The sequence below is a fragment of the Microchirus variegatus genome, assembly GCF_963457635.1.
Source record: "Microchirus variegatus genome assembly, chromosome: 7".
NCBI classification, from domain to species: Eukaryota; Metazoa; Chordata; class Actinopteri; order Pleuronectiformes; family Soleidae; genus Microchirus; species Microchirus variegatus.
Window position 1 is genome coordinate 24,291,336 of NC_139808.1, and position 144,179 is coordinate 24,435,514.

At 40.8% G+C, this 144,179-nt stretch overlaps 10 protein-coding genes across 10 annotated transcripts; 3 read left to right on the plus strand and 7 right to left on the minus strand.

Annotated features, from left to right (window-relative positions):
- Positions 1-12,729: 12,729 nt before the first annotated feature.
- On the minus strand, positions 12,730-16,620 carry LOC310929604 (uncharacterized protein). Its single transcript, XM_083892411.1, has 5 exons — positions 16,486-16,620; positions 14,998-15,276; positions 14,807-14,896; positions 13,347-13,409; positions 12,730-13,242 (listed from the first exon to the last, which is right to left on the minus strand). The coding sequence occupies exons 1-5, from the start codon at positions 16,499-16,501 to the stop codon at positions 13,160-13,162; spliced, it is 531 nt and encodes a 176-aa protein (XP_083748537.1). The 5' UTR covers positions 16,502-16,620; the 3' UTR covers positions 12,730-13,159.
- On the minus strand, positions 16,525-20,960 carry LOC310929269 (CD276 antigen homolog; the record flags this gene model as incomplete). The annotated part of the gene is made up of 4 exons (XM_083891992.1): positions 20,746-20,960; positions 18,085-18,414; positions 16,684-16,818; positions 16,525-16,577 (listed from the first exon to the last, which is right to left on the minus strand). The coding sequence occupies exons 1-4, from the start codon at positions 20,837-20,839 to the stop codon at positions 16,525-16,527; spliced, it is 612 nt and encodes a 203-aa protein (XP_083748118.1). The 5' UTR covers positions 20,840-20,960.
- A 1,715-nt stretch (positions 20,961-22,675) lies between these two features.
- On the minus strand, positions 22,676-46,176 carry dstyk (dual serine/threonine and tyrosine protein kinase). The gene is made up of 15 exons (XM_083892879.1): positions 45,481-46,176; positions 45,138-45,387; positions 42,030-42,439; positions 34,110-34,619; positions 33,029-33,224; positions 32,678-32,916; positions 31,162-31,245; positions 30,894-31,070; positions 28,112-28,241; positions 27,026-27,182; positions 25,488-25,620; positions 25,266-25,379; positions 25,069-25,183; positions 24,833-24,967; positions 22,676-23,391 (listed from the first exon to the last, which is right to left on the minus strand). The coding sequence occupies exons 1-15, from the start codon at positions 45,502-45,504 to the stop codon at positions 23,204-23,206; spliced, it is 2,862 nt and encodes a 953-aa protein (XP_083749005.1). The 5' UTR covers positions 45,505-46,176; the 3' UTR covers positions 22,676-23,203.
- Positions 46,177-53,873: 7,697 nt separating this feature from the next.
- ccnd3 (cyclin D3) lies at positions 53,874-58,143 on the plus strand (the record flags this gene model as incomplete). Its single annotated transcript, XM_083891993.1, has 5 exons — positions 53,874-54,113; positions 54,201-54,416; positions 55,430-55,592; positions 57,621-57,757; positions 57,979-58,143. The coding sequence occupies 5 exons, from the start codon at positions 53,874-53,876 to the stop codon at positions 58,141-58,143; spliced, it is 921 nt and encodes a 306-aa protein (XP_083748119.1).
- Positions 58,144-60,586: 2,443 nt separating this feature from the next.
- On the minus strand, positions 60,587-75,704 carry nuak2 (NUAK family, SNF1-like kinase, 2; the record flags this gene model as incomplete). The annotated part of the gene is made up of 6 exons (XM_083891994.1): positions 60,587-61,713; positions 62,439-62,691; positions 63,079-63,144; positions 63,903-64,054; positions 65,388-65,508; positions 75,450-75,704. The coding sequence occupies 6 exons, from the start codon at positions 75,702-75,704 to the stop codon at positions 60,587-60,589; spliced, it is 1,974 nt and encodes a 657-aa protein (XP_083748120.1).
- Positions 75,705-77,181: 1,477 nt separating this feature from the next.
- On the minus strand, positions 77,182-83,917 carry bysl (bystin-like). Its single transcript, XM_083891866.1, has 7 exons — positions 83,563-83,917; positions 82,559-82,715; positions 82,287-82,425; positions 80,571-80,704; positions 80,312-80,472; positions 77,956-78,058; positions 77,182-77,786 (listed from the first exon to the last, which is right to left on the minus strand). Exons 1-7 carry the CDS (start codon positions 83,834-83,836, stop codon positions 77,432-77,434), a joined length of 1,323 nt encoding a protein of 440 aa, XP_083747992.1. The 5' UTR covers positions 83,837-83,917; the 3' UTR covers positions 77,182-77,431.
- Positions 83,918-84,158: 241 nt separating this feature from the next.
- med20 (mediator complex subunit 20) lies at positions 84,159-85,854 on the plus strand (the record flags this gene model as incomplete). Its single annotated transcript, XM_083892782.1, has 4 exons — positions 84,159-84,209; positions 84,939-85,084; positions 85,291-85,544; positions 85,633-85,854. Exons 1-4 carry the CDS (start codon positions 84,196-84,198, stop codon positions 85,852-85,854), a joined length of 636 nt encoding a protein of 211 aa, XP_083748908.1. The 5' UTR covers positions 84,159-84,195.
- A 3,739-nt stretch (positions 85,855-89,593) lies between these two features.
- On the plus strand, positions 89,594-99,093 carry usp49 (ubiquitin specific peptidase 49; the record flags this gene model as incomplete). Its single annotated transcript, XM_083892754.1, has 6 exons — positions 89,594-89,666; positions 89,758-91,238; positions 92,822-93,029; positions 94,565-94,673; positions 94,809-95,014; positions 98,990-99,093. Exons 2-6 carry the CDS (start codon positions 89,823-89,825, stop codon positions 99,091-99,093), a joined length of 2,043 nt encoding a protein of 680 aa, XP_083748880.1. The 5' UTR covers positions 89,594-89,666; positions 89,758-89,822.
- Positions 99,094-104,399: 5,306 nt separating this feature from the next.
- tmcc2 (transmembrane and coiled-coil domain family 2) lies at positions 104,400-112,376 on the minus strand (the record flags this gene model as incomplete). The annotated part of the gene is made up of 6 exons (XM_083891995.1): positions 104,400-104,699; positions 106,136-106,271; positions 106,505-107,118; positions 107,374-107,778; positions 110,015-110,151; positions 112,307-112,376. 6 exons carry the CDS (start codon positions 112,374-112,376, stop codon positions 104,400-104,402), a joined length of 1,662 nt encoding a protein of 553 aa, XP_083748121.1.
- Positions 112,377-114,035: 1,659 nt separating this feature from the next.
- On the minus strand, positions 114,036-116,338 carry cdkn1a (cyclin dependent kinase inhibitor 1A; the record flags this gene model as incomplete). The annotated part of the gene is made up of 3 exons (XM_083891996.1): positions 114,036-114,121; positions 114,216-114,672; positions 116,219-116,338. 3 exons carry the CDS (start codon positions 116,336-116,338, stop codon positions 114,066-114,068), a joined length of 633 nt encoding a protein of 210 aa, XP_083748122.1. The 3' UTR covers positions 114,036-114,065.
- Positions 116,339-144,179: the final 27,841 nt, after the last annotated feature.

Genomic DNA, 144,179 nt, shown 5'->3' on the forward strand with positions numbered 1-144,179 from the left:
TGTTGCGCAAAGTACTACAGTTTGCCGTTTTTGTCAAATTTTGGACCAAAAACTTTTTCAAAAAAAATTGTCAATTTTGGGACGACGTGTAATGTTTTTGTCCAATTTTGTGCTGTTTATTTAAATCTACTTCAGTACCATCACACTCACACTCAGTGCTTCACTTTGAATGTGAATGTGTAAATTATTACTAGGCTTTTGTGATTTTACTGCCCTCTAAAGGTTAAAAACAAAAACAAACAAAAGTGATTTGGTGTGAATAACAAAAAACCATAATTAATATAATTTAAAAATCTAATTCAGATGTAACTGTCATACAGAGTAAATGTAACCAAATATAATGTTAAATAAAGGTAACTACTCCGTAACATATTGCTAAATAACTTTCTGTATTTATCACTTATTCAATTTCACCGGTCGCATGATGCATATACAATGATACACTGCGATCTAGTGGCGGTCACTTTGCGGGTAACAAAATTGTCATGCATTGTGGGAAATGTAGTTTATGGTCAACGCACGCCTTAAAGCAGCATTTTAAGACCTATTTTAACACAGATTTTTAAGACCAATTAATCACTCGCGGGCCACATAAAATGACGTGGCGGGCCACATCTGGCCCCCGGGTGTCTTATAATTATAATAAGACGTCTCACTCAAAAACTTTTTTTTTTTTTTTTTTTACGTATTTGACATTAAAATAAAATGACATTTTCACAACATTGTCGTTTTAACCCTTTAAGGTAAGCACCAAGAAAAAAGCAAAGGAAAAAATTATTTCTTATATTATATCGATTGCGTTACCCGCAAAGTGACAGTACCGCCACTAGATCGCAGCGTATCATTGTATATGCATCATGCGACCGGTGAAATAAGTAATAAATACAGAAAGTTATTTAGCAATATGTTACAGAGTAGTTACCTTTTACCTTTTTACATTATATTTGGTTACATTTAGTTACATTTATTCTATGACAGTTACATCTGGCCCTTTGAGGGTAACCATTATGCTGATGTGGCCCTCAGTGAAAATGAGTTTGACACCCCTGTACTACAGTATTACAGATACAGGCCTCTACCAAACGTTTGTTCATAATAAACCTGGTTTGCATAATTCATACAAGTACAACATTCAGAACAAGTCACATTAATTAAGTGTTAGTGAGTTCAGCTCGATGCATTTTTCAATGAGATATAGAGACTTAAAGTGTGGTCGACCAAATGGTTGAGTAGTACCTTAAAGGGTTAATGTGTCATGTTTTAACATCTAACTGTGCGACATTTTTATCTCACTGTACGACAACGTTAACACATTATTTCATGTGTGGTTTAAAAACATTTAGTACATTTTAACAGACTCATGTCGTTGATGTCTATTATTATTATTATTATTATAATAAACTTTTGATGATGATGATGTTTCTGATGATGAATCGATTCAACGCCCTTTGACTTCATGTCCCAGAAAAACAGTTTAAGAGACAGTGAAACAGTTCTTGTGATTGTTGGCGCTCAGTTTTCAAGAAACAACACAGAGACAATCACACATATTTATTTCACATTAAAGTGGCACATGTGTAGAAGAAGGCACAAGGGTCGTTTTACCGGAGAAACACAATAAATGAAGAACTTCAACTTATTTAAGGTTAAATAAAAAGTGTCAGCTTGACTTGATTTAATCAAATACAGACTTTTAAAAACTTCTTCCGTTTAAGGTCATCCGTCCATTCATTCACATAATTTACATTCAGATTCTAGAAATACAGAGAAGCTTAAAAATGTTCCTTAAATAAACAGTAGCAGTACAAATACATTCTGTGTCCTTAAACAGAGGCGATTCTAGAGTCTGTAGGGGCCCTAAGCAAAAATTCCCAGGGGGCCCTTCCTTCCAACCAGTGTTCATCACCATTATGTTATATATAATCGGACACCAATGAAAAATGTATGAGTTCAAAATATTTTAATATATTATATTGAGGGCATTAAACAGCACGTGGAGCTTAATGTACTTCCATAGTAACAGCTCAGGCTACACTGACACTGGAAACAAATTGCTTCAGTAACATAAAAGTCATTAAAGTTAAAAACTTTTAATGTTCAATAACATAAAAGGATTCTATAGATGACAGTGATTGACGTAGCCTTTAGCTTCTCCTCTGTGTGACAGCTGGCGTTAAGTACACTTTCATAAAAACGTATATAAGAAATATCTTTGGACGATTCATTGCTGTTCCATCATCTCCACGATCTTTTAGATCTGACATTTGGAATCTATGGTCTGTTACACAGAGCCACGCACAGGAAACACTAGAGACATAAAATATACATAATAATAGATAATGTAGACGTGGTCGGGGGTCGGTGTTTTGTGTATTAAGTTCCCGTATAAAGTTTGGAGGCGATCGGTCAATCTATGGCAAAGTTATAGGGCACTTCCTATTTCGTGGTCTAAATTCGCCAAATGTCGATGGTTGCCGTGGCAACGCCGTTTTGAATCCACAAATCCTTTTGCCAACATCAAGTTTTTTTTTATGTCAGTACGACAAATGCACTCAAACGACGAATCTCCAAAATTCAAAATGGCCCGACTTCCTGTTCCTTTGACTCAGTTTGTGGAATCTTCAGTTTGGACGTCACCGTCTTTCACCTGTGACGACAGAAGTTCTACTTTTTAATGATCATGTTTGATCAGTCAAATCGTCAATAAACCTGCTTATTTCAGGTGAATTGGTTGAAATAATGAGTTAGAAAAACAACAAACAAAACAGGATCATATTGACTAAAGAGGAAAGTTGAAAACTCCTGCTCCTGACCTGAGGTCTTGTTGGTGGGCATGAGCTTCGCCTCCTCCGTATTCACTGGTCCATTCTCCACGCTGTTGGTGTCAGTGCCTCCGTTTGCAGTGTTTCCTTTTAAAAAAGAAAAAGCAGCAAATGTTCCGTCTCATAAACAGAATCACATCAGACCAAACACTAAAGTGAGTGAGGTGAGTGAATGAAACATTAAACTCAGACTGTGTTTACCTGAGATGGCGCTCATCTCCATCTTCCCAGCAGTGTTACAGTTACCATTTTCCTCGTTCTTGACATTTTGGCCTGAAAGAAGCAGCACATTCTGCTCTGACACAAACTCAAATCATATCAAAGCAACAACAAAGTGAATCGAGAGTGTAAACCGTGACAAATAGGACAAACAGACGTGAGATCATCAGTCATTAATGAACTAAAACCACATTGATTTTAGGGCTGCAACGATCAATTCATTCATGATCTGTTGTGAAATGAATCGCCTCGAACAGTGTTCGCCGATTCATTTGTTAGAGGAGGTTATTTTTTATAGAAATAATCAGATTTTTCAGCTTCAGAAATAATTAAAAGTGAATAATTTCAAGGTTTGGGAAACACTGAGGGTCAAATTATTTACTGATTGATTATGAAAAATACTTGTGAGCTGCAGCATAATTGATATTTAAATGCCATCAAATATTTAAGAACTTACGTCGACTTCTGTGTCTTTTGATGTTGAAATACAGAACCAGAGCCAGAACCTGAAGCAAAGCGAGAGCGCCAGCTCCAGCAAACACTACGCCTACGAGAAAACCTTCATCACAGCCACGGCCTGAATCACTGTCACGAGTAAAGAGTTTCTCTGAAGAAAAGAGAAAACGAACGGGATGTAAACGCACAGACGACAACACGAGCAGAACAGCCGTCATAACAACATCACATCACGCGTGAAGAGCCGAGAGTCTCACCTGACACGGCGATCTCATCGTCAACCCTGTGGTAAATGTCCTCCTGTTGGACCACGCAGCGGAAGCAGTTGGTCTCCGTCGTCGTCGCGTTGACGAGGAGCGTGGCATCGTAACGTCCTCGCGTCTCAGAGACTGTTTGACCTGTGGCATTTAGAGAGACTCCTTCACACGTCTCCCACGCTACACTCGGCTTTGACGAAGAACCCCTGACCAAACACTGGAGCTCCACGCCGGCCTTGGTCTCTCTAACAATCTTGAGGTATGGTGCATTAACGGCTCCTACAAACACAGTAAAAAAAAAAACAGCGGTTTGGTTTTTCAGCTTCGTGAAGGTGAATGTTTTCTGGTTTCTCTGCTCCATTTGACAAAGAAATCATTAAAGCTAGAAAAACTTAGGTATACGGTAAAGGGGAAACAGCTTATAACCCGTTAGGAATCTGCCTTTTACATGACCTCTTATTTTTATTCATTTGTTTTTGGATTGGGTAGCGGCCCTGGTCTTCTTTATGCCCAGATTCTGATGTCGGACAATTTTGATTTATTCTTTCTCTTCTTAAAAAAAACACAAAATAAAAATAAAAAATCTTAGACCAGAAGCCTGAATTGTTGGCATTACGACCATAATCGTCATTGTAGATTGGGTTGAGTCACTGTGTTGGTGTCTGTTTTTTGTATTTGTATATATCCATTTTTTTTTTTTCTTGTTTGTTCGTTGTTGTTGTGAATGTGTTTGTGGGGATTCCCCCTGGATGGGGGCTGGGGGGTAGAGTTCACAACTTGTGTAATAAATGCCTGTATAAATATATTTGATATGGAAAAATTATAAAGTTGTTAAAAAAAAAAAAAAAAAGTTAAATCATTAAAGCTGAATCATTTCAGACGAGCATCGCGTCGAGGGTTTGAGAAACACTGATCGCCATTTTATGAACCAAACATGTAATAAATCACGAGAGAACCTTCGTTTGTAAGGGTGTGAATCTTTTACTAATCTCACGATTTGATCTGATTACGATTTTTAGGGCTACGATTTTGATTCATAATGATTTATGCTTCAATCTATCGGTGTGCAAAAGATGATCTACTCCAGTCTGCTTTGCCAGACAGAACGACAAATGAGGACATTAAAGTGTCTTTTTCAGATTTATTAATCACATAAGTAACAAAAATAAAAGTGCCTCTTTATTAGGGCTGGACACGTTAACGGCATCAATGTCTAAAGTAATGCTAAACCTTAAAAACAGAGGCACACATACGCAGTACACAGGTACACTGGTTATTTGTAGCGCTGCTCTTTTGGTAAACAGACTGCTCCAGTTCCACTGTAGGCGCGCTAAGGGCGCTAAAGGAGCTAACGCCACTAACTGGTAAACAGTGCCTGGACTCCAGTGCCGCGAAGACGCACGTCGTGATGGAAACACTACTCTTTGTAAAAAAAAAAATTGACTCTGGGACATTTTATATCGATTCTGAATTGTAGTAAATGAGAATCGCGATTCTTATGTGAATGGATTTTTTTGGCACACCCCTATTCGTTAGGAAACCTTTCCATGGGAATTATGGGAAGTCATGAGAATTAACTGGAGATTTTGGCAAATATCTGGTCATTATTAAGTCAATGATTAGCACCAACACCATCATTGGTGCCATCAAGTGGAAATAGCATGTTTTTTTTTCCCATATGCCAAATATGGCCAAAAATGATGCGTCATCTAGTGGAGCGCAGCAGAACTTCTCATTCCAAGGCAAAAACCCAGATTGACATTCACACATAATAAAAGTATGTAAAGCATGTATGTACACTTTAATGGAAGGGAGATGAAAAATTGCAATCAAATCTACATTGTTTAAGCCAAAGATTCTGATTCAATATATTATTTTTAACAACTATATTTAAGTTCACAGCCTGAACATTTTGATAAAATATCCACTTTATTCCCGTTAATTCCTGTTCTATTTATTTATTTACTATTTATTTTTTAATTCCCAGAATTTTGCAACCTAAACCTGATTTAATTTGGTTTGTGGACAAAAAAAAAAAGACATTTGAGAATCATTTCATAATTTTCTGACATTGTATGGCCCAATTTTCCGATTCATCCAGAAAATAATGGAGAGATGAATGGATTAAAAAGCTAATCATTAGTTGCAGCCCTACGTTGTTGTATCTTCTGCCCGCTCAATCTGCTAATCTTTGTGTGAAAGAGAAAAGTCACTGATATAACACTCACCTTTTTCAAGTAAAAATCGGTTTTTGAAGACTGGTTCTAAAAGGAAGAAACAACAATTAATGTTTTTTTACAGTGAACCCTAGCTACACTCTCTATTTTCTTTAATATTTATTTTGGTAACCGTGAACTCATAAAAGGATCATCCTTAAACACATCCCAGAGTAAGGCTGCAACAAATGGTTATTTTTTTCTGGATTAATCGATTAGTTGTTGGTGAATAGAACGTCAGAAAATGGTGGAATATTTCACAACAAAAAATCAAAACAAAAAAAAGTGTTTTTAGTGTTTAAGTCATAGAGGATGAAAGAAACGTGAAAAGTTTTTTGATAACATCATTTTGATAGACTATTGATAAAAATTAAACTAATCCATTAATCCATTCATTGTTGCAGCCCAATTCCACAACACAATCAACACAAGTGACTTTAGTGATGCAGTAAGAAACAACACAGCCTGATCTGGTCAGTGGAGACGAACAAAAACAACTTCCTGTTAACAGAAGAAGAAATCTCTGACAGAAAGATGTGCAGCATCTACCTCAACCGGTTGAGGTGAAAGAAGAGGATGGTGATTTATGTTATTTAGATCACTGTATGACAAACTCAACACATGCTAAGCTAACTGGTTGTTCCTCCACCAACTAAGCAGAAAACGCATCTGAGTGCAACAAGAATGGAAACCTAATGATATGATAATCCCGTAATGACTCATTACTGTCACTGATTGTGTTGTGGAAACTGGGGAGGGAGTAAGAAGATGCTAGTGTGCCGATGTCTCAGGTGTGTCGGTGTCTCCAGCGGCTGATGAGCGCGCACCTGCATCACCTGTCTCTTCTGATGAAAGGCGCAGTGGTGGCCGAATGACTTTTTTTGCAGTTATTTCGTTATCGTATGGATTAAAGGTGCATTATGTAATAAATCTAAAGCAACTGGCCATAAAATCCTCTTATATGTCACAGAGGACCAGGAATAATTTTCATATAACAAACTGAACTCACCAACAACAATAGTACAACAAAAATATTTGCATTAAAAATAAAAAAATTTCCGCACCGCAAAGTTTTGAAATTATGTTTTGGCATGAGGCATCACCTACCGCCGTCTACCAATCATAGCAGTCAGTAGAGTCTCAGCGGTTGAGCAGCCATGGGTTGCCAGTTATGTAGCTACAATTGAAATGAAACGAAAGGAAACCTAAAAGACCTCGGTATGAATGTCAAAAACGGCAAGATAAAGTTTGCGGCAAAGCGAGGGTCTATATAGGACATGCTTTTGAACGGTGGAGAGAGTTTAAATCTGAGAGGAATTTCAAAACAGATGCGGAATGGGCTTCTCCTAGACAGGTAACTTCAACTTGGCTAACTAAGTTAGCATCATAGCTCCCTCGGTTTTGGAGGCTGCCATACTGACGCACCGAAGCGGGTATGCATACCGCTTAATACTTTTAAAGGTGGACCAAAAAGGTGACCTGCTGTGGTGACCCCTGAAAGAAGAGGGTAAAAGACGACGACTCACCGACGATGAGCTCCATCGTGGAGCTTTGCAATCCGGAACTCAAATGTGGAAGTACACAGGTGTAAGTCCCTGTGTATTCAATCTTTGTGTTTCTGAGGATCAAGGACGCGTTTCCTTTCTTCAGCTCATCGTAGAAAAGTGACGCATGTCCTTTGTACTGCTCGTCCTGATCAGACTGCCCGCTCTCAGAACACTGGCGGTTCTCGCAGAAGAACACTTCTTTACCGTGTTGGTTCTTCCAGTGTATCACCGTGTTCTCAAGGCTTTCTCCAGAAGAACAGTGAAGGACGACGTCTTCCCCCTCTCTGACGTACATTTTGGGGACGCCTGGGTTGGAGAGAAAACAACATATTTGAATGGTGACATTTGAACAGAGCAATCAGGTAACATTTACAGTACATGTAGGGCTACAACGATTACTCGAGTGATTCGAGTAACTCGATTACAGAAATTCCTCGAGGCAAATTTTTATCTCGCGCGTTATGTCTATGCCTGTTCAGCGCATCGTTCCACACGGACCGTTTTAGCAGCACACCTGGATTTCAGCTGGCACGATGAAGAAATCAGCCCATAAAAGGCAGAAAAAAAAAAAAAAAGGCAACAAGGTGCAGTGTAATCACTGTAAACGACAACAATGATTCAGGCTACGTTTACAGAGTTTAGGCAATCTACGCTCCAAAAATACGACCCTTTTACATTTGGTTATGATCATTTTTACATGTTTGCATTTGCAAATACAGCTCCTATCAGGGACAGCGCTACACCGGGGGTACGGGGTGGTATAGCCCAGTCAAAAATTTGTGTAGCCCCAGCTAAGCCCCTCAAGCATTTTATTTTATATTTTATAAAATATATCATATATATATTTATATTTTTTTTAAGTTAAAAAACATTTAAAAAGTTCACAAGTAGCCATTCTGTTCCAATCCAATCCCCGCCTGTGTGTTTGTGCTGCGCCTGTACCCCATTGATTAGTGTACCTAATTTGAGTTGTGGCTTTTGCATTTGTGTTGTGGCGTTTGTATTTGGCCTGACACCTCTGGAGCGCAGGTAGGAAATAAAGACCAAGACCCAGTCTCCCAGGGGGACAAAGAAGAAGAGGGAGATTCGAAAAATGAATCTGAGAGAGGAACTCCTGAGCCAGGACCTGAAGGAGAGCCAAAGCAGTCCATCGCTGCTAGCCACAAAAGTTGGACAGCGACAGGTGTCGTGCCAATGTAAGTATCCCCGACAGAAAGTGTTTCCCCTGGCCACGGCCGCGGAGGCGGAGAAAGAGTGGTGCGCTTGCTTTCACCCACGTAAATTAAATGTGAAGTAAGTAGTTTATAGTGCTAGAGTAATCTGGAGGAGAGGCTGAAATTTACAACAAAGAACTGCTCCTCTGCTCACCCCCTCCCTTCCCTGAGCGCTACGGTATCCTCAGCCGGTCAAATGTCGTCCTCGTCGTCTTTCTCCGTGTCAGCAGATGAGGTTCGTGAGGCGAGGGAGAGGGCGAGCTACCGCGGTCCGTAGCAGATGAAGCAGAGAGAGTGGAGGCGGGACTTCCGCTACAAGTAAAGCGACGCTTGATTTGTTCTCTCGCGTTTGTCTATACAGGCTCCGGTAGAAACATGGCGTCGTGGCAACACAGTAGCGGCCCGCGACCATGTTATTTTACATGACTTTTTGAAACACTACGAAAATGAAACAAAGAATATTATACAGCGACTAGACCATTGGATCTCAAAGTGCGGCCCGGGGGCCAATGGCGGCCCGCAGAAACATTTCTGGCAGCCCACAGTGAATTACAGTTGATTGTTTTTATCCAGGAGCTACTAAGCTTGTTAAATGTTTATTGGACATTACTGGATACAGACCAATAAGTGTAAACAAAAATACTGGGTATTTACCTGGTTTCTATATGGTGAATTTTAGTGTATTATTGGGTTATAAGCTGGTAATAAGCAGGCAGCTACAGCCCCCAATTACTAGCTATTTATCCAGTAAATATATGGTAACAGAAATGTGTTACTTGGTATTAACCTGTAATTAGAAGGTAAGAACAATGGCCAAAATACTGGGTAATTACCCAGTAAATTATAGAGCGTTATTATATTAATGCTTAAATTACATTATATTAACGCTTATATTACTTATTGCTAAACTGTAGAACTGCAATCTAGTCATTAAAATTATTACAAATAGGATTTATTTCTGTTTTTTCCTTTGGCGGCCCTCCATCCAATGTTGTGTTCCTAAATTGGCCCTCAGGTATCAAAACTTTGAGAACCCCTGGACTAGACAATGCAGGAGCACATAATATGTATACAAAAGTGGATTTTGGGTAATATAAACCCATTAATACTACGCAGTGTCCCTTTAAAACTAACAACAATTGCATTGTTTAATGATTTATTGTATGTATACTTTACATAGTACTCTATAACCTCTGGTATTATGAACAGCTTTCTTCTATTCTAGCCAAAGATATGGGGGGATACAAATCATGGCAGCCATGTAAACAGTCTGAAATGATGAGTGAGGTGAGCCAGACCGCGTCACCGTCAGCATCGCCGCTGCTGTCAGGAAGTTCATCCCTGTTTTATTACTCAAACTTAGTTTGACAAAAAATAAACGTTTCCCTCACCTTTCGTCAGCTCCTGCTGTGTTGCTCCAGAACAAAGCAGAGACCAAACGAGGACAAACAGGTGAGTTTCCATCGTTGACGTCCAACGTTAACAGTTAGCGTAAGTTAGCTCAACCCGACTGTCGACAAAGTTAGTCCAGAGTGAGCGAGTGAGCGAATTAAACAGACACAAGTGACGCTCGTCTAACTCTAATAAACCAAGACAACTGATCATTAACTCCGAATTTAGCGATACAACTGAGCAGCACAATCACACCGCTGAGCAGCCTCTGCGAGTATTCCACCCCTTAGCCCTCCCCCTTCCCCCTACCCCTTGTTTTTGCGCGTTCATGTGAGGTGTAGGGCTGTCTCATTTCTCATAAGGGTTAAGGGATAGGGCCAAGCCGAAGGGCTACGTAGCCCTTGAAACGAAGCTTCCTCAGGACCACACTTGAAACGGAGGGCTTTGAGGAATCACCTGTCAGCGAAGTTTGAAAGCTGGCCGTTAAAGACTCGCACAAATGTATTTTCAGTATTTTAATCACAACAGTCATGTGTAATGATTGTATTGTGGTCTTCTTCAATTGTCAACGATGTTTCTGAATCACTAGTCAAGTTTGTTTTGAATTACTAGCTAGTCGTAGCCGATGCTATCCCGGCGTTCTTTTCGTAAGTGGTTAGCTAGCTGCTATCGCTATTTTTTTAACATTAACAAATTGTGCCGGAGTGCACAGTTACAGGAGATTCTGTCCCCGCTCTCCTCCGCTCTGTCTGCGAGCAGCTTTCTCCCTCTGCACCGTGTGTGTGTGTGTGGCTATGGTAATGCAGCGGGTCTGCAGTCGCTGTAACTGTGTGTGTGAACACTCCTCACGTCAGCGTCGCCGCCGATGTCGTTGGTTAGCAGCTGACAGTCGTAAAAACAGAAAAATAGCCCAAACATTACAGACATTACTTGTGAGGACGGCATTTTCGGATTGTTACATCAACAAGCATCGCATCGCATCGGCTTGTTGATGTAGCAGTCCGCGAGCGTCAAGTCCGGACGACGTGATGACGTAATGGAGGTGTGTCTCATTTCTTAGGGGAACGTTCTTACCCCTCGCTCCCTTAAGTCTGTTTTGAGGGCCAAGGGGAACTCCGACAAAGGGGTAGGGGGAAGGGGGAGTGCTAAGGGGTGGAATTGGTATTCAGCCTAAATGCACCATGGATGTATAATGTGACTGGATAGAGCACCGCCCCCTCTGCCTGTTTTTTTTTACATTTTTTACATGGTGGCCACTGTGGGTACTGCAACAGAAAACCCCATAAAAGCCCAAAAAGCAATTTTCCCATTGACCGCAATAGTAAAAGAGAAGCCCGTAAAAGTGTCCACAGGACACCTCGAGACATGGACACGGACTTTTATAGATATTTATATGGTAGCGACACTACTGCGCATGCTCTACGGGCCCCGTAACCCGGAAATAAACGCGGAAGTCAAAAAACTTTTTGGGCATATGCGCTGGGCATGGATGGCGCCGCTGGGTGAGCAGCTTCATAGGAATGAATGGAAGCGAAGGGGCGGTGCTCTATTCAGGTGTGTGTGTGTGTGTGTGTGTGTGTGTGTGTGTGTGTGTGTGTGTGTGTGTGTGTGTGTGTGTGTGTGTGTGTGTGTGTGTGTGTGTGTGTGTGTGTCTTCCTTAGGTTGCTATAACATACAAAGAAAATCTAATTTTGGACGACATAGTATAGTATGACGTTTTTGTCAAATTTTGGGTCAATTTTTTTTTTCAAATTTTGGACGACATTTTGGCCCAAAAATTAAACAACAAAAAAAAAATGCTTTATGCTCTGGGGCTCCACCTGCACACATTGGTACTGCAACCAGTAGTTATTTGTAGATGTCATTCATGAAGTACATATTTGTAATTGTGTTGATTTATAAAGTGGAAATGCTGGTCCTCAGTATGCAGCAAGTACAAGAATATGTGTGTGTGCGTGTGAGCGTGCGTTTGCAAATCTGCAGAAATTCGATACGGGGAAATTAAAGGTGCCATCTGTAACAATGTGGCCAAAAACGGTTACTATACTCAAAATCAAAACAGTAACCCAGTCGACTGGGGTAAGATGAGCCATAGTTTTCATGGTTAGTATCACTACATCAAGGCAATCATAGTCATGTCACTAACTAATATATCTGCATATATCTCAGGATGCTGTGCACCCCTTCAAACAAACAGAATGAGTGTAAACACAACTGTTTCGATTCTATACTTACCCCGTGTATGGGGTAAGTTGAGCATAGGATCGGGGTAAATTGAGCCGTATGCCTATAACCCTTTACCCATGTGGTTCTTACCTTCACAGACATGAAATGATGCCTTCCTCCTAAATATTTGGTCACATGATCAATGTTTTTTACCGAATCTCCGGGGTCTGTAGATTTGAGAAGTCTAGGTACAGTAGTTTTTTTTTACACACTTTGACTTTGTGTCCAAACAAAAACAGTTTAAGAGACAGTGAAACAGTGATCGTTGTGATTGTTGTTCGTGTTTTTCTGACGCTCACTTTTCAAGAAACAACACAGAGGCGATAAAGAATATTTATTTTACGTAAGTGCAATGAAAAACGTATACATGTAGGCACAAGTGTCTTTTTACCTGATAATGAAACTTAAAAAAACTTAAAACTTATTTAACGTTAAACTTTAAAGACTTGATTTCGTCAAATAGACTTTTAAAAACTTTCAGCGCAACATGTCAACATTCATTCAGTCCTCCCTTTAAGGTCATCCGTCCATTCATTCATTCACATTCAAATTCAAGAAGCTTAAAAATCTTCCTTAAATACATAAACGGTAGCAGTGCAAATACATTGTATGTCTTTAAAGGCGTAATTTATTCTGAGAACAAATCTCCACAACAAGTAAACAACAACAAACTGAGCAGAGTCGAGTTTAGAGCGACGCTGAGATGCATTCAGCTGAAATAATGAGTGAGAAAAACAACAAACATAACTGAGTTCTGATGGAAATGATTTTGGTTAAAAAAAATGATCCATTTAGAGGAAAGAGGAAAGTTTAGACCTTCACCTCCTTCTCCTCCGTCTTCACTGTTGTTGACAATCTCTGTGTTGTTGGGACTCCGTTTCCAACGTTTTCCTCTAAAAGAAGCATAAACATAGCGTCTCATAAACAGAATCACATCAGACCAACAGGAAAGTGAGTGAAATGAGTGAATGAAACATAAAACATAGACTATATTTACCTGAGGGAATCAGGGATTTCATCACTGATTGAGTCACGTGGATCATCACTCCCATCATCCACCCTGATGTGTTACAGTTACAGTTTTCCACATTAATGACATTCAGCAGCACATTGTGCTCAAATCACATCAAAGCAATAGTATAAACTGTGACTCATCGATTAAAGCTCACATAGAGTGGTCCTGTTGCACATGTATGTGAGTTATGGAGGTCTACTTACATACATTAACTTGTTTTTATCGCCAAAAACCTCCTAATTGCTGTAAACGAGCTGATAGAAATCTCTCCTCACTGAAGCTCTCATCAGCCGTGGTGTTTCAGACTGAAATCCCACCCCCAGAAGACAGAACTGTGTTGTGATTGGCCAGCCAGCGCAGAGCCTTCCTGACTGTCTTGTGATTGGCCAGTACCCGGAAGTGACATAATTGGCACACCAGCTCTCAGAAGCACAGCTCCCCCTTCTGGGACAGTGGATGCACTGCTACTCATTATCAAAACACTGTTTTAACAATGTTTGAAAATAGCTTCGTCACGACTCCCCACCGCAGTCCCTTTGACGACTTTGAGTCAGAAGACACTGTTGCTCGTGAAACACCTCCACAACAGACCTTATTCTTCTTCTGCGGTTCAATGTACACAACCAGATGTGCCCGGAGCAGGAGGATCTGCTGTTCAGGAGAACCGCTGTTTACGTAACCGGACCGGGTTTTTTTCAGAGATCTCGCTGAGCCCGAGATTACAATAAAACACAGCGTTCTCAGCAATGGCTGAAATGTTTGTTTAGAAACTTCAGGGCTTCGGAAACAAGGTAATGACGCAGATACACACTAAAAAAACAGCGTTAATTGGAACTTCTGGTCTAGGTCCGCTTTAAATGGACACTGTGTAGTATTTATGGGTTTATATAACCCAAAATCCACCATTTTTATACATATTATGTGCTCCTGCATTGTCTAGTCGCTGTATAATAGATTTTGTTTCATTTTCGTAGTGTTTCAAAAAGTCATGAAAATAACATGGTCGCTGGCCGCTACTGCATTGCCACTGTTAGCAGCGAGACGCCATGTTTCTACCGGAGCCTGTAAGGACAAACGCGAGAGAACAAATCAAGCGTCTCTTTACTTGTAGCGGAAGTCCCGCCTCCACTCTCTCTGCTTCGTCTGCTACGGCCGCGGTAGCTCGCCCTCTCCCTCGCCTCACGAACCTCATCTGCTGACACGGAGAAAGACGACGAGGACGACATTTGACCGGCTGAGGACACCGTAGCGCCCAGGGAAGGGAGGGGGTGAGCAGAGGAGCAGTTCTTTGTTGTAAATTTCAGCCTCTCCTCTAGATGTCACTATAAACTACTTACTTCACCTTTAATGCTAGAAAATAATTTCCTGATTGATTATGAAAAGAATCGTTATAGTTGCAGCCCAATTAATATTTAAATGCAATCAAATATTGAAGAACTTACGTTGAGCCAGCAGAAGTAACACAACTACGGCAAACCACATGCCTACGAGAACCCATGTACTGTGAGAGGACGTTTTCTCAAAGAGTTCCTCTGAGGAAAAGAGAAAACAAACGGGATGTAAACGCACAGACGACAACACGAGCAGAACATCGGTCATAACAACATCACACGTGAAGAGCCGAGAGTCTCACCTCGCACGGTGATCTCACGCTCAGTCCTGTGGTTAACGTCCTCCTGTTGGACCACGCAGCGGAAGCAGTTGTTCTCCGTCTCTGTCACAGTGACAAAACGTTTGGCTTTGTAACGTCCTCGCGAGTCAGAGACGGTTTGACCGCTGGATTTAAGAGAGACTCCTTCACACGTCTCCCACTCTACACTCGGCTTTGACGAAGAACCTCTGAATACACACTGGAGCTCCACGCCGGCCTTTGTCACTTTGTATACTCCGAGGTACGGTGTCTGAACGGCTCCTACAAACAGCACGAGAAGCATGAGAAACTTTATAATCCAGTGGTTATCATCATCAAGACAAGTTTAAAGCTGCATTATGTAATAAATCTAAAGCAACTGGCCATAAAATCCTCCTAATATGTCACAGAGACTCAGGAATAATGTTCATATAACAAACTGAACTCACCAACAACAACAGTACAGACAAAATATTTGCATTAAAAAAAATATTTTGCAGACTGCAAATCATGTTTATGTTTTGAAATCATGTTTTTGGCATGTGGCGCCACCTACCGCCGTCTACCAATCATTGCAGTCAGTAGAGTCTCAGCTGCCGAGCAACCACGGGTTGCCAATTACGTCAGAAAACGAAACCTGAAAGACCTCTGTGTTGTGAATTTGAGTGTAGTAACTGTTTTTGGCCACTTATGCAAACAATTCGGCTTAGCTGTGGGCTTTCATTAAGTTTTATCCGCTGCTATGCTAAGCTGTAACACACTGCGGCGTGCACAGCACGCTAGCTAGTGGCGCTCGATAAATTCCCCCCAGGCAGCACAGGTGACCTACTTTAGTTCCGTGTTGTAGTTCTGTTATCGCGATCTCAAAAATAGAAACATTTCAAAGCGAGACTGAAGTTTATGCATGTTTTAAATAAAAGTAACGTTAATAGATTTTCAAGACCTTTCAAAATTGTATTCAAGACCTTTTATGAGATTTTAAAAGAATTTAAGGCATTTTAAGGCCTTAAATTGAAATTATTGGATTTAAGACTTTTTAAGACCCCGCGGTTACCCTGTAAACAGTGTAACATGATTGTATCGGACCAATATCGGTATCGGTTGAGTTTGTGATATAGGTATCGCTATTTTCTTGATTAATGGATTTGTTGTGTAGTGCAGTGTTTTTCAACCTTTTTTGAGCCAAGGTACATTTTTTTCATTGAAAAAGTCACGAGGCACACCACCAAACAAAAATGTGTTTAAAAAATGATACTCTATAGCCTATATTAACTATTTAGTCATTCTTATCAAAGTGTCTTGAATATTTATATCCATATTATTTGCAGATAGTTAATTATTTGTTTTCAAAAAGATGTTTTTAGACCAATTAGGTGAAATTGGATCATTTCCCACGGCACACCTGACGATCTCTCACGGCACACTGGTGTTGAAAAACACTGGTTTAGTGGACAGAATGTCAGACAAAGGAGGAAAATGTCGACGACTCACCGACGATGAGCTCCATCGTGGATATTTGACTCCCGGAACTCAAATATGGAAGTACACAGGTGTAAGTCCCTGTGTCTTCAACCCTCGTCTTTCTGAGGATCACGGATGCGTTTCCTTTCTTCAGCTCGTCGTAGAAAAGCGACCCTCGTCCTCTGTACTGCTTATCTGGACAGCACCGCCCGCTCTCAGAATGCTCGCCCTTCTCGTAGAAGAACACTTCTTTACCGCGTTGGTTCTTCCAGTGTATCAACGTGTTCTCAAGGCTTTCTCCAGAGGAACAGTGAAGGACGACGTCTTCCCCCTCTCTGACGTACGTTCTGGGGATGCCTGGGGCTGAGAGAAAACATAATCAAACTTACAATTTGGACTCGCGTTCATGAACGAGGTAGGAGTGGGAAAAACGATTCTTAGATGCGTCGCAATTCAGACGCGGATGAATCGATTCACAAATTCCAATTATTTTACATTTTAAAGGTCCCATATTATACCCTATTAACCCAAGTTAAACTAGGTTCTGGTGCCCTAATGAACATGTCTGTGTCATGCTTTAGTCAAAATATCATAAGGATGAAGCACAATAGCAGTTCAATAACCCTGCCAAAACAGCCTTTTTCAGAAGGCTCGGTTTTGTGCCTGCTCATTTACATGTGAATGGGAACCAGGTAAATACACATCCACTTCTTCCAGGGGAGTGTCGCCACTTATCACCTATTGTCATGCACTGTCGTCACAACCCCTGCTCCATATACCCCATAGTAATGTCCGTTTACCCGTTGTTACTGAGTTTCACCGTAATGCATAATGAGTGACCACGATTTTGGCTTCTTGCGATCATAAAAACATTAAAATCAAAGAAAAACGATTAATGCGCCGTGCGGCGCTAGGTGTATGTAAATTCCCCTGCTAGAAAAAGACCCTGAACGCACCAGTGTTACTGCGGCCACAACTGACGTGTGTGGATCAACAACACGAGGAGAGAACGTGGAAACACGACAGAAAGGCAGCCTTTGGTTGAGAAGAAATGTAGGACAACATCTACATCTTTCTGCAGTGCTTTCAAACGCGTGCTCCTCATATCACCGATCCACACAAGCCACTCGCTAACCGCAGGCACGTAACTGGTGCGTTCAAGGTGTCCCTCCAGCATAGGAATTTACTCACACGATCAACAACAAAGGGCTTGTGAAGCTTGTGAACATTTTTTTCATAAATAAAATATATCCACTGGACACAAAAATCCTCTGAGGCTGGAAGTTTGTGTAAAACACTGTGCTCCGCTGTGCAGCCACTCTTCCTCCCTCTGCACTCTCGTATTTCACAGGGACAAGGGGGAGCTATGGTGGAGCTGTGAAGTACTCTGCCTGGCGGGGTGCCAACATTCACGGTGAAATGTCCGCAACTGTCGTCACTTGGTCGGGAGGTGTAAACATCGCATGTTTTATCGCCTATACTTACACAAAGTGGAACCACTAAAACATGACTGAGTCTTGTTTTTTCACATTTTGGGGACTGGTATGGCCCCCTGAGTCACAAATATCAGTACTTTTAATTGAAAAGTTGATTTCGCACAATAGGGGACCTTTAAATAACAGTACTGACCGACGATGAGCTCCATCGTGGAGCTTTGCCATCCAGAATCCAAACGTGGAAGTTCACAGGTGTAAGTCCCTCTGTCTTCAACCCTCACGTTTCTGAGGAGCATGGACGCGTTTCCTTTCTTCAGCTCGTCGTAGAAAAGTGACACTCGGCCTCTGTACTGCTCGTCCTGACCGGACCGCCCCTTGTCGTAGTCCTGGCCGTACCTGTAGAAGAACACTCCTTTGTCTTTGTTCTTCCACATTATCACCGTGTTCTCGAGGCTTCTTCTACAAGAGCAGGGAAGGACGACGTCTTTTCCCTCGCAGACGTACGTTCTGGAGACGCCTGGGTCTGAGAGAAAGAAAACATAATATATTTGAATGGTTACATTTGGACAGAGCAATCGGGTAACATTTACATGACACGTCTTTTACTGTAAAGCAACAGTTAAATCATTTATAAAAGGTGAAAGATTTACTGCATCTATAGAAAAATACTCAACACAAATGTTGACTTTAGCCTGAGAGCTCAATAATGATGTCAAAACCAGGGAGGTAGAGTTAAGATTGATTTCTCCAAAATCATATTATTATAATTATGAGTATTCTCAGGGGCGATTCTAGAGTCTGTAGGGGCCCTAAGCAGAAATTCCCAGGGGGCCCTTCCTTCCAAACAGTGTTCATCACCATTATGTTATAAATAATCTGACACCAACAAAAAACGTATGAGTTCAAAATATATTTTTATTTATTTTTTAAATGAATGAACAAACCTTGTAATTAAAAAGTATGTGAAAATATAAACGTAAAGAACAATAAAATACTGTAAATAGCTTTTTTTAAAACTATATACTTAGTAAAAAAAAATACATTACACTGTAAATAATCCTCTTCATTTTCCAACTTGCAGAACGATAACTTCACACAGGTTAAAGTGAGGTGGGGCCCCTTTAGGGAGGTTTCCTACTGAGATGTCATTGCAAATCGCCCATTGTTTTTTAAGGGGGACGGGGGGCCCCCTATCAGCTCGGGGCCCCAAGCAGTTGCCTGCCTTGCCTGTTCACGAGCTGTGCCTCTGAGTATTCTCATTACAGTATTACTGATAACTAGACCTGTGACCTTATTCAGTGGTGGAAAAACCTTGGATTTAAATATTTCATTAATGGAACCACGCTACATTAATTAAAGGTGCATTATGTAATAAATCTAAAGCAACTGGCCATCAAATCCACCTAATATGTCACAGAGACTCAGGAATAATGTTAATAAAACATACTGAACTCACCAACAACAAACACATTAGTCAGACTAAAATCGAGCTAGTCTTAGTCAGACATGTTTCCATGCATGTTAAAAGTCTAATTTTAGTCAGATTAAGACAATAATTCTGGCTTTTTAATGTCATGTAAACACATTAGTCTGACTAAGATCGAGCTAGTCTTAGTAAGACTAACGTGTTAACATGCATGTTAAAAGTACAATTTTAGTCGGACTAAGACATTAATTCGGTTTTCTTAATGTCAAGTAAGCGAGTTAGTCAGATTAAAATCGAGCTAGTCTTTGTCAGACTAACATTTTTACATGCATGTTATAGGTGAAATTTTAGTCAGATTAAGACAATAACTCGGTTTTCTCAATGTCACATAAAGGCATTAGTCTGACTAAAATCGAGCTAGTCTTAGTCGGACTAATGTGTTAACATGCATTAAAAGTACAATTTTAGTCGGACTAAGACATTAGTACAACAGTACAGCCAAAATATTTGCATTAAAAAAAAATCTTTTGCAGACTGCAAATCCTGTTTATGTTTTGAAATCATGTTTTGGCATGTGGCGCCACCTACCGCCGTCTACCAATCATTGCAGTCAGTAGAGTCTCAGCTGCCGAGCAACCACGGGTTGCCAGTTACGCCAGAAAACGAAACCTAAAAGACCTTGGTATTTTGAATTTGAATGTAGTAACCGTTTTTGGCCACATTCTTACATATGGCGCCTTTAAGTGATATAATTGAAGTGACTCGAAACCTGATTACCTTAGTATACTCACAGTATTATTTGAACACCATTAATTGACTGTCAATTATTTGGTTTTCCATTCTTTCAGTCTTTCAAGTGGATGCCTCTGTGTGGATATTTGAATTTGTCCATGGGGATGACAATAAAGTGACAAAACTCAGATTGGAGGGTGAGAGTTTCTCTGCACATATTTATTGTTGCTGGATGGTTTAATCTCCTTCATTGTCCAGTTTTCTTCTATGTGAGTGTAGACTTTGGTCATTTTGAAAACCACAAGCTTGAGGACACGAAATAATAAATTACTGTTAAGACGTTCAGAGGAAAGTGAAAGTGGCCTGCATTTTAGATAAAACGATGTTTTCACCCAAAATATTAAATACATGACTCAGAAACATTAACTGTCAAATAAACTTTGGAATCAAATGCAAAAATCGAGTTTTTTGAAAATAAAAAAAAATGAGCGAATTAAATAATTAAACTTGTTGTAATGGAATTGAAACCGAAAGCCTCACACGTGTAAAAGCTTTAAAAACGTACACATCTCCACTTTAACTTAATAAAGAGGTTAAAATAGACTTAAACCAGGCAAGTGTTTCTTTACCTGTTCATTATTAGAGGTTTATTAAAGCGCTAATTTTACTCAAACTTAGTAAAAACGTTTCCCTCACCTTTCGTGAGCTCCTGCTGTGTTGCTCCAGAACAAAGCAGAGACCAAACGAGGACAAACACAAGCTTGTTTCCAGTAGAAAAGTGAATTTCCATCGTTCCTTTAGCGACGGCCAATGCTAATGGTTAGCGTAAGTTAGCTCAAACCAAAACCCTACTGTCGACAAAGTGTTAGTCCAGAGAGAGAGCGAGTGAGCAGTTAAACAGACACAAGTGACGCTCGTCTAACTCTAATAAACCAACACAACTGATTATAAACTCTGTATTAACTCAGTTTAGCAGTCCAGGGTGTAACCCGCATATCGCCCTCAGCTGGCTGCACAGCACCCCCCTGACCCTCTGGTGGAGGTAGATAAAGGATGGCTGACTCAGACAGACGCACACACACACACACACACACACTCTTGTACTTGTTGCATACTGAGGACGGTGTTCTGTTAAATACAGAGTATAGCATGTTTACAACCTAAGGAAGTGATTTCAATGAAAGGCCAAAATTAATGTCCTCACTTCGTAAAAATGACCTCACTTTGTAGGTTTACAACCCTCACTGGTCCTCAGTATGCCACAATCATCAATCAATCAATCAATCAATCAATCTTTATTTATATAGCCCACAGTTTACAAAACATAGTTTGTCTCACGGGACTTCACAGGGTTGGTAACATCCTCTGTCCTTAGACCTTCGACCAGGGTAAGGAAAAACTACCAGGGAAAAAAAAAACCCTTGTAAAAGGGAAAAAGGGTAGAAACCTTAGGGAGAACCACAGGTGAGGGATCCACTCCCTGGACGGACAGACGTGCACACAAGTACAAGAACACACACACACACACACACACGAAACCGAAAGGTCCCCAAACAGCAAACCGTGTGATGTGGCATCACTATCGGGTGATAAAGTTACTGCTGAATGTGATAAACACGTCAATAAGAGCTGAGTGAAAGAATGTGGAGTTATAAAATTACTTTTAACACGTTGTTGTCATTATTCCTAATAATATGCAGGTTTTCTGGCCTGACATATTATTATGTTATTAATATAATATCAATGTAAGAATTATATAACAACAACAACAATAATATTAGTGATTGTGAGCTTGAAAGTATTAATAGGGACTGCAGATGAAAAGTACTTATTTGTACTAACTGTGGCACAGAGGCGCAGCTTGTGAACAGGCAAGGCAGGCAACTGCTTGGGGCCCCGAGCTGATAAGGGGCCCCCAGTCCCCCTTAAAAAACAATGGCCGATTTGCATTGACATCTCAGTAGGAAACCTCCCTAAAGGGGCCCCACCTCACTTTAACCTGTGTGAAGTTATCGTTCTGCAAGTTGGAAAATGAAGAGGATTATTTACAGTGTAATGCATATCTTTTATACTCAGTTTAAATATTTTTTTTTCTGTTATTTACAGTATTTTATTGTTCTATATATTTATAGTTTTGTGATGTGGGTTCTTTACAGTGTAATGTATTTTTTTACTAAATTTAGATGTTTTTTTAAAAGTTATTTACAGTATTTTATTGTTCTTTACATTTATATTTTCACATACTTTTTAATTACAAGGTTTTCAATGTTATTTCATTTATTAAAAAAAAAAAATAAAAATAAAAAAAATGTGTTGGTTCAGATTATTTATAACATAATGATGAACACTGGTCGGAAGGGTCCCCTGGGAATTTTTGCTTAGGGCCCCTACAGACTCGAGAAACGCCTCTGCGCTGGCATATTTACAAATAAGCGAAATAATTACATTTTACAGGTTCCAGATATAAGAACAGAGACAGAATGAACCGAGGCAGAGAGACTTCCTGAAACGACGGCAAAGAAAAGGATCGTATCCATGTGGACGTCTGAAATGAAAACAAAGATGCTGTGCGCAGATGCGACACCGACTCCACAGTAATAACCAAACAACAGCGTGTATAATTTGCTGTAACGGATCATTTTATTAAAAAAACAGATGTATTTTTTTGTAGATGCAGAAATGTTCTGTTTAAATACAATCTAAAATTAATATTTTATATATTTCTATTAATTTTTTTTACATAACACTGATAATCGATTACTTTTTCTTTCTTCCTTGTTTTTTTTCTGTTTTTTAAAACAACTTGCATCTCGTCACACTTCTACGACCCATGTAGCAATTAGCACGGCAGCTACGACAAAAGCCTGTTGTAGAACTGGTATACAAACACACACACACACACACACACAAACACACACACACACACATGGCACAACCAACAAACAATAAAACACACACATTTTTTGCAAACCCCTGGTCTGTAGCAACTCCTCATAAATAACGTAAATCCTATGAACGAGGAGGACGTTTGTCGTTCATCACTTATTCTGCTCATAAATACAACAAAAATACTTCTCTGATCACAATCCCTGTCGCACCAGTGTTAGTTTCTACAGAGTTTTCTTGTCTTTTCTTGTTTTTGTTTGTTTTTCGCTCAGTTCGAGTCGTCCAGACTGCTGCTCTTCTGTTCAGAGCCGCAGTTGCATAGCCGGACCATGATGCTTTGCAGGCTGGGCTCCACGATGCCGAGCATTGGCCTCTGGGAGGGGTCCCCGTTCCAGCAGGCCTCCATCAGCTGCCAGCACTCCTCGTCGAAACTGGACAGACGCTCCGGTCGGGCACCTGAAGGCCACACGGAGACCAGTGAGACACTAACTGAGACACTAACAACAACTGTGTGGACAGATGTGTTTTCTCTTTATTATTCATGACATCACAGGCTGTGATTTAGTGCAACATCAGAGGAAATACCTCTACATCTCTACAGGACTATAAGCATCAGTTCACCTCGGTTCAGGAAGGCAACTCATAAATCAATAAAATCATCTACTACTATACTAATTTACAGTTTTTTCCCCCAATACAATACAAAACAATACCAAATGACATTATAACCCAAAGACATATTTTTAATATTATATACCTCATTTTATTCTACAGTATATATTCACTCTATATTTATATTATGTTTATACCACCAAACTCCCCTGCTTTGTCTTACGATTGGAATATATTGTTTGTATACTTGTTGTTTGTGTACTTTCTTAAGTACACCATGACAATAAATATGGAATAAATATTTTCACCAAAAAAAAAGAGGTATAAAAAGTGGAAATTATGAGATAAAAAGTTATAATTATGAGATAAAAAAAAGGTGAAAAATTATCATAATTATGCGATTTTAAAAAAAGACTAGATTATTCTATTAAAAAGTCATAATTATGAGATAAAAATAAAAAGTAAAAATTACGAGATGAGTCATAATTATGAGATAAAAAAGACAAAATTATTCAATTAAAGTCATAATTGTGAGATAAAAGGTCAAAATAATAACATAAAGTCAAAATAATGAGATAAAAAATAAAAAGTAAAAATTATGAGATAAAAGTCATAATTATGAGATAAAAGTCATAATTATGAGATAAAAAAGACTAAATTATACAATTAAAAAGTCATAATTGTGAGATAAAAGGTCAAAATTATGAGATAAAGTCAAAATTATGAGATAAAGGGTCAAAATTATGAGATAAAAGTCAAAATTATGAGATAAGTCGAAATTATGAGTTAAAAATTATTCATATCATGAGATAAAAGAAAGTGGAAATTATGAGATAAAGTCATAATTAAGACCTTATTATGAGATTTAAAAAAAAAAAAAGGTTGAAATTTTAAATCTAAATTATGAGATAAGGACTAAATTATGAGATTAAAAAAGTCTAAATTATGAGATAAAAAGTCATAATTATGAGATAAAAAATAACTAATGTCATGATATATAAAAAAGTTGAAATTATAAGATAAAAAGTCATAATAAGAAGTGTGCATGCGCCACAATGCTAATGTTTGTAATGTAAGGTTTTTTAACAGATCGTTCATCCATGGCTAGAAAGGAAACCTTTTTTAATCATTTTCCTAATAAATCTTTTGTGAAGTTTATAAGCATGTTTGTTATTTGAAAGCCAAAATATACACTGGAATAATCTTGCAGCAGCAGCAGGTGTGAACAGCCATCAAATCCACCTTCTCTGCAGGGTCTTATAAGAGCACTTTGGTGAACATTTACCTTTCTTCACGTTCGTCCAGAGCTGGTCTTTGCTGGAGCATTTCTCAAAGGCTTCTGGGAGTTTGACTGAACCAGTGCAGAGATACCAGAAGAGGATCCCAAAGGCATAGACATCAACAGAGTTATCGTACTTTCCTGTCAGGAGAAGAGAAGGAAACAACACCTGGTGAGGGAAACATGGAGCAACACAGTGAAGCTCAACTTTGCAGCATGTGATACTTCTGAAGTAGTCGTACCTGTAAACAGCTCTGGAGCCATGTGGATGGGAGTTCCTACGATGCTGCCAGACATCATGGCCTCTGGTTTACAGAAGCCAAGGTCGGTGATCTTTGCACGATTCTGTTTGTCCAACTAAAAAAAGGAAAAAGAGCTGTCGAGATGCCGAAACTGCAAAAACAACAGTTTTCGTGTGAAGTTGCTGATCAGAACTCACCAGAACATTTTTTAGCTTAATGTCTCTGTGCAGGAGGCCCTGACCGTGCAGGAAGCGGATCCCTTCCACCACATCCAGTGCAATCTGAAGTCTGTCCTTCAGCGATAATCCAGCCTGTCGCAGACGAAGCGGGCAAACGCGAAATTAGAAAACCTCAAACAAATAATAACAATAATAAAAATAAAAATCTCCTTTTTCTAGAGACTGGGCGAAACAAGTCACCTTCAAGCCTGTGTACAGATCTCTGTGCAGCCGCTCCATGATGAGCAGCACGGCGATGCTGGAGCCGTCTCCGTAGGTATGATCGATCACTGAGCCGTGCAGGTCCACCAGACGCTCGTGTTTGGGCAGAGACCTGAAGAAAAAACACACGTTCTCAGCTTCGTACGTGTGAAGATGGTCCTGGTTTCTTTGCTCCACGTGACAAAGTCATTCAAGCTGAATTGTTTTGGTTTGTGAACAAAACGAGACATTCGATACTGGACATTTTCAACATTTTCTTACATTTAATGGTCTTTATTTTGGATTAATCGTGAAAATAATTGACAGATTAATCGATTATGTAACAGTTAGTTGTATCCCCAGGGCCGCTGCTTAGGGCCCTGTGACCACTAGAGGGCCCCCAAGAGCAATTAACTCAAAAAAAAAGAAGTTTGGATTGCTTGTTGTTTATTTAGAATTTTTCTCCCCATTTTAGCAAAGCTTTTTCAAAGTTTTTACATAGTTGTCAGATGTGATTATTTAACTTTATATTTTATTTATAAACCCTTTTTATGACCTTGTTCCAGGTGCCTCTGTTAATTTACATTATTACTGAAGTATTTGTTTGATATTTATTTATTTATTTTATTTAATGCTGTGTTTTTTTGCATATAAAAGTCAAATATTTGTATAACATGAGTGTATTTTGAATACCCCCCAAAGATTGTGCACATTTTTAGATTTTCAGACCTTAATATTTTATTTATAAACCGTTTGGTTTTATGTATTGATTCTCTGTGTCGCCAGTAGGGGGAGTTGCTTCCATGCAACAAAAAGTTCTCACATTTAGTTTTACAAGTGTATTCGTATTGGTGACAGAGTAGAATAAGTATAATACCTTTATTATGGTAGGTGTGTGAATGATCAATAATCATTATTATTGGCAGTAACAGAGGGCCCCAAAATCAAATCTTACTTAGGGCCCCATGGAGGCTTGGGCCGGCCCTGTGTATCCCGACAGAGCCCCAAACATGATAGGGCCAAATATCATAGGGCCTCCAGAGTCTCAAATACAAGTATTAAATGATTAAACGTTTATTTTGCATAATATGTCTCCTTTAATATTCTGCTGCAATTCCAGACTTTTGATAATATCTTAGTAACTCATGCACAAATCTGAGTTTTTTCCCCCCCATGTCATGTCTGTACATCCCATAATCACATGATGAATGAAAGAAAAGCAGGAAAAAAATCAGTGTTATCTTAAAAGGCAGAGATTATTAATGAAAGTCTTGTTTGTGCTCATGAAGCAGCTGCATTCCTCACATCTATGACCGTGAGAGCAGATGAGCTTTAAGGAGACGACGTGCAGAGAACGGCCTCAGGGCTTCAGCAGTCACCACTATTTATATTAACTGGGTGGAGTTGAACTTATTGACAACAGCACAACAGCCTCACACTCACAAAGAGTGAGTCAAAACCGTGCACCGCCATGTTTTGAGGAGCACAGAGCTCCACACCTGCAGCAGTTTGCTGTTGTTTTACCGTTGCACACTCACCGTGTGTAGTGAAACTCCAGCGCCAGGTCGTTCCAGTGTTTATCGTCGGGTGGCACGACGGACTTTAACGCACACGGGTAGTGTCCTCCCCAGCTGTCGCACAAGTACACCACTCCATACTGGCCTCGACCCAACTCCCGCCCGAGCTTAGGTTTGCCTGTGAGAGAAAGAAAGGTGTGCGTTTAGTACAAGACTACGGTTTTTAACCTCTTCTTCACGGTTGTCCCCGGGACCTGGGGCAGCGTCAGACGCAGCGACAAAAGCGTCATAAAACCATATAAAATGCATACCCACAGAAAGGTCAGAAACTCGGCTAAACGCTCATATAAACCATTCTTATGTTCACGAAACACAGTTAAAACACCGACGGATCAAACCAGCAGGAGCGAAAAAACCTGTTACAGAAATCTCAAATGGCACAGATGGTGCCAAGCTGTGCCAAAAGAGAGAACGCCTAGACATCTCTTTACTAAAACCTCTGTAATTTCACTCTGCTTCATTTCAGCAGCATCATACTTTGCACAACTTATGTCCACATGCGGTTACATGACCTCCATGGTCATTTTTAAGCTCCTACTGCATATTTTAAAGGTGATATTTGCTTTAAAATGCAATATTTTTTTAGGCGAGAGAAAAAAAAAATCCTTCAGTTATGCCGTGTTCCGAGTGCATTTACTCTGACGCAGTGGCATCTACAGTGAAACTTACACCCCTGGTGTAATCTCACAATTGTTATCTTTATTTTGATACCAAGATAATCCACATAGAGCTTTGTAACTGCAGAGATTTACTCTATTTAGTTTGGGCATGTCATTTTCGAGCAGGGACTCTAAAAAGAGGGTCAGGGAAGTGGTTAAATACTGTTTTGATTTAGATTCTAATACAAAGTGATACGGGGGGAAAGAGAGAGGGAAGAAGAAATCAAAGCTATTATACACCAGATTATTTTGAGAATATCAAAAATAGACATATATCTGTAGGGTAGATACCGATTTACATGACCCAGTTTTGCACTCGACTGTGACTTTGTTTTCGCCCTCTTCTTTTGCGTGTGTTCACAAAAGGGAGGATTTGGCGGTGACTCACCGTTGAGCAGAACGTCCCTCAGGGAGCGGCTCTCCAGGGAGAGGCGAGCCAGCCGAGGGGCGTGGTCCTTCCTCACGCGCAGCCACAGGTCCTCGGTTCTCTCCAGACGCCCCGTGTGACCTTCCTCCAGCTGCAAAAGCACACGGAACACACCACGTCTTATTAAGTGCCCGTTCATTTATTTTTTATTTATTTTACAATGATTTCTGACCCTTACACTAGTCTCTAATGCACCCTACTGTATGAAGTAATGTGTCCAGAAACCATAAACGACAAATGATATCTTTAGTCTGAAGAGTCGTCTTCATAATACCAAAGAAAAGTGTTAGCATTAACCTGTTAAGTGTGATTTCTCTCTCTCTATATATATATATATATATCTCAACAACATCTTATGAAACAGCCAAACAATACACTGGTCTTTCTCTTCTTATTCGCTTATTTTTAGCTTTTATTACAAACAATTCCTGACAACTGACTCTGATTTAATGTTCCTGCGTGATCAAAAATGCTGTTTTTTTTGCCAGTAAAGCTACAAAATAATATTATGTCACTGCATTGCACTCAAGACGTACAACTAAATAAACTTCCAACGAACAAAAACATTAAAAAAAGAAAAGCCAGAACCCGTGCTCTTGTCTTCCGTCATGGTCCGTCAGTGTGTTTTCGTTTTAACTGCGTTAAAAGTTTAGAATTTTATGAGCAGGAAAATGGTGATGTGATCCACAGCGTCATGTGATGACAATCATCAGAGCAATTTAAATGAATCTGATTTGCGAAAGAGGGACTTCACGGGGGGAGGAAGTGACTGTTCTTTTGCACATTCAAACGAAGAGAGGAACGGAGGGACGGAGATCTAAAGCGTGACGCCGCTTAATCTTTAAAAGTTATCTCTCGCACCCGAGCCATAAAGCAGAGTCACTTAAAAACGACGACACAAAGTGTTGTTATTACAGATGATAAAACTCTGTAAACTGTAAATGTGTGCATTTAAATGACCGGCGCCGTCACCGCTCAGTTACAAGAAATCAATTTCACACTCGTTCAAACCAGAACCAAAGAATCTCCTGATTCTCCAGAGCATCAACATTCCTCGGCCCGTGACATTTGCATAAGAACACACACATCCTACAGCTACAGCAACTAATGCTAATCTGCCGCCGTTTACGCAGATTATTGCGCCCCCTGTCATGAGGTATATACTGTAAGTCATCCCTTCTATTCTCTGCTGCTTCCTCCCCTCAACAAACAAACAAACACACAATCGCTTTGTGCTTTTCAGATCGTTGTTCTTTCTGGTTTACGTTCAAAAAAGAACAGGTATAGTGGGATTTAATCTGCTATTACATAGTGATTAGTATTACACACTATCAGTCAACTCCAAAATGTGTTAACCCCCCCCCCCCCAGTATACGCTTGTTGACTTGACGAGTTCAGGAGGGCAGAAACATAAATTTGTGAGGCCCTGTGACCTCGACATTTGACCGTCCAAATCCAAACACTCCACGAGTCATGCATGGGTAAACGTTTTCTTATGCCTCCGTGTCTGGCGACAGCATAAAATGTGCTCGACTCAAAGATTTTTACGTTGAAAAGGGGGTAAAATAATTATGATAACGTCCTCGCTAAGTGCACAACTTTTCTATGAATTCATGTTCCATAAGCACACAAAAACCCATTTTAGTCAACAATAGTCTGCCAGAATACAAACTTTACACTTCTGAATAACACAACTGTACGGTAATTATAGAAGATTATTAAAAAACACTGACAAAATCTATACCATTATCTTTATAATAACCAAATCTGACCAAAACGGTAAACATGCTAAATATCAGACAGCACCGTAATAACAAGCTCTGAAATGTTTTGTATCCAACGTCTGACAAAACCTATGGTTGGGCAATATTTTCAAAGGTTTCAGTCATCTCCATGGTAACCACACACTAGCTGGCTCTAGCTAGCCGATCCGTATGCCCTGTTAGCCACCTTTTCTTGTTTTTGAGAGTGAAGATGCATCCAATAAACATATATTATTATATGACTGTGTCTGGGCATCAAACTTTAAATATGTTTGTGGATTTTTTCTGAACTTTGGGCTGTGTATCACATTTCAATACTCTTATATATTAGGGCTGTACACTTTTGGATAAGTTGTGATTATTTTAACAGGAAATACGATTGCGATATGATTCGCGATATCAGGGAATGGTCATTTTTACATCATTATTCTCATTTCCATTTAAAAAAAAAAACATATTTAAAAGGATTAATGTGTGATATTTGTGCAGCTCTATGAAAAATAGACTCAGTCTGTAGAATAAGATGTGTAATAACGATTAATCTAAAATGATATTTTGGCTTGAACAAACATTGCGTCTCCTTCGTTAGCTGCGTAAGCTCCTTTAGCGCCGACCGGAAAAAGACACGCGTGACATCATGTTTACGTGCCACGGCACCAGAATCCAGGCACCGTTTATCAGTAAGCTCCGTTAGCTCCTTTAGCGCAGACCGGAAAAAGACATGTGTGATGTCATGTTTACATGCCACGGCACCGGAGTCCAGGCACCGTTTACCAGTTAGCTCTGTTAGCTACTTTAGCGCTGACCAGAAAAAGACAAGTGCGACGACATGTTTACATGCTGCAACACCGGAGTGCAGGCACTGTTTAACAGTTAGCTGCGTTAGCTCCTTATGCACCGAACAGAAAAAGACGCGTGTGACGTCATGTTTACGTGCCATTCAAAAAAACATCAAACAAGGAAAACAAAGTAAAGTAAACCTGTCGCAGTGATGCTGCAAAGGCCTCGTGGGAGCTGTTGAGACGAGTTCTGAACTGGGAGCAGATGCTTCGGGCCAGTTTGGCAGCACTGAGGCTCTCGATGGCGTCCTGGGCCACTTTCCGCTTCCACTCTGGAGTGACGGCAGGAGGGTTCACGAATGTTATCCTGTGGATGATCTGAGAGCAAAACACACGTGTTACGTGACTGAACAAATTTAAAAAAAACAGATGTCACCATCCATTCAGCTAACATTTTTGATATAAGTACCTGTTTGATTTGCTCCCAGACGAAGCGTGTGACGGACGATCCTGAGTGAAAGGTGACTTCCACGTGATAGGCAGCATTTAATAACTGTGACACATGAGAGAAATATCCTGTGAATGTCGTACATGTTTCACAAGGCCTCTGACAGTGATGTAAAGTGGAGTTGACAGAGGCTAAAAGAAACTTGGCTGTTGTTTTTCCTGATTATTTGTTCTGCTATAAGTCACTCTGACCCTGGGTTGACTTCTTTGACTTTCTATAATTCTTCCATCATTTCATACTTAGGTTGAAATGGTTACATTAATTGTAAAGAAGGTTACAGATCATAGACTTTGCTGACGTTTATCACATTCTCTGTCTCCAGTTTATCAGCTTTCTTACAGTCACCGTCGCACCAGGCACTGTTTGCCAGTTAGCGCCTTTAGCTCCTTTAACACCGACCGGAAAAAGACACGCGTGACATCATGTTTACGTGCTGCAGCACCGGAATCCAGGCACCGTTTACCAGTTAGCTCCATTAGCGCCGACCAGAAAAATACATGTGTGGTGTCATATTTACGTGCAGCGGCACCGTTTACCAGTTAGCTCCGTTAGCTCCTATAGCGCCAAAGGGAAAAATATGCATGTGACATCATGTTTTACGTGCCGCGGTACCGGAGTCCAGGCACGGTTTACCAGTTAGCTCTGTTAGCTGCGTTAGCTACTTTAGCGCCGACCAGAAAAAGACGCATGTGACGTCATGTTTACATGCTGCAGCACCGGAGTCCAGGCACCGTTTACCAGTTAGCTGCGTTAGCTCCGTTAGCTACTTTAGCGCCGACCAGAAAAAGACGCATGTGACATCATGTTTACATGCTGCAGCACCGGAGTCCAGGCACCGTTTACCAGTTAGCTGCGTTAGCTACGTTAGCTATTTTATCGCCAACCAGAAAAAGACATGTGTGACGTCGTTTACATGCTGCTGCACCGTAGTCCAGGCTCCGTTAGCTGCGTTAGCTCCTATAGCGGCAACGGGAAAAATACACACATGACATCATGTTTACGTGCCGCGGCACTGGAGTCCAGGCTCGGTTTACCAGTTAGCTCCGTTAGCTCGTATAGCGCCAACCGGAAAAATGCATGTGTGACGTCATGTTTACATGGTGCGGCACCGGAGTCCAGGCACCGTTTACCAGTTAGCTCCGTTAGCTCCTTTAGCGTCTACAGTGGAACTGGAGCGGTCTGTTTATTAAAAGAAAAAAGCAGCGCTACAAATAACCAGCGTACCTGTGTACTGCGTATGTTTTTACTTTAACTTTAGTGTTACTTTAGAGACTAATTTTAACAATCGGGAGTCACGTAATCATGACGTCACGTGCGTCTTTTTCCCGTCAGTCGTCATGGAAACGCGCCATGTGTCAACGTTGACGTCTTTAATGTGCCCAGCACTAAATTATATCACTATGATAAAACAGCGATAACAAAAACCTGCCCTTTCTGCTTGCACTGAAGCATCTAAGGCTCTCGTTCTCCTGCCCACCTGTTTCAGGTGATTGGATGTGATATTGTGAACGTAGGAATCGATGTTGGACTTCTCCAGACTGTTGAGGCATCGCTCCAGTGTTCCGACGAAGCTCTCCCTCAGGTAGTCCACAGAGCTGATGAGCTTATTTGCCACAGCTTGGTTCAAACGAACCACGATCAGCTCCTGGATCTGGTGGATGCACGATTTGATCTCCTTTGACGTAACAGGCTCTCCGTTGGTCGTTACAATGACGTCTGCGGTTTAAAGAAAAGTTGGTCAAGTCGAGTCAGTATGTGGTTAAAGAGTTTAGTTTTAGTTGTTTGATACCGGAGCAAAACACTGACAAACAGATGAGTCGACACAAACCTGTAAACTCCAGGTTGGCAGCATCTTCCAGCAGCTGCTCTTTCATGCTGCCGAGCGTCTCCACGATCATCTCCTTCATTTCCTCCTGTTTGCGGTTAGCGATTGCCATGAGGGAGGTGAACAGTTCAGCCTCTTTCTCACGGGTGTACTCCAGCCGGCGAGGTGTTATCTGCAAGTCCCTCTGCATGTCAAAGGCCTGCAGGGGAAAGTGAAGCAAAAAAGGACAAAGCTCTATTGGAAAGTCTTTCTCTTTTTTTTTTATGCAACACAGTCATAGATCAAACCGTTCAAAGCAGTGATAGCAACACATGTCACATAAGTATATATACTACCATTCAAAGGTTTGGGCTCACTTAGAAATGTCCTTATTTATGAAGGAAAAGCACTTTTTTTTCAATGAAATCAGAAATCAGAAATACGCTCTATACATTGTTAATGTGGTAAACGACGATTCTAGCTGCAAACGTCTGCTTCTTAATGGAATATAAACACAATATACACAACTATTAAATAGGTGTATAGAGGCCCATTTCCAGCAGCCATCTCTTCCAGTGTTCTAATGGTGTTTGCTAATCGCTAAAAGCTTTTTTCATGATTAAAACAAGATTTCTGATTGTTCTAGCTTCTTAAATGTGAATATTGTCTTCGTTTCTTTGCTCCACATAACAAAGAAATCATTAAAAGTGAATCATTTTGGTTTGTGGACAAATACAAGACAATCGAGAGCATCATCATTCCCAGGTTTGACAAACACTGATCAACGTTTAACATTTTATGACATTTTATGGACCAACCGATTACTTGACGGATTAGTCAATTATGAAAATAATCCTTAGTTGCAGCTCTCATCGCGTTAGAAGGCTATTGGATGATTTGAAAACCCTTGAAAACCCTTGTGCAATGATGTTAGCAGGGCAAAAAAAGGGCAAAAGTAATATTTTGAATAAAAAAATCATCATCTTGTCAATGTCTTGATTATATTTTGTATTCATTTTGCAACTCTTTCGATGAATAAAAGTGTGACTTTTAATGGAAAACACCACAAAAATTGTATTGGTGACCCCAAACTTCATCCTCTGACCTGGTTAATGAAAAGGTCCAAACAGCGACAGTGCAGCCCGTTGAGCAGCGTGGCCGCCTCCACCTGCTGGTTTTGAAGCACTTGGCGAGTGAACGGCGCCAGTAGCCGATGCAGTCTTTCGAAAGCCTCGCCCAGCGTGCTCTGGGGCTTGGCACCTGGAGTGGAAGCCTGCGCAGGGGCGCCGCACGAACACTTACCTGCCGGGCTACTGAGAAAACCTAGCGATAGCAGCTGCTTGTGGAGGGCGCTCTTCTCCCTGTCTTTCTCCTTCTCCGTGTGGCGGCCAGAGTCTTGCGCGGCTGCCGGCAAGGTGCTCGGAGGGACACGAACAAAACAGATGGGAAAGGAGAGCAGCTCTTTGACCTTCCAGAGTTCAGCCACCTGCTCTGTGCTAAGGCAGTCCTGGTTGATGGCGTAGAGGATGATGGGGATCACGTTGCGAGTACAGTCTTCCAGGGCCTCCTCTATGGGCTGGACACTTGGACATGGAACAACCATGACCTTTGCTTCCTGCAGACAAACCACAACAGGTTACTTTATATTCATGTCATTACATCGTAGGAAATGTGGTCATCCAGATTATTCACGCTTACAAAAGTCGAACCACGTAGGCCAGGGGTTCTCAAAGTTTTGATACCTGTTTAGGAACCCAACATTGGACTGAGGGCCGCCAAAGGAAAAAAAAAACAAAGAAATCCCATTTGTAATAATTTTAATGACCAGATTGCAGTTCTACACTTATTGGTCTGTATCCAGTAATGTCCAATAAACATTTAACAAGCTTAGTAGCTCCTGGATTAAAACCATCAACTGTAATTAATTGCGGGCCACCAGAAATGTTTCTGCGGGCCGCCATTGGCCCCCTGGCCGCACTTTGAGAACCAATGACCTATACCATATAACAACAAAAGCATTATAAACTCCTGGATTAAAACTATCAACTGTGATTCATTGTGGGCCGCCATTGGCCCGCCGGCCGCACTTTGAGAACCAATGACGTAGACAAATCAAGGACTGGGTTTCATTTTTCGTTTTTGTCGAGTTATTTGCGGTTGAATCAAATATATGGGTTGGAATGTAGAGAGGAATTCGCAGCAACTTAGCTCCCTGTAATTTAATAAATTTAATAGCATCTTTCACCTTTTGTTTTTCATCACTGTTACATCACTTAAAAGCTATAGAAGAAGCAGAAAAGTTCAATTAAACACATCGTACACCAACAGGTGTATCGCTACACACAGCAGTTATTGATAATGTGTTATTTTGTGACTTTGGTGAAGGAAATTCTTTGTTTAGGTTTATCTTAGTGACATAAACTTACTAAAATAGGCAGCAGCAGACCATAGAATGTCTATTACAATCAACCAGACAACCGACTCCTCTGTCCTGAGAACTAAAATAGCTAACTTTCTCTATGGAGTTTACTGTTAAATAATCGCTGTATAATAGCTGAAAACAACACTTCAGCTGACTTAGATTTTATACTTGGGTAAATAAATCAGTTTTTTCGCTTGCAGCCATGTTTTTCAATCAACTACGGAAAAGGATTAGGGCCAAACAGGAAAAAAATATAAAGTTCGACTTTAAATCTCAGAATTTCTCACTGTAAATTTCAGAATTCTGACTTCAATCCCAGAATTCTGACTTTAAAACTCAATTCTGACTTTAAAACTCAATTTTGACTTTAAAACTCAGAATTTCGTCTTTAAAACTCAGATTTTCGACTTTATTCCCAGAATTCTGACAATAAAATCCAGAATTCTGACTTTAAAACCCAGAATTCTGACTTTAAAACCGAGAATTCTGACTTTAAAACTCTACTAAAACAAAAAAAAAAGTCCTGTGTGGCCCTTATCCTTTTCCGTACTAAACACTTGCCTGCTTGTACTCGATGCTTCTGGGCACAGGGAGCTCACAGAATGTAAAAGACAGAGAGAGAGAGACGGAGAGAACCTCATATAACCACACTTCAACAAAGGTAACTGTCCCTTTAATGTCATAAATAAGAATTTTGAAGCTACATCAAGTGTTCGCTCAAATGAAGCACAGTCTCCAAATCAATTCTGCGAGTGCAGACACAAAATACGCAGGAAAAACACATCACATGCTCGCTCTATTTCTGCACAGAGAATGAAAACATAAATATTTGCGCTCGTCTTGGGAACGTCTGCGGAGAAATGACAAAAGTGAAAAAGCTTTAGCCGAACCTTCCCTTCTGATAAATAACATTAAACAAAAATAGACTGGAGAGTGAGACCATGACAGCGAGAGAGAGAGAGTAAAAAAAAAAGAGAGCCAGAGCCAGAGCCAGAGAAGAGAGGCAGAAATGACCAAGAGTCACACAAAGGAGACAGTCAGTCCTGTCTCCAAGAAACAAGAGTGCAGCCCATCTGAACACTGTCTTTGGAACACGGATCGCCTGCAAACATTTGCTCACCACCATCAAAATCGATACAAGCTGAAGACTGTCCTGCTTTAACCTATTTTCAAACAACAACAACAACAACAACAACCCTGAGAGGAAATACCTTTTCATATGGCTTTAAGAGAAACTGTCAGTACGGATGAGCATTGCTCTGACCACCTGACACACGTCAAGACAAATGTCCACTCAATGAATAACAGCTTTTTTTCATTCTCCTAGCATATTTATAGGACACTAGCTAATAGGTCTTATCATGTTTACCACAGCAATTCTCCTCTCAGAGCCAATGAAAGAGAAAGATTTTTGATTTCAATCTCATTCTGGCATTTTGTCTTAATCACAAGAAGAGAATTCACTCCTGATTCTTAGAACTTCACATTAATCGTAAAAAGAATATACGTTTCCAAGCATCTTAGGACTTCTTCACAGCTAGATTTGTGACGCAAAGTCAACGCACAGTTCTGTAAGAATCATTGCTACGAGAATTATCACTGGTCTAGAGCTGCAACTAAGGATTATCATCATGTGTAATGTTTGGTCCATAAAAAGAGATACTGATCAGTGTTTGGTTTTTTTAATGATTTTTGTGATGTTTATATGGAGCAAAGAAACGAAGAATATATTCACATTTAAGAAGTGGAAACAAATCAGAAATCTCTGTTTTAAATCAAATAGAAAGTTTTACGCCAATTAATCGATTATCAAAGTAGTTGACGATTAATTTAGTAATCGATTAATCGAGTAATTGTTTCCGCTCTACACTGGTTCAAGAAATCCAACCATAATAACAGCAACTGATTCCTCCTTTCATTGGCTTCCTGATCATTTTATAAAGTATATTTGTTTACCATTGTTGTCTTTTAAGGCTTTTTAACAGCTGCAACAAATAATTGATTAGCAACTGATTATTCAATTAATCACCAACTACTTTGATAATGCATTCATCAGTCAGCTTTTACATTTTTTTTACCATTTCCTGGTTTATTACCTATACCAGGGGTTCTCAAAGTTTTAATACCTGAGGGCCAATTTAGGAACCCAACGTTGGACTGAGGGCCGCCAAAGGAACAGAAAAACAGAAAGAAATCCCATTTGTAATAATTTTAATGACCAGATTGCAGACCACAGTTTATACTTATTGGTCTGTATCCAGTAATGTCCAATAAATATTTAACAAGCTTAGTAGCTCCTGGATTAAAACCATAAACTGTAATTAATTGCGGGGCGCCAGAAATGTTTCTGCGGGCCGCCATTGGCCCCCTGGCCGCACTTTGAGAACCAATGACCTATACCATATAACAACAAAAGCATTATTTTGAGAAGATCCTAATTTCATGTTTTGGGAAACAAAATTTTTCGCCATTTTATGACACAATAATGAAAATAATTGCTATTTGAAGCCATAAAGGCTTCACATAAGTGTCAGGTTTGTTTATATTAATAAATATTGTACAAGTAAATGAAGAATTTACTAATGATTTTCATTACTGTATTGTTATTTCTATCCCTTTGTGAATAAAACAAATTATTTTTCAGTCCTGTTCCATCACAGCTCTAGTGGACCTTCTTACGTGAATTTGTGGAAAACCCTGAAGAATTTCAGAGTGGTGGTGACAGGTCGGTGCCCTTAACGTCCTCGTGTGTTTTGTTGTGTGTGAGTAAACTCCGAGATGAGGAGAAGCTAATTAGCGAGTGGGTTCATATGGACTGGCCTCTAAAGCAGAGTGCTGCGATTGTGACGAGAGTGTGTGAATATCACAGTGAACAGAGAGATTCTGGGACCATCATTTGCTCCCACCTACACATGTTAATCCCTGATTCATTCAGATGAAGATGGCTGCTTTAGTTTATTATCTGGCTAATGTAAATTAAACAAAAATATTCTTATATATTAAATAGAAGATTTTCCTCCATCTACTATTGAAATGCAGATTCATTCTAAATTACTAGCAATGACATTTCCATGGAGACTAAAGGTCACTGAAAAATATTTCAGCTACACATGAAAATCAACAGGACTTTAAAAACAATTATCTTTACTTCCATCACTGATAATGACTTCCTTTTCCACTGACTGTTTTTTCCAATTATCCATGCTCCGAGAGGAGACTCCACAGTAGGGGTTAGCAATATGAAGATATTAGACGGCGTCCAATCATAGCAAACTATGGATTTCTTATTCCCCGACCTGTTTGATTAAGGTGTAGCAGGAAACCATGGCTGAAAAGGACTGAGTTAGGACCCGTTCCAATACCTCCCCCTTAAAATTTCCACTTGGTTTGGAGTGCCCTCAACCGTAAATTCCCCTCGTTGAGGGAAGCAACTTCCCTATGGAATTGGGACACCACTATATGCAAATTAGCGTCATGAAGATAACGAACGTGCTAACCTACGTCACATGTTGACAATTCTACGCTAGTGGAGCGTGCTACTATTTTCATTCGGGGGAAAATTTGTTTGTTGTCCATCAATGCCGTTATTTCTCCGTCCTCGTAAACGCTATATCACGAATGTGACTGAAATCTGACAAGTCCAGGGTATTCATGTTCAAGTGAACGCCGGTACACACATCCAAAACACTGACAAAACTACCCAGATGTAGCAGAGCTAGCTAGCGGCTATTTGCCGAGTGCTTCAGGAGAGTATGCCAGTCATGTAGAGCTACATGACCGGCAAACGCTCTCGAAAGCACTCAGCAAAAAGCCGCTAGCTAGCGAGTTAGCTAGCTGCTATCATAACTCGTCAGTTATTTCCTGACATTAGTGTTCAAAGCTCAACATTCCTTTGGATGTATATCAAACCAACATATTCACTGTACATTGTAACGTGCTTATTTTGCGAAAATATATTACAACGGAATTGTTCCTCAGCAGATGTGGCCGCCATCTTTGTTGAAAAGTATTCAGCCGGCTCATTGAATTCGCTAAGCATCATGGGTAATTTAATCTTCCACTTCCTTTTAAGCCCGCATCAGAGCTCACTACATTTTGAGGGTTGATTATAAGGGTAAAGTCGCACTTCCCCTTGCTCCCCGCTACACGTGAACGCACAAAATACAACAATAACAACAATAAACAACAGTTATTTACAAGGTTTTACAGACGGGGTTAAGACGGAGGCAACTTTAGACCAAAACAAACCACTTTAAAACAGGCATTTGACAAAGGCAGTCCGTATGAAAGACTAGCAACTGTTGGAAAGAATTAAAACATTACATATTTTTGAGTTAAGCAAGTTAGCATGCTAGCAACATTGCACAAACTAGAACGTGGTGCAAAATCTTCCATCTTCTATTTTTGATAATCGGTTTGAAGCTTTCTCCAAACTCTTTCTTTGCTCCACATAACAAAGAAATCATTAAAACTGAATCATTTTGGTTTGTGGACAAAACAAGACATTCGAGAACATGACAAACACGGATCAACATTTTTGCGACATTTTATGGACCAAATGATTAATGGAGAAAATAATCTACAGATTAATCGATCGTTAGTTGCAGCTCTAGAAATAAATGAACGAACAAACGTGTGAGAACAAGAACAAACAGCCATCCATACATTCATTATCTACGGCTTTATCCTCCACACGAGGGTCATGGGGGGTGGACTGCAAACCCAGCTGACACAGGGTGACAGGCAGATACAGACATTCACTCCTACACTCACACCCATGGTTAACTATAGAGTGTTAACCAAATCCTCAATTTACATGACAGTGGGAGGACGTCCGAGTAACCTGGACAGAACCCACACACACACACACGGGGACAACATGCAAACTCCACACAGAAAGGACCGTTTCAAAGTGGAATCCAAAGCGTTGACCTCCTTGTTGTGAGGCAACAATGCTAGCCACGGCGCTGCTGTGCAGCACACAATAACAACCACTGTCCCAGTATTCAGACGTTACCACAGCAACTTCATCACAGAAAGTTGGTGCTGAGATTTTAAACATGTTCCGAGTCATGTGAATTGCACCAGACCAGCGGTATTATGTAAGAGGGCTGGGCGGACGGGCAGCCCCGAAGCAGAGCAAGGCCTACTTTCTGTGCTTCCCGTGTGATACCTCGCAATTTAAAAGGAGGCCTCGGTCAAACGGATTTAAGACTGATTTCCATGCGTGATAAAGACTGATTGCAATCCTTACACCATGCTTAATCTGTTCACTGCCTTGAGATTTTCAGGTTGCACTGCGTTAAAAAAAAGCCAAGCGTGACTCAACAATACTGTCCGACTCCCACCTACTTTTCCTTTTTCCATGCAGCAGCAGTCTTTGGGTAGCACTTACAGTGACTGTAAAAGCGCGTATTCCCCCTCAACGGTAGCACAAATCAGTTGAATTGAAACACTGACAACACTAGAAATAATAAGCTGTGCCGAGTAATCGGTTTGTGAGTTGAGCCATGTGTGAAAGCAAAGGCTTGTAACACACCACAGACAATAACGGGAGCCATCTTTCCGTATGTTGGGTGGAGCTGGGGGAGGAAATCCACAAAGCATCAGCCCACATGAATGAAAACTTGGCCTTATTTATAATTTTCTTGTTTCGCACAATAATAAGAAGCCATTTTTCAAACAATAGTCCAAAAGCCAAATGTTGTAATAGAAAGAAGCTTAAGAAACATTTTATCTGTTTTTAAACAGATGAATCCGCTTATTTCATCATGTGTTTTTGGAAAACAAACAAAAACTTTGATACCGACAACCAATATTTTATATATATATAAAGTTTAGCTATATTAAAATATATAGTAAAAAATTTATAACCCATATTTAATACAAGCTTCTTCCCCATTTCACAGTCATTCTCAGTCTCCTTTGAAACACAACAGACACCAACAAAAGTTTGTGTTCACTTAGAAATGTCCTTATTTTTGAAGGAAAATCACTTTTTTCAATGAATATAACATTAAATGAATCATAAATACACTCTATACATTGTTAATGTGGTAAACGACTATTCTAGCTGCAAACGTCTGCTTTTTAATGGAATATGTACATAGGTGTATAGAGGCCCATTTCCAGTGTTCTAATGGTAGATTGTGTTTGCTAATGGCGTTAGAAGCAGAGTTCCTACACATTTTCAATTTCAAAATTCCAGACTTTTCCAGACTTCTCGGAGGGTTTTTCAGTCAGTATAGTCAATATTAAACATCTGAATACCAACCCTATTGGTATTCAGATAGGGTTGGTATTCCTGAATACAGGAACCCTGTAGAAGGCTATTGGATGATTAGAGAACCCTTGAAAACCCTTGTGCAATGATGTTAGCACAGCTGAAAACAGTTTTCCTGGTTCTTTGACGAAAGGGCAAAAATCATTATTTTGAATAAAAATTATTATTTCTAATCTTGTCAATGTCTTGACTATATTTTCTATTCATTTTGCAACTCTTTTGATGAATAAAAGTATGACTTTTAATGGAAAACACACAAAAAAATACACTTTTGAACAGTTGTGTATCTGATGCTCGACTTCTATCTATCTAAGGCCTACCTGTAACAGTGGGTGGTGCAGTGTGATCTCCAGCTCTGCCAAACGATGCGCTGGGTCCTCACATTCTTCATGGATCTCTAGGTCCTCTTTGGGCACCGTGTCCCAGAGGCCACAGTGAGCTGCCAACTGGTGCACCAGTTCATACTGGCCAGGCAGGGCCAAACTGAGCCTGGTCTGTCTCCCGTGCGTGAAACACAATTTCCGCCTCTTGCACACAGTTCCCTGGACTCCTTCGCAAGCCTCGCCGGCCTCGGGGCCAAGAGGCAGCAGCCTCTCCCCCAGGAGGCAGTTGAGCAGCTGGTAGCGGGCAGCGCAGTCCTGGCCCAGTATCACAATGTACGGCGTGGCACCCACTGTGTTGCGTAGGAACTCTTCCTCGTGGCTCGGGAAGGAGATGCAGCTCAGCTGACCTGGTGGAGCAGAGACACAATGAAAAGCAATTATACAACCGAGAGCAGAACGTGCTTATATCAAGTGGTAATCAGTAACCATAAACAAGGCTGTTAACCCTTGGAACTGTTCGTCAGCAGTTATTTAGGGTACTAAATAAATAAAACAGTAGAGACATTAAAAAAAGAAACCATGCTGATTTGATATGCCTTGGCTAACGAGGCAAACGCAGAAGAACCAATTCAGCCAGACATAATCCTCAGTGACGCTGAGTCATAGTCTAAAAACAGTTACAAAACAAGACCGATGCGAGAGCAGCAACACTCTACTTTATATTCACAAAACAGTCAGTGTAGACGTGTGCATAATGCTGACAAATACTACAGATCACACCCAACACACACATTGTGAAATTTCGTACAGCATAATCGAGATATTGTAATATAAATCTAGTAGTCGGGTGAACACAGGCATTTGGCTTCACCCGTGAAAGACAGCAACCAAAACTAAATCAATCATCAATCAAATTTTATTTGTATAGCCCACAATTTACAAAACATAGTTTGTCAGTTTGTCTCACGGGACATCACAGGGTTGGCAAAATCCTCTGGCCTTAGACCTTTGACCAGGCTAAGGAAAAACGACCAATAATGAACGAGAAAATCACTAGGAGAGCGCAGACCTCCGCCAAGGCAGCTCAGTGCCTACAAAATACACCATGCCCAAAATTTAATCACTCGTTCCTGATCCCATTGTGGACATTTCCTGAAAATGTCATCCAAATCCGTCCGTGACTTTTTTGAGTTATGTTGCTAACAGACAGACAGACAGACAAACAAACTCCAGCGAAAACATATACCTAATGGTGGAGGCCAATAAGTACACAATCAAAGCCGTGTGTTTCGATGTTTAATAACATGCCATGGGAAAAAATGGCCGTGTCACTAAAAATATGGGCCTATTAAAGTTAGCCTCAAAGCTACTCGTGTCTAAAAATACACGTATAATATACGTATAACCAGTAACTGATACACACAAACCAGTGTTCGCATAAGGACAAGAACGAATGTCTGACATCCCATGCCCTCAGCCAGTTAGTGAGTGCAGAAATCACCGCATATTTGGTGCACTTAGTCTGCTCATGCTTTTGAAAGGGGGTTTAATCTCTTTAGTTTTTCCCCTCGCCCTAATTAATGCATTTTTCTGCACGTTGCTGGAAAAATCACTTTGCAGTGGGAAAAAAAAAAGTGTTAGTAGCACAATCCAAGATTCAAAAACTTTATCTTAGACATAGGCTGAGCACACAAGATGTCGGAACAATGCACAATGTTATCGCGCAAAAGTCGCTCACAATAAGTTGATTGTTGGGAGTTTCTATGATTGAAATTAGTGTGAAGGGGGGAAAATCGCTCATATTTCACATGCGTGACTTCAATGTGTCATCTAGCTTTCGTTTGTAGAGCCACAAGGGTGAAAGGGGAGCATTCGTCTTCCCGGTCATTCCTGGTGACTTTCTGGTCAAAGCTCCACCCACAAAACATCTTGTCTTGAAACTTCAACAACATGTATTTGTATTATAACATTACAACATTTTTTGCCATAAGTTGTTATCAGGTGCCTCTGTATTGTTATTATTGTAAAAAAAAAACTATATTTTGTTTGGTTCCTCTAGATCACGAGTCAAACTCAAGGCCCCGGGTGCCAGATGTGGCCGGCCACGTCGTTTTATGTGGCCCGCGAGTGATTAATTGGTCTTAAAAATCTGTGTGAAAATAGGTCTATGCTGCTTTAAGTCGTGCATTGACCATAAACTACATTTCCCACAATGCATTGCGACTGCGTTACCCGCAAAGGGACGGCATCACCATCGCGGACCGGGTTACATCGACAATGTATCACATTTGTAAATTGAATAAATAATAAATACAGAAAGTTATTAAGCAATATGTTACGGAGTAGTTACCTTTATTTTACATTATATTGGGTTACATTTATTCTTTATGACAGTCACATCTCGCCCTTACAATATTATGCAGATGTGGCCCTCAGTGAAAATGAGTTTGACACCCCTGCTCTAGATTCATAAGATTCACTAAAAAAAAGCATGCACATATGCAGACACTCGTCAAAATTCGGTGTTTGAGTTCCATTTCCTGCTTCTCTGTATGAAAGATTACGGACACAGACAGAGTAACTATGGTTATAGAGACGCTCCATCATTGACAATGTGGACAAAAGAACTTTCTGACTGTATAGGACTGGAAAAATACTAACTTAACTCGGGAACCATATATGACTATCATAATAAACAGGACTGTAGGCCTTACTTAAAAATAAGTTGTTGACAATGTAAAGAAATATTATATTTAGTTTGTTTATATCTGGTCGAATATGGATGCAAACTAACTAACTGTGTATGTATGTATGTATGTGTTGTTTTGGGGGACTTTTGTAAAGAGAAAAAGAAACTGACAATAAACTAACATTGCTGCTAATGTTATGCTATGCTAATGTAACATTTTACATCACTGAACCTTGAGTATAAACAGGAGGCTGTGACTATTTCCTTTCAAGACTGTAAATAGAGAAATAAAGTATAGTAAAAAAATATTGTATTTTAGAGGCTAAAATCGCGATTATTTTGGTTCAGGATAATAAAATGATGCTCACACCACCACACTGGGATGCTGCTGCATGTGTTCAGATGATCACACCTACCTGCCTCCAGAGAAGCCGAATCCGAGCTCATGGTGGAAGCACAGGCGTTGCTGTAATTCTGTCTGATTTCCCGGAAGAATGCATTGGTCTCTTTCAGGTTCTTCTTCAGCTGTACGGAGTGCTTGTTGTAGCTGCTAAAGATCCTCGTCAGCTCCCGGGATAAAGGGGTCGTTTTCTGCGGCTGTGATGATGGTGGTTGTTGTTGTTGTTGTGGTGCGTGTCCCTCCATGTTGTGATGATATACTTGGTGCTAACACACACACAGAGAGAGAGAGAACGACGCTCGGTTATCACACTTGTTTGTGACTGTTTAGTGTTTTGTCGCCATTGTGTGTTCACCCACCAGTGGTTTGTGTAAAGATATCATGAATGTTAGCGTGTTGGCTGTGGACAGACAACCGACTCTACAGCCTCTTGCGTCGGCGACGAGCAGCTCGGCATTTGGCGTCCGTTGCGGTGGTGGTGGTGGTGGTGCACTTGTAGCTAGCTCAACTATTTTCTTTTTCTTTTTTTAATAAGCGAACAAAAGTCACCGCTTCTTCAGCATCTTAGTCCCGCTGTCGTCTCTCGTAAACATAGGCTAACCGCAAACTGAGCGGACATGTGCGTTCTAACACACACACACACACAAATGAAGTGTGCTAACTAATCTGCGGTCCACACCAGACGTTAGCGCGGCTAGCCAGAAGACATCTCCTGCTCTTCCTCGCCTTGGCCTGGCACGGCATGCATTGCCTCTCTCACACAGACACTTCCACTGCCATTAAGCACATAAACACACCAAAAAAAGGGGGTTCCCGGCGTTGACAGCTGCCTTTACTGACAGGAGGAGGGAGGATGTTTCCCGACGAGGCTCCACAGCGACTCTGGCCCCCGGGAGACGCCAGGCAGCGGACGGACACCGTCCGAGTCCAGCAACGGCAACACTGCTGCTCAACAAGACCGCGTATTTGAGCTTTTCCGAGGCGGACGAAGATGAGAAGCACAGACGGCGGTGACGGTGGTGGTGCGGGGCGAGGTGTGTCCGAGCCACATTACATCGCCGAGACCAAGCAATCAAATCAGTGCACAACAGAAAGTCAACCAGAAAAAGTTAGAGAGGAGAGGGGAGGGGAAAGGGCGGGGTCCGCGCTGACGCACAGCAACCTGGGAAATGTAGGAATATCGAGTGGAAGAGGAGCGGCTCCTCTTTTAAAGCTGCAGTAGGCAGGATTGTTGCGGTTGGGAAAATGGGGGAAAAAAATAGTCAATTGATAAATACACAAGTTATCCTAACTCTATTTCCTGAGCTCCTTTCATCAGATCACAGTGGAACAATGCACTCATTTCATCAGAATCAGAAAATCTTTATTGTCGCTGCACATATCAGTGTGTCAGCCACACGGTGCAATTTACGACACAATTAAAATTAATTAAAAATAATGAAGATGAAAAAATAATAATAATACACAAGTAACAAATAAAGGGAAGTAACCTATGGGAACTATTTGTTTTAGTTTAGAATGTATGTATAATGTATTTAAAATGGATGGAACCCTTACTTTTTGGATACATATTATAATATTATAGTATATTATATTGAAAAAATAATAATAATACACAAGTAACAAATAAAGGGAAGTAACCTATGGGAACTATTTGTGTTAGTTTAGAATGTATGTATAATGTATTTAAAATGGATGGAACCCTTACTTTTTGGATACATATTATAATATTATAGTATATTATATTGAAAAAATAATAATAATACACAAGTAACAAATAAAGGGAAGTAACCTATGGGAACTATTTGTGTTAGTTTAGAATGTATGTATAATGTATTTAAAATGGATGGAACCCTTACTTTTTGGATACATATTATAATATTATAGTATATTATATTGAAATAACATTAATTATCACCCACAGCCTCATTGAACCATGCAAATATTTGTCACTCGAGCACACCCAGTATACACCAAAGCACAATAAAAAAAACCGAATCTAATCTAATTGAATAATGTAAATATTTGCTCTGTTCAATAATAATGTGATGTGACACATATATGTATCTATCTATGTGTGTATATATGTATCTATGTATATATGTATCTATGTATGTATCTATGTATATATCTATGTATCTATGTATGTATCTATGTATATATGTATCTATGTATATATCTATGTATCTATGTATCTATGTATCCAAGTATGTATCTATCTATCTACCCATCTATCTATCTATCTAGGAAAGGAATGTGGCTTTGTGGAGCTTTGATGTTATGACATTTTTATTAGATAAAGGTACCGTGTGCCCTTGATACCTTGGTTACCTTATGATAGAAGGGATAGGTAGAAATATCTGGCAATTTCGCCTGGTTGGACATGTTTTTGAGCATTATATTATTATATTGCTATATTATTAGATCTATAAATTGTCATTCACAACCTGGAACATCAATGGGATACCTGAATTGAACCAGTCCCATATGAGTCAAGCCCATAGAGCCCATAGGAACCTGCCTACAACTGACCACTTTAGGTGGCTTTCGAATTAAGTTTACCACCAAAGTTTGCCACGATACGCCACTAAACCAGTACCATTTAGTGCACAAGCTCCTTATGTAAATGAGAATAGGGCTTTCGGAGAATGTCCTTACAAGCATCATTGTGACAGGTTGTCACATCTTTAAAGGGCTTTAATCTTTAATCTCAGGAGTTAAGACTTGTTTTAATCTGCAAGGTTACTTGTTTTAATCTGCAAGGTTAGGGGTAAGGGTCAAGGGAATGCATGATGCCGTTTTGTGTCGCCCCCTAAACTACAGAAAGACTGTTTGTGTATGTGTTTCACACTGATATAGCTGAATAGTTAAGTGAAAAACTCTCCATAAAAATCATCACAAATGTAAGAATGTCATTCGTAAGATAGGACTGTTCTAAGAATTCCTTTCATAAAATAAAATGAAAAGTATTTACAAGGAATCTGGGGAAACTGAATGAATATGAGCCCTGATGCTGGAGGAAGGAATCAGTGCTTTAGCGACATTGTGGCTTAGCCATCACTGCGGTTTCATTTTACAATACTGCAGCTGCTGCAGGTAATGTGACACATTGTTATGTAAAAGCACAATAAGGCCATTGTGTTTATGAGTCCCTTCCTTATTAATGATGTCCGAGTCATTCCCTCATTGTAATCCACACATCCAATGATCCTCACCGTTCACTTGAAAATAGAACAGTTCAGTTATTTTAGAAAAGATAATGGTAAACACACTCGCGTAGTTACTTACTGTATGTATTAAAGGGCAATTAAATATGCAAAATTGTTATAAAGACAATTCAAAAGTACTCAGAAGGCAAGACAAGGCAAGTTTAATTGTATATCGCCATTCTTATGCAAGGCAATTCATAGTGCTTTACAGGCAAGGAAATAGATTTGATATCAAAACACAATCAGTAAACAATAGCTCATTATTTGGCAGTCAATCCTTTGGTGGACAGATAGAATAGCTCATTATTTGGCAGTCAATCCATTGGTGGACATATAGAATAGCTCATTATTTGGCAGTCAAGCTATTGGTGGATATATAGAATAGCTCATTATTTGGCAGTCAATCCATTGGTGGACATATAGAATAGCTCATTATTTGCCAGTCAATCCATTGGCGGACATATAGAATAAATTATCATTTGGCTATTAATGAAATGAAACATATTAAACGTCCAAGTCCAACAAACGAAACGTGATCTTATTCTCCACTGCAAATATGAACCGTATGCATTTTAATCTGTAAATAGTATCAACTTTTTCTTTCTCAGAATAAACACAGATTCTTATTTTGACATATAAACTTAAATGATTGTCCAAATATGAATTTATGAACACACAACTGCACCACTTCTTTGTTGCATATTAACAAATGTTTGACTCTTACCAGGGTCAAGATATGCCCATTTAATATTTGGACTTCTTAATATCAGTAAGGTATAAACAGAGGCTATAATAATGTAATATAGAGTGTCATATATACTTTTTTCAGCACAACCTGTGGCAATTTGATGAAAAAAAATAAAGCTTAATTTTCACGTAACTACTCACCACATGAGCAAAAAGTATTCAAAATGTTTAAAAATTGGATTTAATTTGTGAAATTTGGAAATTCACAGCTCCAAATTGGCTCGTAATAAAATAATATGCTTTTGTTGACTTCTGCACAACTTTTTAATAAATCAATTATATTATTATCTTGTAAGCCCAGTGTATGGACATGAAACCTTTTAAAGCTGTAGTATGTAACTGTTTGACATAAACAAATGTCCGTTGGATGATTGAATGAATAACTGAAGTAATACAGCCAATAATATACATCATATCCGTCTATAGCTCACCAATCCCCAGCTTCTTCTCATAATGTTGCATTACTGCCCTCTTCTGGATTCAATCACTCATTACTTCTCATTTCAATTCCTTGTTTCTTGGTCATCAGAATCTCCATGTCACTGATTTCCAATGTCTTTTGAAAATGACTTTGGTAAAAGCTGTCACTTTTTTATAATATTACTTCAGTGCAAGGCGAGTTGTCTTTCAACTGGAAGGTTGTTGGTTCAATGCCTGGCACGGATTGTCACCCTGCGGAGACGTATTTTGAGTCGGCTCTTTGAGATCGGACACTTCCTTGGTCAGATCTGCCACCTGCTTGGTCAGTTTCTCGATGCAGTCTGTTTTTGCTTGAATCTCTCTGGTCAGGGCACGTCTTTGACGCAATATCCTGACCATGAGGGCCGTCACCTCATTACTAGTACTGTGTGCCATGGAGGCCCAAGTGTATCAGTCAGTGCAATGTGAGAGTACTGCAAAAACGGGACACAATAAAGTTGAATGTGAGAAATCAGCACAGTCGAAACAGTCAAACACAAATCAAAAAACACAAATGCAAATACAAAACGCAAATCGAAAAAGACAAACGTAAAACACAAATGCAAGACACAAACCCAAATCAAAAAACGCAAATCACAAAACGCAACTCACAAACGCAAATCACAAAACACAAACGCAAATCACAACACGCAAATCAAAAAACGCAAATCAAAAAACCCACAAACGCAAATACAAAACAAATTCAAAAAACAAAAACGCAAATCAAAAACACAAATGCAAAACACAATCGCAAATCAAAAACACAAACGCAAATCACAAAACACAAATCACAGAACGCAAATCACAAAACGCAAATCACAAAACGCAAATCACAAAACACAAATGCAAATACAAAACGCAAATCACAAATGCAAAACACAAATCACAAAACACACTATTTTCACGTATATTTTCTGCTTTTGTGTTTTTTGATTTGCATTTGTGTTATGTGATTTGCGTTTGTGTTTTTTGTTTGTGATTTGCGTTTGTGTTTTGCACCTCAGGGCCACCGTACAATATACTTGTATGTTATTTGGTCATATATAAATATTTACAATTAAAAGCTCAGCCTTGGTGTAAGAATCTTCTAATAATAATCTCCAGCAGTTTGCACACTGAGAGGTTCTTGGTATCCACCAATTTTCCTCTTTTATCCTTTGCACACCTTTAAATATGTTGTCCTATCTTTTTATGATGATGTCATATTTTGCTTGTGGACAGCATAGATTGTTGTCTTTCATCTATAAGCAATTTTTCCCTGTGATCTTTTGCTCTCCATTCATTTCCTATTTTGACATGCCCCTTCCCCCCACACACACACACACACTTTTCCATTTTCCATTAAACTCACAATGTTTGGAAAAGCCATAAACTCACTGTCCCTGGTCAGATTCCACGTCTCGATGTGGGGTTTTCCCTCAAAGCCATGTGATGTGTTTCTCAGCAAAAATCTGTCAGAAGAGGAAAACATTTATATGAGTCATTGAGTGCCTTTACATGCACATTAAAAAACTGATTACTGGCAATAATCATGTAACTGGAATAAACCGTTTAATGCGTATACATGTCTCTAAGAAATCTGAGATTATTGACAGAAACCTCAGTGTGTTAAACAGGTTTTTCCAAAAACCGATAACAGCAATAAACTGATAATGAAATCAGTTTATTCCATTTACATGAGCACTTGAATAACCAGATAACTACAAAAACGCGATAATAATCAGTCTTTTAGTGTACCTTTCACGTAGACGCGTAATCTTACCTTTGTTTCTGTGCTCGTAGAACAATGTACTTAAACACATTTTACAGCAACATGAACATGGCAAGCGTTGGTGGTATAATGGTTAGCATAGCTGCCTTCCAAGCAGTTGATCCGGGTTCGATTCCCGGCCAACGCAGCACATGTTTTCTTTTGTTTTTTCTCACAGCCCATGGCAAAGTGGAAGGGGGAATTGAATTGAACTTGTAACCGGAGAGTCGATGGTTTAAATCGCTAATTATAATTCTACTTATTTCATTTATCTTAAAAACAAAGAAATCAGCAGTTTGAGGCATAAAGTCAGGACTCACGTGCCCCCTCTGCTGGTAGACATGTTGAATTACTGGCCTTTGTTGCTCTGAAAAGTTGAGTCATTCAGACGGATTAGTGTTGTCTTTATTATTTAAATGCCTTCCTGAGACATTTGAGGAAAAATAAGCATTTTCTATGACGACTTCCTCGTGGGAATTGTTCTTCACGATCGCTCGCATTCCATTGTGTTGGTCGGTGACATTGTTACGTGGTTATGTTGGCGCTTTTTGTCCTTAAAGCCAAACACAAAGGCTGTGTGAGCAAGAGCTTATGTGTGATCAATGAGAACAGAATGTGTGAGAGTTTGCAGCCAACTGGCTCAGAGTGTTTTTATCACGTCCTGGAGGACAATAATGTTTGTCGTCTGTTTCTGAAACACAATCCTACAAATTCACGAGTTGCAGGCACTAAACGGTGAAAAGTGAAGCACACACTGCAGCCGTTGACTAAGACATAAAAACGAGCACTCTGCAACTGTCACTCCCTGTTTCCTGTCAGTTAAAACAACTGTTCAGAATCAACAAGTCCACTTTCTTCCAAATGACCGACTGTCTGCTGAACTCTGGTGACACTGAGTCCAACTTCTGTTCTGTCATTTCTTTCTCTCAGCTCACCACAGATGGTCCGTTTAGGTCATGCTGTCTTATATATTAATTTAAAAAAAAAATGTATATTATCGATCAATCAATGTCCATAGACTGTCCATCTCCTCAGTCTTTTCCCCATCATTGTTCCCTCCTCCAATCCCCCTGCATATTAGTTAAAGCCTGGTCCAACTATGAAAACATCGATACGGGAAAATATTGCAATATTTCTTGCTTTTCAGACAGCAAATATCACATTTTTGTAGCATATACTTTTTCTAACTGATGTTACAAATACAATTTTTACTTTTTGTGGGAAAAAAAATGTCTCATTGACATTTCAGTCCACTAGATGGTGCCAAGTGCTCACTCTCACTTGAGCTGTTCTGTGAGTATATCGTGAATCGTGAGTAACCCTGATGAGTGTATGTGACCTAAATATCGTGACAATATGGTATCATGACCTAAATATCGGAATAGTATTTTATCGTGACAACATGGTATCATGACTTAAATATCGTGACAGTATTGTATCGTAACTTTGATATCGTGACAATATGGTATCATGACTTGAATATCGTAACAATATGGTATAATGACTTAAATATCGTGAGACAATATGGTATAATGACTTAAATATCATGACAGTATTGTATCGTAACTTTGATATCGTGACAATATGGTATCATGACTTGAATATCGTAAACAATATGTATAATGACTTAAATATCATGACAGTATTGTATCGTAACTTTGAGTTCGTGACAATATGGTATCATGATTTGGATATCGTAACAATGTAGTATCATGACTTAAATATTGTGACAATATGGTATAATGACGTTAATATCGTGACAATATGGTATCATGACTTGAATATCGTAACAATATGGTATCATGACTTAAATATCGTGACAGTATTGTATCGTAACTTAATCGTGACAATATGGTATAATGACTTAAATATCATGACAGTATTGTATCGTGATTTAAATATCGGGACAATATGGTTTAATGACGTTAATATCATGACAATATGGTATAATGACTTAAACATCATGACAATATTGTCTCATGACTTGAATATCGTGACAGTATTGAATCGTGACTTTATCGTGACAATATGGTATAATGACTTAAATATCGTGACAGTATTGTATCGTGACTTTATCGTGACAATATGGTATCATGACTTAAATATCGTGACCATATGGGATCATGACTTAAATATCGTGACAGTATTGTATCATGATATTGTGACAATATGGTGTTTCTTTCAAAGCCCTGATGCTAAAGATAACGTGGTGTTGATGTGACAAAAATTAAGCATTTCTTTATTTGTGAAGCCCCAATTAAAATGTAACTTCACAAAATGCTCACGACATTTGCCAGTGACATTTAAATTTATGTTATGATGGTGATATAGACTGATATTGTATTGACGCGGTGCTAAATGTGATGTTTTCTTTCATTTCTTCTCAGTTTGTTCGATTGTAGGACCCTTTACAAGATGGCGGCGGCGCGTGACCTCCCGCTGTGCTCTTAGCTCTTCTTGCTAACATTGATTTGCTAGCTAACATTGACTTATTTCGTTTGACGAAGCGTCAACAACTTGTTGAACAAAATTTATTGTGTTTTTTTGTTTTCTCAAAACTCAACTCACGGCGGAATATTGTCCTCAAATGGACTTTTGTGACGACACGCAGCCTCAAAATGGACCACGAAAGAGAAACGCCGGTGAAAGTGGCCGCGCTGCCGTGTTTCCCCGGGCGGCCTCAGACCCAGCTCTGACCGGCCATACCCGGGTTTTACGCAGCCTGACGGCGCAGGAGAAGCTAAGCTCGCTGCCTCCACTCTGTGACCGAGTGGACACTGACATCAGGCCGTACATGAGGCGGATACTGACAGAGTGGATGTTCCAGGTACTCGGAGTACTCAAGACTGTACAGTTTTAAAACGAGTTGCAGGTAAACTATTAAATATTAAAGTGCTTTTGTTTCTTTTGACAGGTGTGTGAGGACCAGAAGTGCGAGGAGGAGGTGCTCCCTCTAGCGGTGCAGTACCTGGACACTTACCTGAGTCGGTTTGGCATCCAGGTGTCGAACCTGCAGCTTTTAGGCACCGTGTGTTTGTTTCTGGCCTCCAAGATGAGGGAGACGGTCCCGCTGACCGCGAGCAAGCTTAGTATCTACACCGACAACTCCGTCTCAGTCTCAGACATCCTGGTAAAGTTCTTATTTATTTATTCTTATTTATATTATTATATTATTTGTTATAATATATATATACACTATATATATAATGTGTGTGTATGTATATATATGTATATATATATGTATGTGTATATATAATATGTATATATATATATATATATATATATGTACGTATATGTATATGTATATATATATGTATGTGTGTATATATATGTATATGTGTGTATATATATGCGTATATAATGTATACATGTGTATATGTATATATATGTATATGTGTGTGTATATGTATATGTATACGTGTATATATATATATATATATATGCATATGTAAATATTAGGAATGTGAATCTTTGGGTGGGTCACGATTCATACGATTCTCGATTCAAGCAATTATCGAGTCAAAAATTGATACATTGCATTGTGTGTTAAGGCAAATTATGGCATCAAAACGATACAGTTTGTATAAGATAATGTGATAATGTGATCACACAAAGGTAAACTTAAGACAAAAGTTAACATTTATTCCTTCATAACAAATAAAAACTACTACTTACTGTACCAAAAAATAACTTGCATAAATAAAAGCTTAGGCTAGCTGCCCTTTTCTCCCAGAAGTTACAAAAACCACACAAACTGGTGTTTTGTGTGGTTTTTCAAAATAGAAAATCTTTTTTAAATAAAATCTATTTTTGAAGTTTATGAATCGATTCAGAATCGTGGATGATTCCTAGGTGAATCTTTCTGTGAATTTTTTCCCCCACCCCTAGTAAATATATATATATACATATGTGTATGTATATATGTATATATAACAGTTATAAGGTCTGATTAATCTTCCCTTGTCCTACTATGTTGAACACTGAGACGTCATAATTAAAGCACGTACAATAAACAAGATCCTTACTTATTTTATTGGCCAGTGAAGAACCTCAGTGACCTGAACATGAGTGTGTGTATCTATGTCTGTGAGAGGGATTTTGATGGTGGACTGGTTCAGAGGAATGTGTGTGTGTGTGTTGCAGCAGTGGGAGGTGGTGGTGGTGTCCAGGTTAAACTGGTGTCTGGCATCTGTGGTTCCCTCTGACTTCCTGGAGCCAATTCTTCACGCCCTCCCCTTTGTTGGGCCCGTCCACTTTCAAAACATGCGCAGGCACGTTCACTCCTACGTCGCTCTGGCTGCTACCGGTAGGTTACACAAGGGAGTTATCAACACACGAGATGAATGTCCACACAGGAAGAGAAATATATAGATTTTTTAATTAACTTTATTGTGTTAAAGCTATCCTGTGTAACTTTGTTTTGCTAGCTTCGATCTTTGTGAAGGGACAAGAAGTGTTTTATCCTGTCAAAGTTCTGAATCTATTCGTGAGTTGTTGCTTTACTCGCGCAATGTTGCTCTTCCCTCTGTGACACACTTCCTGTGTGTGCGGCAAGACATGAGTTTTAAAATGTCTTTATACTGAGAAACACAGCGGGAATTATTGATATAGGATTAATCACGATTGTGTGAATTAATCTGACAACGGTTTTGATTGTAACAGACATAAGTGGCCATAAAATCATCCTCCTAACATGTCACAGAGACTCAGGAATAATGTTCATATAACAAACTGAACTCACCAACAACAACAGTACAGCCAAAATATTAGCATTAAAACATTTTTTTTGCAGACTGCAAATCATGTTTATGTTTTGAAATCATGTTTTGGCATGTGGCGCCACCTACCGCCGTCTACCAATCATTGCAGTGAGTAGAGTCTCCGCTGCCGAGCAACCACGGGTTGCCAGTTACGTCAGAAAACGAAACCTAAAAGACCGCGGTATTTTGAATTTTAATGTAATAACCGTTGTTGGCCACATTCATACATATGGTGCCTTTAAATTAGGTTATAAGGCTGTTTTTTATTATTTTTCCAGTGCAGTAAAAGTAATATTTCATCCCAACACTGAAAGGTGACTGATGAAATTAACTGATTTCCCATATCTCTGTGTGTGTGTCAACGGTTCATTTCGGAGGGCGCTGACTCTGTGTTATCTAATATATCTAACTTTTTAGACGTATTCAATGACAAAATTAAGAGAATTCCTGGCTCCCGACATTGTAACCTATTCAAAAAAAGGTGTCTGAGCAAGGATTGAATGGCTTTCTTTTTGTGTCTATTATTACTAGTATTTCTTTTGCCTCAAGCAATTAGGATATTGTTTCAGATGCTCTGGTTTTTTGGGAAATGCCTGCTTCCCTTTGTCTGTCAGGGTGTGTCTACAGTGGTGGCATCCGTCCGTCCGTCTGTCAGTCTGCCTCTTTAACCTTAACTGACTTTCTCACTGTTCTGTTCATCCGAGAGTAATCGAAGTAATCCACTCATATTATTTTAGCGATAAATATTTTCAAATCACTAAATATCATTTAGAGCTGAAATATTTGATTATGCATCGATTACTAAATAAATCGTCAACTATTTGGATAATTGATTAATCGGTTTGAAGCGGGTTTTTTTCATGATTAAAACAAGATTTCTGATAGTTTTAGCTTCTTAAATGTGAATAATTTCTTCGTTTCTTTGCTCCATATAACAAAGAAATCATTAAAACTCATTGATTTTCACGTATGCTGCAAAAAATGTACGATTTGTAATGGTAAATTCAATTTCTCTGGCTCAGAGCTAGAACTGCCCATTATCCGTTACCTGCCCAGTACAGAATATAAGGTCCTTTGTGTATAGTGTATTGTATATTGTGTATTATTATTATGTCTAGCTTGCACCTTTCTGCAGCACCAGCAGGGAGCCGGCTCCCCGATACCTACAGTAGACAAAGGGGTGTGAAAGCACCGTCTGAAGGTAGAGTCTTTGTCTATTGGAGGAATGCGAAAGGGAAGTTGCTCAGGTATAAATGTAATGTGTGTGTATAAAACACACTTTGCTCTGGGTCTTTCTCCAGCAAGTATTGACCTTTTCTTTGCAAGGAAAATAAAAACCTTTTCGGCCGGCAGAAGTTCACTATTTCATTCTTCACCAGCAGCAGAGAAATGTCCACGACAGATTGAACTGCTCTTTGTCTCTGTTTATCGAATTTTATTGAGTTTTCATCATGAAAGAAAATTATATTGTGATGCTTATCGTTTTATCTCTCGGCCCTTTTGATCTTTCATCCGTTTTAATCGATTGCTCAACATTATAAAAGTTTATTTACGATTCACCTTTCGCTCCGCAGACCACACATTCTCTACGTTCTTGCCCTCCAGTCGCGCCTGTGCCTGCATCAGCCTCGCCACGCAGGGGGTAAAGTTACTGGAGGTCTCCGCCGAGTCCGTGATGAAGTTTTTGGCCGACCTCCTGGCCATTGATCTGGTACGGGCTAATGTTTAACTGACGTTTTCAGATTTTTTTATCTCTACACCTGACTTTGCCCTATTGTCACAACCTACTGCAATGTGTGTGATCATTTTTTGGCATCCGCCTCAGTTTAAAAAAAACATTGACACAGATAGAAACTGGCACATTTATGTTTAACCGTGCACATCCAGAGTCCATGACCTGACGATGAACCCGTTTTTTCCTGACCTGACCAGAGCTCAGTGCGTCTCTGCTATGACCAGCTAAGGAGTGTGCTGGAGGTCAGCCTACCCTCCCGTTTTCGGGGCATGGTCAGCAAATCGAGGGCGACAGACACCAGCGACCCAGTGATTTCACCGCAGGAAACCGTGTGTGAAAACACTCCTCACAGTCAAGAATAGCCTGGGTAAATGGAGAGAGAACAAGATGTCAGAGTGCGTGTTTAGAGCCGTTTTAAAGCTCCTTCCTTTTGCCATTTTGTGTTTCAAGTGGTATTGAAACCCTCAAGTTTTTATCTGCCTTTACATTACCGTTCAAAAGTTTGGGGTCACCTATACAATTTCTGCTGTGTTTTACATTAAAAGTCACACTTTTATTGACCAAAAGACAAGATTAGAAATAATGTTTTCAGTTCTGCTAACATCATTGCACAAGGGTTTTCTAATCATCCAATAGCCTTCTAACGCGATTAGCAAACACAATGTACCATTAGAACAGTGGAAATGGGCCTCTATACACCTATGTACATATTCAATTAAAAACCAGACGTTTGCAGCTAGACTAGTTGTTTACCACATTAACAATGTATAGAGTGTATTTCTGATTTGTTATATTCATTGGGAAAAAAAGTTATTTTCCTTCAAAAATAAGGTCATTTCAAAGTGACCCCAAACTTTTGAACGGTAGTGTCAGTGTCGCATTATTTCTGTTTAACTGTGTACATGAAAGAATCAACAACAACAACAACAGCAGCCAGCACTTGAGTTCTTGTTTGTTTGTTTGTTTTAATTGAGTTTTGAGTTCCTCATACCGACAAATAACAGCATGATGGCAGATCACATGGTCATATCAATGATAAACCAGCCGACTTTGGCAAAGAATGTTTCTATTGCAGTTTAAAAAAAAAAAAAAGAACAAGAAAAAAAAAAAAACATTAACAGAGTCAGATGCATATTAAATTGTACAAGAAAAATAATTAAACCTGCCTTCCCCACAGGCTGACTCTGTATTTCCCTGTGTCACAAATAAACCAGTTATCAATGATAACGAGTTCAGTCCCCACATTCCAGTACGGATTCAGATCTTTCTACATTTTACATGTGTGCATGATCAGGCCATTATGCCCACAAATGTTCCAGTTGAAAGCATGTGCAACGTTTTGTTTTTTTATCCGACCTTAATACTTAACATGACAGGTGGTAAATTAAATAAAAATGCATGATGATCAAGTAGTGATAGCCCGATTAAACACTGACGTTTCATAAGAAAACATGATGTACCCATATCTGATCACCATGGGGGGTATTTCATTAAACATGAATCAGATTTTCAACCAGAGTATATCTCTAGTTAAGATAAAATTGTTTTGTTTTTTTATATCCAATGTTCAATTTCTCAGAGAGTTCATAATCAAACACAAGTTGGCGTTTTTTCCAAAGTTCAACTTCGTGCGACCTTCAGGTTTGACTTAATTTGCCCCGCCCTTTCCAGTGAAACTGCCACCTGTACACACACACAGTGGCCACCTGTGTAGACAAAAGCAGGTTCTACGAGTCGCTCTTGTTGTGACTCTTTATGAGTCACGGTTATTATTCAAGTCATTATCCACATCATCATCCAGAGAAAACAATCAAACACAAACACTCGTCGAGAGAGACGAAAGTCCCCGTGACAAACAAGACGTTCGCTTGGCACGTGTTTTTTTTCCGAGGAGTTTAAATAAAAATGGAAAAAACAAAAAAAAATCAATACAACAACATGAGTTCTTTGGTATCCGTGAAATGTCACTTTCCCCATCACATCCTAAAAAAAACAGTAAAATCTGGTACATGAAGGATCCCAAGAAATGAAACCTGTGTTATTGCTGTTGTTGAGAGGATTAACTTTCATAAATCTAGAGTCAAAAAGAACTCGGCATTAAATACGTTTTACTCAAGTAATATGTCCTGTGTTTTTGGTTACAACGTGCATTTCCTCAAAAACATACACTTGGTGAAAAGTAGAAGTTCCTGACTGATCCACAGCAACTCTCTTTGTCCTGAGCAGCTTTGACCATTGTCGTTTATCGTTCACCATCTTTAAAAATACAATCTATTGTTGATAGCGATGGCCACGTTTCCATGACAACTGAGCGATAAAACGATGCGCGTGACGTCATGTTTACGTGACTCCCGATTGTTAAAATGAGTCTCTAAAGTAACGATAAACATTAAAAACAAAGGCACACATACGCAGCTGGTTATTTGTAGCAGTGCTCTATTCGTTTAATAAACAGACCGCTCCAGTTCAACTGTAGGCGTGCTAAAGGAGCTAACGGGTAAACGGAGCCTGGACTCCGGTGCCGTGTCACGTAAACATGACGTGCCGCACGCCTTTTTCCAGTCAGTTGTCATGGAAACTTGTCACACGTTAACGTGTGTTAACGTGTGCTACAATTGACGCTTTAACGTGCCCAGCACTAATTGTTGAGCAAGAAGTCCCCTCCCTTTTTTGGTGCTGTGCAATTATTTTAAATTAACCAAAACGATACAGCACACTGGTAAGTTTGACATCATGCACTTTGGCGCTCAAGTCTTCAGTAGTTTAAAAAATATTGGATAAAAAAAAAAGTCTTTAGTCTGGTCTTTAGCTCGCTGCAGAGCCGCGTATAACCATGGCCTGTTTGTACGCCTCTGTTACATTGTCACAGTCGGTGATGGAGAAAGCGCTGTCGGCCACTCCTGCCTCGTAGCAGAGGTTCCAGGGTCCGAGCAGCCCGTCCCCGAGAATCCCGTCCTCTTGAATGTCCAGCAGGTTGTCGGCAGACACACTTCCTTTCATGCTCGCCTTGCCCGGTTTATTCATTTTGGTCGACGCGCCCATCCGCTCTGGTAGATCCAGCTGGTCGAAGGACTCCGAGGACAGAATGCTGTCCTCGCTGATGGCCCCACTCGGTCTTGACCTGGTGCTGCCGTGCGGTAAGGAAGCGGCCAGCTGGTCTAGAGAGCCAAACTCCTGCAAGCCACCAGAGGAGAACTTGCCATTTCGCTTAAGGATGCCCTTTTTATAGGTGGGTACTGAAGGGCACGCGGTTGCCTGTGGTACCCAGGCAGACTCGCTGTTCTCGGGAGAGGACGAGAAGTATCCCGACTCTTGCTCTGCGCGCTTCTTCAGGATTCCTTTGCGCGGAGCCGACGCAGCTGAAGGGGCGTGAGATGGTGTCAATAAACTCTGCACGTTCTGAGGCTCTACAGGACTCGGAGCCGGGGTTTCATTCATCACTTTCTGCTTCACACTGTTGCGTCTCTTCAGAATGCCCTTTGAGGGACGACTGTCTGAGCTCCCTTCGTGAAACGTCTGGGAAATGTTGTTCTCCTTACGCGACCTTCGCAGAGATCGCTGCCGCACCACGTCCCCTCCTCCGCCGCCGCCGGCCTGCGAGCGCAGCAGGCAGCGGATCTTTGAGCCGTTCTCCAGTAACGGTCTGGATGTGCGACGCAGCCAGTTAGCGACGCTGGCCATCCCGGCGGGGTGTGACGTGGACGTGGACGTGGACGTGGACGTGGACGTGGACGTGGACGTGGACGTGGACGTGGACGTGGACGTGGACGTGGAGAGCGGTGACGAGGTCTGCTCCGGCGTGCTACTCTTTGTCTCCGAGAGTAGCGGCGTCTGGTAACCCCAGTTGAGCCACCAGTGTCCTGCGATCTCCTCAATAGTAGCTCTGCGCTCCGGATTTACCATTAGCATCCAGCGGATAAGCCCACAAGCATCTGAATGGAAACAGGGAAAATTAATGTCACAAAATATAAGTTCGTACAACAAAATGATGTTTTCTTTCTAGTGCTGGGCACGCTAACGCTTTAACGGCGTCAACGTTAGCACACGTTTAACCCATGACAAGTTTCCGTGACAACTGACCGGAAAAAGACTCACGTCATGTTTACGTGCCGCAGCACCAGAGTCCAGACAAGCTCCTTTAGCACCGCAAGCGGGCCTACAGTTGAACTGGAGCAGTCTGTTTATTAAACGAAAAGAGCCGCGCTACAAACAACCAGCGTACCTGTGTGCTGCGTAGGTGTGCCAATGTTTTTAAACTGTAACGTTACTTTAGAGACTTATTTTAACAATTGGCTTTTTCCGGTCAGCCGCCATGTGTTAACGTTGACACCGTTAGCGCCATTAACCGCCGTTAGTAGCATTAACCGCATTTAGCGCCATTAACCGCCTTTAGCACCATTAACCGCCGTTAGCACCATTAACCATCGTTAGCGCCATTAACCCGCCGTTAGCGCCATTAACCGCCGTTAGCGCCATTAACCGCCCTTAGCTCCTTTAACCGCCGTTAGCGCCATTAACCGTTGTTAGCTCCTTTAACCGCCCTTAGCTCCTTTAACCGCCGTTAGTGCCATTAACCGCCGTTAGCGACATTAACCGCCGTTATCGGGTTAACGTGCCCAGCACTACTCGTTTCCTTCGAAGAGCCAGAAAAACAAACCTGAGGGTTTGTTGGGTTTGCGGTAGTTTCCGGTGCTGATCTGCTGAACCAGCGCTTTGTGGTTGTTTCCATCAAATGGCATGGTGCCGTGAACCAACGTATACAACAATACGCCCAGAGACCAAGTGTCCACCTCAGGCCCGTGGTACGGGCGTCCGTTGACGATCTCTGGGGAGGCGTACAAGGGGCTACCGCAGAAGGTTTGAAGGAACTCGTCGCCGTGGTAGAGGTTCGACAGGCCGAAGTCTGCAATCTGCAAAATGTAAACAGTTGTCACGTCTGTGATCGAGGTCAACATGGAAAACGTCAAAGTTGCCACAGATTTTCCAGAAACAACCCTTGATTTAATAATAATAATTTCGCCCTTTTTTCAAAGAATCAGCAAAACTGTTTTTAGCTGTGCCAACATCATTGGAACACTGGAAATGGGCCTCTATACACCTATGTACATTAAAAACCAGACGTTTGCAGCTAGAATAGTCGTTTACCACATTAATAATGTATAGAGTGTATTTTTGATTCATTTAATGTTGCTTTTCCTTCAAAAATAAGGACATTTCTAAATGACGACAAACTTTTGAACGGTAGTGTATGGAAATACTTCCTTTATACGCATGCAGGTCGTGTTTCACGTCCTTACCTTAACATTCCCGTTGCCATCTAGTAAAATATTCTCCAGTTTCAGGTCCCGGTGAACTATTCCATTCTGAAAACCAACATAAACAAAAGAGAATGAGAACACTTTTTTCTTTCTTCCCTGGAACGTTAGCTATGCTCGATTGTCCTCCACTCTGCAGGGGGGAATGCCTTTGCCGCAGGCAGCGTTTGATAATTGTTTTCCTTTTAGAAAATGCAGGTCAGCTATTTCTGACATATGGGTAACTGCGGAAACATTCTTTGTGGTGGAGTTACGTGAAACCCTAAGCACTGTGCCAAATGTAATGTTTCCAAAGTGCTGTATATTAAATGGAGGAAAAAAAAACAATATTTAACAAGACATCTGCGCTCGGTAAAAGTGACAGTTTACAACGGAACAATTCACTCTGCAAATATTGTCTGACAAACATAAAATGCTGTGTAAAGTGCTGACGGGCCACGTTATAAATGTTCACAATCACACGGCTCTGGACTCAACTGTGTGTGCGAGTGCCCTTCTGCTCCATCACACCCTCATTAAACCGTGTGTGTGTGCTGGGACGACTGGCCTTTAGCACCGATGCCAGCTCTCCACAGACACAACTGTTCATTTAGCCTGGCACAGTTCTCAGATCAGCATTATGTAACTTTTGTATGAGCGAGCCGTGCAGCCAGCGGAGAGCCGTGCATCGTTTTGACGTAGCAGCCCAGGAACCAGGCTAAAATACTACTAACCAAACTTTTGTCTCAACTACAGACGTACGATTTCCTCTTCACTCTCCTCACTCTGCGGTTCTGAAAGCTGCGACCTGAGAAAGAATGTCATACCTGATGACAGTAGTGCACCGCTGACACAATCTGTCTGAAGAAGTGTCGGGTTTCCCGTTCAGAGATGCGCTTCTTGTCGCAGATGTAGTCGTACAGGTCTCCTTGGCTGGCGTACTCCATCACGATCACAATCTTGTCCTTGTTTTCAAACACTGAAACAAACAAAATAATTGAATTATTATAAACTGTTCAAAATCGTGGGCTCACCTATACAATTTTTGTTGTGTTTCCCATTAAAAGTCACACTTTTATTCATCAAAAAAGTTGCTACATTAATAGAAAATATAGTTGCCCTTTCGTCAACGAACCAGCAAAACTGTTTTCAGCCGTGCTAACATCAACGCACAAGGGTTTTCTAATCATCCAATAGCCTTCTAACGCGATTAGCAAACACAATGTACCATTAGAACACTGGAAATGGGCCTCTAGACGTTTGCAGCTAGAATAGTCGTTTACCACATTAACAATGTATAGAGCACATGTGTCAAACTCAAGGCCCGGGGGCCAGATGTGGCCCGCCACATCATTTTATGTGGCCCACAAGGTCTAGCTGCTTTAAGGGGGGGGGGGGTTGACCATAAACTACCTTTCCCACAATACATGGCGATTGTGTTACCTGTGAAGTGATGGCATCCTGCCACTAGTTTGCAGTGCATCATTGTATATGCATCATGCAACGAATGAAATTGAGATATATAAAAGCCTTTATTGTGGCTGAAGAAATCACCCATGCTTCAAAGTCTTTTTTTGAGGGTGTGTTTACATTTAGTTACGTTTATTTTGTCTTACAGTTACATCTGGCCCTTTGAGGGCAACCATTATGCTGATGTGGCCCTCAGTGAAAATTAGTTTGAGTGTATTTCTGATTCATTTAATGTTATACAAGTGACCCCAAACTTTTGAATGTTAGCGTATATCTCATTAATACATATAATATTTTGGTGTTTTTCCATCTTAAAACTGTTGTGTAAAGCCTGTTACCCTACTCTGTGTGTGCGTCTGCATGTGTGAACACATCACTGATTTCCAGCTCCCCCCTCGTTCACACTGAAAAGAATAAATGAGGCCCATGCGATGACTGCGCTGCACGGCAGATAACATTCAGCGACGATGACCGCGTGTGTGGGCACTGAAAGACACAAGGCCCTGTGCGTACATCTGGGGACCCGCGCTTATGTAACCTCGCATCAGTCGTCAGCACAAAGACTTTTGCGTGACCAAATGCCGACTCTCAGGCTCGGGGAATACGTTTTTCAAAAGGTTTGGAGTGGCCTGAATGTTACAACCCCCAATCATACTACTCTAGCAGACTGGAGACTGATTTTTTTACTATGTTATTTTTTACTTTTTTACGAGATTTTACTACGCATCTATAAATACAATGAACGTCTGTCTGTCTGTTAACGTCCAAATTTAGCAGGTGACTCACAAAGGGTACTCATATAGAACATCGCTGAAAAGACTGAGTGATCACAGCACTGGTACCTTCGTATATGGTGATGATGTGCGGGTGGCAGAGTGACGACATGATCTCAATCTCCCTGCGAATGTGAACCAGGTCCTGCTCGTCCTTGACCTTCTCTTTCCTGATGGACTTTATGGCAACCTGAGAAAGAAATGGAATGTTAACGTTTTCAAAAGAGAAACGGACATTAAATCACACTCGTTAATGAATAATTAAAAACAACGTTGGCCTGAATGAAAATAAATACATTACTTTGGCAATGAACGATTAGGACAGGTGAGTGATGAGGACATGTGAACGAAGAGGACAGGTAAACGATGAGGACAGGTGAATGACGAGGACATGTGAACGACGAGGACAGGTAAGCGATGAGGACAGGTGAATGACGAGGACAGGTGAATTGATGAGAACAGGTGAACGATGAGGACAGGTAAATTGATGAGAACAGGTGAATGAAGAGGACAGGTGAACGTTGAGGACAGGTAAGCGATGAGGACAGGTGAATTAATGAGAACAGGTGAACGATGAGGACAGGTGAATGACGAGGACAGGTGAACGAAGACGACAGGTGAACGAAGTCGACAGGTGAACGATGACGAGGACAGGTGAATGAATGACGGGGACAGGTGAACGAAGAGGACAGGTGAAACAAAGAGGACAGGTGAACGATGAGGACAGGTGAACGAAGACGACAGGTGAACGACAAGGAAAGGTGATTGATGATGAGGACAGGTGAACGAAGAGGACAGGTGAACGACGAGGACAGGTGAATGAATGACGGGGACAGGTGAACGAAGAGGACAGGTGAAAGATGAGGACAGGTGAGTGATGAGGACAGGTGAGTGATGATGAGGACAGGTGAATTGGTGTTAATTAAGGTCCCTGAGTGAGTGAGAAAGTTAAAGCATTTGTGACCTTTGACCCATTTTGACAGATACTTTGTGTTTACATATTCTATTTTGTCAGCACTTTAATTTGTAAAAGTTTACCTTTAAGACAAAGAACTCCAACTTTGTTAAAAAGTAACTATGTAACTTTTACTCTGAATACATTTTAAACAACTTTTAGATTACATTTTTAGACCAGTACTTTTACTTGTAAAATGAGTTATAGAGTAGAATATCTCAGTCCTCTTTCCACCTGTGTAACACTGACAGTAAAGATTAAACATCAAGTCAGTAAAAATACCAAACACGTTGGCTGCACAGCAGTAATTATCACCCTCAGGTTTTATTACATATTAATATTGCTTTTGAAACACTATATCAGTATAGTCTTTCACAGGTTACACAACCTCACTAACGGCAGATAAACCTTTATAACCTGCAGCTGCAGTTACCGTAAGAATAATAAAATCATCAGAGTGCAGTAGATTAGGCCTCACTATCTTCACCTCATCGTCCTGCTGCGAGAGGACAGTGAAGCGTAAACTCTGCTGACTTGTTTCTAACAAAGCAGAGAGGGGAGGGAGAGAATGAATGCTGGCTCATGTATTGTCTACTGTAAATACACCTATTGTCTGCTGTTATGGCAGCAACGGCCGTAACATTAAACAGTATCCGACTGTTGGGGTCGTGTCACATATATATATATATATATATATATATATATATATATATATATATATATATATATATATATATATATATATATATATATATATATATATACACATATATATATATATATATATATATATACACATACACACACACACACACACACACACACACACACACACACACACACACACACACAGGGATTATTCTCATGTATAACTTTGTCTGTTTGGGGCTCAGATGCCTGGGATTCCTCTGTGTGCGTCATCAGTTTACCCCAGGGTGAAAGGGTGTCTCGAGGCACCAGGTGGTGTGGGTGATGGTGATGGTGGTGGTGGATGGTGTCCAAGGTTATTATAGTTACCGAAAAACTAACTGAAACGGACTGGGATTGTAGTGTAAATGTGCTTAATTTCCGTCTTTTTTTGGGTTCGTAAGAAGAGTATTTATTTTTGAGGTGAGGTTTTATTTGAGACAACCTTTTCATTCATAATAAAGTGTTTTCTTTTTGTTTACAACGTGGGACACAAGGCTGTGCAAGTTAAACATAACATTCATTACGTAGTTCATTGGGTTGAGTTGGTTCGAGCACGACTGTGCAAGAAACCTAATGAAACTGAAAGAGTTATTCTCATTATGATTATTATTTTTGGGAATAGTAAATCGTAAAGGTAAATGTAAAGGTAGTAAATGGAAGTGGGAGGGGCTTACGAAAATGAAAAACAGCTTTTCATTTTACATGCGCAAAACTTGGTACACATGTTAATCATGTCAGGGCGGCCCAAAAAGTCCGATGTAGCACTGCCGTAACTCCTACAGGAAGGCCGCCATCTTGGGCTGAACAGCCATTTTTGGCCGATTTTGGCGATTTGGGTTAGGGTTATCGACAATGCTACGAAATCTATCTAGTATTATTATTGACCTCCGCCAAGAGGTATGTTTATGCCAAAGTTTGTTTGTTTGTCTGTTAGCAACGTGACGCGAAAAGTCACGGAGGGATTTGGATGAAATTTTCAGGAAATGTCCCCAACGGGATCAGGAACAAGTGATAGAGCTGCTAGCACTATTTTTATCGCTATTTTGTAGGCACTGAGCCTTGGCGGAGGTCTGCGCTCTCCGAGTGCTTTTCTAGTTAATTATGTTGTCAGTGTTTCTCAAACCTAGCAAGTTGTTTTGTCCAAAAACCAAAAACTAATCCGTTTTAATGATTTCCTTGTTACATGGAGCAAAGAAACCCAGTAAATATTCTCAATTAAGAAGCTGAAAACATGTTTTAATTCCTTAAAAACACTCAAACCGATTCATCGATTGTCAAAATAGTTAACGATTAATTTAGTTATCGTTTAATCGAGTAATTAGTAACTAGTCTTTAGTCTGTTAGCAATTTGATTTCATACCCACTGCGTCCAACCTCAGCGCTATTATACACGTTTTGCACTTTGGTCTAATTTTGATCATTTGTCCAAATAAACGGATAAAATGTCATATTTTGCTGGGTTTTTAATGACACATAAATACTTATGACCTTTATTTGAATCTTGCGCCTGGCAAATACTCCATATTACAAAAAAACTAGCACTAAAACTAAAGAAAACTAGCAAACCCCACTTTAAAAAACTAATTGAAACGAACTAAATAAAAACGTATGGAAAAATCCAATAACCTTGGTGGGCTCTTATTGTTTGCGTTCAGACAGGAAAATGAGCAAAGCAACAACTTTGTCGTATCAGTTCCAACTCGCCATCACACGGACGTCTAACGTCATGACTCACTGTCTGCCCTTGAGGCTCCTCACAGTCAGCAGAGGCTTCAGAGCCCTTTTCCTAGATGGATTCTGGGAGCTGAGGTTTCCTGTGTTTGTTTGCATCGCTGACACACACACACAGACAGACAGACACACACACTCTCGTGACGACTTCACACTCCTGTGAGGTTATCAGAGAGTGTGTGCGGACTTCGTCACCGTCTGCCTTTCCTACGCAGGAAGCAGCGACAGGCTGATATCTCTGACATCTCACACCGTTTGTCTGTAAAATAACACTCAGACTACAGGTTTTTTTTGCACTGGGGCTTGTTGTTGCAGCAGCTTAAATCACAGAAGCCACGCGGTAACATTTACCAAATGAAATGTAGAAACGTACGAGTTGCACAACACGAATTAGTGCCAATTACACATGACGTCACAGTGCATTTGCAGGTGAGGGCAGCGAAGAACTTAAGAAAAGAACCCGATTAATCAATTATTAACCTATTACTAAATTAATCGTCAACTATTTTGATAATCGATTCATCTGTTAGAAGATTTTTTCATGATTAAATCAAGGTTTCTGATTGTTTTAGAAAGAAATCATTAAAACTGAATCAAGACATTCAAGAACATCATCATTTCCAGGTTTGACAAACACCAATCAACTTTTTTTTTAGCATTTTCTGACATTTTATGTACCAAACGATAACCGACATTACTCGTTTATGAAAATAATATTTAGCCGCAGCTCTACTTTACAAATACCACTCTAATCACGATTCACCGTTGATCAAAAGAGTTGACGATTCGTTGAGTACCTCACATTACTATACACGGTCAACGATACCCATAATATCACGATTCGACGATTCTGTGATAATTGCAAGAAAATCATGTGGAGAACAAAAGGCTAACGCAAAAAGAGGATTTCTCTATTTATTCACAACGCGGAGAACAAAGTGCGTAAAGTCTATGTATATTGAACGTGGGTGGAGCATCTCTTAACGTAGCTTTTCTCCGCCATTATCCCGCTATAAACTCCCCTCTTCTTCGGCCAAGGTAACTTCCACCCAAGTTTCCCCTCATTTCTTTGAGCAGCGCCACGTCGAGGCATCACAAAGCATCGACGCCCGGCGAGAGCAAGCCAAAATCGTCGTATCGTGACATTATCGGTATCGTGGACCGCGTATCGCACCGCGATATACTAGGGCTGCAACAACAAATCTATAAAATCAATAAAAATCGATTACTAAAAGCGTTGGCAACGAATTTAATTATCGATTCGTTGAGTCGCGCGATTAATACGTCGCTCCTAGTCGCGGAACTGTTTACAGATGCCGACTGTTTCATGCCGGTTGATGCACAGCGAGCCTTGTGTGCGCGTGAATGGTCGAGCGTATAATCGGTGAGGGTAAGTTTTAGAGTGAGCGATAACTTATATTTTAGACTTGAAACATGGCAGAGACGGAGAAAACCGTTCGGCCGAAATCTTCTAAAATGTGGGAACACTTTACCATTCATGAACATTAAAAAGTGTGTTAGCTGCAATCTTTGCAAGAGCGAAATGGCGTGGCACGGGAGAACCACGGTGATTAACCAGCACCTAAAAAGAAAACACGTCGGAGTCCTCCGTGACAAGGAAGGGAGTAAGGAAGTAAGGACATGTAGCATTAGTCTCTCATGTTTCTCGTTTAGTGGGTTAATTTATTAATTATTCAGCTTTACAAACATGAACAGTTTATTAAACTAACCAAAGCATTAGTGTGTGTGCGTGTGTGGGTGCGTGCGCGCATGTCTTTTCTTCTTCTATTTTTAAAGCACTTACATCTGTAAGTTATTAAAAACGAGTTTACATACTACTATGATGTAATAATGTAATGAGTAAGTTTCAAGTGTACATTTTCTGTAGTAAGCAGGTGAGATTCAAGTGAGGTAGAACATTATGTCGTCAGACAGGGTCAAAATCAACATATTAAATATACTTAAATTAGTATAAAAATACATGTGTACTGTGTGAGTATAAATTAATTAATTAATATTATAAAAAATGTGACTCGTCTGTAAATGTATGTATATCATACCTTGTATATTTTTTTTGTGTTATTCCAGTAAGTTTTGATTTTTTTTAATCATTTAATATTACTTTTTGATAGCTCAGAGACGTTGGAGCAATAACCAGTTGTTTTTACACTTGAAATTGTACTCAGTCATAGTCAACGACGCCCTGAACAAGAATCCGTTGAAAATATTTGCTAGTCTGCACTGTGAATTTGAAATGTTCCGTTTTTGAATAATGATATGGCAATTACAAAGGTTTCTTTTTTTTATCCGATTCATCGATTAATCGTAAAAATAATCGACCGATTAATCGATTATTAAAATAATCGTTAGTTGCAGCCCTAGTTTATACCGTCTTATATTGTAATTTTTTACTGCATCTTCATTTTTTTTAGAACGCCTTCGTTTGTTTATTAAAATATCTTAATTTTTGAGGATTTTAAGGCAGGATGATATAGCACCCAATCCAAATCAAATCTCTTATATTGACAATAAAGTTGTTAAAGGTTCAGCCTAAGGAAACACAAACCTTTAGTTAGAATAAACACTCTTAGAAATAAGGGTTCCAAAAGGGTCCTTCTACAAGGGTTTTTCAAGGGTTCTTGGTAACACTAATGGTTCCAGTAAGAACCATTTTTATCCAGAGAACCCTTTAAAACCCCTTTCCTGAATAAAGGGTTTTAAAAGGGTTCTTGATGGAACCCTCCAAAAGGGTTCTTGGTGGAACCCTCCAAAAGGGTTCTTGGTGGAACCCTCCAAAAGGGTTCTTGGTGGAACCCTCCAAAAGGGTTCAAGGTTGTACCTGGAGCCAAAATGGGTTCTCATATGAGCACAAGCCGAAGAACCTTATATGGTTCTACTTAGCACTTTTATTTCGGTGAGTGCACACCAGTGTCACGCACACACACCGAGCATCACCTTATAATGCGTTACGTAAGCGTACGTATGCACTGGGGCAACAACAGCAGCTGTGGTGCCATGCTTTGTGTCACACCCTGTGTCAAATTACACAGCAACGCATCAGTGATGTTGCCAACGCTGAGGCCGAGGAGACGGAAACAAAGCACAACGTCGATCGTTTTCTCTCGTTTCCATTCGACGCCGGGTCACCGCCGGCGTTTGTTGAAAAGATGAACTTTTGGACAGTGTTGGGCGGGGGGGGGTGGGGGATGAGGGGGTTTACACCTCCAGTGGCCCTGCGGGGGTGAATCTCAGACGCACACTCATGTGGTGTAAAAACAGTGAGCGGCTGCAGCAGCAGCGTAGACAAGGCTGAACATGACTCACACACAGAGTCTGTCTGTGTGTTTGTTTACTGCAGAAACAGGACGGGGAATTCCTGCCTCTCGCTTCACTTCTGAGCACTTTCACTCACAACAAACACGAGACAAACCCTCACCTTAAACAAAGATCGTTTCTGATAAACGCGTTTCGACAGCTGCTCTTTATTATCATTATTATTATTATTATAATGGGAACGGTGACTGAACCTGGAACGACTTCTTTAACGTCTTCTTAATTAATCTTTCCATTCATTTTCCGACGTGCGTTACCGTTTCATTAGCTACGCCCGGCTGTCACTGAAACAATAACCTGCTGCATCCATCAAAGGTTATAATAAATGTACAGTTTGACAGGATATGAGCGGCAGACACATTAGCTGTAAAAAGCTTAACACTCTTATCACGGATTGTGGACTCGGGACGGAGCATCGTTTGTTTGCCCACTTCTCGACATCCCTTTTAAAGGCTTATCTCTCTCCAGACTGTTTTAAATACCTCCCATTTCCCCCCCTCAGGTCACAGTGAACTGGAGTCCACCTGAAAGGCGACTCACCACTTCCCCTTCTTCAGAAACACTAGGGAGAAAAATTCACCTAACTTCCCCCCCTCCCCCCGTCTGTGAATAACTCGCTCCAAAGAAACACTTTTTCCTCCAGAGGAGGCTATTATTTAAAAACTCACTGTTGAGGGACAGAGTTACAGGAAATGACTAATGAGGCTTTTTAGTCTTTGTGTGATGATGACTTTAAAAACACACTGGCCTTTTCAGTTTACTTAATCACGCCACATATAAGCCTGGTTTGCAACAACATACAGTCCTAGTGATTCATTTATAAGCGTCACAAGCATTTTTGCAACATTCTTTCATAACGTAGATTACTTTTGCAACAGTTTTGCAATTTTATTTCATACGGTAGTAACATGCTTTTATAACATTACAACATTTTGCAACTTATTTTGTCAATATTTGATGTTTTTGTAACATTACAACATTTTATTTCACTATATTATCAGTTTTTTGTGAATATTTTTCTGAACTTTACAACATTTTGTAAGATATTTTGTAAATATTTGTAGATGTTTTTGTAACATTACAACATTTTATTCCACTAAATTCTCAGTTTTTGTGCACATTCTTCTGAACTTTACAACATTTTGAGACACATTTTGGTACTTTTTCCACTAAATTCATCTGTATCTGTGCATATTTCCTCAACAATACAGCACTTTGTAAGATATTTGTAAATATTTTATGTTTTTTTAACATTAAAACATTTTATTCCACTTAATAATACATTTTTCTGCACATTTTTCTAAACTTTACAGCATTTTGAGACACATTGTGGTCTGTTTGGTATAATTGGTCTACTAAATTATTCTGTATTTGTACATATTTTCTGAGCTTTACAACATATTGAGACACATTGTGCCACTTTTTTCACTAAATGATCTGTTTTTGTGCATATTTTCGATACATTACAACATTATGTAAGATATTTTGTAAATATTTGATGTTTTTGTAACATTAACACATTTTTTTTCCACTAAATTATCCATATTTGTACATATTTTCCTAACTTTACAACATTTTGAGACACATTGTGATACTTTTTTCGCTAAATGATCCGTTTTAGTCCATATTTTCTCAACATTTTGTAACATATTTCGTAAATATTTGCTGTTTTTGTAACATTACAACTTTTTTTCCCCACTAAATTATCCATATTTTCTGAATTTTACATTTTCAGACACATTTTGGTACTTTTTTCACTAAATTCTTCTGTATTTGTGTATATGTTCTTAATAATACAACATTTTGTAAATATTTTATGTTTTTTTGAAACATTACAACTTGTTTTTCCACTAAATCCATCTGTATTTGTGCATATTTTCCTAACTTTACAACATTTTGAAACACACCGAGGTACTTTTTTCACTAAATTGTCTGTTTTTGTGCATAATTTCTGAACTTTACAACATTTTGAGACACATTCTGGTAACTTTGGTATAATTTTTCCACTAAATTATTAGTATTTGTGCATATTTTCTGAACTTTACAACATTTTGAGACACATTGTGGTACTTTTTTTCACTAAATTATCCATTTTGTGCATATTCTCTGAACTTTACAACATTTTGAGACACATTGTGGTAAGTTTGGGATGTTTTTTCCCACTAATTTCATATGTATGTGTGTATATTCCTGAACATTACAACATTTTGGTAAGTTTGGTATAACTTTCCCATTAAATTCATCCGTATTTGTGCATATTCTCTCAACGCTTACAGATATGAACCAAATGAATGGAGATTATGGACAAAGGTCTCCACACATTGAGCCCGAGTCGTCTTAAAACAAACCAAAACTATTATGTAATTATATTTACAACATTTGCAAATGGAATTATGATGTTGGAATAATCATAAGAGGAAAACTTTCATGTCGTCTCGCACCTCGCTGGAAGCTAGTGATAAAGTTGGTGAAAACAAACATGCTGAGACACACAAAACAGTCTAAAACAAACAAAGTCAACTCTTAGGCAATTATTTTTTTCAGCAGCAGCAGCTCACCAATACTCAAACAGACCGAGTTTCATGGTTTTGAAAATTGATTAACCACAACATTTAAAACATAACTAAGTCTAGTTTTTGAAAGACTTAGAACTATTGATATTGATCTAATAATATTTATTCTAAAACAATATCTATGTGTCTTAGGACTGGGTGACATGACCTGAAACGCGTTCCAATCAAATGTCAGATATCAACTCCCAAAAAAACAACATTGTGGTTTTTAAAACTTCTTCATGGACAGAAAAACTACAAAAAAAAACAAAAACACATTTGAAGCAGAAAACGTTGAGCACAGTCTGTCGACATGATACCGATCTACTATATTGATAGTAATGCAGATTATACTGTGATGTGTGTATATATATATCTATATATATATAGATATAGATATAGATATATATACATATATCAGATTTTTCAGCTTCTTAAATGATTAAATCATTCAAACTGAATTATTTTGGTTTGTGGAGAAAACAACACATCATCATTTCTGACACTTTATGGACCAATGATAACTTGATTAACCTACTCTTACTTCAGGACACTTATTTTGCAGAGATTTGACATAGTTTCAGGTCAATAATAATAATATTAACACAATTTAGCCACACTATTAAAACTAGTGACTGTTCACTGTGACATTCATTGATGTGACTTTACACTTGTTTTGAAGTAGTTTTCCATGGTTTCGTGGCCTTGAGCAGGTCAAAAATAGAGGAATAAATAAATAAAGATGAATGACAGCATTAGAAGCAGCTGCACACACAGAGAACCTGAGGTAAATAAAAACTCCTCTATCTCCTCTCATAGATAAAGGTTATCACATTAGGATAAATAATAAAAACAGAGAGTTATATTTACCAGTCTGCCGGACCTTTCCTTGGCCTTCTTCACTTTGCCGTACGTTCCTTTCCCGAGCGTCTCCAGGAACTCGTACCTGTGCTTCAGGTTGTGCCGGTGGTGGTGCCTCTTCACGGCTTGTTTCTTCGCGGGCACCGGACACGGAGCTCCGTGTTCGGCCGCCGAAACTGCGCCGGCGGCACACGGTCTCGTGTTCGACGACAGACGGGCAGCAGCAACACTGCCAGCACCGGAGCTGGAGGAGGAACCGTCCATGACGGAGTTTTTGTGTGTTTTTTGTTGTTTGTTTTCACGCGTGGACGCAGTTCGGGGTCTCGTTGAGCTGCATTTTTTTGTTCGTTTCTCAGTGAGGTTTCGATACTCGGGGGGGGGGGAAGTTTGCCCGAGAAGAGTGAGGAGGTGAGCGGGTAAATACAGCGTGTACTCACACAGACTCACTCACTGACTGAGCGTGTTTACCGGAGCTCTGCAGCGGTGTTCTGTTCTGTTCTTTCCCGCTGCTGCTGCTGCTTCTGCTGCTGCCGACACGTCAAATACTGTGGAGAACAGAGAGGGAGAGAGAGAGGGGGCGGGGCAAAGGGAGCGCAGGTACATTTGATTTGTAACACCGGCTCGTCCCGCTGAGCTCCCTCCCTGCCATTCTCCCATATTTGGAGATTTGGTGTGTGTGCGGGAACTTTTCTCACTTCCGTGACAAAAGTTCCTGGTACTTTTCGGTGGAAACGGTCTATTCTCTGTGGAGTGGTCTTTTCATGACGTCAGAGGCTGTTTTTTTTAACTTATCGAATTTTTTTTTAAGTCTCTGTGTTTACGATATTTTTCCGGGATTTCTGAGATATTTTATGTATGTATTTAGTTATTATTATTATTTTATTTTTTAACAGACCCCGAAAAAAATATATATGTAAAAAACGCCATTGTGTTTTTTTATTTATTTATTTTTTAAAGCGCCAAGATTTTTTTTCGGGTGTGTTTTTAAGGTTTTTTTTCCTGGACTGTTTTTACTCTATTTTTTTTCGGGTCTGTTTTCTGATATTTTATTGTTTGTTTTTTGGGGGTTTTTTTTAACAGACCCCGGAAAAAAAAATAGAACACAAAAATATATATAGTAAAAACAGCCTTTTTAAATAAAGCCTTTTTATTGCTATTGTGCAAAAAAAAATTCAAAAGGGCCAAAATTTTTGTTTTTGCGCATGTTTTGACGCTATTTTTTCTGGGTCTGTTTTCTGAGATATTTTATGTATTTATTTTTATTTATTCTTTTATTTATTTATTTTATTTTTTAAATAGACCCCAAAAAAAGATAGATAAAAAAATTGTACAAAACTGTCTTTTAAAAAATTCTTTAAAAAAAATTTAATACACTTACATAAATAACCTTCATCCCAGTGAGAGTTCATCCAAATCAGACCTTTACTTTTTGAGTTATGCTGCTCAAAACAGACAGGGAAAAAAACCCCAGACTTGACAGAGTTAACAAGTGTGTTAACCCTGAGCATAAATACTTAAAATAAATCATCTGAATTTATCCTTTAATTTGAGTTGTGTACCGGTCAATCACACAAACATAAACTCCATGTTGGAGCAACAAGGCTACCAAATGTCTTTCTATCTAAATGACATCATAATGAAGTCCTGTTGTGAACTTTCTTGTACCATGTTGTGATCCTCATAAAATGAACAAAAACAGATATTGTATTTTGAGAGAGTTTGGTTTTTAATCCAAATGCACACAGATATCAATACTTGTATTTCAAAGGAATCACACTGCACTGAAACTGCAGGAAGCAAAGCTCAGAGACACCATGATATGAAAATACATCTTCATCTAAACTGATTAAATATGTAAATGAGTCCACGCAGGGGAGGAGACTCTTACTGTAGCTCCAGAGACAATGTAATGAGTTGTTTGGCTGAACAAAACTGTCTTTATTTGCTTCTCAGAGTGGGAAGAGGAGGATACACCGGACCACACCGAGACCTCAGTCCATTTCCACTGTGACAGGAAGTCCAATCTCAATGTCCCGGGCCTCCGAGTTTTGCAGTTCTCTGCGAATCTCCGCAGTGACCGGAGGATGCGTCTGTATCTTCAGCAGCTCCAGCAGCGAGGCCTTCTGCTCGGAGGCCAGGTCGGCTTTGTAGCGCTGGGTCAGCGTGAGCAAACTCTGATGCCACAGGACAGGAAGCACGCGTTTTTCGCTGCGGAAGGACAGGAAGTGGGCCACCAAGGCGTCCAGCACGCGGAAGGGCAGGGCGTACTTCTTGTCGAGCAAGAGCCGCAGGAAGATGCTGTTGGCGCCGTTGTACTCCATCTCTGCCAACTTAAGCATCGCGGCGCTGGAACACAAAGACTTTGCATGTTACACAAAGTTTTTTCCCCTGTTACGCAACCTCGCCTCAGCATTAGCATTGCCAACAGAAACCAAAAAAAAAAAAAGAAAGCAAGTGTAAGGTTTTTTAAGGACAGCTGGTGGAAACACTGGTGTCAGTGAGAGGAAAACCTTACCTGGAGTGGAGCACAGGGATGGAGCACTTTGTGAGGATGCTGCCAATGATGATGGCTTCTCTGAGAGTACACGTCCCAGACTCACACAGAGGAATGAGAATACCTGTAAGACAGAAGAGGTTTAAGTATAAGTATGTATGTACAGTACTGTTCAAAAGTTTGGGGTCACCTATACAATTTTTGTTGTGTTTTCCATTAAAAGTCACACTTTTATGCATCAAAAGAGTTGTAAAATGAATAGAAAATATAATCAAGACATTGACAAGATTAGAGATAATCATTTTTATTCAAAATAATAATTTTGCCTTTTGGTCAAAGAACCAGCAAAACTGTTTGCAGCTGTGATAACATCATTGCACAAGGGTTTTCTAATCATCCAATAGCCTTCTAACGCCATTAGCAAACACAATGTACCATTAGAACACTGGAAATGGGCCTCTATACACCTATGTACATATTCCATTAAAAACCAGACGCTTGCAGCTAGAATAGTCGTTTACCACATTAACAATGTATAGAGTGTATTTATGATTCATTTAATGTTATATTCAGTGGAGAAAAAAAAGTGTTTTTCCTTCAAAAATAAGGACATTTCTAAGTGACCCCAAACTTTTTAATGGTAGTGTAAGAGCATAATACTGCACTTCCATAAGGTATTGGACAGATTTTTAGTAAATAAACTTCCATGGTGTGAGTAAAACTTCATGTTCGAGTGTGTGTAAAGCTCTACAAGTAAGACATCTTTGATTGTATTGTGATTAGGATATGACAAATGTTAATATGGAAACAAAGCAGTGGTGGGGGAAAACATAAGATTCTTTACCAAATTCAGATTATTACAATGTTAAATAACATAAAATAGCACTATTTCACATACATAAAATACATTGACTGTTGATTGATTTACAAACACCGCAAAACTACAAAAACTATACTACATATTGCATATTGTTAAGAAGTGACAGACAGCACATTAAGTAGTAGTTTCATTAAAATGGAACTTGATGCTATTAATTTACTGTCTTATATGAAAGAGCTAATATTAAATATAAGATGCACACAATGTAATATTGTCATTTTATTCATTTAACTTTAAAATTATTTGTTTTCATGTACATAAATCAACCTCAATCATTCAAAAAATTATCAAACTTCACTCATTCCTATTGTGAAGAGGAAATGTAATGGTGTATTGTTGAACAACACTGCCACCTTGTGGTGTTTTGCTAACATTGGTGGTTTTCAAAACTATGCGTCACTAATAAACTATTGTTTGTTTGAAAAGTTGAAAACACACAGGACATATTTTCTGGATATTATGAAGGGTGAGTTAAAGGTGAAGTAAGGTAGTTTAAAGTGCCATCTAGAGGAGAGGCTGACATTTACAACAAAGAACTGCTCCTCTGCTCAACCCCTCCCTTCCCTGAGCGCTACGGTGTCCTCAGCCGGTCAAATGTCGTCCTCATTGTCTTTCTCCGTGTCAGCAGATGAGGTTCATGAGGCGAGGGAGAGGGCGAGCTACCGCGGCCGTATCAGACGAAGCGGAGAGAGTGGAGGCGGGACTTCCGCTACAAGTAAAGCGACGTTTGATTTGTTCTCTCGCGTTTTCCTTACAGGCTCCGGTAGAAACATGGCGTCTCGCTGCTAACAGTGGCAATGCAACCGAGGCCCGCGACCATGCTATTTTACATGACTTTTTGAAACACTACGAAAATGAAACAAAAACTATTATACAGCGACTAGACAATACAGGAGCAATACTGTATAAAAAAGTGGATTTTGGGTCATATAAACCCATAAATACTACACAGTGTCCGTTTAAATATAAAATATAAACATATAATATTTAGCTAATCCTCCATTAGAATAAGAGTTCTAAATGTAATCTTGGGAATAAGAAACCGGTCCTTAAAAGCTCAACTTTTTCTTCTTCCGTCAAATCCTTTTATCATTTACTGTATTCATTTCTTTCTTCATATTTTTCTTTTTTTCTTTTAGACTAGTAACACTAGTATTAAATTATATTTTTATAGACTTATAATGTTGCACTGACTGGAGAGCACTTTTAATTTCGTTGTACATGTGACAATGACGATAAAGATCTACTACTACTACTACTACTACTATTATTACTTATTTTCAAACACGTGTCTTCTGGAATTTAGCCATCGGTCACCGGATCTTTCAGAAAAATCGCTGGCCTCCCATTTCCATGTAGACAGAGAATACGATACTTTAGACAAACGATTGTTTTGTGTTTGGAAATAGTTTTTGACAGTTTTACCAACAACTGTCAATGAAAAGTTCACTCTAAAGTCGGTCTGAAAACGGATGGCTGTGAATGTTCACGTCTCACCTTTAAACCACGCTCCTGGTTTGAACAAGGCTTTCTTCAGGGCACTGTAGAGATGGAAGTTGAGTTTCTTGTATTCTGCGATATCGTCCCGCACTCTGGGCAGCAACACCAAGTTATAAAACCTCTGGGCCATTCGTTCTTTCAGATTTGAGGAGAATATTCTACAAGAAAAAACACAGAGAAAACATAAGACTCTTTACCAGTGTGTCGACATACTCAGAATGTGTCCGTGTCTTTACAGCAGACCGGGGGGTCTCACCTTGTTGCTTGGTACATAGCAGCAGCGGTCCAGGTCTCGGGCTCGGTTAAATATAAAACCTGCTCCCAGTTTGCAAGAGCTGGGATTATTTTAAAAGCCTTTGGCAATTTTCCACTGCGATATCTTGACAAAACCTGAAGAAAAACAACAAGAAATTATACATATACACTACCGTTCAAAGGTTTGGGGTCACCTGTACGTTTTTTGTTGTGTTTTGCATTAAAAGTCACGCTTTTATTCATCAAAAGAGTTGCAAAATGAATAGAAAATATAGTCAAAGAACTGTTGTTTTCAGCTGTGCTAACATCATTGCACAAGGGTTTTCTAATCATCCAATAGCCTTCTAACGCCATTAACAAACACAATGTACCATTAGAACACTGGAAATGGGCCTCTGTACACCTATGTACAGGAGATGTGCAGGAGAATTCACTTTTCTAATCTTTTCCGTGGGCACTTCTTTGTGTCTGCAGCCATCTGGCTTTACTAGCGCGCTGTTTTTGTTGCCTTAATCGGTGTTGACATAAAACTTTATACACCTATGTACATATTCCATTAAAAAACAGACGTTTGCAGCTTGAATAGTCGTTTACCACATTAACAATGTATAGAGTGTATTTCTGATTTATTTTTGTGATATTCATTGAAAAAAAAAGGGTTTTCCCTTCAAAAATAAGGACATTTCTAAGTGAGCCCAAAGTTTAAAGTATCATGCACAGGACTAAACATCACAGGTTTGCACAGATGTACCAGGCAGTTTGAAAAAGGAAATTTACATTTTTGTCATGTAACAGCGGTCCAGAAAAAAAGAAAATCACAATAAAAGAATCTCAACTTCTAAATGTAGAGGTCTAGATTGTTAAGCCCAATTTATACTCCTGCGTAAAGTGCTCTGCGTAGGCTATAGTGTTGTGTCGGTCAGGAGTGATTCGTTCAAACGTACGAATCATTTGAGTGAACGAACTGACTCGGATCACTTCATGAACTGATTCGTTCCTTTCTTAGTTCAGTTGAGCTCAGCAGTGAGCGTGGTGGCCGGGAGAGGAACTGCCGCGTGCTGTGAATCACTCGTCAATCTTCGGCAAAAGACGTCAGCCAACGTGCGCCGAGCGAGGAGGGAGTGACTCGTAAGAAGAACTGTGTCTGCCGTGCTGCTGTGATTCGTTCACACTGTCAGTTCACTGACTCACTCATGATTCGCGCGTACGAACGAACTTAGACAGAGAGACAGAGAGCTGTCACGTAGGAGGAGGACATGAATCACGTTCAGCTCGCGCTGACAGGCCGAGCTAAGCTGCTCTGTGCCAGCTCACAGTGAGCAGCGAGCGTTCACAGAGGGCGGAGCTGATCCCCTCCGACTTCGTCGCTGCCGAACTATAAATATGTCATATCTTAACACACACAGCACATGTTTAGACTCTAAATGGCCAATTTCTTGCCTCAAATTATCTTAAAACTGCGTTCCGGGACACAGAAAAATTACAAATGGCCGCTGTTTCAACAACAACAGTCTTTCTCCCTCGGACGCCATTGCTCACTGTAGCCAAAAGCACAACAACCTTGCGCAGCGACCCCTACTGATCGGGCGGGAAATTGCAGCGCCTATCCGTCACCATGACGCAGAAGTATAAAGGCTCGAGTGGTCTACGTGGTGACGCAGACGGATAACGCATTATGCAGTCGGAGAAGTATAATGTGGCCTTTAGAGCAGCTCACCTTACCGACACCTTTGTACACTTCTATTATCCTCGGGTCCAACTGAGGCATCGGACACCCCGACACCTCCGACATCAGTGTTCCCACCTCCGTCTGCTTCTCGGTGATCTTCTCCATGATGATGTCGGCCAACGTCCGTCTGCACGGGGGCCACACAAACAAAACACCAGCCAAGCATTTATTAAAAGAAGAAGAAGAAGAAATCAAACTCCCGCGTTGTGTCTTTTAGGTTCAGGGATACTGGTCGAGTAAAAGTCAGGGTCATCACTTGCCTCAGTGGCGGGTTCTTATTCATGAACATCTCAATGGCCTGCTCGTCATCAGGGTCGATGACGACCTCCTTGTCAAACTCGGCGTCGGCGTCGGCAGCACCTGCTGCCCCGAGTTCTGGCCACTCCTCGTCTGAATCTGCATCCTGAGAGCTGGACCCTAAGATTTCAAATAACACAACAAAACTGGTTAGACCCAAAAGTCAGAGTGATGTTTGTGAGACAGACAGAGAACACCATGCATGATAAAGTTACCCAGTTTAAAAGCTCACACAGTAGATGATGGCATCTCTCCTGTGTTAAGTTTTAGTATTTATTTGTCATTTTCAATAACCCATATTGTAAACCATCACCCCAAAGAGTGAGAGAGTGATGTCAATGAAGTGATGGGCGGTGTTGGTCAGAAATCTGTTCCATTCTGGATGACGGCTCGTCATTAGGGAATTAAAAATGCGCAATAAATTATATTATAAATGTTTCTTTAGAGTTAGTACTTTAAACTCAGAATTCTGACTTTATTCTCAGAATTCTAACTTTAATCTCAGAATTCTGACTTTATTCTCAGAATTCTGAGTTAAAATTCAGAATTTTGACTTTAAACTCCTCTTCCTATTCATCATTACACATTTGGATCTTTATGTTTAAAATGGCTGTTTATGGTATCAGCACAACAGTGTTGACGGATAAGTAATAACAACTGTATTGATATGGGCATTGGTAAATACAAAGTTATTGAGCAGGAAAACTGTTAGATATTGAACATTTTGCATGTAAATATGATCTAAAAAAAACATTATTTCCAATTTAAATTGAAAATTCATAATTTAAAAATGATGAATAGGGCCATTTCTACCACAAGTACACAGAGGTGCATGGAAATGAGGGGAAATAAACATCCACATCATGATATGTAGGATGCATTTCCTGCATGCTGAGTTAACTGTGAACCAGACTGATTTAACCCACAGACAACATTAAAAAAGCACATATTTATTCCTTCTACTCACCAAGAACCGTGACCGGTGTCTTCTTCTTCTCTGGTGCCTGGCCAAATTCGGTCTGAAGCTCCTCTTGCTGGATTCGGGCCTGTTGTAAGATCTTCCTCGACAGACGCTCGTCCACGTACTTGTCTTCTTGTTCTGCCCGGCTGTCTCGCATCTTCACTCGGTCCCGGGGTCGCAGCGTGTCCGCCTGGAGGATCTGGTCAGCTAGCGCCACTGGTATTCCCCCTCCCGCGCCTCTATCTCCACCTCCACCTTTGGTCTTCTTCACTTTCGGCATCTCTGCACTAACAGTGGCGATTTTACTTAGTTAACCGGAGACGAACGAGTATTGTAAACAGTCACTTGTTCAACACGTGTGGGTGACCATTGCCAGGGAGAGGAAGTGACGTAGTTGAGACGTAAAACCGGTGTATTGTAATTTTAAATGTACCGTAAAAATAGTAGTAAACACGCTATTTGTGTACATCAAGTTGTATAATTATGAGCTACTTGGTGTTATATAACCAACGGCTATGCAAATAATAACATTGTTTATTTCTTGGTTGAAGGTTTATTTCACCGGAAGTTAAACAACGGAAGTGTTGTTCCCAACCCGGAAGTAGTACGACTACTGTTATACCAAAAGGCGAATTATCAATGGGAGTCACTTGGTGAGTTGATAAACTTATGGTTTATTATTAGAGTGCGTTCTTAAGCAAACATCTATTATTATTGTTGCGCGTTTATTTGACTGCAGTTCTCATTGGTGTGTATTGCAAAGCAAGCATCTATTGTTATTCTTCCTATGATATTATTATTTTTCCTCTTCCAACAAAACTCGTCCCGCAGCTTTGAGAAAACCCCAAACATCCTATATCAAAACGTCCGTTTCTTCGGGAATGATGTGCTATGTGCCATGGTTACTTAAAACGATAAAAAATCGTTAAAAAAAAACTGCGAATAAATTTCGCATAGGAAATGAATGGAGAAAAATCCAAAATGATCAGAACCCAGCCCACTTTGGAGCTTCGTTATGTCGTCATATTTTAACATGGAGACGTGGTTGGGCTTTTTATTTATTTGTGCAGCTATGATAACTACAAAAATATAATAAATAAAAATAAATTTCCAAAACAATGCATGCTTTTGGGGCCCAAGGGTGTAGTGGTTAGCACTCTTGCCTTGCCGGGTTCCTGGGTTCCCGTTTGGAACTTCGGAACAAGGGGCTTTCTGGGGATTAGTTTGTCTCTATACTGGCAAACTGTCCAGGGTGCACCCCCCCTATCGCCCACTGTCAGCTGAGATAGGCACAGCACCCCCCGAGGATAAAGCGGTAGATAATAGATGGATGAATGGATGCACGCTTTTGAGCTTCACATTGTGTTGTCTTTCCTCTGCAGTGTATGTCAGGTGCCGGTGGCGGACGGGAAGAGTGTGCAGCAGACAGTGGACATCCTGCACAAGAAGCTGGAGCAGCTGGGCGCTGTGAAGCAGGGCAGCTTCTCTGTGGACTGTGAGACGTACCACGCCACGGGAAATGTCAGCGGTAAATGTCTCCGCTGTGCTGTGAGAGAGTGGTTGGTTGTTTTGTGTGTATGCGGCCCTGTGATGGACTGGCAACCTGTCTGCAGAAATTCTCTCTTGTATGATCTGTAATTAATGAGCAAGTGAGCAAATTTGAGAACATAATAGGAGAGTGAATGCAGTACTTAATTTCCTGCGATGATCGCTCTTTGCTCTGTGTTCTCCCAGGTCAGCCGACCAAACTCTTATACATGATGCACAACTCGGAGACTCCCCTGAGCTGCATGGCCCTGTTTGAAGGCGGACCGTGCCTCGTAGCTGATGCAAACTTCGACGTCCTCATGGTGAAACTAAAAAGCCACTTCCAGAATGCCAAAGGACATAAGGTGGAATGTCGCGGTACAAGATATCGCTACTGTGACTTCCTGATAAAAGTCGGTTCGGTGACGATGAGCTCCAGTGCCAGAGGAATATCTGTGGAGGTTTGTACTCGTATTTCCATCCATAATGATGTTTTCTCAACGTGACTGCATGGACTCATGATGTGTGTGTGTGTGTATGTCTCCTCAGGTGGAGTACTGTCCCGGTGTGGTACCAGGGGACTGCTGGAATCTCATGAAGGAGTTTATGCAGTCCTTTCTTGGTCCCAGCGTCCCTGAACTTCCGTCCGTGTTTGCTGCCAAGCCTGAGGGACTTTTTGCACCAGCAGACACCGTGGACACCATGACGCAGTATCTGGAGTTGTTCAACAAACTGCGGAAATTACAAACCACTGGAAGTAATGTGCGTTAAAATGTCAGTGGAAGGGAGAGCTCTGTGTTTGTATAATGTTGCTTTATTTTTTTTGTTCCTATGGATTAAAAAAAAGGTATCTAGGAAATTTTTAAACCTGTATTTCCATATTTCATCTCTTTTTGATTAAAACGTTTTGTATTAAAGAGAAATCATGAACAGTAGCCAGAATCCTTTTATGTGAGTACATACAGTACACTCTTATTCTGACCAAATACAATATTGATGGCATTATTTCTTAACAGTTGTTAAAAGTACAATTACACAATTGTTTTTATAATATAAAATACGTGTAACAGGTGGTGGCCCTCAAGTCATTTTAAATTTTAAATGTAAAACTCTTTCAGGTAACTACTGTGGCCTTCACAAACCAGAAAAGATGCTGTTGTTTGTCATGTATTATTATTGGTTATTGCCAATAATCACGGCTAAATGTTGCACACTGGACCTTTAAATTCAACAAACGAGTCATCGCTAACCCAAGTTTTGCCATATAAATGTGATAAACGTTTTAGTTTAGCTTTTTATCATGTTTATAATATATAATATGTAAATATATATGAATAACTAATGTTAATTGGCAAATTAAATGATTATAGAGGGACTTGGGAGTCCCGGGTTCGAAACCCACCCGTGACAGTCAAATATTCATAAAGGCAATATTTATTTTTTTCATTTTTTTTTACTCCTGTGTGCTTAGATTTGGTTACATATCCATTTAAAAATGAGAAATGTGACAATGAAAATCTAATTATTATAAAATAGTGCATTTGTATATAAATGTTACTATTTAAAAAAAGGCCATTATCAAGTTTGGACACCCCTATTGTCTTCTTTGGTGACACTTATTAGTTTTGTCATTTTTTATTGACTATCCCTGATTTTCTAAAACACTGAGCTTTCACCGGCTCAGCTGCTCCCTGTGCCCGAAGTGCAGCAGACCAGCTCCGGTCACGGTGGTTCCATGTGCTGGTGGTGGGCGGTGGACTGTCCAGGTCCAGGGCCATCCTGCTGCCTGTTGTTCAGCCACTCCACCAATGAGAGCCCGGCTGCTTCTCAGTCCCAGTCCAATGAGAGCGGCAGGCTCTGGACTCGGATCGGGAGTTGGGTTGTTCAATCTGCGAGGGGGGGACAACAAGCTCAGCGCTGAGTGAACTGGATGGATGCTTGCTGGCGATGGTAACGTTATATCCAGCCTTTTTTTTGTGATTGTTTGTTTACCCCCATTATTCTTATTAAATGCACAGAGACCGGTACAGATGTGACGTTGCGCTCCATTAACCGGCCCGGTTTTAAGACGAATGTCACCGGGGGAGTTTGTGAAACGACGAACGGCGCTAGCGCGCTGAGCTAAGCCGCCGCCGCACACATCGGGTAGTTAACGTTAGCGACCAACAACCACCGTTATGGGTTAACTTCGATTGTCCTCGGCGAACGCGTTAGCCGTGCAGCTAGCGCTAGCCACCGCCACAAGCTAACAACATAACGTTGGCTAACTTGGTGCCAAGACTGGAGCCATGTGTGTGTGTGTGTGTTTTTTTAAACAAAGTACGTTATTCGGCACGAATTGATAAAAAAAAAAAAAAAACGGGACTCGGTAACCGCAGAGCCCCGCGTCGAAGCCCGTGGAGCTAGCGGTTAGCGACGCGAGCTAACTTAGTGCCCGCTGTCTGCCTCCAGAGCAACAAAGTTGTAGGATATTCCTGGAGAGTGAGTGGCTCTTTGACTGCTCTTTGTTCTGCGACGGTGGAGCAGCCTAGCATGGCGTGAACGAAGAGCCAGCCAGCCGGGTCCCCGGCAGCCAGACAAGCGGCTGCTTGTGCTGTAAACTGCGGACACACATACACACTGTATGGATGCTTTATTTCTACATTCGTGACAATCGGCGTCAGATGCGTTAATGGACAGTAAAACATGCAGCAGCGTCAATAGCATCACGTAGCAACTCGATTATTCCTCAGCAGAGAAGGAGTCAGGACCCCCCCTCCCAACACACACACACTAGATAAACAAATACTCTGCCTCATGTGTTTTTACCTGGAATAATTTGATTTAAAAACACAAACATAATCGATTAGAAAGAAGTCAATGGATTTTTATATTCAAAAACCACTGTGTGGGGAACTTGGTTGGCAGTGGCTGTTATGACAAATCTCAGCATACAAGGGAAAATATTTATTTTTTTAAATGTTCACACAGTTGTAATATAAAAAAAAAAGTCATAATTTTATGAGGGGAAAAAATCACAACTTATGATATTAAAGTGAGAACCATTATCTAATGCAGGGGTGTTTTCACTGAGGGCCACATCAGCATAATGGTTACCTTCAAAGGGCCAGATGTAACTGTCATACAGAATAAATGTGAGTAAATGTAACCAAATATAATGTAAAATTAAGGTAACTACGCCGTAAAATATTGCTAAATAACTTTCTGTATGTATTACTTATTCAATTTCACTCGTCGCATGATGCATATACAATGATACACTGCGATCTTGCGGGTAGCGCAATCGCCATGCATTGTGGGAAATGTAGTATATGGTCAACGCATGCCTTAAAGTGGCATTTTAAGACCTATTTTAACAAAAGATTTTTAAGACCAATTAATCACTCACGGGCCACATAAAATGACATGGCGGGCCACATCTGGCCCCCGGGCCTTGAGTTTGACACATGTGATCTAATGTATTGTTATTAAATAGAAACGGCACACAGATGTAAGCAGCGATAGTCTGCAGCCATCTCCTCCTCCTCCAGTCCACAAAACCAATGATTTCCTCCGTGTCTGTGTTTGTGATTCTTTCTTCCAAACAGACTCGGTTTCTTGCACAATCTTGTCAAAGTCCTGCTGCTAAAGATAACGTTGTGCTGATGCGACAAATATATGACGTATTCGAAAACACGAAAATGTTCCGCAATCCTCATCTTGACGCAGCCGACCATCTGAGATGTTGCTTGAATGATAATCGCGACTTTATTCTCATGATATTGCGACTTTATTCAGCAACCAAATAAATAGGTATCAGTTTGTTTAGATGCTTAAACTCTATTGGTTTGATTGAAAAGGTAAAACTGAGAACTGGATCTTTAGGATGACGTGGAATGGGAAGCTGGGCAGCGACAGAGAAAGAGATGGTTTTAGAGTCAAAGGATTCAAGATTCTTCATTGTTGTATACTCAATAACGATGCAACACCTTTACTAGTAATGCCATTAGTGTCAATGCCTAAGAAAACTAAGCAAATAAATAGATAATAAAACAAAGACAATTCAGTAACAATGGTATGAAATATAGAATAAATAGAATAGAGTGTTTTCTACCTTGTCTGGACCACTGGCCTCATTTCTGCGGAACTGGGTAAGTTTAGGGCCCCAGTTACGGTTATCGTTAGGCATTGACTGGATGTAGTTAAGGTTAAGACAATGCTTTGTGATTAACATTACATGTCGTGGTCTCAGAGCAGGCCCATAATATAAATTCTGAACCTCCCCACTGAAGGGAAAATGACTGAAAACACTTAACTGTTGTTTTTGAAAACATATTAAATGTTCATTATCCTTGTGCGTCGTTGAGATCTATGTAATTTTGTGGTGGCTTGTCGTCTCAGCAAAAACCTCACATGCCCCATCAGTCGGCTGAGAAACTGTTTTGTAGAAGACTAAAGTATTTTGATGATGTTTTTGTCCCTTTTTTTCGTACAGAACTTTGCTGCTGGTGCTGGTGGTGACTGTGGTAATGGCTGATCAAGCTGCATGTTGCAATTGAGCTATCCGCAGATGTTGTGATGTTGCCGAGCAAGCTATATTTACAGTGAGTTTAATATACTTTCTCTTCCCACTTATTCAAGATAGTAGATCAAACTGTGCTCTTTACCTGACTATATGTTGTCTCTTTACCAAAGAATGACTTGCTGCTTGGCCACAGGACGTGTGTCCTATCGCTGAGGCCACATGTGTATCTGGAGAGATGGATCGCTGTAAGCACGTGGGACGCCTACGTCTGGGCCAAGATCATTCGATCCTCAACCCTCAGAAATGGCACTGTGTGGACTGCAGCACCACCGACTCGGTGTGGGCCTGCCTCAAGTGCTCCCATGTGGCGTGTGGACGTTTCATGGAGGAGCACTCACTCAAACACTTTCAGGAGTCGCAACACCCGCTGGCCATGGAGGTGCGTGAGCTGCACGTCTTCTGCTTCGCCTGTGGAGACTACGTGCTCAACGACAACGCAGAAGGAGACCTCAAACTCCTCCGAGGGGCGCTCTCCACTGTCCGTAGCCCAGGTAGACGCTCGCTGCGTTCCTCGACCAGAGGGGAATGTACCAGCTGGGTCGGGGAAGGCGGGTCGCAGCCCGCCATGCAGCTGGCTTTACGGCACCGGAGGAAAGCGCTCCTTGGGAAGATGTTCCGCATATGGATCAACAAAAACCAGGAGGTGCAGAATCAACGCGAGGAGAAACTTGAGGAAGCTAGAAGACAAAAGAAAGAGGTGAAAAGGAGACTAATGGAAGAGCTCGGCAACGTACCTCCCAGAAAGAGCGCAAGGCTTCTTACTCAGGCGCCACGTTCAATGATTACACTCATTCCTCGCAAATTTCGCGACCCTCCAGAACGCCTACCTCCTCCTCCTCCTCCCAAGAAGCCTTCCATCCTAACTCTGTCCCGTAAGGCTCCTCACAACGGCAGAGCTGCTAAACTGAGGAGGAGATACTACTCCACACACACCGCAACTCGCCGGAGACCCGCTCCGGGTGTCACCGGTCTGCGCAACTTGGGGAACACGTGCTACATGAACTCTATATTGCAGGTGCTGAGCCACCTGCAGAAATTCAGGGAGTGTTTTCTCACTTTGGACCTCTGTGAGACTGAGGAGCTCCTGGCCAAGACCAATCACTCCCAGGGGATGAAGGGGGTCACGGGGGGTGTCGTCAGCAGCGGTAACGCGGCACTGTCGGGATGCCCACTTGAACGCGTGGGGAAGGCGGACTGTTGGAATTTGCCCGTGGGCAAAAAAGAAAGCGCCCCGTCTGCCCCACAGGCTGCAGAGTTGGTGCAGCCCAAGGAGCCTCGCTGCTCCACCCGCCAGCAGATGTCTCTGTGCCATGAGTTGCATACACTTTTCAGGGTCATGTGGTCAGGGCGGTGGTCTCTGGTATCTCCCTTCGCCATGCTCCACTCCGTGTGGAACCTCATCCCGGCTTTCCGTGGATACGACCAGCAGGACGCCCAGGAGTTCCTCTGCGAGCTGCTGGACAAGGTGCAGCAGGAGCTCGACACCGAGGGCTCCAAACGCAGGATAGTCATCCCCATCACCAAGAGGAAACTGTCTAAGCAAGTGCTAAAGGTTCTGAACACCATCTTTCATGGGCAGCTACTCAGCCAGGTGAGGCTGCCACACACACACACACACACACTGTGATACTAGAGACCTGTTTAGTCAGATTTGTATGATGCTTTTAGAAATCTCACTGTATTCATTATCTTTAAAGCTCCCATAGACCGGAAGTTTTTCTGGTCTGTATCTGCGCCATTACCTCGTTTATGAAGCCCTGAAGTTGGGAAACAAACAGTTCAGCCACTGCTGAAACGCTGGGTTTTATTGTTTTCTCGGGCTTTGCAAGCGCTCTGAAAAAGCCTGGAATCGTGACGTAAGGATCCCGTCTCCTGAACAGCAGATCCTCCCACTCCGGGCGCTAGTTCGGGCACATCCGGTTGCGTACATTGAACCGTGGAAGAAGAATAACGTCCGTTGTGGAGATGTTTCACTTGCGACAGTGTCTTCTGACTCTTGGTCTGACTCCGGGAGTCGATACGAAGCTATTTTTAAACATTGTTAAAGCAATGTTTTGATAATAAGTAGCAGTGCATCCACCGTTCTAGAGGGGGGCGGAGGTTTTTGACCATTAAAAACAAGTTCATGTGTGCAAGTAGACCTCCATAACTCACATATATGTGCGATAGGACCACCCTATGGGAGCTTTATAACCTCTGAATTTAGAAAAATGAAGAATAACAGGCATATGTGATCATAGCGTCATGCTGCGTGTCTTTGTTTTTACGGTGGATGTACAAAGCCTGTATCTTTTTGTATAATCAAGACTCCGCAGGAGCCTGTCGGGCCGGAGCAAAGGTCCAAACAAACATTTAAAAACTGTTTTCGTGTTGCGTTCAGTCACACACTAGCGTCTCACTACATGTGCAGCACTTAAATGTGTTTTCTTTTTCACACTCGATGTGCCGATTGACTGTCATTTAGGCCGCGTGTGACCGCAAAACGACACAAGCAGTCGCCATGGTTACGCGCCGCCTGCTGGGGGATGGGGCGGCGAACTCGGCGCAGCAGCATATAAATTGGACTTTGTTTGGTTCAGACGTAATAACTGTGAGCCGCCACACTCTTACCGAGAGACCTTCCCGAATAATTAATTAGACGTCGAGTGATCAGGAAATCGTGTGCGGTGAGAATCTTCTCGGCTCATCTCTGCAGTCAAACGCACACCTTGAAGGAAATAGACGTGTTCTCACCTGCAATTTTCATATACATAATCACACCGTCGCTATTAACTGATCATCTCCACATTTTGTTCTGCAAAACTCCCTCGTTTGCCTCCACCTATGCCTGAATACTAACGTATGAGAAGGAACAACAATACAGTTCTCTATTCTCCAACAGCAGCTCGTCTGTGGGTCGAACCATTTAAAGTCGTGGATTCATGCAACTAATGATTATTTCCGTAACCGATTAATTGTTTGATCCATGAAAACGCTGATCAGTGTTTGTTAAACCTGGACGATGTTCTCGAATGTCTTGTGATTCAGTTTGAATGGTTTCTTTGTTACGTAGAGCAACGAAACGAAGACAATATTCACATTTAAGAAGCTAAAACGATCAGAAATCTTCACGCTTCAAATCGATTAATCATTGATTCAGCTCTGCTCACCTGGTTTTCACCTCTCCCCGTTTAGGTGACGTGTCTGTCCTGCAAGCACAAGTCGAACACAGTAGAGCCATTCTGGGATTTGTCCTTGGAGTTTCCGGAGCGATATCACAGCGTAGACAAAGCTTCGGGCTCGTCGGCTTACCAGCGCAGCTGCACCCTCACAGAGATGCTCTCCAAGTTTACAGAGATGGAGGCTCTTGAAGGCAGCATCTATGCCTGCAACCACTGCAACAGTAAGTGCAATTTATCAACATTATATTTATGTGTATATTGGAATAAATGAAGGACTCCTTCACTCACAGGAGGTTGTTTTTCTTTTGTTTGTGTGGCACTTTAAAAATCGAAGCACAGACACACAAGACGAACAGCCTCTGTAAAGCAAGGTCCTTGCATTAAGCGCAGATAAAAGGCATTTTAATAAAGCTACAGAAACCAAGCCGTTTTTATTTTTAAATGATTTTATACTCCTACACACACATACACTATGGTTCAAAAGTTTTGGGTCACCTATACAAGTTTTGTTGTGTTTTCCGTTAAAAGTCTCGTTTTTATTCATCACGAGATTTGCAAAATGAATAGAAAATATAGTCAAGACATTAGATCAGAAGATAGATCGATAGCTTGCAAGCTAGATAGATAGATAGATAGATAGATAGATAGATAGATAGATAGATAGATAGATAGATAGATAGATAGATAGATAGATAGATAGATAGATAGATAGATAGATAGATAGATAGATAGATAGATAGATAGCTTGCAAGATAGATGGATACACCTTTTTTGTGTTTTCCATGGAAAGTCACACTTGTGTTCATCAAAAGAGTTGCAAAATGAATGGAAAATATAGTCAAGACATGATTAGAAATAATGATTTTTATTTCAAATAATAACTTTGACCTTTCGTCAAAGAACCAGCAAAACTGTTTTCAGCTGTGCTAACATCATTGCACAAGGGTTTTCAAGGGTTTCCTAATCATCCAATAGCCTTCTAACGCCATTAGCAAACACAATGTACCATTAGAACACTGGAAATGGGCCTCTATACACCTATGTACATATTCCATTAAAAACCAGACGTTTGCAGCTAGAATAGTTGTTTACCACATTAACAATGTATAGAGTGTATTTCTGATTCATTTAATGTTGTAGTCATTGAAAAAAAGTGGCTTTTCCCTCAAAAATAAGGACATTTCTCAGTGACCCCAAACTTTTGAATGATAGTGTAGGTATATTAATGTACGATATTCGGTTTCTACCAATAATCCCTCCCTAAATGCTACAGAACAGTCCTTGAAGTCGTGTCTGAATGCAGCTTTTTTCAGTGTTCGTCTACATGTTGCATATAAAAGAAAATGAAAATTCCTGCGGTTTGGAAATTTCGGGGCTTGTACTGCAGAGACTTGATTTGAGTTGCAAATGATTGTAATTTTAACTGTCGGTTATGAGCAGGTCACCTTTGGAGAACTGGACTGATTAAACGTCTCTCTGTCTTAACACATTTATTCAGCTTTAACCGTCTCCCCTGGCAGCAAATTCTTCTGCCGCTCAACTCATAAGCAAGCGACAATTGAGCATAACGGCGTCTCGGTGATGAGATTGAGTGTGAGAGTGTTGTCGAGTCTTCTTTGAAAGCCATAAAAATGCCACCTTACCTGTTTGTGTAGCCTGCTTGGTTCACTTGCTTATGAATACACAGTCTTTCATGCACTTTGAAGTCTTCTGTGGATTTCCCTTTTGTCATCCTTATCGTTTCATGGTTTGCCAGGAAGAAGACGGAAATCATCCCACAAACCCTTAGTTCTGTCAGAGGCGTGTAAGCAGCTTCTGATCTACCGTTTACCTCAGGTTCTACGGCTGCACCTCAAACGCTTCAGGCAAGTTCAAATTGAATGTCTTCCTTACTTTAAAAAAACGATGTGAGGAAGCACGTATTGTTTATGTCTTTAAGTCATTACAGGAGACTTTATTCTGAATCAGTGCGACACTAACGTGTTCCTGTTCCTTGGCAGATGGTCGGGGCGGAACCATAGGGAGAAAATCGGCGTCCACGTGGCCTTTGACCAGGTTTTGAACATCAAACCGTACTGCTGTACAGGCTCAGGTCACTCTGTCCACAGAGAAGGCTACACCTACGATCTGTCTGCTGTCGTCATGCATCATGGTAAAGGCTTTGGCTCAGGGCATTACACCGCATACTGCTACAACACAGAAGGAGGTGAGCACTCAGTTTATGAGACTGTTTCTTTGGGATATTCAGATCTTTTCTCCACATCTACACACACACAAATTGTTACTCCATTTTCTATTAGTCACTGTGATGCCTTCTCGGCTGCTCAAATTGAAAAGCCTCAAGGGGGAAACTCCACGAACAGCAACAAGAACTCGGTTTGAATGGAAGTCAATGGGGGAAACGAGACGCCTTCAGACGCTTGATTGTTATCATTGGTAAACGTTGTCTTCAGGGGTTTCCTCATGGTCTCTCATCTAGGGCTGTAAAGTCAAAGTCGACTGGTCGACTAATTGGTCGACACGCTCTGGCTCGACCAAATTTGTGATTGGTTGACTAAAAATTGTTTTTTTATTATTTTTTTTATGGTGAATTTCATTAGGAGGAAAGTACCACATGCTAATAGGGGTGTTGTACAGCACCCGTGCTTCACAGGTAACAGTCTGTCTTTAGAGAACACCCCCCTTGTTTTCCACTATTTTGGTTTAGTCCAGCCAAGTGGGTTGTTGTCGCTCCGTGGCTCATGAGCGACACAGATTAGCGTTGCCATTAATAAGACGTGAATTTTGAGCTTTTCATGTAAGGCTACAGTCAGTCCTCCTGTCGCATCCATGTCAAAGACATCAGCAGTGTGGCAGCATTTTTCAAAAATAGATAACGGTAAAAAAGTGGAACGCAAACTTTGCAAGCAACAGTTTGCTTTTTACAGCTCTACTACAAACATGACATATCATTTAAAAACACTAAGCTAAGGTTGCTCCGTTTGTTTTGAGTATGAAAATATCAGAATTATTAGCATATTCCAATGTTTTAGTCTAATAATTGTTGATTGGTTTTATAACTGCAGGCGCACCTGCGCGCAGCAGCAGCAGCGTCCTGCGGTCTATTTGTGTCTCAGCCGTGAAGCTGCGCTGCGCTGTTCAGTCTCGCTCTGTATTCCTCAACACTTATTGTGCTGATATTACTAGTTATTTTCGGATATCACGGCCTATGGTATTGCGCAGATGAACGTAATGCAACACGCTGTCAGAGCCGCCAGACTCTTTTGAACTCTAGCCGCGGCTGCGGGTCTTTTCAAAGTAAAAGAGCCTCCGCCGCAAATTACCCCCCGTCGATTAGTCGATTTTTGGTCGAAATTTCAGGGCTTTAGTCGACCAAGAGTTTCGTTGGTTGATTACAGCCCTACTCTCAGTCTTCAATTACACCTGCTTCCCATTCAGAGGAAAATACAGTAGATTATAAAGTGTGGCACATTCGAAAGGGTGTGTTCCACCTACAGGGGTATCGTACTCCTTAGCCTCCAGGGTATGGTCTATTCGGGGGTCCTGGAGAGGAGGACCTTGGAGGGTGCATGGGAGTTCGCCAAACCAGTCTACATGTGCTTTGTGGACTTAGAGAAGGCGTTTGATTGCGTCCCTTGGGGAGTGCTCCGGGAGTATAGGGTACCGGAATGATTAAGGCCTTGACGTCGGAGCTTGATCCGCATTGCCATTGGGAATAAGTCGGATCCGTTTCCAGTGGGGATAGGACTCCACCAGGGCTGCCCTTTGTCACCGATTCTCTTCATAACTTTTATGGAGCAGGGCCCGCGGAAGACCCAGGACTATGTCTCTTGTCTGGCCTGGGAACGACTCTGGATTACCCCGTAAGAGCTGGACGAAGTGGCCCGGGAAGAACTTCTCTGCTGAAGCTGCTGCTACCCCTGCGCCCTGACCTTGGATAAGCAGCAGAAGATGGATGAATGGATGGATGGACGGACATATGTCCATATGTGATTAACGGCTGGTATTGTTGTCCAATAGGTGCCTGAGAACGTCCAAAGTCAATATGGCAGCAGCCAAACTGTAACTCGCTAGGCTTCAAAACGGGAGTTCAAATCCAATCAAACTTTATTTATATAGCAATGTTCATACAGGGCAGTGCAACTCAAAGTGCTTCACACGATTAAAAACATAGTCAAAGGCAGCAGCCCACTGTCCCCCCCCACACCCAACGGCCGTTTCAGGCGACATATGGCTGCTGTTACATATTTTACACCAATGGAGAAATGAAGGAGTGAGGAAACGCTATCGTGGAAGGAACTCGCAAGCAGGAGACGGAAGAGAATTAAAAAACATATAGGTGCAGTAAAATAGAAAAATCAAATTTTGATCAAAAGACACAGGTTTAAAATTTGAAAGATCTGCTGCCCTCAGGTCTTCAGGGGAGGCTGTTCCAAAAGACGAGGACCATAACAGAAGGTTTTTGGTTCTAACTTTTGATTCAAACTGCCACCTGAAGACCTGACGGTTCTCGACGCTTCATTTCTCTGAAAGCAGATCTGATTAATAAGTGGGGTCCAAGACCAGCTTTAAAAACAAATAAAATAATCTTAAAATCGATCAGTTGCCACTTTAAGTTGCTTGTATCTTTAGTTTCAGCAGTCTGATGCACTTCTGGGCTGTACGTTTTGAACTCAAACAGGTTTTTAAAGTTTGAGTTTGACGGCAGCGGCTCGTCCGGTCTTCAATCAGCCTAAAAGGTCCATATGTCACCGCTCTGTTCATTGTGAGCTAACGTTAGCCGTCTGCATCAAATTCAAATCACTGATGCTAGCCTGGGGTCTGCTCCCACCTTAAATGCTCTCCTAAAGGCTTATGTTAGCCCTCGACTACGCCGTTCATCCAAGGATTGTCGTCAACACCCCGCACGAGACAATCCAGTCGTTTCTCGCTGGTGGAATGACCTACCAAGTGATACCAGAACATTCAAAAAGCTCTTGAAGACCCAGCTCTTTCAAGAGCATCTTCTGTCCTAGCACTTACCTTACCCCCACCTCCCCTGCACGATCTCCTTCTGCACTTGGATCCACTTCTGCACTCTCACCTCTGTTAGTCCACTATCTAGCAGTGTTGTTTTTGACAACCATCTTAGATTTAGTCTTAGTCTTAGTCTTTTGGACGAAAATGCTCATTAGTTTTAGTCACATTTTAGTCACTTCTAAATGTGATAGTTTTAGTCCAGTTTTAGTCGACGAAAACTCAAAAAGGATTTAGTCTAGTTGTAGTCGAAAAAAGAAGTATAGTATTTTAAGTATTTTAACAAATTTATTTAGGTCAATAAGTATTAGAGATTGTTGTTTGGCAGTGTCGCACATAAATTGTGAAAATAGCAGCAGACCTATAAGTTCAACACACTGCAACACACTGTGAGCTTGCAGATTGGCTATTATTACACACAAAGAGATGACCTCACTGAATGTAAACATGCTGCTAAAGAAACACACACATAATGAATTGACGTTAGCTTAACAAAGGCTAACTTAAGCCACTACTACTAACTACTGTGTCCAGTTATTGTCCTGCTTTCTTTCTGCCGCTAAATAATCCATCTGTTTGTTGCTTGCTATGACGTTAGCATAAAGATCGCTAGCTTAAAATGCTAATGACTCCACTAACATAAGTGTCGGGTTAGAAGAAGTACAGACGCAGTTCAGTCCCTCTGTGGGATTCCTTATCCATCGTCATTCAATGGTGAACACACACACACACACACTGCAGAAGCAGTAGCGGGGAACGCTCATATTAAGTAGCCATGTGCTTTCTCCCTGACCGTCAGGTGATTGGCCGAAAAAAAAAAAAAGAAATGTCATGCGTTTCAAACGTCTGACAGACCACCCACTAACATTTTCGTCCATTCTCGTCTCGTCAACTCACACAAGTCTCGTCATGTTTTCGTCATCAAAGAGTCATGTTTATCTCGTCACCGTCTCGTTATCGTCATGAAAAAAAGTGGCGTCAACGAAAAGATTTTGTCATCGTTGACGAAAACTACACTGCTATCTAGTGGATTCCTTTCCAAGACTTCTTCTTCTATGTAGCTTACTCCTCTTTTCCAAGTCTGCTAAATGCTCGAATGTACCTTTCCCCCTCGTGACAGCCCTGGTGTTGAATCTTAAACCTCTTCTTGTCTTTGTATCCTCAGGTTTCTGGGTCCACTGTAACGACTCTGACATGAAGGTTTGCAGCGTGGAGGAAGTGTGCAACACTCAGGCCTATATTCTCTTCTATACCCAGAGGTCCGCGTAAGGCGCCTCTCGCTGTGATGTCGACCTGCATACGGCAACGTAGGGCTGCATTTATCAAAATGTTCAACGCTGATGTTTTCCCAGATGTCATTGCACACAATCACCTTAAAACTGATTTACTAAAAAAAGATAAGAACGAGGGCAGTAGGACAGCCGACGCCACCATCGTGAGTCGAGGTGAACATTTTTAGCAGCGTTACCAAGAAGAGAGCGATGGAAATAAACGGTGCTGCTGTCATTTTTGCAATTCAGAAATGTGTTTTTGTTGTTTTTTTTTGTTTTTTTTAAAGAAAGAAAATCAAAAACATTTTCATAAATGCAGCCACAGCTTTCTCCAACTGTGGGACCAGCATATTGGTTTATGGCCTAAAGACTGTGGGAGCAGGTCTCACTCTGTCCTGCTGAACACCAACATGTGTGTGTGTGTGTGTCTACGTGTGTTTTTTGTTAAAAATAACAAAACAACAAATCAGGCTTGTCAGGTCACTCTCCTCCTGAAAAACACTTTTTTTTTTAACATTCATTGGCAACAACACAGATTCTGGGATTACGGAAGAGGATTAGGGCCACACGGGAAAAACAATATTTGAGTTATGAGTTTAAACTCAGAATTTAGAGTCAGAACTTAACGCTCAGAATTCAGTTTTTTAAAGTCTGAATTCTGAGTTTTTTTAAAGTCAGAATTTTGAGTTTAAAGTCAGAATTGTGTGAAAAAAGTCAGAATTTTGAGTATAAAGTCAGAATTCTGAGTTTTTTAAAGTCGGAATTCTGAGTTTTTTAAAGTCGGAATTCTGAGAATAAGGTCGGAATTCTGAGAATAAGGTCGGAATTCTGAGAATAAAGTCAGAATTCTAAGTTTAAAATCATACATTCTGAGTTTAAAGCCAGAATTTTGAGTTTTAAAGTGAGAACTCAAATATTGTTTTCCCGGGTTGGCCTAATCCTCTTCCGTATGGAATGGTACGTTTTCTGCAACTGTACATTTGATCTTAATGCACTACTAAAAAAAAACAAAAAACTCAAGGTACACCAGATGACGTCATTGCGTAAATCCACTTGAATGAAAGTGTGCTGATCGTCCGAACTCTGTGTTGCCATCGTCTTCAGCTTCTTTCTTTTTGTTATTGTTACGTAAACTTTCACCACTCATCATCATCATCATCATCACCACCACCATCACGTCCTCTCCTCTCCTGCTGTGAACAGGACTCGTTTTTGTTTTCTTTTAAATAGTCGCCACCGAGTGTCATTTCAACAAAAAGTACAGAGTTTTAGACACTTGATTGAAGGGTGAGTGACGCAGAGCTGCACTTTTTGAGGAAGAGGGGCGGGGGGCAGGGGCGGGGCTATATTACTGTTGGTCCTATCTTTGTGATTGTTCATCTTTTAGCTTCTGTCACATCTTTAAATGGCAGCTCCCCCTTGTGGTTTAACGGTTAATCTAGTCTGAGCCCAGGTCCTGATGCACTCACTCGACTACATCTGTGTGTGTGGGGGGTGGGGGCAGACTGGGATACTGAAGAATGTGTTTTTTGGGGGTACCCGTTTTGAGTTGAGCACCTGAAAGCAATATATTGTACATCCTGCATCTTGATGGGAAATTGAGATAAAATCAGGAATTTCTTCTGCTTGTTATACAATGTTTTGTTTTTTTTCTACTCTGCTGTTTCTATCAAGGTTCTTTAGAATTTGCTAGGTAATCAAGAAAAAAAAGAAAAAAAGAAAATGTCGCGTTTGATACGAGTCAAACTGCGAAAACACACATTTGTGAACTCTATGTAAAAGTTGGAACAATCTAATGACGATGAATGTCTTACTTTTTAGCGGTCGGCGGCCACTCCCTCTGATCCCCCTGCCCCCCTCTTCGAGTTCTGTCTTGTACTGTAAAAAAAAACAAAAAACTGTCATAAATGTAACGATCATATGGGTTTTGCCTGACGGTAATTATTAAAAAGACAAAACAAATTTGAATCTCCCGTCTCGTGTTTTGATTCCAAAGGACGGCCTCTCCTTGTGGGTTTTAAAGCGTCTGCAGTCGCAGGAGATAGCGTACGCTCGCCGCAAACGGATTTGTGTCGACGTTCATCTTTGCAGACGTTTAGCAGAGTAGCGCACGGATGCAGTGACGTAGGCCTGAATTAATCCACAGGATTAGTCGACTGATCCGCGCTCGATCTGAGGGTAGAGGCCTTTTTAATTCTGCTTCTCTAATGCTTTCTTAAAGATTTGAAACTGAGAATAACTGTAATCTAATCCAGACAAAGATGATACTGTTGGGGGGGCGGGGGGGTTATTCACTGAGGATTATTTGTCCTCTTCAGTGAACTGCTCTTCTGTTCGAGGCGGAACATCAACCACTACGTATTGATTTGTTGGTCCATTATTGTCCGTAAATTGTGAGATTATGTGACACACTTGTGTTCCTGAGTGTGTGTCTGTTTCTCAGGAAGTTAGTTTTCAGCATTTTTATGAGTCTTCAGAGTGTGTCATCTTCATGGTGATTCACGCTCAACTCATCACTTTATTCATTATCAGTTACTTCAGGATTTAAACCATGACAACAAATATTTCGATAGGCTTTCTAATGTGGCACTTGATCACCTTTTGCCTCGTACAATTGTTTTTTTGCTTTGTTTTTTTTCGTACGGTATTTTGGTTTATTTTAACGCACAAAGACAAGTTACAGGGCACTTCCGGTTTCAAAAGACCCATTTCCTGTGTGCAGGTCATGGGGTATGAAGCAATGCTCAGGGCGGGCCCCTGGTCTGACATATGAAGTTTCAAGCAGATCGGTCGATGTAACGTATGTACTTCCTGTTTTCATGGCTAAATTCAAAATGGCCTACATCGCTTTGGGTCAAGTTTTGTCTGTGGACGTGTTCGGGGTCGGTGTCTTGTGTCACCTATGAAGTTTTGAGGCCATCGGTCTTATTTCTTGGTTGCTGTGGCCACGCCCCTTTTGAATCCGCAAAACCTTTCCGATAACTTTTCGCCTTTGATGTGTCTAGTTACAAATTGTCACAGTTTTTTAAGTCCAATCCAATCCAACTTTATTTGTAAAGCACGTTAAACAAACCCCAGTGGACCAAAGTACTGTACATAGTACGTAAAACACATCAAGTCGGTACATTAAACGTACGGTCAGGCTAGTTTGTGTGCAAATCGCTATATTGAAGTTCAGTGCAACTTAATCTTGGCCCGACATCGCGTTACGGGTCATGTTTACGTCCGCAGATGTGTTCGAGGTCGGTGTATTGTGTCACGTATGAAAGTCTTGAGGCCATCAGTCAAATTTCGACAAATTCACAATGGTTGCTGTGGCCACGCCCTTTTAAATTCGCAAAGCCTTTCCGGTAACTCTTTGCCTTTGATGTGTCGAGTTACAAATTGTCACGTTTTTTACGTTGGTAGGTCAAACGTATGGTCAGACTTTACGAAGCCTGCAAATCGCCAAATTTAAATTTGGTGCAACTTCATTTTGGCCCGACGTCGTGTTACGGGTCACGTTTGCCTCCGTAGACGAGTTCGTGGACAGTCTCTTGTGTCACGTATGAAGTTGTGAGGCCATCGGTCAAATTTCGACAAATTTGCCGTGGCCACACCCTTTTAAATCCGCAAAACCTTTCCGAAATGTTTTGCCTTTGATGTGTCTACTTACGAATTGTTGGTACGCTTAACGTACACTCAAACTAGTTTGTTCTTAACGAAGCGTGCAAATTGCCAAATTGAAGTTCAGTGGAACTCAATTTTGCAGCAACATCGTGTTACGGGTCACGTTTGTGTCCGTAGAAGTTTTCGGTGTCTTGTGTCACATATAAAATTTCGAGGCCTTTCCGATGGTTGCCGTGGCCACGCCCTTTTGAATCCGCAAAACCTTTTCCAAAAAGTTTTGCCTCTGATGTCTCTATTTACAAATTGTCGGTACGATAAACGTACACTCAAACTAGTTTGTTATTTATGAAGAGCGCAAATCGCCAAATTGAAATTCGGTATAACTTAAATTTGGCCCGACTTCGTGTTTTGAATCCAAAAAAACATTCCCATAACTTTTTGCCTTTGATGTGCCTAGTTACAAATTGTCAGTACGATAAACGTACGCTCAGACTAGTTGGTTATTTACGAAGCGTGCAAATTGCCAAATTGAAGTTCAGTGCAACCTAATTTTGCAGCAACATCGTGTTACAGGTAACGTTTGTGTCCGTAGAAGTGTTTGGTGTCTTGTGTCACATTTCGAGGCCATCGGTCAAATTCGACGAATTTCCGATGGTTGCCATGGCCACGCCCTTTTGAATCCGCAAAACCTTTTTTCCAAAAACTTTTGGCCTTTGATGTGTCTACTTACAAATTGTCGGTACGATAAACGTACACTCAAACTAGTTTGTTATTTACGGAGGGGGCAAATCGCCGAATTGAAATTCGGTGAAACTTGACTTTGGCTTGCTCCATCCACGTTTCACCTTAGGGGGGCGATATAGAGCCGCGGTGCAGAGCCCTATGCTAATATCGCATTTTTGCTAGACCTGACCTGTGCCAAGTTGTTATGCAGACAAAATGTCAGAATTCTCATTGCCTCAAATATGAAATCATTTATTTCTTAAATCGTTTAATAAAACAGCAATCATCATCATCATCATCATTATTATTATTTTTTTTTGCAAACTGGATATAAACTTTGATACAAGTCGTCATGCCAGGTAGGTTTGGACACTGTGAAGTAGCAGCAGTTCTACACTAGTGCTTATGAAACACAACAGGTTTTTTTTTAACATCGTGGAATTATTGTGCTGAAAGTTTTGTGGATATCGTGTTTTTGTTGTTGTTGTTTTTGTTGTTTATTTTCATCATCAGAAAGAAAAGAGCGAGTTTCTATAAAAGCGAAACAACCAGGATGTGAGATGAACCGTGGTTTGACACTAAAATGGCAGTTCTACTGTGTGAATATTCACTTGTTTTTTTGGTCATGAATGAGATGTTGCTTCATGCATTTCGGTGCACACACGAGGACATGCATGAGCACAAAGACATTCGTCCTCTCAAAAACGTCTGCACGGTCGCTTCAACGTGAAGGTTACAGCAAACATGAGCAGCTTTATACAGTCGCGGTGAGTTCTTTGTGTAAAAGACGATCCACAGATTTGTCTTTCGAGAGAGAGTTTTTGGTGACGGCGATCGTCGACGGCCGATGATTTGGACGAGACGAGATGTTTGTCTGTTTGTCTTTTTGTCCCCCACGTGTTCATAAAGTCAGCTTTTCACTTTCTCCAGATGTCCATCTCTGAATCCTTCAGTGTTCCCTGGTGTTGACGCTCAGCTGGGCAGCAGCCACGGCTCCACAAAGTCCCAGTGCTTCCACAGGACGAAGAGCAGCAGTGTGAGGAGGACGGTGGTGGCCACGCGGGCCCTCGTCTTCATCAGCGGCGTGATGAAGTTGGCCAGAGTGGAGACGAAGACCAGCAGCACGGCCATGAGCGCCAGGATGACGTTGATGAGTTTGCCCAGCAGAGCTCGGGCGTTGGCGTTCTCCACGCCCTCCAGCTGGACCACCTGCTGCTGCTGCTGCTGCAGCTCCAGCTTTGTGATGCGGGTCAGACACGACTCCACGGCCTCCTGTCCACAGAGAGGGAGGGGGGGGGAGAGGGAGAGAGGGGGAGAGGGGGAGAGGACACCGTGAGACATTCACTCAGATTTACTGATTGTTTCCAATGATTATCAGCATTTATCACTTTGTCTCTCTGTTCATGAGAAGCATAACTGAACTCCCTGTGTGTGTGTGTGTGTGTTTCTCTCTCCCTGTGTGTGTGTCTCTCTCTCCCTGTGTGTGTGTGTCTCCCCATGTGTGTGTGTGTCTCTCTCTCCATGTGTGTGTGTCTCTCCGTGTGTGGGTCTCTCTCTCTCTCCCTGTGTGTCTCTCTCTTGGTGTGTGTCTCTCTCCCTGTATATGTGTGTGTGTCCCAGTATGTGTGTGTGTCTCTCGCTCCCTATATGTGTGTGTGTGTCTCTCTCTTCATGTGTGTGTGTCTCTAGCTCCCTATATATGTGTGTGTGTCTGTCCTTGTGTGTGTGTGTCTCTCTCTCTTCCTGTGTGTGTGTCTCTATCCATGTATGTGTGTCTCTCTCTCCCTGTGTGTGTGTGTGTCTCTCTCTTCATGTGTGTGTGTGTGTGTCTCTCTCTCTCCCTGTGTGTGTCTCTCTCTTGGTGTGTGTCTCTCTCCCTGTATATGTGTGTGTCTCTCTCCCTGTATATGTGTGTGTGTCTCTCGCTTCATGTGTATGTGTCTCTAGCTCCCTATATATGTGTGTGTGTCTCTCCTTGTGTGTGTGTGTCTCTCTCTTCCTGTGTGTGTCTCTCTCTCCCTGTGTGTGTGTGTGTCTCTCTCTCCCTGTGTGTGTGTGTCTCTCTCTCCATGTGTGTGTGTGTGTGTCTCTCTTCCTGTGTGTGTCTCTCTCGCTCGCTCTCTCCCTGTGTGTGTCTCTCTCTCTCTCTCGCTCTCTCCCTGTGTGTCTTTCTTCGTGTGTTTCTGTGTGTCTCCCCATGTGTGTGTCTCTCTCCCTGTGTGTGTGTGTGTCTCTCTCTCCATGTGTGTGTGGGTCTCTCTCTCTCCCTGTGTGTGTGTCTCTCCCTGTGTGTCTCTCTCTCTCTCCATGTGTCTGTCTCTCTCTCCCTGTGTGTGTCTCTCTCTCCATGTGTCTGTCTCTCTCTCCCTGTGTGTGTCTCTCTCCCCCTGTGTGTCTCTCTTCATGTGTGTGTGTGTCTCTCTCCATGTGTGTGTCTCTCTTCATGTGTGTGTGTGTCTCTCCATGTGTGTGTCTCTCTTCATGTGTGTGTCTCTCTCCCTGTATGTGTGTGTGTGTGTGTGTGTGTGTGTCTCTCTCCCTGTGTGTGTGTCTCTCTTCATGTGTGTGTCTCTCTCCCTGTGTGTGTCTCTCTTCGTGGGTGTGCCTCTCCCTGTGTGTGTGTGTGTGTGTCTCCCTGTGTGTGTGTGTGTCTCTCCCTGTGTGTGTGTGTCTTGTTGTTGATCTAAAACTCGACTGAATGTTTTTACCTGAATGTCTCTCGCTCTCTCGTACGACTGATAAGCCACTTTTTCCTCCATGCTGGCGAGCTCCTGTTTCAGGTTGGTCATCTCATTCTGGTGCAGCTCTGTTAAGTCATTCAGCTGCTCTTCAAGACGCTCGTACCTGAGTATACGAACAAAACACACGATGAAACATTACAAACCTGCAATTAATGTACCTTTTTATATAAGTATCTTAGTATGGAAGACTTCCATAGTCTATGGTAGGGTTGGAGATCCTGGAAAAACAGTCAAACAATCCAATCCCCTTTCTTCAGATGTGTTTGTGTCCCTCAAAGTCCCTCCAAACATCCGTGCACCTGTGTGTTGTGTTGTGCGTCACTGCTCAAAGTCTACCTGTATCGCTCTTCTTGCAGACACTGCGTCATGTAGGAGTAGTCGCTCTGCAGCTGGCCCTTCATGTCGTCGATGGCGTCCTCCATGTGAGCCTGGCTGGCCTTGATCTCATGCAGGCCCTCCAGGAGTGTGTCCCAGGAGCTGTGCATGTGATGATGGTGGTGGTGCCCATCCAGTCTTGGACTCCCCATGGTGGGACCTAACAAACCTCCTCCTCCCCCGGCTCCACCAGAATTACTGCACGGTCCCGAGCCGGACGTGGCGCTGGAGCACTCGTCGTCGCTGCCGTACTTGGGGCTGGAGACCAGAGTGGCACTCCCGCTGAGCGCCCGGGGTGTGGGGGTTTCCTCAGAGTGGCCCCCGACTCCGTCCTCAAGCGAGTCCTTCAGGTGAGCAATGTTATCTGCGCTGCCGAACTTGTTCCTGATCAGACTGGCAAACTCTCTCGGCTTGGACACCACGGCCGTGTGAGTGAACGCAGTCACGCCGCCTTTGACGCCCTCGACGACACCACCTCCGAAACCGCTTATTCCCGCGCGAACGTTGGCGCCCACGTCCTTCAGTCCCTGCTGCATGTCCCGCAGGACGTCCTTCGGCTGTCGGGCCGGTCCATTCTGTAGAGAGGGGGAAGAGAAATGAGGAAAGCAAGAGAAGTGGAGGATCTCAAAGGCGGGAGAAAGAGGTAATTAGGTTTAAGGGACAGAGGAGGACAGGCCCTGCAGAGAGTCAAGTGAGACACAGGATGATGCATCGGATTCAATAAGTGTGAGGACCATCGGTCTGTATTTAGACACAACTGTCCTCTCAAATGTAGAGCACTTGTTTGTGTCAGTCATAATGATTCAGAGAGAGAGCGGCGAGACACTCACTTGCTCAATCTCCTTTAGCTTCTTGTGGTAGTGCTCGAGTTTCTTGTGCAAGTGTGCGATGGTCTGCGCCGACTTCTGGTTCTTCTTCTCGAACACCTGCTTGATCCTGGAGGCCTGCTGCTTGTCGGCGTTGTGGGCCAACTTCAGGTACTCGGCCACGTTGTCGTCGCGGGCCTCCTGCTCCACGCGGATCTGCTCGGTGACCTTCAGGACCTTCTGCTGCAGGTGCTCCAGAGCGGCGCGGGTGCGCTGCGGCTCGGCAGCCACTGGGCCCTCGGCGCCGCCGGCCGTGACAGTGGACGTGGTGGCGGCCGCAGCCGCTCCGTCCGCACTGATGTTACCGTCGGAGCCTCCATGGCTGGTGGTGGAGGGTAGGCCTAGTGTTGCCACCTCACTCTTGTCCAGCTGCAGGGGGGACAACAGGGCAGGAGGACACAATGAGGCACTCCAACCACTCCAGATCATCGACTCTTAACACTGATGTGCTCAAAAAGCCTGTTTGTGGAAACACAAAGATGGCTCTCGCTGTTTGGCCATCGTTACCAGAGGATATGCAGCTTATTAGCTTTGCTAAGATGGTTTGGGCCCATGTGTTTGTGTTTTTGTGAGCAGCGTAACACGTTTTCTGGGGATGTTGGACATGTGGACACTGATCTTGAGCAGGGATACTGTGGGCGAATTAAGCCCAATTTATACTCCTGCGTAAAGTACGTAGGTTACGCAGAGCCCTCTGTGTCAACGGAGAGCCTGTCGAAGAGCCTCTCCGTCGTCTCCGACTGCACGGGTGTCCGTCACTCGTGCGATTGGTCCTCAGGACAGGCCGAGCTAACGCTGCTCTGTGCCGGCTCACAGTGCGCACTGAGTGTCCACAGAGGCGGAGCTGATTACCGCCGACAACGTCGCTGCCAAACTATGAAAACGTCATATCTTAATAGACAAACCACATGTTTAGACTCTAAATGGCCAATTTCTCACCTCAAATCATCTTAAAACTGCGTTCCGGGACACAGAAAAGTGGGAAACGTCCACTGTTTCAACAACAACAGTCGTCTTTCTCTTGCGTAGCGACCCCTACCGATCGGGCGGGAAATTGCAGTGCGTAGGCTCGAGGGGTCTCCGTGGTTACGCAGTCGGATAACGCATTACGCAGCCAGAGAAGTATAATGTGGCCTTTAGCGACCTTGGTAGTTTGTGCTTTTGCTTTTACCAATCGTTTGCTGATGGAATCTTAGTTATTTAGAAGGAATTACAAGAAAAATACAGTAAACAGTTGTTTGCATGAACATACACTACCGTTCAAAGGTGTGGACTCACTTAGAAATGTCCTTATTTTTGAACGAAAAGACCCTTTTTCAATGAATATAACATTAAATGAATCAGAAATACACTCTATACATTGTTAATGTGATAAACGACAATTCTTGCTGAAAATGTCTGGTTTTTAATGGAATATGTACATAGGTGTATAGAGGCCCATTTCCAGTGTTCTAATGGTACAATGTGTTTGCTAATGGCGTTAGAAGGCTATTGGATGATGAGAAAACCCTTGTGCAATGATGTTAGCACAGCTGAAAACAGTTTTGCTGGTTCTTTGACCAAAGGGCAACATTATTATCTGGAATAAAAATCATTATTTCTAATCTTGTCAATGTCTTGACTAGAATTTCTATTCATTTTGCAACTCTTTTGATGAATAAAAGTGTGACTTTTAATGGAAAACACAACAAAAATTGTATGGGTGAGCCCAAACTTTTGAACGGTAGGGTATGACTGACTGTATGAAGTGAAAGAGTTCATTCTTAATCCTAATCTAGCAACAAATGACCAAAACCAAAACTTTAACTTTAATACGAGCACTTGTTTCCCGGAAATTGATTTCAAAATCAACAAATGTGACCAAACCAAAACCCTCGGACGCTGAGAACGCAAATCGACGATATGAGAACAACTGCGATGAGCTACTTTCAACCTCCTCAGATTTGATTGATTCGTTGGGACACACAGGACACAGGAAGGTCAGCATGCATTAATCAGATAACACGTAATTACACAGCTTCCTGTCGTGTTTCTCTGCAAACGGGCCACTTTAGAACAACTTTCCTCCCGAAAGCACAGTCGGTGTTTGTGAGGTTTCGAGAGTTTAAATCATGACAGAGCAGCACATGGTGTCATCTATGATAGTCCTAATAACAGCGAGGGTGAATCTGCTCCATATAAGCGTATCAGTTGACGTGTGTCGCTCAGCAGATGGCAGAGATTGTCACTGAGCCTCTGCCTGACGTCAAAACACTGTAATCAGAGCCTGAAAAACACCAGCTCAGACACGGACACATGACACCGAAACGTCGCCGCTGCCCTCATTTCCTCTGGATACGGGATTTTGTTGTTATTTTTATTCGCTTTATCGTGGGAAATGAGCACAAGCTGCCTGTGAATAAGCAGCAGCAGCAGTGTGTGCTTCAGACACAGTGTAGGTTACAGATTGTGCTAAGCGACGGCTTGTATGAGGAGGAGGAGGGGGGGGGTGGATGGAGGTGATGATGATGATGATGATGATGATGCTGTGAGGGAGTGAAAACAACAACATAAGCGACACAACACAGCTGCGCTGATGCTCACGTCTAAAGGTGTCTTTGCGCACACGAAAAAGCAAGCAGGTCGACGTCCTGCGATGGATTCGAGCTCCTGGAGGATGATGATGGTGGTGATGATGATGAGGGTGGAGATGGCAGATGTCTATGGAGGACGTGGTCGTGCCGGCCAGGACAGAGAGACACGCTGGCGGACGTCAACAAGCGTGGATGTGAACACACGAGGACGAGACACACGCAGCACAGCCATAGATTAAATTAGAAACGTTACCATACTGCTTTAATCCAATTTTTGCACCGCCAGTGCAAGTCTGTGTCCGAGGCCCATCCTCCTCCTCCTCCTCCTCCTCCTGTGCTCACTGAGGAGGAGCCCCCCCCCCCCTTCAAATATCTGCGCCCCCCTCAGCCGTTGTGTGGCTGACGGTTAGCTCTCTGTAGCCTAGCGCTCCATCGTTAATGGCATGGATATCTGCAGCTTCTGCTCTGCCTCTGCTCTCTGATGCTGTGATCTCCCTCTCTCTCTCTCTCTTCATCTGCTCCCTCCCTCCACCTCCCTCTGTTTCTCTCTTCCAGTGGAAACGCCGTACGTACGTCTTTGCATCACAATGGACGAGGGACAGATGATGGAGGGGGAAAAGGGCGGGGGGAGGGGAGAGCTTAGCGCAGGCGTACAGGTGCTGAGGCTGAGGGAGGGAGGGAGGGGGAGGTGTGTTATACAAACACACTGTGTGTGTTCTGTTGTGCTTCAGCAGTCGTGTGGTTACAAGGTTATTATAGTTTAGGGAAACCAGAGGTGGAAAGAGGACTGAAATACTCTACTTAAGTTAAAGTACTGGTCTAAAAATTTACTGGTTAAAGTAAAAATATAGCTTTTTTTGTTGGAGTAAGTTACTTAGTTACTTTTTAAAAAAAAAAAAAAAGGTTGGGATTCTTTCTTGTCGTGCGAAAAAGGACAAGGGAACACAAATCTCACATGAATTGTTTTTAAATTAAAGGCAAATTCACCTGTCCTATTCATTCACCTCAACATTCACCTGTCCTTGTCATTCATTCACCTGTCCTCATCATTCACCTCTTCTCCTCATTCATTCACCTGTCCTCTTCATTAACCTGTCTTCTTCATTCACCTGTCTTCATCATTCACATGTCATCATCATTCACATGTCATCATCATTCACCTGTCCTCATCATCATTCACCTCAACATTCACCTGTCCTCATCATTCACCTGTCCTCTTCATTCACCTCAACATTCACCTGTCCTCATCATTCACCTGTCCTCTTCATTCACCTCAACATTCACCTGTCCTCTTCATTCACCTGTCCTCATCTTAATTCACCTGTCCTCATCATTCACCTGTCCTCTTCATTCACCTGTCGTCATCAACATTCACCTGTCCTTGTCATTCACCTGTCCTTGTCATTCACCTGTCCTCATCATTCACCTGTCCTCTTAATTCACCTCAACATTTACTTGTCCTCTTCATTCACCTGTCCTCATCTTCATTAACCTGTCCTCTTCATTCACCTGTCCTCATCTTCATTAACCTGTCCTCATCATTCACCTGTTCTCCTCATTTATTCACCTGTCCTCCTCATTTGTTCATCTGTCCTCTTCATTAACCTGTCTTCTTCATTCACCTGTCCTCCTCATTCATTCACCTGTCCTTATCATTCACCTGTCTTCATCATTCACCTTGTCCTCTTCATTCACCTGTCCTTGTCAGTCACCTGTCCTCATCTTCATTCACCTGTCTTCTTCTTCATTCACCTGTCCTCTTCATTCACCTCAACATTCGCCTGTCCTCTTCATTAACCTGTCTTCTTCATCACCTGTCCTCCTCATTTATTCACCTGTCCTCATCGTTCACCTGTCCTCATCATTCACCTGTCCTCCTCATTTATTCACCTGTCCTCATCATTCATCTGTCCTCAAGGTTCACCTGTCCTCTTCATTCACCTGTCGTCATCATCATTCACCTGTCCTCTTCATTCACCTGTCTTCATCATCATTCACCTGTCCACATCATTATTCACCTGTCCTCCTCATCAACATTTATTTGTATCCACACACACACACACAGGAGAAGGTCAAAGCAGTGAAGACACTCACAGGAAAACTGCTTTCAACATTTTATTTGAATTTGAAACTCTCGTAAAAATTACAACAAAAAAATGTAATTAACTGGATACAAAGTATCTCACAATAAATAAGGACAGATCTTCTCATTTGTAGCTTTTTAACGTAAAAACAATATGTAAGACCTGTGCACGAATGTCTATAAACAGAAGTGCTTTCATTGTTTTTTTGTTTTTTTTTGTTCTTTTTAAACTGTAGCAAACCTTTCAAAGCCGTCAGTAAAGGATTATCATCCCGGTTGACCTTGTTCTGACACCCGTTCAGATTATCCATAGCAGCAAGATTTACCAACAGCAACATAAATACAAATGTACTGTACAAAGATACTTTTTTGTGTTTTGGAGGCAGATAATCTGTTAAATTGCACTGTGTGTCCAAAATAAGAAAGAATAAAGCATCAGGTTTCAGCTTAGTCAAAAAATGAGCTTCAATTATCAAAACTAACGGCCATAAAAAGGCATTTGACACTGTTTTTATGGATGGATGTTTGTGCAATACTGCAGTGTTTCATTAGGATTATGCTTCTTAACGGTGCTGCATTGTTTATATATCTATATCTATATATCTATATCTAAATGAAGCTAACTGGAGCAAAGCTGCTGATGCTACACTCTAACCCGACATTATGTGGAAGTCTGGATGTGGCAATCGTAGAGATCTGCTTTCAGGGTGAAGACGACACCATGACACTTATGTCATGTGTGTGTGGGACATCAGAGCTCTTTGAGCAGTTTACAAAAGAGTTCATGATAGAAGAGAAAAAAAATCAACATGATTGTGTCGCTAAATATATAAAGTATGATACAGTTTTACACATGAAGTGCTTGAAAGACAAAAAAAATGTCCTCATGATACGACGACGGAGTATTAAAACAAAAAAACAGTGAATCTTTCGAGGAATAATGTAGTAATATTAGGAGAAAAAAGTCAAAATGTCACGTTAAAGTCGTAATTTTACGAAAATTAAGTCATAATTTTAGGAGAATAAAGTAGGGATTTTAAAAATTAAGTGGTACTATTGAGAGAAAAAGTATTAAAGTCGTAATATTACAAGAATTAAGTCGTAACATTAAAACAGTTGTAAGTTTACAAAAATAAGGTAGTAATTTTACGAAAATAAAGTTGTACTTTTAGGAGAACAAAGTCGTAATATTGAGAGAAAAAGTAGTAATTTTACGAAAATAAAGTTGTAAACAGTTGCAATTTTTTACAAAAATTAAAGTTGTAATTTTACGAAAATAAGGTTGTAATTTTATGACAACGAAGTCGTAATATTATGACTTCATTGTCATAAAATTACAACCTTATTTTTTTAAAATTACAACTGTAAAAACTACAGCTTTATTCCCGTACAATACGGCTTTATTCTCGTAACATTGCGACTTTACGCTCGAAAGATTAAAAAAGCTATTTCTTCAGTTTGGCCCTAATACTCCGTCGTCGTATGATGCACATTAAAGAAATAACGATGTAGAAAAAAAACAACAATAGTGGATTTGAACAGAGGAGCTGCGAGGCCTCATTCTTACACTCTCTACCAGTTTTGTCAGACACTCCTTTACTTTGTGATGACTCAGAATGATGTCGATCAATATCAACTCATCTCTTTTTCAAGTCGAGTCCAGTTGTTACGGTTGTTCATCATCACGCCCGTCACTGAGGTAACCTTTAGGGACTGGTTTTACAGCACTGTGGAATGTACAGTAGGAAGATGCAGTCCACACTTTATCCGCTGATTCATGAGATTACCGTTAATCTCTATTCAAAGGACCCCTTACTTTGGGCAAAAAACACCCAACCACCCACCCCCGCCCCCCCAAATCAATCATGTGTGCAGCTGAGGTCCTTTCTGTTTTTCAGGTGATTCACTGGGTGAGCGACTGAGTCCAGGCTTTTTCCTGAGTGTTCTGTCTCTTAGAATATTGGCACCTTTTTTTCTTCTACCGTAAACTGCGCCAGCTTTCACTCTCCAGACTTGCGCGGCGTCCCTACGACTCTTCTTTTAGCCTGATAGAAATCTGTTGGGACAGAGAACGGGAAATTTAGCCGATGCAAAAAACGATCGCAGGTGTGCACATTTACACTCATCCTCATCTTAACAAAAAAATGTACCTGTAATATTTGTCTGCTTCCTCTTCAACCCTCTATTCTCTTGTCTCTCAGGCGTGATCTCCAAGGTCTTCAGGTTGAGTAAACACCTCTCCGGTGTAAGTGCGATGTTCTCCTTGTCACATGACGGCGACTCCATGCTTCCTCCACTGGCGCTCGCCTCTGTCGCCTCTCCCAACATGTGGCCTCCTCTCTGGTCCAGACCCTGTTTGTTGGACTGGTAGAGCAGTGGCACCTTGGTACCCGTGACGCACTCCCATTGAAAATCGCTGCTCTCCAGCGGCTTATCGGAGACAAAGTCAAAGCCCCAGCGACGCGATGCCTCCTCCAGGTCTGAGCGCAGGGCGGCCTGGTACTCGGCCCGCAGCTGCTCTCTGTCGACCGGGCCGAACAGGCTTCGCCGCGTGGGGCCGTTGCCCAGTCTGCGCAGGATCCTCACGTTAATCTCCATCATTCGACACTGAAGGACACAGAGAGGACATATAGACTGTTAGTTTGGCTGCAGGACATCTCCTCACCAGTAGGGGGTACCCAAAAGTAAGCAACTGTTATTGTCACTTTACAGCTTTAAAATCAGCCTCATCTTTATTTTTTAAAGTGTAAAGTAAAGAGTTTTAACGTGGTAGTCAATGAGATTTAGGGTTAGGGTTATTTAAGTTATTTAGTTAAACAACCACAGCAATGTTTTTATGTAAAAAATTGTCTGTGTTGGTTGGAAATTCTCGGTAGGAAAAGAGTTTGCTGAGAGATTTTTGGTATTATTTTTAGGCACCTCAGTGCCACTCTAGCCACGCAATAAACTCTTAGAAATAAAAGTGCTAAGTAGAACCATATAAGGTTCTTCAGCTTGTCCTCATAGGAGAACCCTTTTTGGCTCCAGGTAGAACCTCCTGGAACCCCTTTGGAGGGTTCCACCAAGAAAGAACCCTTTTAAAATCCTTTATTCGGGAAAAGGGTTTTAAAGGGTTCTCTGGATCAAAATGGTTCTTACTGGAACCATTAGTGTTACCAAAGAGTGTACACGCTCATTATAAAATCTGAAAACGTCCCAAAAAAAAAAAAAAAAAGTATGAAACTTAAACTGCGATTGTTTAAAACCGTAACAGTTAGCGACATTTGAATTTAGGTGAGTAAAGTCCATAGACTTGTGACCCATTTAAAGTTCCAACCAAGTCTCTGCTTTACAGTATTACGACACTGTGTGGCTCCAAAAGTGGGCTGTATTTTTGACAGTTTCCCATTCATGTGTATGTGGAAATTCTTCTAAAAAAATGTTTTGATATCGGATGTTTGGGTTTTTCCTCAAAAACTGCGTGACGAGTTATGAGCCACACCTTAAACGGAAGACGCGTAATAATCAGAAGAAGAAGAAGCCCGTAGAATTATAATAGATGCTAGCTTAGCAATGCTAATCGCAGAGCAGGCACTCTAATAACAATAATATTAAATAATAGGTTTGTAAATAGGTTTGGTATTTTTTTGCGACTTGTAATAACACAATGCGAAGTCCACTAAGAATTAGTGACATCGAATGTTGTGTTTGCAGATCGTCCTGAGTGCACCCCTCCCTTTCTTAAGTTAGTCACGGAACCACACCAAACAAACAAAAAAATTCCTTATTTGTTTGCGTAGAAAAGACGACATATAAATAATAAAGCTACAAAAACCAATCCATATTTGTTTGAATCATTACAACCATATACAAACATATATTATAAAGTTACACACTGGACCTTTAAATGACAACTTCAAGAATCTGAATGTTGTCGGTTGACAACTTGATAAATAATTTCAGTTCTGACTCTGAAACCTCTAATCTTGTATAAAAGAAGATGCAGAGTACAGTGATCGCCACAGTGATTTAAAATCCCCAAAAACAAACATAATATTGTTAGAGTAGAGGTCGGTCTTACCATGTTTCTGTCTCCTCGATGAACAGCAGAGCATCTAACTGACTCTGCTGTCACTCTGGAGGCTTTTTATACGCAGACTCTTCACTGACTCACTGGCTCACTGTGGTACATGCCCCGACATAATCTGAGCCAGACATGTAAGGACAAGTCCACGGCTGTGAGCAAGTCACTGTAGTTACACAGAGCCACCACTGGGCTGCAGTAGTGGACCATCTTAGCACTATATGGGCGACTGATTCACCATGAGTCTCATGATCACTGCATGTGTTCTTAACATTTTTTTTAATAAAATAAAATAAATAAATAGAGTGTTTTAGTCTTTTGTAAACAACGTGAAATAAAAAATAATCACACTAACACACCTACACACAAAATATCCTAATTGAAACCCATACAAATCACAATTTTTGATGCCTCATAACAAAAACTTTTTTAAAAAATCCATATTCTACATGTATGACAAGTACTGATGTTGGTTTAAGAATATAAAAAAAAAAAAAAACTAATAAAACACCTTATGTTGCTTATGTATTTTATGAAACAAAAAAAATGTATATAAACAAATGTTTCTGCTAATCCTTCACACCAGAAAAAATCAAAAGTATATTGAAGATAATTAATAAGTTGTGTTTTTTAGAGCATAAAATCAGGGTAATTTAAGGGTTACATTTTTTTTAAATGCATTATTATTTGATATGTATGGAAAGGACTTATGCTGGTTTAAACCAATAATATAAAATGTTTTAACTTTTTTTAAGGCACATCTAAGGGTTAATTACAGTGACAGGACACTTTTCTATGCTAACTACACAAAGGAATCAAGCTGTGTCTGGACAGAATGAGTTATATAAGGAAGGGCTGGCCAGGATTCTCATGAAACAATAGACAGAAACCCAAGTTATGCACGACATCACCATGACTAGGAGTATGGGAGGAGAGCTCAACAAATAACTCATGTGCATGACGTGACTTGGCCCAGTGAGAGCTGCCAATACTGAGGTCATGAAATGAAATGCTCTTTTTTTTTCCAGGATCGGCAGCTCATTCATTCAAAACCGGTACCAAACGCCAAAGACTGAACGTCACTGGAACCCAGGGAGATTCCCCTCTCACACAAAAGGACACGCTGTCATTCTGAAATCTTAAATCCAGCAATAATCTACAATAATCCAATTTAAGATGATTGTTTTTCACTTAGGAATATTTACTTAAAACAAATATGTAACATTACAACATCCAAAGTATGTTTTCTTCCGTTGCCAAAAAGTGCTCCAATTACTTAATTTAACATTTACATAACTTATCAAATACATACATTTCAAATAGTCACTAATATTTGATAATATGTATGGAAAGGACTTATGCTGGTTTAAAGCAATAATAAAAAAATGTTTCAATGTTACAACATTCAAAGTATTTTTTTCTTCCGTTGCCACAAAGTGCTCTAAAATGTTAAATTACTTATTTAACATTTTTGGAGCATTTTTGGCAGCATCAGTCAATGTTACTTTCACCCGTTGCTTCTGTACATGCGACCTTTCAGACACAAGAAGGAATGTAAAGTCTCCGCCCGTTTACTTTACAGAATCTTAAAAACAAACTACATTAACATCATATGTTACTAGTGGTAGTGGCAGCAGTAGTAGGAGTTGTAGTAGAAACAGTATTAGTAGTAGTAATAGTAGCAGTAATAGTAGTGGTAGTAGAAGCAGTAGTAGTTGTAGTAGTATTAGTAGTAGTTGTAGTAGTAGCAGTAATAGTTGTAGTAGAAGCAGTAATAGTCGTAGTGGTAGTAGCAGCAGTAGTAGGAGTTGTAGTAGAAACAGTATTAGTAGTAGTAATAGTAGCATTTATAGTAGTAGTAGTAATAGCAGTAATAGTAGTAGTTGTAGTAGCAGCAGTAGTAGGAGTTGTAGTAGAAACAGTATTAGTAGTAGTAGTAGTAGCAGTAATAGTAGTGGTAGTAGAAGCAGTAGTAGTTGTAGTAGTATTAGTAGTAGTTGTAGTAGTAGCAATAATAGTTGTAGTAGAAGCAGTAATAGTCGTAGTGGTAGTAGCAGCAGTAGTAGGAGTTGTAGTAGAAACAGTATAAGTAGTATAGTAGCATTAATAGTAGTAGTAGTAAAAGCAGTAATAGTTGTAGTAGTTGTAGTAGTAGCAGTAATAGTTGTAGTAGTATTAGTAGTAGTTGTAGTAGTAGCAGTTATAGTTGTAGTAGAAGCAGTAGTAGTAGTAGTATAAGTAGCAGTAGTAGTAGTAGTCGTATTCAGAAGTGAAAAACAAACTTATACAATAAGTATATATATATATAGTATAATACAACAAGTACACTTGTTGACATAACCTGTGTTAAAACCAGACAAAAATACACACTTCACTCTTAATTGTACTTACATTATCTGCTGACTTCAGTTCAAAACAGGTCAAACTCTCCAGATTTCAAACTTTGTGAAAAGATGCTGCTGGATATACGTTTAAATATGAAGTGTCACAAACAGCTGAGACATAAACAAAAAAAACAACTGTATAATGTTGGTCATTCCGTTGCTCAGTCCAAGTCTACTTCCTTCCCAGCATGAGCACGAGGGTAGTTTTCATCTCCTCCGGTGGGCGGGGCCACAGGGGAGGGGGCGGAGTCAACCGGCTCTCGCACGTGTATTTCGCCCGGCAAACGCAGGAGCGCACGTGACAGTCGACTCTGTCGTCGTGGTTGTGGGAGCCATAGACATGTAACAGTAAACGCCGCATCGACCGCTACTGCCTATTGGCGCTGACGAGCCGTGGGGCCGCCATCTTGGACAGGTCACCCGCTCCACTCCATAGACATGTAACAGTAGACGCCGCATCGACCGCTACTGCCTATTGGCGCTGACGAGCTGTGGGGCCGCCATCTTGGACAGGTCACCCGCTCCACTCCATAGACATGTAACAGTAGACGCCGCATCGACCGCTACTGCCTATTGCCGCTGACGAGCTGTGGGGCCGCCATCTTGGACAGGTCACCCGCTCCACTCTGTCTATCTGTTTGACAGCTCAATGCGCACTTTATCAATCGTAACTCTGAATTCAAAACTTATTTTCACGCTGGGTTTTTTTTTGCTGCAAACGTCATACATGTAGCTGTGATACAGAACACAAGGTTCGGCGTATTTTAATAGTCATAGTGGGATTAACAGTAATAGAATATTCAGATATATGATAGATGTGATATGTAGGTATTTTGCAAACACTATATACACTATAAATATAAACACAGCAATAGAAATCATAGAGTAATCATATATAAATGTGTATATATATGTGTGTGTGTGTGTGTGTATGTATATATATACACACACATATATGTATATATACATACACACACACACATATATATATATATATATACATACATATATATATACATACACACACGGTATATATCAGAGAAAATGTAAATATATATAATTCATATACAGAGAGAGATACCAAATACCAGGCTCTGAGAAATGAACACTTTCCCAAAATAATCCAAATACACCCTGCATTTGAACACACTACAGACACAAAGAAACTCTCATATTTACTTGGGGAGATCACAACACAGTGTTTATTGTTTTTCCACTATTATCTTGATTTTACAAATGATCCCTTTTCCTTTTAAATTTTATGGAATCTCAATATTACTTAACAGAACAGATGCCTCTGGAGGCTGAATCATTAACTGCAGCCCACACCAGAGACACTGGATGGAACAGTAATAAACAACTGACAAAATCAGTTTTAGGTTCAATTAATCACCTGTTCTGGGTAATGTTCAATCCTACTTGTAAAAAGTAATCCCTCGAGCCCTGTTTTCAAACGTCCGTCTATTAACGCAGGAATATGCTGCACAATGTTCTGGCATCATATTGCTTCTGCTGCTCAACTAATAGTAGAACGACCGGTCCAAGATGGCGGCCGCATTTCTTGCGCCCCAGCAGCCAATGGGGCGTCTACTTTTATATGTCTATGGTGGGAGCGAGGAAATTCCAGCACGGGACTGGCCCCGCCTCTTTCTGCCTGCCGCTCAGTGCGCATGGCAACAATGTCAACAACAACACACACACACACACACATTCTTGTACTTGCTGCATACTGAGGACCAGCATTTCCACTTTATAAATCAACACAATTACAAATATCTACTTCATGAACGACATCTACAAAAAACTACTGGTTGCAGTACCATAAAATGTCTGCAGGTGGAGCCCCAGAGCAGAAAGGGCTGGAAATTGTTTTTGATTTTTGAATACTATACTATGTCAACCAAATTTTTTAAAAACATTTGAATTTTGGTCCAAAATTTTTGGTCCAAAATTTGACAAAAACGTCATACTATACTATGTCGTTCAAAATTAGAAAAAAAAAATTTGACCCCAAATTTTTGCTCCAAAATTTGACAAAAACGTCATACTATACTATGTCGTCCAAAATTTGAAAAAATCTTTGACAAAAAATTTTTGGTCCAAAATTTGACAAAAAACTCATACTATACTATGTTGTCCAAAATTTGAAGGAAAAAAAATGACCCAAAATTTGACAACAAACGTCGTACTATACTACGGAAGCGTATTGCATTCACTTGAAAAAAAAAAAAATCCTGTTTTTCTCACTAATTAATTTTCGGTTTGATTTTTTGAATAATATTTTTTCTGTTTTTCTGACTAATATTTTTTCCCCTGTTTTTCTGTCTAATTATTTTCCTGTTTTTCGGAGTAATTTTTTTCCCCTGTTTTACGGAGTAATTTTTTTCCCCTGTTTTACGGAGTAATTTTTTTCTGAGTTTAGAGAGCATTTGAAATAATAAACACATTCACTCCTTTATTGAGAGTTCGATTTATAACAACATGGATGGCTTGTTTAGTTTAATCAAGTTTTACTTTGATCTGGGTTTAAGACACTGGGAGATAGTCCTGTCTTTAAGTCACATAGATGGTATTATCAGTTTGTCGACTTTATGCAGGCACCTGAGGACTTTGCGGTTGTTTTAATTGACCCGCTAAGGTAGATCATTTATGAGGCATGTATGTGCGGGAAGGAGTCACCATATGTGTATGCATGGATGTATATCCATGGGTGTATGGGAGTCACTTGCAGGTTGGAGGTTCTCGCGAGAGTTCTCGATAATTCAGAAAAAAAATTACTCTGAAAAACAGGGAAAAAAGATTTGCACGAAAAAAAAATTTGGGAAACAGGAAAATAATTAGACAGAAAAACAGGGGAAAAAAATATTAGTCAGAAAAACAGAAAAAAGATTATTCAAAAAATCAAACCGAAAATTAATTAGTGAGAAAAACAGGATTTTTTTTGAATGCAATACGCTTCCGTACTATACTATGTCGTCCAAAATTATTATTATTTTTTTTTTTTACAAATTGAGTATAGCATGTTATAGCAAATTTCAATGAAAACATAGTGAGGACCGGCCAAAATGTCCTCACTTCGTAAAAATGACCACACTTTGTTGGTTAAAAACCCTCATTGGTCCTCAGTATGCCGCAAGTACAAGAACACACACACACACACACACACACACACACACACACACTGATGTGTAGGACAAAGTGGAGTTAGATCTGTGTCAGTGTTTTCACACAACACGTTTTATGAATCGAGATTATTAGAGTCATGATGACACAAAGAGATTATCGTATCAGATTATTATAAAGTATCGCAGGCTACAAGGCTATTACTCCGTTTTCATTTTTAAAAAAGAACAAGTTGAAAATAATAAATAAATCTGCAAATTAAAGTCAATCTTCCTGAAGTAAAGAAGTAAACGTGTGTATATTGTTACATATAGTGACTCCTTTTAGTGGTTTAATATGAAACTGGTGCAGTGCCTGTAGGAAGTATGTATTCCTATAGTGGAAGATTTTTCAGTTATGGTAATGCATGATTAAGAACGTAAAGGCTAACATAATACAAACACTGCGCAACCTCATTAGGTACAACGCAAATGTTTTCATTTTCAATTAGCATTAGTGTAGCAGGCTGTTTTGTGACTGTCAGCCACGCCAGTGGACACAACATCTAGCTACGCAGGGCTAACATAAGAGGCTATTATGTTAGCCCATACGTAACATAAGACGCTATTATGTTAGCCCTATGTTAATGCTAACCGTAGCCTCGCCAGCTTATCTTGGGAAACAGGTCCACCAGGTTAGCTGCAAAGTAGTAGCATGCTAATGCTATGTATATAAATTAATGTAAATGTAAATCTAAATGTATGTAATACATTTGCGCATGCTAATGCTAATACAAAAAATTTAAAATCAAGGATGCAGACCAATTCTAACCCTCAGGAAGTTGGAGGAGCCAATGCATAAGTTATAATAATACATTAAAAAACAAAAACAAGCATTATTTAAAAACAAACAAAAAAAACACACAAAATAATCACTCACAGATAAATACTAGCACTGAACAACAACCAAATGTACAAAGAGTGATCTGACACCACAGTGAGTCCGCTTTGTCCACAGAGAAGCTGTTTTACACCGAGTGTGTCCACAGTTATTCAGCTGCTATATAATGCACCAAAAGTTAATGAAGTCGTAAGCAAAATATTGTATGTGAATAAGAGGCAGCTGTGTGAGTATAGCCCAAAAACAACAACAACAACAACAACAACCCTGTACATTTGTACAGTTGAGCAGACACTTTATTATCTCTGCGCTCTCAGGCAGCTGCACAGCAGAGACTCTGTGAACCCACATCACACTCGTTCTAATTCATTATCTGAGCTGGGAATGGGTTTATATGTGGTCGACGGTGCCAAACGAGGCACGCTGAGATAACAGATGACCACAGAGTTAACTATTACTTACCGTGGAGGAGAAATTCATCTTTTTGGAAAATGTATTACGACAACATAAGGTATTATAGTTAATGGAAAACTAGAGTTTAAGCCCAATGTGGGACATAAGGTTATGCAAGGTTGATTTTGTTCATCGAAGTGAATCAAATCTCTCACTAACAATGTTATTTATTATTATTATTATATCGTATTATTATTATTATTATTATTTATATTGTTCATGTGCGTTTTTAGTCTGTTGGCTATTTGATTTTTACCTTTCACACTAACTGTATCCAACCTCCTCAGCAGTATGATGATGCACATTTTTCCACTTCAGGCTAATTTCTTGTAGAATAGAATAGAATAGAATAGAATAGAATAGAATAGAATGGCCTTTTATTGACATTGTATTTTGTGCAACGAAATTTGAATGCCACTCTCTTTGGTCCAATTTGCATTCAAATATAAATAAAATAACATTAAAGGGAAAAAAAAGGAAATTTTGTTAAAATTATATAAACTATATATACACACAATTTGCAGCAAACCTATGTAAACACAACGGCAAGTCAAAAGGGAGAAAGTGTTGACCTGAGCTGACCTTTATTTGTGTAGCACCTTTAAAAACAACAGTTTACAAAGTGCTTGTACATTACCAATATATATATATGTATATATATACATACACGCACACATAAACGTAATCTGTACACATAATCTATAATTAAAATTAATAATAACTGATTAATGGTGCATTCAAAGAAAGAGAAATTAGATACAAGTATTAAAAAAAATTCAAATGATAAAATAAATAACAAGATAAAAAGAGATTGTTTTTTTTTTTTTTTAAAGGGCATTTTTGTTGGGTTTTTAATGACACACAATACTTATTATGACCCTTGTTTGCATCTTGCATACTACATATTACAAAAAAATGAATAAAAAACGAGCAAACTAACCCAAAAAGTCAAAACTAATGAAAGTTGTGAGGGTAGAAGAAGACACTGAAACAGGTCTTTTGACTTGCCACCTTTGGGAACAAAGATTACGCTGACACATTTACCAAAAACAAACAAGTTTAAAATGAAACGTGTTTTAAAGCAAAAATAAACACGAAGTGTCCACAAACTCTGTGTATATATACAGTTTGATGTAAAAGACACGACATACAATAAAAGCAACTGGAAATGCGTGAACGAGAGGCAGAGTGTGGGCTCGTTTTTTTTTTGGGTGTGACTGACTGAGGAAGAAGCAGTGTGGGAACAGTGGGAGAGTGATATATAGTAGTGGGTGATATATACATGAATCTGTGGGGAAAGGAGTGATCCACGCAGCTTTAGATGTAGAGAAACAGCAGTTTTTGGCTCACAATGAATGGTTTCAATTTTGTTTGGTGTGACGTGACTGAGTCTGGATCATGATTTGATGAAGAATGATGAATCAGAGCATGAGAGGAGCTTTCACTGGGCTCCTCCTCACCACAGTCACAGTACAGTACAGTGCTGCAGCAGCACAATTACTCCATTATTTCAGTTGGTTTATCATATATATCATTTATATATATATCCTGGTGAAAAGGTCTCACTCAGTTAATTGTATGTACATAACCAGCTCCTAACGAGACTGACAGGCTTTATAATGTGCATGCCTCATGAGCTGCTCTCACAAAAATACTGTAACAGCGCCACAGTTACTGCTAGGCTGTGGTCAAAATTGGTATTACAACTCCATGATGTCTGTTTTCGGATTCTTATTTTTCTGACTCCAACACAGGATGCACGCGCACACACACACACACACACACACACACACACACACACACACACACACACACACACACACACACACACACACACACACACACACACTAATGCACTAATTCATTCCCTTCAGCGTTGTTGTTTTTTTTTACTTTATTAACAATGTAATTTTCATCTTGTTTTATTTGTTGTTATTTATTTAGTTTCTGCTCTTTCAACCTTTAACAATTTAACAGTGCAATGTTTCTCTTTATTAGGTATATATATATATATATATATATATATATATATATATATATATATATATATATATATATATATACATATTCTCTTTATAAGGTAATTAAGTATATATATAAATATATACATACATATGTACATGTACATATATATACACATATATGCGTTTATGTAGTGGTATAAAAGTAGTTTTAAAAAACAGACAGCGGAAGCTTATAAAAAGAACAATTGCGGAAGAGCGGAAAAAAATAATAACAAATAAAATTAAAGCTGCGAGCAGCGATGGGCGGGTCCTCGTTTCCGCCGGCGCCACCGCCAGGCCAAAAGCCACCAGCAGGCCGGGTAAGTCCTGGACTCTGCACTCTGTGTTTTTCGAGTCAATCGGTCAATATATGGGCGAGTTACAGGGCACTTCCGGTTTCGGGTGACCTACTTCCTGTGTGCTCCCCCTCCCCCTCCCCCTCCTCCTTCTCTTACACACGCACACACACACCTGTCGTTAACTGTCGAAAACCCAGAAGAAACAGGGAAACTAGCACCTTTTAAACTTGTCATTATTCATGAACGGTAGATGACAGAGCTAAAATTTTCGGTTCGTGAGCGTCACAAGACGTTCAGCTGCGCCCACGTTGAATTTCGTGAGAAACGGGTGTGAATTGACCAAGTAATGACAGTTTTAAAATCTTTGTCGTCATGAAATGTCCAAACTCCAAATCACAGTTTTTAACATGGGCGTGGATGAGAGGGTTGACCGGAACTCTCTGCGCAATTAGGTGATTTGAAGAAAAACCGCAAGTCGTATGAAAATAAAAACAACACACAGGGTTAGCCAACAACCATAGCAACGTTTTGATGTAAAAAATGTTTGTTTAAGTTGGAAATTGTGGGCAGGAGAGAAGTTTGTTTGGATATTTTACTTAATACTTTTCTTAGAGTGAGAGAAGACCATGCCCACACAATTTCAGAGCTCAGAAAATGGGCAAAACGTAAATTGCGATTGTGGAAAATTTGTGATATGTATGGAAACGTGGACTTAGGTGAGAAAAGTCCCAAGTCTTGTGACCCGTTTAAAGTTTTAATGACGTTTCTACGTCAAAGTATGCCGACACTGCGAGGCTCCAAAGAGGGCTTGGTTTGTCTCATTTTCCCATTCGTGTGTATGTGAAAATGAAAAGGCAAATTTTTTGTTGTTTTTTGCGATTTGTGTCGCCATGGTAACTCGAAACTCTTAGAAAAGTCATAGCCAGCATTTCACGAAGAAACCGCACGTTCTGATATAAGATATGTGAGGGTTTTCTCAAAACTGTAGGAGGAGATACATTTCAAAGTTTTGCGCCGGAGAAGAACGCATCCAAGATGGCCGACATAGCTTTTGCGAGAAATTTGCATTCGTGGACATGTTCAGGGACGTAGTCCCGTGTCACATGTGAAGTTTCATGCCGATCGGGCAATGTATGGCAAAGTTATAGTGTGTTTCGTGTTTGGCGGCGAGCCCTCGAAATGCGCCAAAGTTCTGATGGCTGCCGTTTGCACGCCCTTTCAAATGTGGAAAATATTCTCCAAAGGTTTGATCGTGGAAGGGTCTAGTACAGTTTGACGCATTTTTCATCTTCCTAGGATAAACGGCCTCAGAGCGGCAAGCTCAGATACGAAACTTGCGAAAAGCCCAGGAAAACGCCAAATCCAAGATGGCGGACTTCCTGTTGAGTTGAGGTCATGGTGTCAAGAGGAATTTTTGTTCGTCTCGGGCCGGGCAATATATCCACCAATTTTCAAGTACTTTGGCGAAACTAAACTTTTTCCAGCTCCATAGGGCCCTGACCTGTGGAGGCGCTACTGAGCCATTTTGCATCGGTTTGTCACAAGTCCATTATTTTATAAAATTTTTCGCCAGTTCTGATGTGCGTGCAAATTTTCGTTCGTTTTGAAGCACGTTTAGGGGGTCAAATTCCAGTTTCCCTGGAGAGAAAAATAATAATAATTAAAGCTGCGAGCAGCGATGGGCGGGTCCTCGTTTCCGCCGGCGCCACCGCCAGGCCAAAAGCCACCAGCAGGCCGGGTAAGTCCTGGACTCTGCGCAGACATGTTCAGGACGGATCCCTGGTCTCACATGTCAAGTTTGGAGCTGATCGGTCAATGTACGGCGAAGTTACAGGGCACTTCCGGTTTCGGGTGACCCACTTCCTGTGTACAGGTCATAGTTTGCAGACACCTATCAAGTTTCGAGGCAATCGGTCGATATACGGGTGAGTTACAGGGCACTTCCGGTTTCGGGTGACCCACTTCCTGTGTGCAGGTCATAGTTTGGAGACACCTATCAAGTTTTGAGGCAATCGGTCGATATACGGGTGAGTTACAGGGAACTTCCGGTTTCAGGTGACCCACTTCCTGTGTACAGGTCATAGTTTGCAGACACCTATCAAGTTTCAAGGCAATCGGTCGATATACGGGTGAGTTACAGGGCACTTCCGGTTTCGGGTGACCCACTTCCTGTGTGCAGGTCATAGTTTGGAGACACCTATCAAGTTTCGAGGCAATCGGTCGATATACGGGTGAGTTACAGGGCACTTCCGGTTTCGGGTGACCCACTTCCTGTGTACAGGTCATAGTTTGCAGACACCTATCAAGTTTCGAGGCAATCGGTCTATATACGGGTGAGTTACAGGGCACTTCCGGTTTCGGGTGACCCACTTCCTGTGTACAGGTCATAGTTTGCAGACACCTATCAAGTTTCGAGGCAATCGGTCGATATACGGGTGAGTTACAGGGCACTTCCGGTTTCGGGTGACCCACTTCCTGTGTGCAGGTCATAGTTTGGAGACACCTATCAAGTTTTGAGGCAATCGGTCGATATACGGGTGAGTTACAGGGAACTTCCGGTTTCAGGTGACCCACTTCCTGTGTACAGGTCATAGTTTGCAGACACCTATCAAGTTTCAAGGCAATCGGTCGATATACGGGTGAGTTACAGGGCACTTCCGGTTTCGGGTGACCCACTTCCTGTGTGCAGGTCATAGTTTGGAGACACCTATCAAGTTTCGAGGCAATCGGTCGATATACGGGTGAGTTACAGGGCACTTCCGGTTTCGGGTGACCCACTTCCTGTGTACAGGTCATAGTTTGCAGACACCTATCAAGTTTCGAGGCAATCGGTCTATATACGGGTGAGTTACAGGGCACTTCCGGTTTCGGGTGACCCACTTCCTGTGTGCTTGTCATAGTTTGCAGACACCTATCAAGTTTCGAGGCAATCGGTCCATATACGGGTCAGTTACAGGGCACTTCCGGTTTCGCGTGACCCACTTCCTGTGTGCAGGTCATAGTTTGCATACACCTATTGTAATAATATTATTCTAGTGATGCAGCCCTAACTCTAACCCGGTGGAATTATTATTTTATTTTATTCTTTTGAATAAATATATATATACATATATATATATATTTATTCTGAAAAGTAAACCGGATGTTTCTTACTACTTCCTCCCCCGCTCATGCGGTGTCTTGAGAGTCACGGTCAGTGCGTATGTGTGGCACCTGTCCATTGCTCAGGACCAGGTAAACTCTGATTGGTCTGTAATTGCCGCATTTTGGGCGGTTCCCCGAATTCTTCAGAAAAAAATAAAATAAAAAAAGTGTCGCTCTGTGTATTTGTCTGTGACACCTGTCCATTGGTCAGGACCAGTGGTCTGTTTTTCCAGGTGAGCTCTGATTGGTCTGTGAATGCCGCATGTGGGGCAGGCAGTTCCCCCATGTAGGGGGCGGTTCCCCTAATCGTCAGACTGGCAGCTAATCTGGTGAGTGAAATACGTGTCTCTCTGTGCTCTGTGTATGTGTCTGCTCGTTAACATGTATAAATAACTGCAGCTCAACTTTTTCATTATTAAACCATGTCCTTTTAATGTTAATTTGAATGTGATCATGTCAGAAAGTTGTTTTGTCGATATTAAACTTGTGTTTGTAGGCTGTTCGTGTTGCTCCTTAGCCTTAGCTCGTTAGCTTAGCTAGTTAGCTTAGCTCGTTAGCGTTAGCGTGTGCTCCATGGCCTCTTGGTGCACTTGGTTTTTCAGGGAAGTTTTTTAGAGGAAAATATTTTACTGTGCACGGATGTGTAGATTGGTATATTTTTTATTCTTTTTGACGCAGTGTGGAAGCATTTTTCATGTGTTTGCGTTGCTTGGAGCTGTGTGTCTGTGTGCAGTGCGTGTGTGTCTATTTTTAGACTGTGTGTAAAGCGTCATCGGTACGCTGCTCGTTTCTTCGTCACTTTTAAACAATTATGGTTATTATATATTATATTAAACATTGTGTTAACGTGGCCGTTTTGTCTGAGAAGGCTTGAATAATGTGGGGAGATTGTGTCTTTTCACTGTAAGGCGTGTTTTCTGGGATTATAATCCAAGTTTATCTTAAATTTGTTGTTTATTGAAGGAGGTCTGGTTCTTTTTTGTAAGGATTAATTTAAAGCCATGATGTGGCTCGCGTTTGTGTGTGTGTGTGCGCTTGCGTTTGTGTGTGCGCGTGAGTGAGAATTATTTCATCTGGAAATGTTTGCTTTGAGAAACATGTCTGTGCTGTTGTACATTGACCAAACAATGTTTTTTTTTTGTAAGGATTAATTTAAAGCTATGAGTGAGTTTTTATGGTTTCTGTCCTCCATGCTGAGGTCCGGGCTATTTTAAGACTGTGTGTGTGAAGCGTGTCATCAGACGCTGCTCGTTTCTTCGTCACTTTTAAACAATTATGGTTATTATATTAAACGGTATGTTGACCTGGCCGTTTTGTCTGAGAAGGCTTGAATAATGTGGGGAGATTGTGTCTTTTCGCTGTAAGGTGTGTTTTCTGGGATTATAATCCAAGTTTATCTTAAATTTGTTGTTTATTGAAGGAGGTCTGGTTCTTTTTTGTAAGGATTAATTTAAAGCCATGATGTTGCTCGTTGGGCTGTGTGTGTGTGCGTGTCTGACGTTGTTAATGTCCTTGGTATGAAGCGGAACTGTTTAGAGAAAGTTATTTTACTGTACAGAACATGTGTAAATTGGTATATTTTTCATTCCTGTCTGTGAATGATATATTATATTATACGTAATGTTAACGTCGCCGATTTTTCTGAAAAGCTTCCAATAATGTGTTTTTACACGCTGAGGCCTGGGCTATATTTAGACTGAGACGTGTCTCTGTGCTGCTCTGTGTATTTATCTGCTCATTAACATGTTTGAACAACTGCAGCTCAACCTTTTCATTATCAAACCATGTTATTTTACTGTTAATATGAATGTGCTCATGTCAGAAAGTTGTTTCGTCGATATGAAACGTGTTTGCACGCTGTTCGTGTTGCTCCTTAGCCTTAGCTCCTTAGCTTGTGTATCCATGGCCTCGTGGTGCACTATGTTTTTCAGTTTGTGTATCCATGGCCTCGTGGTGCACTTGGTTTTTCAGTTTGTGTATCCATGGCCTCGTGGTGCACTTGGTTTTTCAGTTTGTGTATCCATGGCCTCGTGGTGCACTTGGTTTTTCAGTTTGTGTATCCATGGCCTCGTGGTGCACTATGTTTTTAATTTCTGTGACGCAGTGTGGAAGCATTTTTCATGTTTGCATTGCTTGGAGCTCTGTGTGTGTGTGTGCGTCATTATCAAACCATGTTGTTTTACTGTTAATTTGAATGTGCTCATGTCAGAAAGTTGTTTCGTCGATAGTAAACGTGTGTTTGTACGCTGTTCGTGTTGCTCCTTAGCTCGTTAGCGTTAGCATGTGTTTTGGAGCTGTGTGTTTGTGAGAGAATTATTTCATCTGGAAATTATGGCTTTGAGAAACATGTCTGTGCTGTTGTACAATTGACCAAACAAGGTTTTTTTTGTAAGGATTAATTTTAAGCTATGAGTGAGTTTTTATGGTTTCTGTCCTCCATGCTGAGGCCCGGGCTATTTTTAGACTGTGTGTGTGAAGCGCATGTCCATCGGTACGCTGCTCGTTTCTTCGTCACTTTTAAACAATTATGGTTATTATATATTATATGGTATGTTAACGTGGCCGTTTTATCTGAGAAGGCTTGAATAATGTGGGGAGATTGTGTCTTTTTACTGTAAGGTGTGTTTTCCAGGATTACAATCCAAGTTTATCTTAAATTTGTTGTTCATAGAAGGTCTGGTTCTTTTTTGTAAGGATTAATTTAAAGCCATGATGTAGCTTGTGTTGCTCCTTAGCCTTAGCTTGTTAACATGTGGTCCATGGCCTCGTGGTGCACTGGTTATTTCAGGGAAGCTTTTTAGAGGAAAATATTTTACTGTATGCAGACGTGTAGATTGGTATATTTTTCATTCCTGTGGCGCAGTGTGGAATCATTTTTCATGTGTTTGCGTTGCATGGAGGTGTGTGCATGCGTGTGCGCATGTGCACAGAGTCATTGGCGCACTGCTCGTACCTAGTCACTTTTAAACAATTATTGTTATTATATATTATATTATAAGATAAGTTAGCGTGGCCATTTTTTCTGAAAGCTTCCAATGATGTGTTTTTATATTTTCTATCCTCCGCTGAGGCCTGGGCTATTTTTAGACTGAGACTGTGTGTCGCTCTGTGTATGCGTCTGCTCGTTAACTGCAGCTCAACATTTGTCATTATCAAACCATGTTCTTTTACTGTTAATTTGAATGTGATCATGTCAGAAAGTTGTTTCGTCGATATGAAACGTGTGTTTGTACGGGCTGTTCATGTTGCTCCTTAGCCTTAGCCTGTTAGCTTAGCTCGTTAGCGTTAGCATGTGCTCCATGGCCTTGTGGTGCACTTGGTTATTTCAGAGAAGCTTTTTATAGGAAAATATTTTACTGTGCACGGATGTGTAGATTGGTATATTTTTCATTCCTGTGACGCAGTGTGGAAGCATTTTTCATGTGTGTGCGTTGTGCGCGCGCTTGCGTTTGTGTGCGTGTGAGAATTATTTCATCTGGAAATGTTTGCTTTGTGAAACATGTTTGTGCTGTTGTACATTGACCAAACAAAGGATTTTTGTAAGGATTAATTTAAAGCTATGTGTGAGTTTTTATGCTTTCTGTCCTCCATGCTGATGCCCCGGCTATTTTTAGACTGTGTGTGAAGCGCGCGTCATCGGTACGCTGCTCGTTTCTTCGTCACTTTTAAACAATTACGGTTATTATATATTATATTAAACGGTATGTTGACGTGGCCGTTTTATCTCAGAAGGTTCGAATAATGTGGGGAGATTGTGTCTTTTCACTGTAAGGCGTGTTTTCCGGGATTATAATCAAAGTTTGTCTTAAATGTGTTGTTCATAGAAGGAGGTCTGGTTCTTTTTTGTAAGGATTAATTTAAAGCCATGATGTAGCTCGTTGGGCTGTGTGTGTGTGCGTGTTTGACGTTGTTAATGTCCTTGGTATGAAGCGGAACTGTTTAGAGAAAGTTATTTTACTGTACAGAACATGTGTAAATTGGTATATTTTTCATTCCTGTCTGTGACTGATATATTATATTATACGTAATGTTAACGTCGCCGATTTTTCTGAAAAGCTTCCAATAATGTGTTTTTACACGCTGAGGCCTGGGCTATATTTAGACTGAGACCGTGTGTCTCTCTGTGCTGCTCTGTGTATTTATCTGCTCATTAACATGTTTGAACAACTGCAGCTCAACCTTTTCATTATCAAACCATGTTATTTTACTGTTAATTTGAATGTGCTCATGTCAGAAAGTTGTTTCGTCGATATGAAACGTGTGTTTGTACGCTGTTCGTGTTGCTCCTTAGCCTTAGCTCCTTAGCTTGTTTCTCCATGGCCTCGTGGTGCACTTGGTTTTTCAGTTTGTGTATCCATGGCCTCGTGGTGCACTATGTTTTTCAGTTTGTGTATCCATGGCCTCGTGGTGCACTTGGTTTTTCAGTTTGTGTATCCATGGCCTCGTGGTGCACTTGGTTTTTCAGTTTGTGTATCCATGGCCTCGTGGTGCACTATGTTTTTCAGTTTGTGTATCCATGGCCTCGTGGTGCACTTGGTTTTTCAGTTTGTGTATCCATGGCCTCGTGGTGCACTTGGTTTTTCAGTTTGTGTATCCATGGCCTCGTGGTGCACTTGGTTTTTCAGTTTGTGTATCCATGGCCTCGTGGTGCACTATGTTTTTCAGTTTGTGTATCCATGGCCTCGTGGTGCACTATGTTTTTAATTTCTGTGACGCAGTGTGGAAGCATTTTTCATGTGTTTGCATTGCTTGGAGCTCTGTGTGTGTGTGTGCGTCATTATCAAACCATGTTGTTTTACTGTTAATTTGAATGTGCTCATGTCAGAAAGTTGTTTCGTCGATAGTAAACGTCTGTTTGTACGCTGTTCGTGTTGCTCCTTAGCATTAGCTCCTTAGCCCGTTAGCGTTAGCATGTGTCTCCATGGCCTCGTGGTGCACTTGGTTATTTCAGAGAAGCTTTTTAGAGGAAAATATTTTTACTGTGCACGGATGTGCAGATCTGTATATTTTTCATTCCTGTGACAGTGGGGAAGCATTTTTCATATGTTTGCGTTGCTTGGAGCTGTGTGTGTGTGTGTGTGAGAATTATTTCATCTGGAAATGTTTGCTTTGATAAACATGTCTGTGCTGTTGTACATTGACCAAACAAGGTTTTTTTTGTAAGGATTAATTTAAAGGTATGAGTGAGTTTTTATGGTTTCTGTCCTCCATGCTGAGGGCCGGGCTATTTTTAGACTGTGTGTGTGTGAAGCGCGTGTCAATCGGTAGCTGCTCGTTTCTTCGTCACTTTTAAACAATTATGGTTATTATATATTATATTAAACGGTATGTTGACGTGGCCGTTTTATCTCAGAAGGTTCAAATAATGTGGGGAGATTGTGTCTTTTCACTGTAAGGCGTGTTTTCCGGGATTATAATCAAAGTTTGTCTTAAATGTGTTGTTCATAGAAGGAGGTCTGGTTCTTTTTTGTAAGGATTAATTTAAAGCCATGATGTAGTTCGTTGAGCGTTAGGCCGTGCGTGTGTGCGTGTTTGACGTTGTTAATGTCCTTGGTATGAAGCGGAACTGTATAGAGAAAGTTATTTTACTGTACAGAAAATGTGTAAATTGGTATATTTTTCATTCCTGTCTGTGACTGATTTTACAGGCTTCCCGTGTGTGTGTGTCTTGTGTGGTTAATTGTTAAAGAAAGTTGTTTAACTGTATAGAAATGTGTAGAGTGGTATATGCCTGTGTGTGTGTGTGTGAGGCTTAAATGTGTTGTTTTTTGAAGGAGAACTTCTGGTCTGGTACTTTTTGCTTAATGCGAAATATGTCTTGACTGTTGTATATTGACCAAACAAAAGTGTGTGGTTTTTTTTGTATTTTTTGTGAGGATTAATTTAAAGGCACAAGCGAGTTTTTACGCTTTCGATCCTCATCTGAAGCCCGCGCTATGTTTAGACTGTGAGACTGTGTGTATACACTTTTGCGCTCTCTATTTCTCTGCTTGTTAAAACTTTTAAACAATTATGGCTATTATATATTATATTATACATGGCCGTTTTTTCTGAAAAGCTTCCAATAATGTGTTTTCACGCGCTTATGCCTGGGCTATATTAAGACTGAGTGTCTCTCTGTGCTGCTCTGTGTATTTATCTGCTCATTAACATGTTTGAACAACTGTAGCTCAACTTTTTCATTATTAAACAATGCTGTTTTACTGTTAATTTGAATGTGCTCATGTCAGAAAGTTGTTCTGTCGATATTAAATGTGTGTTTGTACGCTGTTCGTGTTGCTCCTTAGCCTTAGCTCCTTAGCTTGTTTGTCCACTATGTTTTTCAGTTTGTGTATCCATGGCCTCGTGGTGCACTTGGTTTTTCAGTTTGTGTATCCATGGCCTCGTGGTGCACTATGTTTTTAATTTCTGTGACGCAGTGTGGAAGCATTTTTCATGTCTTTGCATTGCTTGGAGCTCTGTGTGTGTGTGTGTGTGCGTCATTATCAAACCATGTTGTTTTACTGTTAATTTGAATGTGCTCATGTCAGAAAGTTGTTTCGTCGATAGTAAATGTGTGTTTGTACGCTGTTCGTGTTGCTCCTTAGCTCGTTAGCATGTGTTTTGGAGCTGTGTGTGTGTGTGAGAGAATGATTTCATCTGGAAATTATGGCTTTGAGAAACATGTCTGTGCTGTTGTACAATTGACCAAACAAGGTTTTTTTTGTAAGGATTAATTTTAAGCTATGAGTGAGTTTTTATGCTTTCTGTCCTCCATGCTGAGGCCCGGGCTATTTTTAGACTGTGTGTGTGAAGCGCATGTCCATCGGTACGCTGCTCGTTTCTTCGTCACTTTTAAACAATTATGGTTATTATATATCATATGGTATGTTAACGTGGCCGTTTTATCTGAGAAGGCTTGAATAATGTGGGGAGATTGTGTCTTTTTACTGTAAGGTGTGTTTTCCGGGATTACAATCCAAGTTTATCTTAAATTTGTTGTTCATAGAAGGTCTGGTTCTTTTTTGTAAGGATTAATTTAAAGCCATGATGTAGCTTGTGTTGCTCCTTAGCCTTAGCTTGTTAGCATGTGCTCCATGGCCTCGTGGTGCACTGGTTATTTCAGGGAAGCTTTTTAGAGGAAAATATTTTACTGTATGCAGACGTGTAGATTGGTATATTTTTCATTCCTGTGACGCAGTGTGGAATCATTTTTCATGTGTTTGCGTTGCATGGAGGTGTGTGCATGCGTGTGCGCATGTGCACAGAGTCATTGGCGCACTGCTCGTACCTAGTCACTTTTAAACAATTATTGTTATTATATATTATATTATAAGATAAGTTAGCATGGCCATTTTTTCTGAAAGCTTCCAATGATGTGTTTTTACATTTTCTATCCTCCGCTGAGGCCTGGGCTATTTTTAGACTGAGACTGTGTGTCGCTCTGTGTATGCGTCTGCTCGTTAACTGCAGCTCAACGTTTGTCATTATCAAACCATGTTCTTTTACTGTTAATTTGAATGTGATCATGTCAGAAAGTTGTTTCGTCGATATGAAAGGTGTGTTTGTACGGGCTGTTCGTGTTGCTCCTTAGCCTGTTAGCTTAGCTCGTTAGCGTTAGCATGTGCTCCATGGCCTTGTGGTGCACTTGGTTATTTCAGAGAAGCTTTTTATAGGAAAATATTTGACTGTGCACGGATGTGTAGATTGGTATATTTTTCATTCCTGTGACGCAGTGTGGAAGCATTTTTCATGTGTGTGCGTTGTGCGCGCGCTTGCGTTTGTGTGCGTGTGAGAATTATTTCATCTGGAAATGTTTGCTTTGAGAAATATGTTTGTGCTGTTGTACATTGACCAAACAAAGGATTTTTGTAAGGATTAATTTAAAGCTATGTGTGAGTTTTTATGCTTTCTGTCCTCCATGCTGAGGCCCCGGCTATTTTTAGACTGTGTGTGTGAAGCGCGTCATCGGTACGCTGCTCGTTTCTTCGTCACTTTTTAACAATTATGGTTATTATATATTATATTATACGGTATGTTGACGTGGCCGTTTTATCTCAGAAGGTTCGAATAATGTGGGGAGATTGTGTCTTTTCACTGTAAGGCGTGTTTTCCGGGATTATAATCAAAGTTTGTCTTAAATGTGTTGTTCATAGAAGGAGGTCTGGTTCTTTTTTGTAAGGATTAATTTAAAGCCATGATGTAGCTCGTTGGGCTGTGTGTGTGTGCGTGTTTGACGTTGTTAATGTCCTTGGTATGAAGCGGAACTGTTTAGAGAAAGTTATTTTACTGTACAGAACATGTGTAAATTGGTATATTTTTCATTCCTGTCTGTGACTGATATATTATATTATACATAATGTTAACGTTGCCGATTTTTCTGAAAAGCTTCCAATAATGTGTTTTTACACGCTGAGGCCTGGGCTATATTATGACTGAGACCGTGTGTCTCTCTGTGCTGCTCTGTGTATTTATCTGCTCATTAACATGTTTGAACAACTGCAGCTCAACCTTTTCATTATCAAACCATGTTATTTTACTGTTAATTTGAATGTGCTCATGTCAGAAAGTTGTTTCGTCGATATGAAACGTGTGTTTGTACGCTGTTCGTGTTGCTCCTTAGCCTTAGCTCCTTAGCTTGTTTGTCCACTATGTTTTTCAGTTTGTGTATCCATGGCCTCGTGGTGCACTTGGTTTTTCAGTTTGTGTATCCATGGCCTCGTGGTGCACTATGTTTTTCAGTTTGTGTATCCATGGCCTCGTGGTGCACTTGGTTTTTCAGTTTGTGTATCCATGGCCTCGTGGTGCACTATGTTTTTAATTTCTGTGACGCAGTGTGGAAGCATTTTTCATGTGTTTGCATTGCTTGGAGCTCTGTGTGTGTGTGCGTCATTATCAAACCATGTTGTTTAACTGTTAATTTGAATGTGCTCATGTCAAAAAGTTGTTTCGTCGATAGTAAACGTGTGTTTGTACGCTGTTCGTGTTGCTCCTTAGCCTTAGCTCCTTAGCCCGTTAGCGTTAGCATGTGTCACCATGGCCTCGTGGTGCACTTGGTTATTTCAGAGAAGCTTTTTAGAGGATCATATTTTTACTGTGCACGGATGTGCAGATCTGTATATTTTTCATTCCTGTGACAGTGGGGAAGCATTTTTCATATGTTTGCGTTGCTTGGAGCTGTGTGTGTGTGTGTGTGAGAATTATTTCATCTGGAAATGTTTGCTTTGATAAACATGTCTGTGCTGTTGTACATTGACCAAACAAGGTTTTTTTGTAAGGATTAATTTAAAGCTATGAGTGAGTTTTTATGGTTTCTGTCCTCCATGCTGAGGGCCGGGCTATTTTTAGACTGTGTGTGTGTGAAGCTCGTGTCATCGGTACGCTGCTCGTTTCTTCGTCACTTTTAAACAATTATGGTTATTATATATTATATTAAACGGTATATAAACGTGGCCGTTTTATCTGAGAAGGCTTGAATAAGTGGGGAGATTGTGTCTTTTCACTGTAAGGCGTGTTTTCCGGGATTATAATCCAAGTTAATCTTAAATGTGTTGTTCATAGAAGGAGGTCTGGTTCTTTTTTGTAAGGATTCATTTAAAGCCATGATGTAGCTCGTTGGACTGTGTGTGTGTGCGTGTTTGACGTTGTTAATGTCCTTGGTATGAAGCGGAACTGTATAGAGAAAGTTATTTTACTGTACAGAAATGTAAAGTGCAGTGTAAAGTGGTATATTTCTGTGTGAGTGAGAGAGCGAGAGGCTTCCATGGGTTATTCACCTGCTTATTCAGCCTATAAGCAGGTGAATAACTCACCCTGCTTATTTTACTGTACAAAAAATGTGTAAATGGATATATATTTCATTCCTGTGATATGCCTGTCTGTGAGTGATTTCGCAGGTTTCCCGTGTGTGTGTGTTATATGGTTAATTTTTAAAGAAAGCTATTTTACCGTACAGAATGTGTAAAGTGGTATATTTCTGTCTGTCTCTTTGTGTGTGTGTGTGAGAGAGATTGCACACACACGGTCTAAGCTACAGCTCATGAAGCACCTGCTCACTACTTTAGGAAATTATAAAAAAAAACAGAAAATTACAAAAGTGGAAATAGGTGTTTTTTGTGGAAAGTCCTGTTGAACCACTGTTACAAGCTGTAAAGTATTATATCTTTATTTTGTCTGTTTTTAAATGACGTGTTGATTGTATAATTGGTGGAGACCTTTTTTACGATGTGAAATTGAGTAACTGGCTAGAAACCTATAACAAGAATTAAGGCCGTGTCATTACCTGTGACAGTGTGATGTGTCATCTTTATGCTCTCTGTGTATCCACTACATAATCTTTCCTGTTTTTCCCTCTGTCTCTTTTTTTCATGTTTGAAGACTTTCGGATTGCACCAGTTTACCGTTGGATCTTTTGGTTGGCTTGAGCTTCTGGCGAGAGACTACAACAGAGACATCGATTATCATCTTCATCACCTCACAGTGTTTGTTGAACTTTTCTATTCTTACATTTTACCTATCAGTTAAGCAGTTAGATTAGTCCGTTTGTATTAGATTAGATTAGATTTGTTTAGTTTAGTCTAGTCTATTGTTTCCTTGGCTGCTTTTTTTTCTTTTTTTTCCAGGATGCCGCGGAAGGGGAAGCGCTCCCAGGCCCAGAAGCTGCGCTGGACCAAACTGGACCCGGACGGACTCCAGGAAGGGACGCCACCAGCCAGGCCCGCGGCTCTTTTGGATGATGCACCTTCCCGTGCCTGTAAGTAACCTATTTCTGTGGAGGGTTTATGTGTTTGTTTGTGTGTTTTGCATTATTGTCTTTATATAAATAATGTTTACTAGTTGAACATCCCTTTTTTTTCCTCTTCCCCGTTTCTAAATAGGTCACGGGACTGGTCATCGTAGGCGAGTGCAACCATGGGCAGTTTCAGAGTTCACTGGGCTGCAACACAAAATGGTTGTACCAGCCGAGTCACCAAACAAAAAGGTATGTCTTTCTGTATGGTTTATGCTCAGAGCTCTTTATTCTATGAATTATTTGTGACACTTGTTCTAAAAACATTTCTTCTCATGTTCCAGTTTGTGTTGGTCATTGGTGACTCCCATCTACGAGGCTTCGTAGATGGATTCTCCAAAAAGGTTGAAGGAAAGTACTCCTTTGGCTTCATGTCAACACCGGGGGCCACTGCAGCGCAGTTGAGGACTGAGGTCAGGAATGTTGAACTGGATCGGATCCCTGACTTGGTCTGTCTTTTGGCTCCTGGCAACAACTTGACAGCCAAAAACACCACCATCACCCGATCAGGGGAAGACTTCAACAAGCTTCTGACTACTATCCGTAGTCGCTGGCCTCAGGTGAATTTCTTGTGTTTTAAAATGTACTTTTTTTTTTAAAGCGATATTTCTTTCATTTCAATGGCTATGATGTCTTGTACTGATTGACTTCTTATTTTCACAGCTGTCTGTCTTGGAGTTTGTTCCGAGACGGAACGTTGGGGTTGGCATGCAAGTACTCCTGACTCAGGAGTATCATCGTGTGGCAGCAAAAATGGGTATGTACACATGGATAGAATTTGAAGAGCAGATACCTGTCGAATGTCGTTGTTGGCAAACCTGATAAAATTAATCAGTCCTTCCTCAAATGCTGAAAGTTGCATTAATTGTTTGATCGATGAATGTTTGTTTGTTTGTTTGAAGGTGTCCCGTACTGGTCCGCCTTTGAGCACTTCGAGTTTTTTAAGACTTGGCTGTGGTGCAGAGACGATGTAAGTAGAATGTTGAGGCAAAGGGCACATGTAATGTTTAATATCAAGTTTGACCAGTTCTTGGACATAAATGAACTTTAAATGCACATTCTTGCAGGTGCACCTCAGTGAGAAGCAAGGGATGGACGTCCTGGCGCAGCTGTTGTGGGGTGTTGCAATGAATCATTTTGATCCGCCAAATGCAGCTCCACTGCAACAGGTTTCGTCTCCACCACCATCCTCTCCGAGACGCTTTTCTCCAAAGCTGGTGGTGACCGGAGAAGCAACTGTCCCGCGCACAACCAACCCCTTTGCGTGGACAGTTGTTGGACCACACAGGAAGGTAATGGTTTCACACACTGTAACTAGATGACCCTGAAGCTGTGTAGAGTTTTGCCATTTTGACAAGGAAAGCAACCACACATTTACATTTTACATATGTCTTTTACAGGGAGGGCCAGCCGTGTCACAGGCTCGTCCCATTCCACTGAATCCTGTGGTCTTCTCCAGCGATGTCTTGGATGTGTTGGATCAGTTTGTTCCATCACAGCTCGACATCGCTGTCAGTCCGCCTACTCCAAAGGTACTGTACAGTTAAGACTTTGTGTGTCTTAACAGTTATTTAGGAAGTCATAGTTGTATTCATTGTTGTATAGAATTTCTTCCTTCCCTATGCAATCTAAAATTTCCAATATTGTCCAAATGCATCACTGTTGTAAGTTGAAGGTAGACTTAAAGGTTTTGTCTCTGTTGTTGTTGTGTCTGCAGAAAACCCCAAGCAAGAGGACGCGAAGCAAGGTATTTACATTAGATTACATTTCTTTACTTTTTTTTTCTTGCCTGTTTAAATTAGCTTACAGTTATCTGTTTGTTTAATATCAACTGAGTATATTGTGTCACTAAATGCCTTTTTATTTGTTGCGTTTGTAGGTGACCCGGACAGCTGCACCGACCAGAGTGACCAGAGCAACGGCAGCGTCGTGCTCACACTCACTTGTTGAGCAAGTATGTTCCTTCTGACAGTTTAGTCATTTAAAACACTTGCAGCATACTCGACACATTTTCCTTTGAACAAAACATAACGTATTAAAACAAAACACTAGGTGGTGAGCTTCATTTTACTGATATCTAACATCATGTGTTAACAGCAGCCTGGAAAACCGTCACACACCAGGAGCACCAGGACTTTTGGATCCAGCCCCACACAGTCCCCACCTGCAAAGGTATGTTTTCCCACTTCCTGCTTATCAAGATCACTGTGTCACTTCAAGATTATTTAAACTTGCTGCTGTGTACTATCAGATGGTGAAAATTCAGACGAGGTCGGCGAAATCCACCATGATGCAGGACGATGCACCGATGGTACGTTTCCAGCACGCTCGCGCACACACACACACACACACACACACACACGTGTGCATTCACAAATCCCCTATTCTTTTACGGAGGAATGAAAGTGCCAAAATTACAACAAGAAAAGCAATATTAAATAATTGCTTGAATGTGTCAATCATTCATCATTCAAATTGGAATGAAAAACAAAATTGTGTATATATGTGTACATACATTGTACTGTGTATATCACATACTGGGTAATCTGTTGTTTGTGGCCTTGTTTTGTTGTCTGTGCTTTTTCAGAAAATGTAATAAAAATATATATATATATGTGTGTGAAGAACACCATGAAACATGCATTGCACCATGAAATGACGATAAGAATTATAATGTAATGATCTGTGAAGCAGTGTAGCCCACAAAATGTTATCTGTGCTCTAGTTCCGGCAAGCAAATACAGATGTGTGGTTTCTGTTTTTGGCCACAAGGTGGAGTATCTGCTATGGTCATGTATATTATAGTAATTAATGAAATGCATACATGTGTTGTTCATTATTTAAAACACACCATTAAGTGATTTCTTCTGTGTCATTAATTCATAAAAGTTACAATTAAATGCATAAATGTGTCATTATCACAGCACAGTTGTAACACTGTAGCAGAATTGGATACAAATCCTCTTGCGGATGTTTTACAAGTCTGTGGTTGCCAGTGCTATTGTGTTTGCTGTTGTGTGCTGGGGCAGCAGACTGAGAGTAGCAGGTGCCAACAGACTCGACTGCTCAGAAAGGCCAGTGACGTTGTGGGGGTGAACCTGGACAGCAGTGTCAGACAGGAGGATGCTGTCGATGGTGCGGGCGATACTGCAGTATGGCTCTGGCTCTCACTCTCTCCACAATGATCTGGTCAAACAGAGGAGCACCTTCAGCCAGAGACCTAATTGCTCGCAAATGCACCACTGAGCGCCACAGGAAGTCATTCCCGCCTGTGTCCATTAACCTGTACAACTCCTCCCTCTGATCAGTCTGATCAGACTCTTTATACAAAATAAACCATAACTCGTTCTCATTTCACTTCTTTTTAACACCAACGTTAACTGTATATTGTGTATGTTTCCTGATTGTCCACTTTATTGTATTATTGAATTGTATATTTTATTTGATTTTATTGTATTGCCCATTTGACTGTTTTATTTCTATCTGTATATTTAGGTCTCGTTTCCTCATGCTGTATTTCTTACCTACTTTGCGTGGAGTGTGGAACAAATCATCATATCATATATTAATAAAGAATTCAGATCAATTGGAATGTAATGCATAAATGTGCCATTAAGTAAATACACCACTAAGGTATTACTTAAGTATGTTTTACAGTTTTTTATTTTTTTGTATATGTAATCCACTTTGTTGCAGTGTTATTTTTAATTGGAAAATTTTGTGTGTGCCTACATGGGTGTGAACAATGTGCAGTGTTTGTTGCTATGACCTCAAACTTTGTATTCCTTATTCAACATGTATGTTTTAAAGGTGTCGAAGGGAATTAAGTGTGGAAAAACATACACCTCATACAAGCTTCTTGATTTGTTTTTTTGTTTTTCCAAGGTGGACCTGGAGGAGGAGTGGCCATTACCAACCAGGGCTGTGGTGGTAAGGAAATTATGTTTTAAAACGTAATTTCATAGTGTTTTTGTTTTTGTAAATATCAGGTTAGAACTTGATATATTTTGCTGATAAATATATTATTATATCAGTCATTTCTGTCCATGATTAAGTTATTTGCTAAATACATATTTCTCTATTTATTTAGAGGGCAATAATTAAGAACGAAGACTGCAGAATTTTTTTTTTACTTTTTTTGTTTTTCTGTCATTAGAAGGTGGTGGAGCGACACAGGAGAGCGACTGCCTCCCGCAGGCAGAAGGTTTGTCATTTTATTGTCGACGTCCAACATTAGAGTTATTTAAAATGACTTGTCTTGAGTAGAAGAGCATTTTATTAGTACTAAGGTAAAGACATGGGTCTTTTTATATATATATATATATATATTATAAAAACACTGCTTTTCAATTGTTTTTTCCTAGGTGGAGGCAGCACCGCGTGTGGACGAGGTGTCTGTGGAGCCATTTCCTGCCATGGATGGGGTGGAGGAGGAGAGTCATCACGCACCTAGATCCAGCAAAGGTGATGTTACTCTTTCTTACCCTTCCGTAGCGGTCGAGGATGTAGACGTACTTGAGGCCAGTACGTCTCTCGGGGTTCCGGTTGAGGCTCAGGTTGACCATGATGGTGCAACTGAGCCAGAGGATCTCGGTCCTCCCAGGGTGGATGGTCGTACGGTGCGAGGATCATTTCATCAGGGGGACGGTTCGCTATTTAAATATGCTGGAGTCCAGTGTATGGCTGTGGCTTTAATAAGCCTCGCCAAACACACAGACGACAGTGTGTTTTCCTGGCAAACCCAAGATGTGGACACTGTTATCCTTTTAGGTGACGAGTTGTACACATCATTGCGAGAAGGCAACGTGATCACTGAGGGGTTTGAGATTTTGTGTGTTTCAGAGCTGCCCAAACAGTCGGTGATTGATGGCCAGCTCTGTTACTTTGAGTATCCTGAAGTGGTCAGTGGAGCTTTAGGTGCTGTGGATGTGTCCCTGATCGAGGGTGGTCATTGTCACACTCTCGAAAAGGGACTGGAAAAGGTGTTTGCTACGTATC

Bases quoted from the DNA above. Each gene is read 5' to 3' on its own strand.
- LOC310929604 (XM_083892411.1), bottom strand. The intron at 14,897-14,997 runs GTGAGACTCTCG...TCTTTTCCTCAG, and splicing joins GCGTGAGATCACCGTGCGAG to AGGAACTCTTTGAGAAAACG. The intron at 13,243-13,346 runs GTAAATATAGTC...TGCTTCTTTTAG, and splicing joins GAAATCCCTGATTCCCTCAG to AGGAAAACGTTGGAAACGGA.
- dstyk (XM_083892879.1), bottom strand. From the start codon at position 45,504: ATGATATCTTTACACAAACCACTG. The intron at 28,242-30,893 runs GTTTACTTTACT...GTGCTTTTGCAG, and splicing joins TTGCAGCATCACTGCGACAG to CTGGAGGAAGGTCACACGGG. The intron at 27,183-28,111 runs GTGAGTCACCGC...TTTCTCTCACAG, and splicing joins GAGGGACGTTCTGCTCAACG to GCAAACCTAAGCTCGGGCGG.
- bysl (XM_083891866.1), bottom strand. From the start codon at position 83,836: ATGCCGAAAGTGAAGAAGACCAAAGGTGGAGGTGGAGATAGAGGCGCG. The intron at 82,716-83,562 runs GTGAGTAGAAGG...TTGAAATCTTAG, and splicing joins GACACCGGTCACGGTTCTTG to GGTCCAGCTCTCAGGATGCA. The intron at 78,059-80,311 runs GTGAGACGTGAA...TCTGTCTTACAG, and splicing joins ACCAGGAGCGTGGTTTAAAG to GTATTCTCATTCCTCTGTGT.